Source organism: Mirounga angustirostris, unplaced genomic scaffold, assembly GCF_029215605.1.
Source record: "Mirounga angustirostris isolate CCGP_5_RB_7025 unplaced genomic scaffold, mMirAng1.0.hap1 SCAF_1, whole genome shotgun sequence".
Taxonomy (NCBI): Eukaryota; Metazoa; Chordata; class Mammalia; order Carnivora; family Phocidae; genus Mirounga; species Mirounga angustirostris.
Window position 1 is genome coordinate 176,468,852 of NW_026991709.1, and position 138,617 is coordinate 176,607,468.

At 41.1% G+C, this 138,617-nt stretch overlaps 1 protein-coding gene and 1 pseudogene across 2 annotated transcripts; both read right to left on the minus strand.

The window, feature by feature from the left end:
- Nucleotides 1-9,928: 9,928 nt before the first annotated feature.
- Nucleotides 9,929-110,469, minus strand: GXYLT2 (glucoside xylosyltransferase 2). Of its 2 annotated transcripts, none has more exons than XM_045861962.3 (7): nt 110,067-110,469; nt 88,420-88,612; nt 80,019-80,150; nt 30,290-30,541; nt 29,057-29,180; nt 19,451-19,623; nt 9,929-14,199 (listed from the first exon to the last, which is right to left on the minus strand). In XM_045861962.3, the coding sequence occupies exons 1-7, from the start codon at nt 110,339-110,341 to the stop codon at nt 14,017-14,019; spliced, it is 1,332 nt and encodes a 443-aa protein (XP_045717918.1). In that variant the 5' UTR covers nt 110,342-110,469; the 3' UTR covers nt 9,929-14,016. The 2 variants fall into 2 exon arrangements, with proteins under 2 accessions (XP_045717918.1, XP_045717919.1); XM_045861963.3 differs by lacking the exon at nt 110,067-110,469 and adding an exon at nt 99,590-99,880.
- On the minus strand, nt 71,128-72,922 carry LOC135362395 (ferritin light chain-like; annotated as a pseudogene).
- Nucleotides 110,470-138,617: the final 28,148 nt, after the last annotated feature.

Below are 138,617 nucleotides of genomic sequence, written 5' to 3' on the forward strand. Positions count from 1 at the left end.
CCTCAGGCAGGGCTAGATAGGTACTAATCAATTCTTGCTACCAAAGTCCACTTTTTAGCCTAGTTTCTCCCACTCTCTCTCTCTCATATATTATATGTATATATACTGTGATGATTAATTTTGCATGTCAACTTGTCTGAGCCACAGAGTGCCCAGATATTGGGTCAAGCATTATTCTGGGTGTTTTTGGATGAGAGTAATATTTAAACCAGTAGACTAAGTAAAGCAGACTGCCCTCCCTAATGTGAGTGGGACTCATCCAATCAGTTGAAAGTCTGAATAGAACAAAAAGCTAACACCTCCCTCCCACCGACCCCGTCAAGTAAAGAAAATTCTTTCTGTCCAATAGCTTTCTAAGTGGGTCATTGGCGTTTTCCTGCTTTTGGATTCAAGCTGAAATACTGACTCTTCCTGGGTCTCAGGTCTACTGGCCTTTGGACTAGAACTACACCATTAGCTCTCCTGGGCCTTCAGACTCAGACTGGAATTAAACTATTGGCTTTCCTGGGTTTCCAGCTTGCAGATTGACCCTGAAGATCTTGGGGCTTTCCAGCCTCCGTAATCCACCAATTATTGGAAACCAATTCCTTATAATGAACACACATACACACACCCTGTTGGTTCTGTTCCTCCACAGAACCCTGACTAATGCATATACACATACAAGATTCAAGAGTTGAATATGATAAAAGAAAATGGTATACTGCTTAAAAGAAAGGGTCTAACATCAAACAGATCTGGGTTTAATTTCTGGCTTATCATTTCCTAGCTGAGTGAACTCTGGTAAATGATTAATATCAAAAGGCCCCAACTTCCTTATCTGCAAATTGGCCATAGTGATAGTACCTCAGTCATAGCTTTGCTGTGAGAATTAAGCAAGTGACCTGATTCAGTCAACAGGAGCTATTGCTGTTACTTAGGTTAAGAATTACAAAAATAGTATTTCTGATTTCGTTTCCTTTTTAAAAAAATAATTTCAAACTCACAAATACGTTGGAAATACTACAGAATGTTTTTTTTAAAAAAACCACGTTAGAGTAACTTGTCAAACACATTCCTCCAAGCTCCTGAAATTAAAATCCTCTTAGTATGCAGTTCCTACAAGGGCATTCTGCTGCCTGACCACAATCAAGATCAAGAAGTTAGCGTTGACAGATAATCTCCATTCAATCCCCAGACCCTCTGTAAGTTGTACCAATTGACTCACTATGTCCTTTCTAGGAGAAGGATCCAGTCCTGGAACACATGTTACAATCAGTTGGTAGGTCTCTTTAGTCTCCTTCAGCCTGACTTGTTGCCACATGGTGGTTTTCCAATTCCATCCTTCCTTCTACATTTATAAGTTGGCAATATAACATAAGGAAAGCATCATCTTATATTTATTCGTTTTTAAATTTATATTAGTTTGGACTCATGGATTCCTATTGACTGGGTAATAATTCATTACTATCATTATTTATTTTGATACCTAAATTTTTCTAGATTTGGCCATTAGTACCTTCATCCAGCTGGCTTCTGCATCCTTTTGACATGGCCCCATCATTCTTGGAGTACATCTTCCTTTTCTGGTACAAAAACATTATCTCAGGCTCATCTTGTTTCTTCCCTTCTTCAGCCCTGGAATTAGTCATTTCTTCAAGTCCTGATTCCTTTTAGTGGAGAATGCTATTTAGGAGTCTAGATGGGACTGCTAGGGTGTTCATTGCCATTAATATGTTATTGCTCCCAGACCCTATTGGCAGACAGAGCTAGAGAATATACACATGTATTCATATACACACACATCTACAAATACATTTATTTCTCTATATATCTATACAAACATATATTTGGAACCAAGAGTTCACAGCTTCCAGTTCCAATCCAACACTGGGGGATTCATTCTAGTTTTCTCCCTTTCCATATGTACAAGGTTCCAACAGTAAAAAACCTGTTGCCATTATCCTCAACATATTTGTTTATTGGATCAATCTTCCTGATATGTGACCAACTTGTTACCTTTGTCAATCCCTTTAACAGTGGCCCTTCTTACCTCCCTTGGGCTCTGACACCCTGCACCAGGCTACCTTCCCCCACTCCCTTGTGGATTCCTGCTTTCTTTGACCACACTTAACTGGCTTGAGAGTGAATTATTCAGGAAGTAAGGGTAAAGATTACTAGTATTTATAAAAAATAATAACAGTAACTTTTAATTCCTCAAATAGTTGATAAATAATGTTTCATAAAGCAATTCAAAGAATACAGGACAAGTAAAATTCTCTCCCCTATGCAATACCCACCACAGCTGTAGGAAGTGAAGTGAGTTTGCTGTAAGTCTTTCCAGATGTTTATTAGGTGTTTACATGTCTCCCCTGTATTATTACAACAGCTTCCAAGAGCTTTCCTGCCTTCTATCCTTGATTTCAACACAGCAGCCAGGATCCTTTTAACAAGATCAGATCACGTCACACCTCTGCTCAGAGTAACCCTGCAGTTACTCCTCATTTGACTCAGAGTAAAAGCCACCATCCCTACAGTGGGCCACTCTGCCACTCCACAGCCCTCCAACTTCATCTCCTACCACTGCTTTCAAGCCCTTCTTCAAGCTGTTCCAACCTCACTGGCCTCCAGGATGTACCCTCAACCTGTGGGTACACTCCCCACTTAGGACGATGCCCTTGCTTTTCTTGGATTTAGCTATTTTCTGGCTTGTCACAAGGTATGTCACATTTGCAATTGCCTCATCACATGTGGATTTTACAGTGTTACCATTGGCCGGGGGCGGAGTAGGTTGCGTAGGGGGAGGGATCAGCATTTACCAGCAAAGTCACAGGGTTGGAACCTAAACCTGACCCAAGGAAATTCTCAGGCCTGAATATTTCCTGAGTGTGTACTTTACACCAGGAACCCACCTGTGGAGATAGCCTTGAACAAGGCAGATGGATCCTTGTCCTCATGAATCTTACAGTCTAGTAGGACAGACAGGTGTAAAGGAAGTAGACAATTACATAAAGTCCCAGGTGTTGTAGATCATGGGAAGCACTATGAAGGAAATTAATGGGATAATATGGTGTGAGAGCCACGTGGGCAGGCCTAGTCTGGATGGGTGATCAGAGAAGATGTTTCTGGAGAGATGACATTTGGGTTGAGTCCTAAGTCATGTTGGGGAAGAATTGGGGAAATGAAAGACAAAGGCTTTGAGAAAGCAAAGGAATGGTGTGTTTTAGGAACCTGAAAGAGGGCTAGAACCCCATGGGTGAGTGGAGAACAGAGCAGGGGCAGCGAGGGGGACACCAGGCACTGTGGGTCCTCCTGAGACATCCTACTCAGTTCTGTTCTCATCTTCAGGGTGATAGACAGTGGAATATCTCAAGCAAGGCAATGGCATGATTCAGTTTATCTGTGTCAAAACCACCATCTTTTCTTGTCCAGTCTTCTTTTCTAGGAGCTCCGAGTGGTGTACTCTTCTTTCAGCTGTGTCCTAGTTCCTGTCATTTCCTCTAGAGTCCTAAAATCTACGACTGAAGACATGCCACCTAGACCTGTCATTCTCAAAACTTAGAGTGAGTTAGAATTACTAGGAGAGCTTGATAAAAATAGGTATTCTGGGTCTTTACCCCAGAGATTCTGATTTAGCAGGCCTGGCGTGGGAGCCAGGAATCCCCATTTTAGCAAACATCTTAAGTCAGTTGTTCTCAAACTGCAGTCTGCAGAACTACCTGGAGAGGGCTTATTAAAACACAGTTGCCTGGGCCTCCCTCCCAAAATTTCTGATGCAGATCAGCCTACTAGTGACTTTGCCACTTAATAGATCTCAATAAATATTAATTGAATGAATGAATGAATACAAAGGCCTATTGCCTTTGATTGTCCTGATCTAATATTGATCCAATCATTAATATCTAGCTAAACACAAGTCAGTAGGATCATTTGTTGAATCAACAGAATACCACATGGGAATTAATGATTGTCATGTCATTAATGAATGTCAACGCTTATCTCTTGCCATATACATAAAAATTAACTAAAAATGGATCATATATCCTCACATGGCTGAGAGAGAAATTATGTCTCTCGTGTTTTTTTTTTTAAGGTTTTATATATTTATTTGACAGAGAGAGAGCACACACGAGAGAGCACGAGCAGGGGGAGCAGCAGAGGGAAAGGGAGAAGTAGGCTCTCCACTGAGTGGGGAGCCAGATGCAGGGCTCGATCCCAGGACCCCGGCATCATGACCTGAGCCAAAGGCAAATGCTTAACCGACTGAGCTACCCAGGTGCCCCCCTTTTTTTTTATAAGGGCATTAATCTACCCTCATGATTTAATTACATTTCAAAGGACACACCTTCTAATACCATTACATGGGGGTTAGGATTGCAACATACGAATTTTGGAGGGACACAAACATCCAGGCCCTACAGTATAAAACCTAAAACTATAAAATGTTTGGATGAAAACACAGGGGAAAATCTTTGCAACTTGGGATAAGCAATCACTTCTAAAAACACAAAGCATAAAACAGAAAAAGAAAAATTGGACAAATTGGACTTTACCAATATAAAACTTTTGTTCTTGGAAAATGCATTAATGGAGCACCATTAAGACAACAAAAAGGCAAACCATAGACTAAGAAAAAATATTTGCAACACATACATCAAAGGACTTATATCCAGGCTATGTAAAGTGTCCCCAAATTCAGTAGTAAGACATTACCAACCCATTTTTTAAAAAAAATGGGCAAGAGTTTTGAACATTTTACCCATGAAGACATATGAATGTCAAATGAATACATGAGATGACACTCAACATCATTAGTCACTAGGAAAATGCAACTTAAAATCACAATAATATATCACTTCATACTCATCCGAGAACCTGTGAACTCATGTACTGTAATAGGAAGAAGATCAATGGTTAGCCAGGGATGGGGATGGAGGATGAGATGGATCAAAAGGGGTATGAAGAGACTACTATTAGAGGTGATAAAAATGTTTGTTACCTTGGTTTCAAGTGAGCATACATAAGTTACAACCAATCAAATTGCACCTTTTAAATATGAGTAGTTTATGGTATTTCCATTATTAGCATAACAAAGTTGTATAAAACAGGAGTGACTAGCTAAATGTAAGTCACAAACAGAACAAACAAAAATGCAAGACCAAAATACAGTGTATTTAAAATGCATACCTTAGAAAAAGGAAATAGGGGTAATATAACTCAAAGTATCTGGGACTCTTTGGAGATCAATAAAATAAATCACCCAACTATGTTTATTTATAATATAACTGAAATAATAGCCATGCTATAGACCAGAGTGTAAATGTTATACAGCTTGGAAATATAAAATAATAATAGCTAATAAAATCCAGTGATGGGAGAAAAGTCAATAGGAGGATGTATAAGAATGCTAATTCCCAAATATTTTGTGCAGGGCCTGGGGGATTAATTCAAATTTTCCCCAAATGCAAGCAGAGATGAGGAAGACAAAGGGGAAGAAGAAGAAAAAGAAGAAGGAGGAGGGACAGGGAAAAGGGGAGTGGAGGGTGGGAGAGGGGGAAGGTAAAGAATTATTTTCTTTCTTTTTTTTAATTTAAATTCAATTAGCCAACATATAGTAGTACATCATTAGTCTCAGATGTAGTGTTCAACAATTTATCAGTTATGTATAAAACCCAGTTCTCATCACATCACATGCGCTCCTTAATGCCCATCACCCAAATACTCCATCCACCCAAGAATTATTTTCATAATAAGTAAAATTAGATCATAGATATTAAATTTGATTTTTTACTGACATGAAAAAATTTATCAGTTGCAGATGATGAAACAAAGATTTGAGTACACGTGGTTTATTTGGGGCCAAATCCAAGGAAACACTGGTAGAAGAGTGGAAAGTGAGACAGGGAAGGGAAGCCGATAAAGAATGTATTATCAAGGAAATTACTACTCTGTGAGTGGTCTGAGCTCTCTCTCTCAGGGGAGAATTCTGGGACAGACAATCAAGAGTTACCCAACCTGAGAGGAGAGGGAACTGGGGTATGTATCCACCAATTCCCATCAATCAACAGTTGAGGGCTACTCTCATGTGTTATTTTTTCCAAAACTTCCTGCCTGCCCATAGGCGAGCGGAGCAGGATGCAGAGGAAAAAGAGCCTTCAGCCACGGAGTCACAGGGGCTGGAAATTAGATTTTGAGCTGGCTTGTGTGGAAATAATGTGTGTTAAGGGAATAGGGAGGGCATGCTGTACTGGTCATCCATTACATGCCAGATACTGTGACATCTAAACAGACAGATGGCAACCTTGAGAAGTTTAAATTTCCACTCACTTGAACACAGCCTCTTAGTTTTATGTTAACTCTCTCCTGCACCACCATGAACATGCACATGCAAACATTAGCCAAGTTTTAGAAACAAGTTTTAAATATTTAAAATACCAAAGCTGGTATCAGCCCTTTTATTTTTCCTTTAACTCTGTATCCTTGCAATCATTTCTAATAACAATAATTTAGATGCCAGAGAACTCAACTTCCTTGTATGACATTTAGACTCACTTTGTCACTAGACCCAAAGCAGCAATTCTAAAAAAAAAAAGTGCTATTATTTTGATAAGATCTAAATGCTCAGTAAAGAGACAGGCACAGATATTCCCAGGAGTCTCTTTAGAGTTGTAGCCTAAGAAGATACATCTATACTCATGATTTTGACTGTCACCTCTGAGAGTCTATGTGGACTGTGGAGCAGAGGAATGGTGATAAAACACTCTTGTTCAACAGTTTATGAGAATGCACCCCCCACCCCATCATCCATTCCTATTAGTTGGTGAATTGTTTCCAGTATAAGAGCTTTATTTGGTTAATAGTGGTTCTCAATGAGGGGGAAAAAGATATATTACAGTTGTTTTAAAACATACACAAGGAGAACAATTTTCTTAATGTCTTGACTCAGGTTGACAATACCATTTTTCAGTTGGATACGGAGACAATATATTTTTCCAAAGATGGAATGATTCTATTGGAATGACATGAAAATTTTATGGCTGGAATGCTAGAAGGATGTGTGGTTTTCAATAAAATATTAACGAAAAAAAAAAAAGCATTGTTAAAATGATACATTTCCCTTGGCATCATTTAAGCCTTGAATTCAGAGCTATTTCTGGACTTTTCACTTACATGAGCCAATACATTTTTTCTCTCCATCTCCCTCTCTCTGTGTCTCTTTCTCTGTATTAATTTGAGTCATACTTGCTGTCCCTTGCAATTTTTTTTTAAGATTTTATTTATTTATTTGAGAGAGAGAGAGAATGAGAGAGAGAGAGCATGAGGGGGGGAGCGTCAGAGGGAGAAGCAGACTCTCTGCCGAGCAGGGAGCCCGATGCGGGACTCGATCCCGGGACTCCAGGATCATGACCCGAGCCGAAGGCAGTCGCTTAACCAACTGAGCCACCCAGGCGCCCCTGTCCCTTGCAATTTAAAGAGTTTTAACTAATGCAGAAATTGGTACTGAGCATGGTGTGGTTTCCAGGTAGCCAAAATCCCACAAGTGCCCACAACAGAGCCATTAAAAACAGATTATGGCAACAGAGCATTTAGGTAGAAAGGAAGTCAAACAGTATGTAACCCATCCATGTCACTTTTTGGACAAGTAAGTAAATCTCCATGAAACTCAATGAATCATTATACTTTCAACAAATGAGACTTTAGAGGATAGGATATTATAACCTAGAACAACGAACATTTATAAGAAAAATAGTTTTTGAGAACAACACTCAAAGTGAATACAGTGTGTCATGAAGCTTTGTGGATAAGAACTGGTCCCAGTCCATGATACAGCAGAATCACTTCATTCTTGGTAAATATATTTTGAGCACCAGAAATGTATTAGTCATTGGGTAAGGCGATGGGCATTGAACAAGGAACAAGATCACCAAGGACTACACGTTCTCAAGGAACATTGTGTCTAGTGGGGAAGGCAGTCAATAAACGAAATGTTTTACCCCAATGAGCATTGTTACTATCATAATACATACTGAAAAGAGAAAGTACAGGTTGATATAAGTGAGCGTAAGAGGAGGACCTGCCTTTATGGGGGGATCCAAGAAGGCTTCCACGAGAAAATGGTATTTAAATCAAGACCTGAAGGATACTAGAAATTTGCCGGGTAAATTTGCAGGTTGGAGAATTCCAAGCATGTGCAGACCCCTTTATGGGTAAGAGCTTGGCTTCTTAAGAGAAGAGAAAACAAACCAGCAAAAGTGGTAATTAGAGGAGTGGGGAAGAAAAACTCAAGGCCAGGGCGATAGGCAGGGTGTAGCTCACATAGGGACTCTGAGCAGTTTGGAAAGAAGTTTGGTTATTACCATAGGAGCAAAGGGGAACCACTGAAGGGCCTCATACAGGTGGGGTGGGTTATGGTTCAGTGGGGGCCAGAGTGAATGCAGAGAGAAGACAGGCAGTAGAACAACAATCCAGGCCAGAGATCACAAGACCCCCAGACAGTAACGGTTTGAATGGAGGCAATAGTGAAGAGAAACACAGGAAGCTGACTCAGTTAATATTCTGGAGGTAGAAGCAATACACCCTCTGCTTGTCTTGCACTAGTTTAAGTTGTATGTGGTCACTTATACTTTGAAGGGTTTTTGCTGCTGCAGAAACCAGTACCAGGAGTGGGCTATTTTAGTGGGGGAAGCGATGATTCAGGGAGGAGGGTGGTGTGCAAGGAGGGAGAGGGAGCAGACAAGAGTAAAGGCCAGGTTTCTGGGATGAGGCAGCAGGTGAATGTTGGTGACATTTACCAGCTTATAAAACAAAGGAAGAGAAGGGCAAATCGGTTGCCATTCCTTCAATCTGATACTCTTTAAAAATCGGGTAGCCATTTACTTAGTGGAGTTAGAGGACCACAAACAAGGAATTTTTAAGATTTTGAAATTCCATGTTTCTGTGTTTATTCCTTACCACAATCCAGGAGGAAGGTCATCCTCAGCCCTGTCCTAGTAGGTGGGAAGTCTGAAGCGGAAAGAGGGTCAGTAAGGATTGAGAATGCTGGGGCTGGGACTTAAATTCAGTGTTGTCTACATGTAGTTCCTGAAGCTTATATGTCACATAATAATTGGATGTGGGTTCCCAGTTATTCCAGAAAACCATATCCAAGTATCTTAGCATTTTAAAATGTTCTAAAATATAAAGAGGGAACTCAGTAGATGCATGGAGTACCTTGTGCTGATTTTAAAAAGAGACTAGGAAAAAAAAAAAAGAGAGACTAGGGATTGGGAAAAAAAAAACCCTTTGTATAGACTCAAAAACTCTTGGCATGGTTCAGTTATTTTTGATATGTATTATTAGCTTAACAAGTCAATTTCAACTCTGCCAAATAACATGTAGGAATGGGGAAAACTGATTTTCACATCCTCCAAATTCTCCTCATTGTACCTCAAACATAAAACATCGTTAAAACCAAATAACATATAATATATAGTATGGCATTAAAAAAATTTTTTTTTAATCTTATGGGGCTCGAACTCACAGCCCCGAGATCAGCAGTCGCATGGTCTATGGATGAGCCAGCCAGGCACTGCTACAATATGGCATTTTTTTTAAAAACAAAGCGAAGTTTGGGCGCCTGGGTGGCTCAGTTGGTTAAGCGACTGCCTTCGGCTCAGGTCATGATCCTGGAGTCCATGGATCGAGTCCTGTATCGGGCTCCCTGCTCGGCAGGGAGTCTGCTTCTCCCTCTGACCCTCCTCCCTCTCATGCTCTCTGTCTCTCATTCTCTCTCTCTCAAATAAATAAATAAAATCTTAAAAAAAAAAAATAGGCTAAGCTACTTACTAAACCAAATATTTCTTTACCAGTTCTTAAAAGGAAGGACTTAAATATTACTATTTAATATTATAAAATTTCAAACTTGAAATCTTATCAAAGAAACACGCTTCCAAAATAACACCAAAAGACATGACTTTTTTAAAAGCTTTTAATTAAAAAAAAGAAAAAAAGGTAAAACAGGAGATGGCGTTCAAAAAGACAAGTAATTAAATCATAATATTTGTTCTTTTAATTTGCTGTAACAATTCATTTTCTTTGGAGTATTGTGTTTTTTATGCTTATTTCTTCCCAAAGAAAAATTACTAAAAAATAAGTTTTCCAACATAAAAAAATCCACGCAGGGTCTCCTTGGGAGCTATAAACAATGGCGCACTTTTCAGTGACAACACAAACATGTAAACCTAATGACGCAGAAACTGCACGACTCTTACATGTTCATGCAGATGGTGACACGCACACACACAAGCGCTTTATCTTGAGGACTCAAGAGAGGATAACTTTCTCCGTTTGGCAGCAAAATCTCATCAGCTTCAGACACCAGCACTGCAACTGTGAAATGAGTTGACCTAAGATGTCACTATCTAGAAACCTTCAATTCACAGAGCATGACGGATTCCCAGGGCTCTTTCCTTAAAAGGCATGTGGGGTGTGTGTGTGTGTATCTATGTATGTGTTGTGTGATTTTAAAAATTTTTGAAAGCTTTTATCATAAAGAATCCATCTAAGGATTAGAACTTCCTTCTGCCTGCACAGGGATCCTCCTGCCTGCACAGGGATCTGTCGTCCCACCATTAATGCCAAGGCTCTTGGTACTACTCAGTAGCTTACATCAAAGACAGGAAGGGAAAGGCAAAAATGAAAAAAAGGAAGATGAAAGAGTAGGACCCAAGAAACAGAAAAACCTAAGAAAGCTTGCTTACCATACCATTCGATGAGGATATAATGATTTGTACCCCCATGGCATCCAACATTTTTCAGTCATGAAATCATGTTCATGTTGGCTCATCCAACGTGATGCAATCCAATGCAATCTATCTTTTTTTTGTATAAATATCAGGCAATATTTATACATAAATCTAAATTTGTATGGACATGTCCTCTCTTCTGGGTGGGTGGAGTGATTATTCTATTACTGAATCACTATTTTGTGATGTCAATAAGGTCTTGTATGGCTTGCTTGTTTTATGAACACCGTAAGTGTAATAAGATAAATACTCTCAAACCTTGATGAGTCCATATAAATATCCACTTTGATAATAAATCCCATCATAGTCACAACAATTTGCAATGGAAGCACTCAATATGTAATAGAGATTTCAAATAAATAGTGAAGCTGGAGCGTTATGCCCTAAATGCTAAATTGTCATTTAGGAAGTTGAAGGAAAACTTAAACAGATTTTCTAGCCAATTAATTTTTTTTTAAATGTTGAAATTTTCAACATAAGTCACAATTTCTGAGATTTGTATTGGAAAAAAACTTAACAAGAAAAATATTGTAAGTATTTCTAGTGACCCTACTACAGAAAGTCTCAATCTCCATGCATACAAAAATACTGTTACATTTTGCTATTGGCAAGTGTTCTTTCATTCTCCAATGGAACTCTGTAGTCGTATGCATTGACCAGAATTCTATAGGAAACAAGAAGAGGAGATGAGAGAACCAGTCTCATGCTCTTCCCAATGTAGATTCAATGTGCCATATGGAACAACACAACCTTTGACAAACTTCAGACCACAGACTGCATGATTTAGGGGTCCACTGAATTAAAATTTACAGTTCCCAGATTTCAGAGGCGCTAATGTTGTAGTTGTCTAGAAATTATCAAAGGCAGAGAAAATACTGCCTCATAGTAACATACTAAATGGAAAATAATTAACACGTTCAGGCAGCAGGGATTGGAAGAGCAAATGTTCTCCAAATTCTCCACCAAACTCACCTCAAATTTCAGGATAATATGAAGAAATTCCAAGGCAGAAAACCACACCAAATTCTAAGGTTTCACATTCTCATAATGCATCATTCTAGAATGTTCTAGAATTCTATCATGGACCTTTTCTGGGTATTCAGACCAGAACCAACAGTTAAGAGTTGTGGGTAAACCAGACTCTCATAAAAGAAAAGGTATTGCGGTATTCAAAGTCTTTACAGCAGATTTTTTATGGGACTCACTGAAGGAGGAAAGGACTTCTTTAGGCCTGTAAGTCACCAACAAATCTGAATGACATTTGTAGGGTTTACTGGCCATGCTGAACGAGTAGAAAGACTGGAATGGAAGTCAGGGAATCATGTTTACATTCTGACTCTTTCACTAAAACCCCATTTGTGGGATCCAAAAATTACCCCAAGGCCTTTAGATATAAAATAATAAATGACATCACCTTTAATGGTGAAATGAGGAAACAGAAAATATAACAATATAACACATCATAATGGTAATTTCCTTAACAAAAATAATAAATCACAGGCCGCCCAACTGATCGAAAGGAAAGTATAGGCCATTCCTCTAACATTTTAGAATTTGTTACTACCATAAGGGTTCTGTATACCAATATTGATTGATATCTATATATCTCTTTGGAGTGTTGAGATTTTCATATATTTTTTCAGGGTAAGGCTTTTCCTGTGGATATAGTACCTATGATATCCAACTGGGCTCCAATATATAGAACACCATATTTGCATTATCAAAATATTATTTTTCTTTTTATGCTTTTAGATCACTGTCTATATATGATGAAGAGTATTTAATACTTTTATTTCCAAAAATTTGTCTGTAAAACAGGATGCATCTTACCATACCTGTATGTGTTACAGAACAGCAATTATATTGGGTGTCCTTGTTTCTTTGTATTATAATTTCTTTATTTGCCCAATGGAGATGATACAGGCCCCTACTAAGTCCATTAGGCTGTTGTGAACAACCACATCATTTCTGCACAAGTTTTTTGAGGTAAATAAAGCCTTATGCAAAATACTCTTACCCTGATACCAGCTACAGGAGCAACTAGGGATTAAGTCAGATCCCTCGGAGGGACTATAGAATTTCCTCCACTGTAGCTAGGTGATAAGACCTGCCTGGTTCCTTGGCTAACAGCTGGGTAACCCTAGAGGAGGAAAAAAAATTTAAAGAGACCTTTCTAAGGCTGGTAGGAAGTTGAATTTTCTTGTCAATGGAATCAGCTGAACTATCTATTCTGTACACATAAGTTTGAAGTTGGCCTTTAATTTCCACCTGTTGCCCAAGAGTTTAAAGAAGAGAGAAGGTCACCCCTACTAAGGTAAGAGATAAAATGTTTTTGTCTGTGGGTAAACACAAAATCATATCTCTGTTAAAGTGACCCCTTGGGTTTAACACAATTATCGAATTTCCTTTCAGAGGTCTGGTTGCATAAGTATTTCCTATTATTTAATCTTCCACTAATCTAAACAGCTTTTCTTTAAAAACACCCCCAGATATGCTCCATCCTTTAACACTGCCCAATCAGCAGAAATCTGAATACTTCTGCCAGATGTATTTTAAATAAAGCACTGTAAACATAATCATTCTCTCTAAATTTTTGTCTCTACAGAAAAATCTCAGCATAGGGGCCAGCTTTTACTCAAACTGCCTGTTTCGCATATGTGTTACAATGGAAAAGACAACCAGCAAATAAATATAGAAATAGGGAGAAAAGGCTGGGAGCATCCACCCATTAAAATAACAATCTTTTCACCAGTTGGTAGGATTATGGCTAATCTAATTTTGATTCTGGTCCACGGATCTGTATTCCCTACAAGTTTTTAACATTTTTCTGTTTTACAACAAGCATGTATTACTTTTATAACAAGGATATGAGGGAGTCCATTGCATAGAAAGAGTCTCAAGAATATTAGATTAATATACCACATGAGATGTCACTGACGTGGTCTCAGACATTTAACAGGAATTGGAAGACTCACAAAAGTTCCTTTTCACAGCTAGCTCCACCTGTTTGAACAATGTTAAGTGAGTAATAATACAATTTAAAAAACCCCAGAGAGATAAATAGCAATTTTAAAAAAATTAAAGCATATTTCCTTTTAGGGGCAAATAATTGAGCAACTGTAACGAGGCCTTTTAAATGCAACTGTCACAGAGCACCATTAAATATTCACACGAAAGAGATCCAGGCAGCTTAAAGATGAACGTTGCCTTGTTCTTGAGAGGCCAAATCCACTTGCGACAATATGAAAAATATTCAGTGCATCTGGTTGGGGCCCACTTGGATGATGACATGTTTCTCATAAGCCCTTTTCATTGTTTTCTCAATTTGCTTCAAAAACACTTGTGGGATTCGTCCACATAAAGTGTGAACAGTCTCCAAAAACTTCAGCTGGAGCGGGTAATACATGGATTGAAAGAGATTATCTTGAAAGGGAAACTAAAAAAGGATTTAAAAAAAAATGATAGATGTTTAGTGACTGAAATGCCATTTAAAATGCAAACAACATTTACTAAAAAATGAAACAGGGAATTAAGCATGCAGGCATAGGTTTGGATGTTCTAAGACATTTGATGGGGATTCAAAACCTGATTCAATCCTGTGCAGCCCCAGGAAATTACTTACCATCCCTGGGCCTCAGTTTCTTTACCTCTAAAAAAAAAAAAAAATGATTTATTTGGGTCCTTAAAGCTCTTAAAATCTAAGATCAAAATATATCTTCAAGGACAAGATATTCTCTATTTAGTATGCTCTTGCTGAGGAGAAGCAAGGCGCAAGTAGAGACTTGAAATCTACTGCGATAAAACATTGAATTCTTCATATTTTTTTGCATTTGTTGCAACTAATTTTAAGATTTATTTATGTAGAGTGAGAGCGCCCACGCACCAGAGCACACGGGGGTGGGGGGGCGGGCAAAGGAAGAGGGAACAAGAGACTCTCAAGCCAACTCCCTCCTGAGCACAGAGCCAGACATGGGGCTCGATCTCATGACCCTGAGCTCAGGACCTGAGCCGAAACCAAGAGTCGGACGCTTAACCAACTGAGCCACCCAGGCACCTGTTTGTTGTAATCTTAATGAAGAAACTTTAGGGTATGTCTGTAGTAATCTCATGAAGTCCAGAGTTTAGCCATTACTAGTAAAATTTATCGTCACTGAACTTCATTTTAATAATTCAGGTACCAAATATTGGTTGTTGGTTTTTTTTTCCCACTTAATACCGGGCTTTTGATTTGAAATTCTCTTGTTTTCCCATGAAAGGTGTTTATGAGCAGAATTTTCCAAAATAAGTCTTTTTGACCACTTAGTTATGAGCATGTTCAAATTTTTATTACAATCTGGTTGAAATGGAAAAGGCCTCCAGTAGTCAAGTCAAAGATTCATTGTTGGCGAGGAAATTTTATACAAAAAGATTAGAAAAAAAAAAAAAAGGAAGAAAAGAAGGGTGAAAGGTCAGTACATGCTTGCCCGGCAGCAGAGTGGGTGGGTGTCTGGTTTCCTAGAACAAGTTTTAATCCCTTTAAAGTTCATCAGAAATATTGCTTAAGCATGTTTATTAGAAATGTGAATTTCTTCCCAGGAGATGATGCATTATGTAACACAAGAAGGACCATGTTTGGGACAACTGTTTTCTTAGCCCAAATTAGACCACTGATCAACTCCTTTTTCATCACGGTATCCCTAGTGACAGGAAAAGAATAGGTCAGAGCCCTGGAGTCATCCTTGGTTCTCTCTTTCCCCCACATCCCTCATCCAGGCTATCAGCAAGCACTGTAAAATCTCTCTTTACCACAATGCCTTCATGTGGACACCGCTGCCCACCTTCCTGTTGCCCCCATGTCTCACCTCGATGGCTGCAGGAACTCTTCATAAATAGCCCTCGTGTTCTCACTCTTGCCTCCTTGCACTGAGTTACCAAGGTGATAATTTTAAAGCCTAAATCAGACCATATCATTTGCCTGCAGGGGCTTCGCACTGCACTTAAAATAAGATTCCAATTTCTCTCTTGTCCTCAAGGCTCCATGGGACCTGGAACTCTCCTTGGTGTCTCCGTCCTTCTGGTTACCCTGGCTTCTTCCCTGCCCTTTGGGCACACCAAACTCATCCCTGCCTCCAGGGCTTTCCATGGGCTATTCCTTCTACTTAGCAGGATCCCCCCAGACTGGCCCATGGCTGCCTCCACTGATCACATATCAGTCTCGAGGAGGCCCCCTGAAGACCCCAGCTCTTGAGCGCTCTTCTCTGCCCGTGACTCTCAGCCCATCGCCCTGCTCTGGTTCCTTTTTAACACCTTTCACTACCTGGTACAATTTTTCTTTCTTTCTTCGTCCATGTGAGTATTGTGGCTTCCTCCACCCAGAGTACAGGCTTCCTGAGGACCAGGCTTTGTCGGTCTTGTTAACTCTGAGTGCCTAGAACCTAAAATTGTCCCTGCATAAAATAGGCTCTTCACAGATGCTGGTTGGAAGAATTACTGACAGAATGCCTACCTGACAGATGACTTCCTTGGATCACAATGGAAGGAGACTTCACTTTCCCTTTGCACAAACACAGACACACAGGGTTAGGGTTTGTGTGGGCAAGTGAGAGAGAGAGAGAGAGAGAAGAGATGGAGGGGGAAAGGGGAGGGACAGGAAGAATACTTTCAGAGAGAGATGAAGGGAGAAAGAAATGCAGTTTGAGAGTGAGAAAACATCTTTACAGACAGAGGAAGAGAGAGCGAGTGAGACAACGTGGACAAGGTAGGGAAGGAGGTAAGTGTGAAACTGCTCTCATCGAAACAACTTCTAGTTATCAGGCACAACCGTATGCCAGGCACTGTACTACAAGCTTAAAAAACCCATCACTTTGGGGTGCCTGGGTGGCGCAGTTGGCTGGGCATCCAACTTTTTTTTTTTTTTAGATTTTATTTATTTATTTGACAGAGAGAGAGGACACAAGCAGGGGGAGTAGGAGAGGGAGAAGAAGGCTTCCCGCTGAGCAGGGAGCCCCATGTGTGGCTCGATCCCAGGACCCTGGGATCATGACCTGAGCCGAAGGCAGCTGCTTAACGCCTGAGCCCCCCAGGCGCCCCTGAGCTTCCAACTCTTGTCTTCCTTTCAGATCATGACCTCAGGGTCACGATCTCAGGGTCATGAGGCAAAGCCCCGCATGGGGTGCCACACTCAGTGTGGAGTCTGTTGAAGATTCTTTCCTCTCCCTCGCCCTCCTCCTCTGTTCCTCCCCAGCTCTCATGCTCTCTCTCATAAATAAATAAATAAATAAATAAATAAATAAATAAATAAATAAATAAATAAAATCTAAAAACCATCATTTTGTGGAATCCTCACAACAACTTTATGAGGCAGATGACACTATTATCTCCATTTGAGGAGATAATGAGGAAACTGAGGCCCAGTAAGGTAAGAGCACAGAGTTAATGACTAATAACCAGAAAGGGACAAAAATTGGGCCTTGCGTTGAGGTCTGTCCATCCCCAAGCCAGGCCCTGACCCCACCAGACGGTGCGCCGCCCTGTGGAGAGTGGGGAAACGTGTCTTCCAAGAGGAAGCCTATGTTTGTTCGCGTTTCAGGATGGGGTTAGCGATATTCCTGATTGAAACGCCTGAATGCAAATGGTCCTTGTAGGCCCACGTGAGGACCATCACTGTGTGTATTTGGCAGGATCATTTATGACCCAGTTATTTGGCTTTCTTTCTGTTCCTCCAGAAAGCAAACAAGACGCATGGTAACTCAAGAGCCACCATTGCTCTATTCCAGACTAGGGCTGGCAGGTCACAGAAGAAACCCAAGCTTGGCTCTGATGGACTGCTGCAAACCCATAACTTCTATTTGCACTCCTGAATGGCTCTGCCCCGGAGTCAGTGTCTGAATATCTAAAGTGATGATATCACTAAGTACAGAACAAATTTTCTGTGTAATTAAATCACTTGGTCTTTGAAAACCAACAGCAGGAAATGCAGAAGAAAGCGGTGTTAGCTTACATGCAGGCTAAACTCATTCCCTGCAGAGAAAATTCTGGAATTCCAGAGACTCTCCTTAGCAAGATGCACATTTTTTCACACACAAAAAATGTATTCCTGTGTCTCAGGATTCACTCCCGCCAAAGGCCATTTGTGAAACCGTGAGGGTTCGTGGATTCTTAAGACAAATACCTCTAACAAAGTCTACATACTTTATGTCTGGGGTCAGCACATTTTTTCTATAAAGGGCTAGACAGTAAATATTTTAGACTTTGTGGGCCACACAGTTTGTTATAAATACTCATCTCTGTCATTGAAAGCAGCCACAGACAAGCACATAAATGAATGGGTGTCCCTGCCTCCCGATACCACTTTATTTATGAATGCTGAAATCTGAATTGCATATAATTTTCTCACGTCATGAAATATTCTTTTTTTCCCAATGATTTACAAATCCGTCCCCAGCCCACACGTCTTACAAACACAGGCAGCAAGGCAGATCTGGCCCAAGTTCGCTGACCCCTACTCTATGTCTTGGAGTTACCATTTCAAAAGGGACATCCCTGAATCTCTGTTGCTGGTTTCCCCCTAGTGATCTCAAGGTAAAAAGCAATGTGGAATGCAGCGTTTCCCCAAGTGTGGGATGAAAGGCAAGGGCCAGCAATATCTGGCATTTTAGGTAGTGAGAACCAAAGTAAGTTTCTTTCAACCTTCCCATTTACCGCAAGAAGATAGTTCCTAGGCGTCTTTAACATCTCAACACTTGCTAATCAATCTCTCCAAGGTGGTAAGAGGGGGCCTGAGGCTGTGAGAAGTCCAGCTCCAGGCCAAAATCCTATGTCTGGTCTTTCAGACTCAACCACGGGTAATGACAAGGCTGCTGGCAGGCCTCTGGAGCGATGGGGAGCTGCCCTCCTGACACCAGATTTGGTGCACGGGCAAGTTTACTTGAAGGAGTTGAGTCAAGAACTCAGGCCCCTGCCCCGGGCCAGCTACGCTCAAATTCGTACCTGCATTCCTATCCCAGACACCTCCATTTGGAGGCCTCCTGGGAAAGGAGGGGTATCCTTCCACTCGACCCTCTTGCCCTTCTCCTTCCTCCTCCCCTGGCCTACAGGTCCATAAGGATGCAGGAACCTTGAGAGGATCTCTGCGTCTCTGCTGCATTCTCTTGACCAGTACCCTTTGCTGGGTACCAACGCAACACGGGAGCTCGTGCCTCTTTTTGCCTCTTGCTTGCACTGCTGCAGTATGTAAATAAAGACTTGATTTTTACTTTTAAGTTGATCTCTTGTCCTAATTGACCATCTCCACACCGGATTTCTCAACAGGATGCTGGCAACCAGGCAACACACTCAGCTTGAGCTGAATAGTATCATTTTGTTCTCATTACGTGATCTTTACCCTAACACATTCCCCTCTGTTATGGCAAATGGCAGAGGGTTTCTTTCTGGGCCTTTCATTTCCTCCTTAAGTGAACTTATTTAAGGACCCCCCCCCCAAATAGTGACTTACTTGTAAAGACCAAGAGTGGCTATAATACGAGAGAGCGAGCTGATACAGTGAGGTGGTACCTGAGATTAGGGAAAGGGGCAGAACTCAATGCTTCTGGGGAATTCTTTGGCCTTCGAGGGTGCCGAGGACCCAAGTGACTGTCCTGCTTCATGTGGAGTGCGCATGCGTCTGCTACACGGCCGGGGGCGGGAGGGGGGGTTGCGGACACACTTACATCCCGTATTGCTTCATAGAGCGCTTTGAAAGTGGGTTGCTTATCGTCATGGTAGACGCCTCGGTTCCCGTGCAGGACAGACACTCCTTCCCGCTCAGCTTCTTTGCAGTTGCTTCCGTACATGCAGTGATCGGGACGGTAGTTCCACTGGCAGGGGAACACATAGAGACACTCTGGTGGTGACAAGAGAAAGACGCGTCCGCAATCAGTGCCCGCTCTCCTCTGCACACCTGCTGGTTAAACCCGTGTTTCCATACCCTGCACACCACACGCGATTTCAGTGCCTGGGAGTGTGACTGGGACTCACGGTCCAACCTTCACCATATTTTGTCCATATTTTGAGATCAGGAATTGAAGGGGCACATACTCGTGATGTTGTAGGTTTCACCCCAAAACAGGAGGGCAGTGCATGGGGGACCAGGAGGCCAACAAGGTCAGGTCCAAACCCACACTCTCTCACTCAGAAACACTGCAACCTAGGTCCAGCGATTCAACCTCCCTGTGCTTCACCTCCCTCATCTGTAATATGGGTAGGACAGGAACTCCTTCCTACTGGGATGATTAGATTTAAAAGACACAGGTAAAATGCTCCGCCGAATGCCAAGCACACAGTGGTGGTCAACCGTGTTAGCACTTAGAATCCACTCTTCGGGAAGGTTTTATGAAACAGACAGACTTGGAAAATTGGAATCAAGATTGAAGCAAAGGTTCCTCTTTGGATTAAAAACCAACCAACCAACAAAATCAAAATGGAAGGAAAAAACAAAAAACTACAACAGTAAAGGGGAGAACCCTCCCCCCCAAAAGAGCAAAGAAATAAAAAAGTCCGTGTGTCAAGGTGACTATACACATTGTGGGTGAGCAGGTGCACACTCGTGTACTTGTATGTGTATCTCTAATCTGGTGGTTCTTTGCCAGGGCCTCCCCGGGGGCCATTTGGCGATGTTTGGAGGGAGATACTGGTTGTCATACATGCTAATGCTCTAGTGGGTGGAGATCAGAGATACTCTAAACATTCCACAATGAACAGGACAACCTCCACAAGAGTAGCAGTACCAAGGTTGAGAAACTCGGCTCAAATCCTGTTGGACGGCTAGGATGATAAAATTAGCAACAAATTCACGACCCCTGAGCTTCCTGGCTCCTCAGCTTGATGCCTTTAAGGGCTGGGGTAAGAGCAGTAGGAATCAAAGCTCTCTGTGGGTGTGTGTCAGTGTTCATGAGAAAGGCCCCCTGTGAGAACACAGAAGCATTAGAGCAAATTAATTACCGTTGTCAGAAAAGCAACATAGAGATGTGCTCGTGGGTTCAGCTGACGGCTATCCCTTCTTAGAGACTGCTTCCAGAGAGCTTCGAGATGGAAAGCAAACAAGGAAGAGGTCATCACACATCCCCTCTGGTGGACTGTGTGTAATAATTCTACCAGTCAGTCTTTACGGGCCATGGTGACACCCAGGCACCCTCCAATTCTTAATCATTCACAACACCCTGAGAGATTTTCCTTTTCTCGGGAGAACTCCTTTCCACCGCGATGCTGCTCTTACTTGCATTCACTTCCACACTTGTACATATATAATCCATAGCTAGGAGAGAGCAGTGCTCACCCTGAAGTCGTATTACTAGATTTAAACTCCTCTTGGAATTGTGTGACTTTTCTGTATTCTAGCGTAGGGGGTCGGCATGAGGATTCCGTGACAGAAAGTATCTAAAAGTGCTCGTGTGCTTTTAAACTGTGTCTGACCTCAGACCAATTGTGGCTTTTCGGAGCCCCATGAATCACATCGCTCCTTTATGATACCTGCTTGGGTATTTGCAGTTGAGTCCCTGCTTAAGCACCTGCTAATGTTCCCTGCTGAGTGAACTGCCCTAGAATCCATCTCTGTTTTTGTAAATACACTGATTGTATCAACAAATATTTACTGAGTGCCTGCTTTGTACCCAGCAGACAAAGGAAAGTCTGGTTCCGCCTTTGTGGCATTTGAGATTGGTGATGGAGGTTTTTGCCTCTTCGCAGGTAGTACAGGACCCCACTGCTAAGGAAACCTTCCCTTTCCTTGCAGCCTCCTGAGAGGACCACGCCCAGTGAGGGCATTCCAGGGCAGAAGAGGAAATAGAAAGGCTTTGAAATCAGATGAATGTATGTTCAAAGTTGGCTTCCACCATCTCCTAGCTCTACAACCTTGATGAGTTATCTGGACCTCAATTTAGAAGCAGTAAAAAGAAGCTAAGTTATCTGGGGTTGAACTCCAGCTTTATTATGCTAATAGTGAAATGGCTAAGGGAGCAAGCTCTGGAGTCAACCCACACTGGCTTTGAATGACAGGACTGACCCTACTTGCATGAACTCAGCCAAATTACATAATTTTTCTGAGCCTGAGTTTCATCATCTGTAAACGGGGGAGGACCGTAAATAGTTTGTCCAGTAGGATTCTGGGGAGTTCTAAGTGAACTTATCAATACAAGTATTTGGAACAGTACAACACATAGAAAGCATGCAATAACCATAAGCTGTAATCATGACAACGACCATTGTTACTGTTATGAGAACTATTGCATTGGGTCACTAGAAGAATAAAACAAAATAAAGGGAATGAGCCTAGCATAGTTCTCGACACACGGTACCTTGGTAATAAAGGTTTTACTCCAATTGTTTCTAGATATGCAGGTGGCCAGTCATTCTTAACCTTTTATGGATCACAGATCTCAGAGTCTAATGAAAGCCTTCGACCTTATCATTGGAAAGGTACAACTGGGCATATTTAAGAACACTTGCTCATAAGTTTAGGGGTTTGTCGATTTCCTAAAGACCAGCTAAAACCCAGCTGTTGAATCTCAACTATGAAACTGGATTCCAGACAGAATTCAATTCACATCTTTACAATCCCCTTCAGAATTTTTCAGAGGAAGAAACGCAAAATACATTGAGCATGTAATTGAAAGAAGAATTCATTCACACACTGTAAGACATTGGTGTCGCTGGATGATAAGGCTCTGCTCCTGCCCTTGGGGAATTTATACTCTTGTAAGGGAGACAGTATGTAGTAAAGTCAAAATGAACATGTTTTTATCAGGGTTCATAGAAAGGAGGATATTTCAGTACAGTTTCATTTAAACTCAGACTTACAAACTAAGGATGAGATTTTGACAGTCAAAAATGGAGCCCTGGAAGAGGATTCAAGGAGGAGAGAATGGCCTGATCATGGTGAAAAGTTTGGAAATCAGAGTGTGCTTTACGAAAGATAAGCTATTTAATTTTGCTGGGATAAACTCAGTCTCTTCAAAGGGGTAAGATAACGGTAGCAAAGCTGTCATATAAATAGACTGCTTTGACCTAAAATATTCAAGAAATATATATCTATGTTGGATTGCAAGTAACTAACTTTGATTCCAGCTTGAAGAAAAAAAAAAAGGAAAAGAATTTTTCCTTGAAAAGAGAGGGAGTAGCTCATAAAATCAGAGGTAAAGCTGAACCGGGTCAGGATGTGGGGCAGCCCCTGGACTCTGACAGGTGGGCACTAATTAATGTCAGCTCTTCAGCACGGCTGCCAACATCGCCAACACTGAAACCTTGGCTACTTTCTGCTCTTGGATCCCCAGACTCAGGTTCCGAGGATATGGTCGGACTGGGTGAGTGGGAATCAGGAGCAGATGGAGTTCTAGGACTGCATGCAAAAGCAGGTAGGGTGGGGGAAATAGAGAGATAGAGATAGAGAGAGAGAGAGAGAGAGAGAGAGAAGAGTAATTCCCCTAAGAAAACTGGGGCCCTGTAATCCAAAGACAGAGCAGTGAAAAGTAACAGTTGTGTCTTTTTATTCACAGATACATTTTGCACGGGTTACACTTTGAAATCTCCATTTGGTTAACGGGCGAGGGTGGGGGGAGGAGGAGAGGGGTCAAACTAGCGTCATGGGGTGGACTAAAGAGGGAACATCTATGGAGATCAGCTGATGAACATGCAGAGTGGACTAATGATGGCTATTTGGCACATGATCAATAACCATTCTGAAATGGATCTATTTTAAGCAAGATTATCAGGGCTGTCAAAATCTGATGGTTAAAAATGATAGCATGGGGAAACAGGTTATTTTCCACTGCTCAGGAAGTAATATCATGAATGGTTTTAAAATTCCAAATCCCCAAAGCCTCGAACCACTGCAATTTATTTTAAAATCTTCTTTCAAGCTAACCCCTCTTCAAACCCCGAGTCTTTGCTATTTTCCTCTCCATTTTTACATAGATAAAGAAGCCCATTAACTGATTATCTATGGCTCTGAAATCCCTTAGTGCTGGCTTCAGGAGTCTACATTTATTTCCAGAGCCTCCTAACTATTCACAAAGTGCCGTGTGAATTGATTGCTCCTTACGTTTCTGATTATTTTGTACTCTTGGGTTCTCTAAGATTATGGAACAGCTCATGCCTGATCATTTTCACTTCATGGTGAAATAGGCTTGCTACTCACTCACTACACTACCAATAGAATGAAGGCTGTTGGATGCATCATTAATTTTTGTTTGTTAGTTTTGTTTCTTTAATGCGTCCTTCTGGAACTGAGCTTTCCCAGCATCCTCTTCATCCTTCTTCCAGAATGCATCTTGTTCCAGAAAAGGGCAATACATTCTTCCAGGAAGACTACTCTGATCACACAACCTAAAGAAGCAATCCTCTCCCTCCAGCCTTGAAAGTCTCTCTCTCGATGCCTCATTTATTCCTTTCTTTAAAAAAGATTTTATTTATTTATTTGAAAGAAAGAGAGACACAGAGAGCGTGCGCGCGAGAGAGCAAGCACAAGTCGCGGGGGGGAAGGGTAGAGGGAGAGGAAGATGCAGACTCCCCCCAGAGCAGGGAGCCCAACTCAGGGCTCCATCTCAGGACCCTGAGATCATGACCTGAGCCGAAGGCAGATGCTGAACTGACCGAGCCACCCTGGTGCCACTATTTATTCCTTTTACAGCATTTATTACAACCTATGATTTGTAACAACTTGCTGTTCTTTGGAAGTCTACCTCTTCCAATAAAAGGTAGGTTTCGTGAAAATAGGCGCTTGTCCGTTCTGTCCGCTGCATCATCCCCAGTGCCTGCCACTGTGACTGACACATAGTAGGTGCTCAAGCAGTATCTGCTGAATGAATGAGTAAATGGGACCTTCTACCTTCTGCTACCAGATGTGTCCTGCTTTTTCTGGATTTCTCCCTCTCCTTCCACTCCTCGATTTCCTTGCTGTGGACTTTCTCTTCCATTCATTTCCCTCTGTCACTCCAGTCTCTCAAATCCATTCATTCAACCAACCAACTCTTTTGAAGACCAACTCTGCTCCAGGCACAAAGCCTTGCAGGTGAAAGACAAAAAGTAAATACAACAAGGCTACTTCCCATAAGTATCTGACAGTCATCATTCTTGGCTTTGCATCAGAGCTCATTAAAGTCCCAGACTCCCCAAACAAGAAGATGTTACCATTTTCCCGGAACAATCCTAACGCCAGATAGCTGAGCCTGTCAACCCCACAGCTCACCGCTGACAGATGCTGGGAGCTTTTGGTGGGGTGAGGGCCAGTGTGGCTGTATACCCAAAATGCAGGGCCCTAGTGACCCTGGCAGGATGAGAACAAGGCCCGCCTGGGGCCACCGGAGAGGCTGTCCCACAAGACTACGTGTTCCACTCCCTGTGGCACCACCAAACCCCTCCAACTCCCTGGTATCCCACCCTTTGTATAATCCATGACAATCTATGTATATTCCAGGCGCATTTCAGCTCTTCCCTCTCCCTGTGGGCAGAATCCTACTGTTGCTATCTTCTGGACGCCCTGCCTCCTTATCTATACTTGGCTGGTTTCATTTCCTTCCCTGCCCACAGCCCACCTTTAGGGAGATTGTTCCTGAAGAAGGGAGAGACCTAGGTGTTCATGCCTGAGAGAGGAAAATGCCACATGGCCTTGCTCTTCTGGCTCCTGATGACCAGATCATGGGCAGTCTCCCTATCCAAAGAGAAATAGTTTTTAGCTGGGCTTGGAGTCATTTCCTAGGTTGGGCCAGGCAAATCTCTCTCTCTCTCTTCAAAAGTGTGAATTAGGAAACAAAGGGGGCTGTTACCAAACATGCATCATCATTGGCTGTGGGCTTGTAAGGCTGTGTGGGCTCAGGGTTGGGCCACATGAAACAGAATGCTGAGAAACAGAACGGAATCAGGTAGGCGTGGAGAGAGGCAAGGATAGCAGAGGCCATGGGGCCTCTGAGGGATGGAGAAATCAGCTGGGGTCCTTAGCAGTTTCCCAGAGCTAGTTCCCAAGAGGCCTAGCCCGATGTGACCCATGTGTTCCCAGGGCTGCTGCCCCCTGGTCCCTTCCTTAGTTGGCCTGAGTTTTGTTCCCTGCTACCCAAACATATTAATCAAAGCACATCTTTCTGTGTAGGGTGCTCTTCTGGCTTTGGTCAAATCTACCCTTTCTATAGAACTCTGCTCTCGACTCAAACTCACATGTAGAGCTGTGAACTCCATCTTCACCCCACCTGCCAGGAAATGTCCTATGGGCTGAGCGACCTGCTTGTCCCTCCTGAGCTCCAGCTCTCTCCTCTTGTCTACTACCCAGCACTGCAATTACACATCCACAGCAATTTCCTATCTAATTATGGCAAGAGTTTTAAAATATTTTTAAACGAATGACTTTTAAACACATTTTAAAAAGTGGTGTTATTGGCTATAGGAGGCTATAATAATAATAATACCATTCCAGACATGTGCTCAGGTTTTTTATGCATTGCTTTTTTTTAATTTTTATTTTTTTAAGATTTTATTTATTTATTTGAGAGCGAGAATGAGATAGAGAGAGAGAGAGCATGAGAGGGGGGAGGGTCAGAGGGCGAAGCAGGCTCCCCGCTGAGCAGGGAGCCCGATGCGGGACTCGATCCCGGGACTCCAGGATCATGACCTGAGCCGAAGGCAGTGGCTTAACCAACTGAGCCACCCAGGCGCCCATTAAAAAAAAGATTTTATTTATTAATTTGTCGGGATGGGGAGTGGGGAGAACAAGCAGGAGGGGCGCAGCAGGCAGAGGGAGATGCGGGGCTCAATCCCAGGACCCTGGGATCATGACCTGAGCCGAAGGCAGACGCTTAACCAACTGAGCCACCCAGGCATCCCTTGTGCATTGCTTCTTCGTCCATGGCAACCCAAAAGACCATAACAACAAGCATGTTTATCTCCCGTGTCAGGGCCAATCTCCTCTCCCTCCTCTCCCTCTCTCCTTTCTAGGGATAAAAATGACCAATCTTTTTTCTAAATAATTTTCTGGTTAATAGAAAGTGACCACAATATAAACAAAGAAAGAGCCTATCATATGAAGGATATCAATGGGTTTCAGTTCAAAGATCTCATGTTTAATAAAGTGCGTGCAGAAAATATGAAAAAGGATGATCAAACGCAGGTCACAGAAACAGCAATCAAGGAGTTACCTAAGAACTCGCCGATCGAAAGCTAGAAAACTTGGTTATTGGTACTGCTCAGAACCAGGGTTTAGAACAACCTCAAACTATTTGATAATATTCGAGCACTCAATGGATTTAAGATGGGGAGTATAGAAGCCATCGAACTCAGCTGGTTTTCAGCTCCAATTAAAGACAAGGGCTCCTGTCTAATTGCAAAGCTGCTTACAACTGCCTTCAAGTATTATTTACTCACTGATCACGTCCTCAAATAATCTGCAACAGGCTAAGAGGATTTCTGAGGAGGAAACTGCGAATCTTCAGAATTCCTGTTTGGGAATATGTCCAGATGGGCTTCTAAAAGATAGTTTTAGCCACATAACAGAGAGCAAAATGCAATATGTAAAGGACGAATAGTTCAGTGCAGAGATACATTTTGGGATGTCTCCCCAGCTCTCTAGGATTGCCCCTCTCTTAGAACTTCCCCTCTCCCCCAAACGCAGAGGGCGGAAGTCAGAGGGGCCTGGGTATACACCCCTGCTCTGTCACTCATTAGCAGTGCTGCAAATTACCGAACTCTCCCTTGGTATCTTTGTCTGTAAAATGGGGATCATATTCTCAGGGTGGTTGTGAGGATTAAAGAAGATAATGCTTAGACCAGCACCTGGCACTGAGTAAATAATAAATGTCAGCCATTATTTCTTAGCTGCATGCTCCCGGTCTAGCTGACCCATGCTGGAACCATCTGGTTTCTCCCCCTGGGAATTCAGAGTGAGGATGGAGTTCATCTTTGCATGTGGCTGCACCTGGAGTATGAAACGTGGGGTACTTTGCTTTGAGGCCTGAGGAGCAGAGAAGGAAGTCCACAAAGAGAGGAATAAGCAATGTCAGTGGGAGAAAACAAGCCCGCCCTGGCCTCCTCCTCATTCTCCCTCTCCTGCTTCAGGTCCTGGGCTGAGCCTGCTGGCCTTCCTGCCTTGGTTTCTAGCAGACACCAGTTTGCTAATAACAAAGTATCCCTTGTGCTTGGACTAACTCTGGGACTAACTTTTACACGCAGCCAAAAGTCCTAACCAATCCATCTACACCTAGAAAAAAGATGAAATCTGCTTAGGAAGAAAAAGGAGGAGGTACAGATCTTAAAGTTCCTATTACTGTCAGAGGGAAACGGATTAAAACATGCCACCAGCAAACGGCCAAGGCTTTCCCTTCCTCTAATGAATTCGTAGTGGGAATTTTCCCCAGAAACTCTCTTTCAATCTGCTTTTTTTTCTTTCCCAGGATTTGCTCCTTCTAGATCCAAAGACCTATGAGATTAGGTTTTATTTCAGAGTTCTATTTTAAAAAAACAATTCAAGTACATAGTAGGTGCTTCCAGAGTGACAGGTTATCACAGGCAAAAGTCTTTATGGACAGGAGTCTCTATTTTAGGATTTTGTAAAGACAAAGAAATGAACTGAATAGGTCCGGGTAACGAGAGCTTTTTTTCTCCCCAAAAGATCTTTGTCGAGGAGAAAACATGGTTTTGATTCTAACAACATTAAATACAGTTTTAGCAAATAAGAAAGAAAAGAGGAAATTTTATTAGTTTTAGGTGTCAACATCAAAAAACACAGATCAGAGATTTGCATCTCCCTCCCCCAACTCCACCAAATCATTGATACAATATAAGGAATTTTTTTTTTTTTTTGCCTCACACGAAAAGAAAAAGGAATGGAAATCTAAGTCCTTATTCTAGGTTCATTTAACTCCGAACAAGTCACTTAACTGTAAGGATCCCAAGAACCAATTCCCTTCAATCTAGCAATTGTTTAGCCACGGAGGGCCTCCCTGTCTAGCTTATAATGTTGGCATGCAGTTCTGTGCCCTGCCAATAATTTTGACCACACTTCTTAGAAGAATGGTGTGGCCAAACTCTAAAAGATATTCTCCAAAAATGGAGTCCAGTGTTGGAGGTTGCAACATTTGGCCTTTTGTGTCAGCAGCGTGAGGGCAGCCCCCAGGGCGGGGCGGAGGGGCGGGGGGAGGCCTGGGGGGGTGGGTGGTGGTGTGTGTGAATGAAAGGGCGCATTTCACAGGGGAACCCAGGCACAATCCAGGCTCAGTCAATCGCAGACCGGGCTGGAATGTGCTCTGTGCAGCGCGGTGGGCGGACTCCTACACAAACGGCATTCTCGCAAGAGAGCCTACCTGGATTGAAATAAAAAATAATATTTAATAAATCCTGGTCTCCCCACGTGATGGCATTCTTGTACTTCTGGTACAGAGGGTACAACATGTCCTCCCAAGCCAAGCCTTTTGGAATCATGCTGTTCTGGAAAAGAGAAAACCATCAGAGGGGCTGAGGCAAAGCAAATGCATCTTGTCCCCTGGGAAACAACAGAGAGGAACTGGTACCCTCAAACCCTCCAGGAATGAAGCAAACGGGAGGGGTCCTGCTGGCCTCAAGACATAGGACAAAGCAAAACTAGAGCTGGAAACTATAGAGTTTTGCCGGGTCGCTAACACATGGATCGGGATGGACCAGGAACCAGTAGTTGGGGCTATCGTTTCTGCTCAGAAAACTGTGCCCAAATTGAACCTCTTTTTCTCATGCTTAATTCTTGCCTCAGAAGGGAGGAAACAAAATACAGATAGCAGATTTAAGGTATCTAAGGAAAAACACCTTTTCCTTGTCTTAACATAATTTGCTTTTAAAATAAAAGCAACACATTCATAGACTAAATATTCAAACAGCACACAAAGATAAAATTAAAAAGTAAAAATATTCTTCCTCCATCCTCCTACCATCTCCACCCGCACTTTCCCCAGATATATCCACAGTTAACAATTAGGTATCCTTCTGGAAATTTCTAAGCCATAAAAGAGATCATACTTCATGGTACTATGCTTTGTTTCATTTTCACTTTTTCCCTTAATATTTTTTAGAGATCAATTTGTCTTACTTGTAGATTAATCTAATTCTTAATAGGAGGATGAGTTTGTTTGTTTGTTTTAATTTTTGACTAGTTCTCTGATGTTCATTTAGGTTCTTTCCAGTTCTTTACTAGGATAAAAGATGAGGCATGAGCAGCCTTATCTCTGTGTACGTATATAAATATATCCTGAGGATAATTCCACAAAATTTTCCATGGCTTTTGAAGCTTTGGGTATACACAGAGTTCAAACATTATAGAATTCAGAAATGCAACATAACATTCCTGAATAGCAACTGTGCTGAAGCTTTAAATTCCATAACCACCTGGACTTTTCCTGAACAAACATTTCATAACTTTCCAAATATTTTCCTCTTCCCTGGCCCCTTCCATCCTCACCAACAAGCCATCTACTTCCAAAATCAATACACTGACAATCTAGGAACATCACTGTTGAAATGACTAAAACTCCCAATTTTTAAACATGAAATATAAAGTATTTCCTTACCTTAAACTGAGCACTTCTTATGCGAGTTAAATTCATCAGCATGACTCCTGAATTAACTCCCGCAGAGCCATAGAAAGGGTGCCGAGCAAAGCGGCTGTACCAGCCAATCTTGGGGATTTCATGCTCAGGGGCCATGGCGGCAAGCTGCGTGGCATTAAACTGCCTCAGAAGCTTCCAGATGTCATCAACGGGTCTCAGAAAGAGAACGTCGGTGTCCACGTAGAGAAGTGAATCCACATCCTTTAAAATCACCTTTGTGTGTTTGGGGGAAGGAGGGAAAAAACAAAATAAAAACAAATCAGAAACAAAGGAAGTGGCCTGATATGCCAACAGCGCCACAAATTTCATTGGTCAATGCTGAATTCTAGAAAGGGTACCATGCTCTTAGCTTCCATTCCTCCCGTCTCCTTTGACTTCAGGGATAAATATCAATTGAGGGGTAAAGACTCAAAGGAAAATAAATCTTAATTCAGGATGGTTCAATTCCAGGACTATATTTGGTAAGGGCTGAACTTTTCAAAGGAATGACAACCTCAGCTCATGGACTGAGGCCCTCTCTTCTCCTTTCATTCTCCAATGAAGCCGTCTGTCTTCCCCTCTTAGTTTTCTCTTAGAACAGGGGGGTCTGGCATTAGACAAATTGAAGTGGACAATCTCTAGACCAGCTCATGCCAGGCTTTGGGGTAAATACTCTGTCTCTGGATCTATTTCTTTTAGTGTTGATGGGTATGACTGCATCTTTTTGAAATTACATTTTCAGCTAAGATTTAGTCTTGGGAATAGACGAAACAAATCATTGGTCAGCTTTGTTTGTATATCCGAATTGGCAAACTTACTCTCTAAAGGGCCAGACAGTAAATCTTTCAGGGTTTGTTGCAACCATATAAGTCTGCCACTGTAGCACAAAAGTGACAACAATGCGTAAAAGAACGGCACAACTGTGTTTCAATAAAACTTTATTTAGGAACACTAAAATCTGCATTTCATATAATTTTCAGATGCTACAAAATCTTTTGATTTTCTTCAACCCTTTGAAATGTAAAAGCCATTCTTGGTTCATGGGCTGTGATTTTTAACCTCTGTTGCAGTTCATTTAAGCCAGCCACCTAAAGCAAATCAGTTCTTCTGTCCTAACTGCTTAGCTTACCAGTTTTGCCTTGGGGTTTGAGACTTCAGTCTTAGGTAGTGATAGTGTTATTTGCCTTGTTTTGCCTTTATTCCCGAAATTTAGTGGTCGCTTAATTAAGAAAGGATTTGAATTTTCCTGGATCCCTGGCCTAACATCATCCTAACACCATAACAACACCTAACACCATAACAACACTTGCAATGGGCTGCATGTCTGTGTCCTTTAAGAATTCACATGTTGAAGTCCTAACCTCCAGTGTGATGGTATTCGTAGATGGGGTGTGTGGGAGGTAATTAAGGTCCAATTAGGTCATGAGAGTGGGGACTTCATGAAGGGATGAGTGCCCTTATAAGAAAAGATGCCTGAGAACTTGCTGTCAGTCTCTATCATGTGAGAAAAAAATGAGAAGCAGCTGTCTCAAGCCAGGAAGAGGTACTTCACCCAACCATGTTGGCACCCTGATCTCAGACTTCCAGCCTCCAGAACAGTGAGAAAATAAATTTCTGTGGTTTAAGGCACACAATTTCTGGTATTTTGTTACAGCAAGCTAAGACAATATTCCATTGGGATCCCCAATATTTAAAATTGATGAAAATGCACACTGTATGATACAGGTATCATGGAGATTTCAGACTTGAATGATTTCAGAGCTTACATGATCAGCTGCAGGATCTAGCTTTCGTTTCTCATCTACTAGAGGAATAGATTTTACAAACTAGTAAAATGAAATTAAGAATAATGATTGCCTACCATTTTATAAGAGAAGATTATCTTGACATCCATTTTAACAACTTGAAGATCGTAATTTTAGAATTAGGATGAATTCTTCAAATTGAACACACAGACTTAAAAAAAATCCTCTACCTTATTCTTATTTTTTCTTATTTTCCCAGGGAAACGTAAAAAATCTACCACAGAATAGCATCTGTCTACTAATTTTTTTTAAAATCACAGTTACAGAGTACTGTGGAGGAAAGGCAAACTCTCTACAGAAGTATGAGTAAATGCATTTTATGATACAAATTATGTATCACATGTAAACACAATTATGATTTCTTGCATGCCCAACACCATCCCAAGTACTCAATATCTTGCCAATTTATTTTACTGGGAAGGAAAACTAAAGCAAAGAAAAGGGTTCTGTCCAAGTTTACATGTCAAATAATGTTAATGATTGCTGGGTTTTGGCTAATAAGGTTATAGAAAGATTAAGTCACTTTCTACAATGTGTTTTCAGGGAAAAGAGAATGTATGGAGTTCCAATAAAAAGCGAATTTAGAATTGCAGAATTAGAGAGGAAGAGAAAGCTATCTCAACCTATGTGAAATAGTACAAATTTCTCTTTATGGCTGATTATCTAATAAGTCCTGAAGAAAAGCATACAGTATTAATGTTTTAATCAATTAAGGGTTATGTAGACATCTACCCAAAAGAATCAAGCTTGCTGACTTGATTATTCTGATTTTTTTCTTGGCCCTAAGTCATCAGTGTTATTAAAGCTATCATTACTTTCTTCAACAAAATGTTACCACCCCTCAACAAAACAAAAAAGAAGAAAACAAAAGACTCTTCTGACGAAAGTCTGGAAAAAAAACTAAAAAGATCTGAAGAATGGAGATATTCCAACATGAAGGTACAGGCAATATGTTTAATCAAGAGAGGAAAAGGCAAAAAAGTTGTACTGGAAATTTATAAAATCAGAAAAAACTTAAATATGGTAAAATTTTTATTTAACCAATAGCCTATTATTTGACACACAAGATTGCTTCCCTTTTTTATTATTATAAGCTATACTACAATGGGTATCTTTTAAGGGGGACTTCTTTTTTTTAAGATTTTATTCATTTATTTGAGAGAGCGAGCGAGAGAGAGAGAGAAAGAGAGAGAGCACATGAGCAGGGGGAGGGGCAGAGGGAGAGGGAGAAGCAGACTCCCTGCTGAGCAGGGAGCCTGATGTGGAGCTCAATCTCAGGACCCTGAGATCATGACCTGAGCCGAAGGCAGAGACTTAACCAACTGAGTCACCCAGGTGCCCCTTTAGGGAGATTTCCAAGCATATAATATGACATTTCTTTTTCTTTTTAATGTAGTAAACATTCACATAGTTAAAAATAAAAATATATTAAAGTAAATTTATTGGCAATTTATTCTTCCTTGCGATTTTGTCACCAAATCCCATTCTTAGAGGTAACCGATGATACTGGACTGCTCTGTGTTGAGCCAGAGATATATTATACGTGTAAGAATAAATAGCTATGCGCCTACCATCCCTTTTCATGCTACAAATGGTAGCATAGTGTCCACAATGTTATCAGCCTGCCTTTTTTTTTTTTAAATAAAACAATCCTGTAGGAGGACTTTACATATCAGCACATACAGATTTTATTTCTTATTTTTGATGTCTGTGCAGCATTTCATTCCATGGCTCTAGCGTAATTTATCTAGTTACACATTGTAGGACATTTAGGTTATTTTCAAGCTTTTGTTACAACAAACAGTGTCACATTGAGAAACCTCCTCATCTCAATTCATTTCAAACACACATGAGTGTATCTGTAGGATAAATTCATTAAAATATAATTCCTTAATCAAAGAATACATGCATTTGTACGTTTGATAAGTGTTGCCAAACTACTTCTCTAGAAATGGACCGATTTAGCCTTTGGCCAGCAACGTAAGAGGATGCCTCTTACCTCTTACCTTTGCCAGCATCCTGTTTGGTCATGCTTTTGGGGCTTTGGCTTCCAAGGAGCACACCTCAGAGGGGCTTACCCTATCAATTCATTTTGGTTTGTATTTTCCTACAAGTCTTGCCCTGGTGGACTGCCTGGGACCCAGCACTGTGGGAGGAGATGATGCATGTCTGGAAGACCAGTGACAACCATTTAGGACACTTGAATACCAGTGCTGGCCCCCACCAGGGGCACCCACACAGGCCCCAGATCTGAGGACTCACGGGTGGTAAGCCCTCTCTACACACTGTCCTTCTCCAGAGCCATATCTAATCCCTCCTCTGCTGCTCTGATTCTAGAGACGTGCTTTCTGGACTAGAACCAAGGGACAAAGAAGAAAAGCTTAGGAATAAATTTTATGGCTACTATTTTTGGAAAGCTTGCATGTCTTCAGTGAAGATGGCAAAGCCAGTCCAACGTACCCTACAGAGTGCAAACCAGGGCCTGTGGGCCTGTGGGTCAAATTCAGCCAACGAATGGATTTAAAAAAAATTTTTTTTTTTTAAGATTTTATTTATTTGAGAGAGAGAGAATGAGTGAGAGAGAGGGCGCACATGAGAGAGGGGAGGGTCAGAGGGAGAAGCAGACTCCCTGCTCAGCAGGGAGCCCGATGCGGGACTCGATCCAGGGACTCCAGGATCATGACCTGAGCTGAAGGGAATCGCTTAACCAACTGAGCCACCCAGGTGTCCCTAAAAAATTTTTAATACATAGTCTTTTTAACCACCTGAGCCACCCAGGCTCCCCAATAACATAGTCTTTATTAAAAAAATTGAATTAGTTGCCAACATTTTGTGAAAACTGAAGATTTCTCAGAAATACCTGCACTTCTGTTTAAAAAAAAATTGACAGCTCCAGCAAGAACAGCCTGCAACCTACAAGGGAAAAATCTGCTGGTGCTTGTGGACAGGTACTCCCGACATCCTCAGTTCATTCACACAATAAACATTTATGGAGGGTCCACTAGGTGCCACGTGTGACCAGCAGTGACTGAGAAAGACAAAAATCTAGGCCCTCATGAGGGAGTCAGATAACAAATAAGATAAATATATTCATTATAGAGTCTATAAGCAGGTGAAGAATAAAGCAGGGAAACGACCAGGGGTCCCAGGTAAAGAGGAGTTTGCAATTTTAAATAGGGCTGTGGAGAAAGTTTTGCTCAGAAGGAGGTGAGCAAATGGAAATAAAGCAGGCTGGCACTTTTCCAGAACAGCAGGGGACCAGTGTGGCTGGATCAGGGCCAACAGAGGGGAGAAGAGTTGGGGAGGAGGATAGAGGGTGTGTGGGGCACTTAGGGCTTTGCTTGCCCTTGGACGAACTTTGGTTTTTACTCTGAGTGAGATGGGAGCCACTGGGGAGCTTTAAAGGAGGGGTGACACAGGATCTGACTTAGAGGAATGGTCACTGTGGAGGCCACACTGAGGACAGACGATTAAGGTGTGCAGGGGAAGCAGAGAGCCCAGTTAGGACAGCATCTTAGTAATTCAGGTGAGTTGTGATGGTGGCTTGGCTCAGGGGGTAACAATCCAGCGAGTGAGAAGTGGTCAAATCCTAAATAGAGTATAGAGATAGGGCCAACAGGATTTCCTGATGGGCTGTAGGCACCACATGAGACAAAGAGAAAAGTCAAGAGCAACTCCAAGGATTTTAACCTGAATGAAAGGTACAACAGAGTCACCTCTACGTCAGAGGGTACTGCTGTGTGTCATTCCTGACTTACCCGTCTGGCCCTCGTGGGTACATACTGCTATTTGTAACCGCTGAAGCCTAGCTCCTTCCCTCCCTCCTCAGCATCTGCTCTCCCTGAAATGCCAAGAAGCCCATGGGTGCTCCTGGGAAGGGATACATCATGGGTTTCTGGGGCAATGGTCAAACCATCTAGTTCTTGACCACAACGGTGCTTACATAGGTGTGAGCTTGTTAAACTAAGCACATACAGTTTTGGTCGGTAGCTCATATTTCCAAACAGACACACCATACCTAATGGTACGTCTCACAGATATGAGAGTCCTTCAAATCTTGAGTCTGGCATTTGTGAGTTCAATTCCAGGCAGGGTGACCCCAGGCCCTGTGACTTTGGATAAGTTCCTCCATCTTTCCAGGCCTCCATTCCCCATTTGAAACAAGTGGAAAGCAATTATCACAGCCACCACCACCACCCTTCTCCCCAGGTTGTCCTAATGATCCAGTGAAATAACACACACAAGGTACTTGGTACAGTGACTGGTACACAGTCAGTCTTCCGTAAGTAATGGTGTTGTTACTGTAAGAAGTCTGTTTCCCCTTGTAAAGTATCAAGTGTAATTAGTTACCATTGCCGTGCCCACAGCACTTCAAAACACGTCAACCACAAAAAGCCTTTTACATAGTCAGAGTCAAGCAGAGAAGAAGCTTTTGAACCTTCTGATATCATCATAATCTACTTATTATCTTGACTGAAAACAAGTACGTAAGGCTTTTTTCACTCTTTACCTGAAAAAAAACAAAAGACCGGGCGGGGTGGGGAGAAAAAAACCCCACTCTTTCTATAACATTATGTCTCTGAAGGCTAATTCTGCAGCAATTATGGCTGTTATTAATTTGAAGAGGATCATTTGGCCATGTGATAATGGGAAGAGGAATATTTACCGAAAGGATATAAAACTAGCCATTCTAATTCTCTTATGGAAATCAGTCAGCACCAGAAATGAGGCCTTTGTTTTCTTAGGAAAGCGGGGGCAGAAATGCAGCACATGATAGCTATTTGTACGAGACCTGGCCAGCTGTAATGGGCGTTGCTGTCCCTGCTCCCACTCACTGCCCTAACCTGGGCGGCTGTCCCCAGGGCTCAGTGAGGACCGGAGGCTGGCCACAGGCAGCAAGATGATCAGGGGCTCACGGGCTTACCTTCAAGTTTGTTCTGCCCCAACTCTGTCCTCCTACAGTACAACTTAGCGGTTAAAAGCACTGGGTTTGAAATCAAATTTCAGTAGCCGCCCCCAATCCACAAGGGATATGTTCCCAGACCCCCAGTGGATGCCTGAGACCGTGGAAGGTCCCGAACCCCCCATACATACTGTGTTTTCTCCTATACATATATGCCTAGGATGAAGTTTAATTTCTAAACTAGGCACAATACGAGATTAACAACAATAATAAAAAGGGACAATTGCTCAAACATACTGTAATAAAAGTTATGCGACGGCTGTCTCTCAAAAATGTCTTATTGCACTGTCCTCGCCCTTCTTCTTGTGATGACGCAAGGTGATAAAATGCCTAGGTGACGACATGGAGTGAGGCGAGTGGCGTGGGCACTGTGACGTGACATCAGGCTACCAATGACCTTCTGACCAGACGTGGGAAGGAGGATCATCTGCTTCCAGGCTACAGTGGCCTGGGAGGAACTGACACTGTGCAAAGTGAAATGCGGATAAGCGGGGGGACCACTGTATGTGTGTTCAAATTCCATTTCCACTATGAACTGTGTGGTCGTGGGCAAGCGACTTACGCCTTTGAAGCCTCAGTTGCTCACCCTGTAAGTGGCGCAGGCACCCACTTCACGGTGCTGCTGGGACGATGAAAGGAGACCGTGCGTGCCTAGCCCCTGGCAAACACCCAGCAAGCACTCGGTTGATGTGCCACAGTCTTATCATCATCCCATCCCACAAGGGCTGGGATCCTGGATTCCCACCCGGAGGAACAAGAACCTGACTATAGCAGTAGAGGCAATTGTAGGAGTAGTAGTGACAATCTAGAATGAGGCATCATCTCTGGTCTCCAGGAGGTCTAACGGGGGAGGCAGAAAAGAGGCAAAGCAAAGTGAGGTGTGGGGGATGACAGGGTAGGACGGCACACAGCAGGGTGCCTAAACCAGTCTGCAGTGAAAGCAGGGAAGACTTTCCAGAAGAAGCAACATCTAAGCTGAGCAATTCGTGAACAGCAGGGCAAAGAGTACTGAAGATCAATGGAACAGCATGTGCAAAGGTCCACACCCAAGAGAGAGCATGGTGCAGGACGGGATGGCAAGGTGCCCGATGGTGCTGAAGCAGACAGTGGGAGAGCCAGGCTGCTGGTGATTAGGCTGGCAGAGTGGGCAGGGCCCAAACAGGAGCTATGCCAACACATTTGGACTGGATCCTGAGAGCAAAGGGGAGATGTCAAAGGATGTGAATCAGAAAGCCCAAGGTCAGATGCTTCTTCTCTTACCTCACATTGCCCACCTCTAACCATAAAGAGTCCCATCAGCTTCTCCAAATACATGTGAATCTGGCCTTTTCTCTCCCTCTCCACAGCTTTCCCTGAGTCCAAGTCATGATTGCAGCTCCCCTGGAGGTCTGGACAAGCCAGTTCACTGGTCTCACTGTGTCCATACTGACTCCCCTCCAACATATTCCTCACAGACCAGCCAGAGGGATATTTATTCTTTGACCCATGGGGTATTTACAAGTGTGTGGTTTGATTTCCAAATATTTGGGATTTTACAGATTTCTTTTTGTTATTCATTTCTAAATTAATCCTCTTGTAGTCAGGGAGCACACTCTACATGATTTCAATCCTCTCAAATTTGTGGTTCAGCATATAGTCTATCTTGGTGAACGTTCCCCGAACCTATGAAAAGAATGTTTACTCTACAGCTGTTGGGTGGAGTAGTCTATAAACTCTAGAGCTGTCAATTACGTCACTTGGCTGATAATGTCGTCAAGGACTCCCATGTTTGTATTGATTTTCTGTTTGTTTATTATGACCACAGAAGCTCCGTGGAGTTTTATCTCCAGACACTAAAAGCGGGGGGGTACAATTGTGAAATTACTGCAAATTCACTTACATCAACAGATATGATTAAGTTCCAATAGTTTATTTTTGCTTTTGTTTTCCTTGCCTCAGGAGACCTATCTAGTAAGCAGGTGCTATGGCCGATGTCAAAGAGGTTACTGTCTGTGTTCTTCTCTAGGATTTTTATGGTTTCAGGTCTCACATTTAGGTCTTTAATCCATTTTGAATTTATTTTTGTGTATGGTCAAAGAAAGTGGTCCAGTTTCACCCTACAGTCCAGAAATTGCACTACTAGGTATTTACCGAAAAATACAAAAATACTAATCCAAAGGGATACATGCACCCTGATGTTTACAGCATGTTATTTACAATAGCCAAATAAGGGAAACAGCTCAAATGCCCATCAACTGATGAATGGATAAAGAGGAAGCAGTATATATACAATGGAATATTATTCAGCCATAAAAAGCTTGCCATTTACAACGACATGAATGGAGCTAGAGAGTATTACATTAAGCGAAATAAATTAGAGAAAGACAAATACCATATTATTTCACTCATATGTGGGACTTAAGAAACAAAGCAAATGATCATAGGGAAAAAAAAGAGAGAGGCAAACCAAGAAACAGACGCTTAACTATAGAGAACAAACTGACGGTTACCAGAGGGGAGTTGGGTGGGGGTATGGGGGAAACAGGAGATGGGGATTAAGCAGTACACTTGGTGTGATGAGCACTGGTGATGTATGGAAGTGTTGAGTCACTATATAGTACACCTGAAACTAAATTACACTGTATGTAAACTGACTGGAATTTAAATAAAAACTAAAACAAAACAAAAAACCCAGATGTGATTTGGTGACCATCACTCATTTTACACTAATCATAGTCAATTATCAAAAGGTGAGTGCTGAAGTCTCCAACTCAGATTGTGGATTTGTCTATTTGTCTAAGTATGTTTTTTGCCTTGTAGATTTGGAAGCTCATTGTTAGATGCATACTCATTTAGGTTGGTTACATCTTCTTGACAGCTTGATCCTTATATGGTTATGAAGTATTCAGGAGACTTTTTAAAAAAACCTACATTAGAAGATGCCACTTTTGGGGCACCTGGGTGGCTCAGTCATTAAGCGTCTACCTTCAGCTCAGGTCATGATCCCAGGGTCTTGGGATCGAGCCCCACATTGGGCTCCCTGCTCCGCGGGAAGCCTGCTTCTCCCTCTCCCACTCCCCTTGCTTGTGTTCCCTCTCTTGCTGTGTCTCTCTCTGTCAAATAAATAAATAAAATCTTAAAAAAAAAAAAAAAAGAAGATGCCACTTTCATTCTTAAACCCCTTCAAGACTTGTCACTGCACTTGAAATAGTCACACACATACCATGGCCCATAAAAGTCTCCGCAGGATGGACATGCTCTGCCCACCTCTCCCACCTCATCTTCTATCAATGGCATTCTTTCACCTCCCAGCCTAATCTAAGGATTTTCTGGCTTCAGGGCCTTAAACTTTTCCTTATCACTCTTTTAGTGTCAAAGCCAGCAGAGGCTGGGGAGCAGAGTAACATTACCAAGGCAATAAGCTCTTGATTCTCTTCCTACACATGGCCAGGGTCCTCTCAGTCGGAGATGCTCTTAAGTCTTTGCTGAGACAGCCACTAACATATAAATCTCCTCTTTCAGAAGGAAAATAAGTTGAAATTATGGATTTATTTACCAAGGAATCATTTTTTGGAATGTTCTCTCATTTCACTCCCTAAGTTCATGACATTTGAGGCGAAGGAGATAAGGTTTCCAAATGTGCTTAAAAAGAGTATCTTTATAGGGGCACCTGGGTGGCTCAGTTGGTTAAGCATCTGCCTTGGGCTCAGGTCATGATCTCAGGGTACTGGGATCAAGTCCTGCATCGGGCTCCCTGCTCAGCGGGGAGTCTGCTTCTCCCTCTAGCCCTACCCCCTGCTTGTGCTCTCTCTCTCTCAAATAAATAAATAAAATCTTAAAAAAAAAAAAGAACATCTTTATTGACTCTGAAATACATGCACAGCCTCTGATGCTTTAGTCAGTTTCAAGGTTTTTGAGCTATTATTTTATTTTTATTTTTAAAAAAGATTTATTTATTTACTTTAGAGGGGGGAGGGGTAGAGGGAGAGAGAGAGAGAGATCCTCAAGTAGACTCCCTGCTGAGGGCAGAGCCCGACTCAACTCGGGGCCTGATCCCAGGACCCTGAGATCATGACCTGAGCCGAAATCAAGAGTCAGACGCTCAACCGACTGAGCTATCCAGGTGCCCCTGTGAGCTACTGTTTTAGATAATTACCTAAAGAATCAAATCTATGATTAGTGTGAAAATGGATGATGTTCCCAAATCATACCTGCTGATGTAAATGACTTCGCAGTAATTTAGTGTTTCTCCCCTCTTTATGAGTCTGTCCATTAAGCTCCATGGAGCTTCTGTTTATGATAAGCACCTTCCCTGCCCTGTTAGTGAAGGGCTCCCAAAGACTTCCCACAATGTGGGTGTTCTGGAACACCCAGCTCTGACTTATCCTTTAGATCTGAGCTCAGATGTTACCTCCTCAGTAAGGTTTCCTGGAGAGAGCCATCTCCCCTCCCCCTTCCCAGTCTCCTCATTGCAAAACCCTATTTCCTTCTTTCCACCACTTCTTACACCAGTGGCTTTTGTTGAATTAACTTTCTCATTTATTCTTGCCTCCTTGGTGAGAATAGAAGCTCTGTGAGGGCAGAGATGCTGTGTGTCTAGTTAACTTCTGAAGTCCATGCGCCTAGCACAATGCCTGGCATAGAGATTAGGCATCCAGTAAATATTTACATAAACTAAGGAATTCAACTGCTGAGCTGTCTCAGAACCACTCTAAAACTTTAAATATGCTTTAAGGCTGATGGTAGATGAGGATAGGTCCTGAGAAATGAGATGGTCTGTGAACAAATGAAGTAATAGAGCCTCAAGTTCCTGAAGAGAAAACCAACATAACACCGCCCACACCAATGAATGTCCTTTTGTTTGTGCGTCCCATACATCTCCCTCCTCTGTTGATGGGATAGCTAGGTGCTAAGTATATAATTCCATTTCCTTACCTCTCAAGCAGCTCTAAAAGGCCCTGACAACTGAAGGAAAAGAAAAGGAACCAGAGGAGGAAAGGCAGAACAGAAGCAAAGACAAAGAAGCCATTCAGATCCAAGTAGAACTGAACTCCAGAGAGGGACCCATTGGAAAATGACATCAATGATAATCAGAAGAAGACAAAAAATATTTAAAGAGGGTTAAAGCAGGAGGTGGAAACCAAGAGGAGGAAAGGACAGGGATTCAAGAAGAAGAGAAGAAGAAACATTTTCTTGTTTTTGCCAGGTGAAGACATCATGTATATGGGGAAAAAAAAAATATATATATATATATATAACATATATATATTGCTTATAACTAAAATAGCCACAATCCATCTACACAGAATCAGCAAGGCACAGTGTGCATCTATACTAAATGGGATTATGAGTAAAGAAATGGTGCTCCCATGGAAAGGCACAAGAAATACAGACATTATTTCATTGTAGGGAGATGAAGAGTTCTGGAGATGGATGGTGGTGATGCTTGCACAAGAGTGTGAATGTTCGTGGTGCCACAGCCTTATACACTTAAACATGGTTCAAATGGTTGAAAACATTTATACTGTATACAGTTTATAATAAAAATGGGGAAAAAGGAAACACAGGCACCATTATTATATTTTTTCAATGAAAGTTTGCTTTACACAATGTGCTTCGTGATGTTACTTAACCTATTTCTACCTTTGTGAATTTTCACTTCACTAAGCCAAATGTATTTGCAGAGTTTTTCCAAGATCATCTTTCGTTCTTTCATTTCCACAATTTCTATCAAGTCCCTGTCCTTTTTCGTTTCTTTTCTTTTCTTGTTTTGCAATATCAGTCCTACAGCACACTCTTCTGCAGGCAAGATGTCTATCCAAGCTGACCAAGAGGACACAGTGGCCAAGAAAGGAGCAGGAGGAGCCTCCCTTCTGCTACTTGCCTTCTTCTCTAACAGAGAGAGAGCCCCCTCCCAGGGTGCAGAGCCTGGGAAAACATTTGGTGACCCCTGCCCCTTGTCATTCTACAGAAAATTCAGTTGGATGGAATAGAGCTTCTACGGTTATCTGGACTTTCTGCTCTGGGACCAAAATTCTAAAGCCTCCAAACCAAAAATAGAAAGGAAAGGAAATTCTACATATCAACATAAATCTGCAATCTGGTAAAAATAAGTACCCTTTCCTCCACCATTCCTTCATTCTCCTTTTGAAAAAACACACACTGGACCTATATTGAAACAGGCTATTACAGACACAATAATTATCAAGAGAAAAAGCTGAATAATAATGAACATTTCTACCGATGTTTGGGTAATCTGAGACATCCTCTAGTAAACAGAGGTGGAAATCTGAAAAATGCAAAACTGTGATCAGAAGAGGTTATAGCCCAAGACCCATGTAAACAATAATCCCATAAAATAATCAGGTAAATAAGAGACTATTCTGATGAAGTAATTATAATAATTATAACCACTCATATAGCACTTATTATGTGTTACTGTTCGCTAGCTCTCCCATGTTAAACCATTTAATCCTTACAACAACCTAATGAGCCAGTACTATTATCCCCATTTTACAGATGAGGAAACTGAGACACAGAGAGGTTAAGTCACTTGCCCAAGGTCACAGAACTATACGAAATATTCAATCAGCAGACATTTTTGTCAATAAAGTAATTTACAAACGTAAAGGAATAATAATCCCTTTGTTTACTCAGTACCTGTTGTATGTTAAGCCTCATTCTGGGCATTTCATATACATTGATGCTACTGCCTCAACAACCTTGCTAGGGTGGTAATATTACCCCCATTTAACAGATGAGCTGAAACGGCGTACCTAAGGTCACCATGAAAAAATGGGAGCATCTGGGAGAAACCAGAGTTCTGTGACACCAAGGCTCATGCTGATTTTCACCTAACGCTAACCGGACATGTTCACAACGTGAATGATGAATGTGGTCAGTCAGAGAGTAGTTGTTCTTAAACCTCTGTGTACCTGACAATCATCTAAGAAGTTTGTTTAAAAAAGATTCCCAGGCCTTACCCCCAAACTCTGAATTATTAGGTCTGGCAATGGCCTCTAGAACCTGCATATATGTATGTATATATGTATGTGTTTTTAAATGTTTTGTTTTGAGACCATTTTAGATTTTCAGAAGAGTTGCAAAAAGAGTCCAGAGAGCTCCCAGGTACTCTGTACTGAGCTTCCCCCTGTGTTAACATCTGACATACCCACCGAGTCTTTGTCAAAACGAAGAAATTAACCTTGTACAACACTATTAACTAAACTATAGAATTGACTCTGATTGTAGCAGCCTTTCCACTAATTTCCTTTTTTTGGTCCAAAATCCAATCGAGGATCCCACACTGCAATGAGTTGTTATGTCTCCCTAGTTTCCTCTACTAGGTGACAATTCCTCAGTCTTTCCTTGGCTTTTCACGATCTTGACACCTTTGAAGAGTACTGGTCAGTTACTCAGTAAAAGTCACTCAATTTGCTCTCTGGTGTTTTCTCCTGGTTAGACTGAGGTTATGCACGGTTGGGAAGAATACAGCAGAGGTGAGGTACCCTCCTCAGTGTATCATATCCAGGCGTACACGATGCTGATACGTATTACTAGTGATGTGAACCTGGATCACTTGGCTCTGGTGCTGTCTGCCAATATTCCCCACAATAAACATATTATTTTCCCCTTCATAATTGCCAAATGTCCTGTTTCTGGTTAAACATTTACCCCCTACTTTTAGCATTTGCTGGTAGATCTTACCTGCAGTCATTAGTACGATGGTGTGCTAAGGGTCATTTTCTATTTCCCTCATACTTTCTACAAGTATTCATTGGAAATCTTCCATAGGAAAGAGTTGTCATTTCTCCCCACTCATTTATCCTTTCTGTTATTTATTTATATTAGTATGGGCTTATGGAAAATTATTTTATTTGGGGGGTTATAATTCAATACTATCATGATTTATTTTGTTGCCCAAGCTGTTCCAACTCTGGTCATATGGAGCTCTGTCAGCTTGGTTCCCAAGCCCTTTCAATTTGACCCCTCTCCATTCATTCATTCAATTCATTCATTCATTTTTTTATTTTAGCACATCGTTAATTTCCAGCACCAAATACATTCTGCTTCTAGCCTCTTTCAGTGGATAGACCTAGGAAATACATGTATGTATACTAACAAATCCATACGTATATATCTATAATTAACTATCTATCCATCTATTTATCTATCCATCTATCTATCTATCCATCTATTTATCTATTTAAAAATATGAGTCCACATGGATACCTGATCTCAGGAGCCTGTGTGTATTTGAGAAATAATTTATTAAAGGTAAAGAGAATTCTGAGCTTAGATGATTAGGGTGTTGGGCCAAGATTTAAAGAACTGGGTATGGTTTTTGGGCCAAGATTTAAAGAACCGGGTATGGTTTTAATAAGTGAGGCTAGAGATGGCGGAGTGAAGTGCCCAGGGAATCATCCCCAGGATACAGTATGGAGGAGGATAGCATGTACAGCATCTCAGGACAGTGGCAGAGCGGCCTGGCTGGAGCGGTAAATCATGATTTGGAATAATGCTGAAGAATGAACAGGTGAACTCGGTCGGAATGCATAGGGCCCTGAATAAAAGGCTGAGAGGACTTGGACTTGATCCTACATGGGAAGAGAGACTCTGGCAAGGTTCTGAGCTCAGAATTCACAGGCTGAGAGTACCATTCAAAAGCCAAAACTCCGGGAGTGGCATGCAGGAGGGAAGGGACACAGATGGTGGGGAGACGAGTAAACAGGGCGATACAATCATCCTGTTCTCTATTGTCACTGTTGTGTTTGTTTTTTTGTATTAATGTAAATACAGCCAGACCCAGAACACCTGGTCCAAAAGAGGCCCATACTTTCATGGTGTATCTCTATGTCCTTGCAGATGTGAGCAGAGAGCTTCAGTACCTTCCAAAAAGTTTTGATGTTCTTGTTTTCTTCTCTTTCTGACTGGTTCGCCGTTTTAAAAAATTCTCCAACTGACACATGCACGAATGCATGCTTGTGTGTTATAAAAATACAGAGAAGGCAGCAATCTGTGGTGTCAGAAACTCAAGTTGCTCTTTTCCCGTCTATTCTCTGCACCACCAATCCAAGCCCCCACACCCTCTCTCTTTTCATTAGAATGAACTAATTGGTAACACTTTAGTGAACATCACCCGATGGTTTCTACACATTTATCAATATGCCTATGTGATTGTAGTACGGCTAGGCATTCAGATCTCAACTCAGTTGTTACCTCATCAGAGATCCCCTCCCCATCACTCTTTAAACTTATTAATTTTTCCCATAGTTCTTACTACTACCTGAAGTTAATATATAATTAACTTTTTTTTTTCTTGGTCATTCTTCCTTGATTGGGATGTAAGCTCTGTAAGAGCAGGAAATTTGTCTCTCTTGCTCCCAGTCATATTTCCAGGGACAACCACATAGTTGGGGCTCAGTAAACACCGTTGAATGAATGGCTGTGTGTATAAATGTTTGTGTGCACATATATACACACACAAACATGTGCTTTTGGATTCTTTAAAAGAGCAGTGGAATCATGCTACACATACTTGCTAATTGTCTATTTTGAGGTATTTCCCTTTCATTTTGGACGTGCAGAGAACAAAGGACTCTCTGTTCAATGTTGAATTCTCAAATATCCTATTCGATAATGTTAAAATAGTTTAAGATAGGGGAGACAATCATGAACACTTGGAAAGTATTATTCCTATGTAGTGCTTTTCCCCTGTTTTTTAAAAAATATATTGGAAATTTGTGCAAAAGTAAATCTCCATCTTTTTTTTAAAGATTTTATTTATTTATTTGACAGAGAGAGACAACACAAGCAGGGGGAGTAGGAGAGGGAGAAGCAGGCTTCCCCGCGGAGCAGGGAGCCTGATGAGGGGCTCGATACCAGGACCCTGAGATCATGACCTGAGCCAAAGGCAGACGCCCAACAACTGAGCCACCCAGGTGCCCCTCCATTTTTTATTAAACAGTGATCTAAGATTTTAACAATTTTGAGATTTTAAGGTTGTTCATTAAATTACCAGCTTAAGATAGGGTGGCACAGGAGACCATGAAAGTGTATGAATTTTTATTTTTGCTTCTATTGTGCCCTCTTGTGGAATTACATGTAACTTACATACTCATTTCTGTGAAGTTTTTAAAAAAAGAGCAGATTGTACCAATGTCATGACTACATTCACACATGGTCCCCATTAACAACCTAGACTCCTCTGATCAGTTTAATCTTTGATCTCCATGCAAACAAGAGTCAGACTGCCTCTGAGCTGGGCAAGTAAATGATGGCTTTGTTTAGAATGATTCTCCTAAAATTCTGGCTCATCAAACTTGTATTTGGTCTTTGATTTCATCATCTCAGCTGTGTGGCCAACTGTTGTATCTGCATGCAGGACGTTTTCCACAGGCCTTGCATTACTGAAGGTATCTGCTTTCGCTGGTGTATTCCAAGATAATGGCTCTCTCAGATCTTCCATCTGCTTCCATCCCTTTTGGCTTTCTTCCTCCTGTTATCAGGTGTTGCAATCCCAGCCAGCAAGTACACACTATCTTTCTCTGTTGACTGTAGACATCCTGTTAGCCATGGCAACTGTCATTTAGAACAGGCTAGTTTTTTTTTTTTTGGTCAGATGGTGTCTCACCAGAGGATGCATTCTCTGCTAGGGAGTTGTTAGAAACGGGATCATTGGGTCACCAGGAACCGTGGCTCTTCACAAGTATTGGAAGTTTTCTAAGAATGGTTTCCCTTTCCTTATATTTGAGAATCAAATCCAACCAACATTTACTAAGTATTTACTGGGTGTAAGGCTGGACACTTTTACAAGCATTATATCTTCAAATCCTCTCTACTGCCCATTGAAGCACTTGCTAAAGCCCTGATTATAAGTACATGCTTCTTTCCTTCCTCCCTTCTTTGGTTCATTCGTTCATTCCTTCCTTCCACCCATCCACCCATCTAAATAGTTTTACAGAGTGCCTTTTGTGAACATGTACCATGCAATACTCTAGGTGCTGGAGATCAAAGATCTTTCTTCTGGTAGGGTGCACAATCTAGTGAGAGAAGTAAAAAAATGAAACAAATAAGCACACCATGTAGTATTCTAAGTTCAAAGACAGGATAGGGGAAGAGCAAAGTGAGGGTGTAGAGCACAACAAAGCAAAGACATGTGTACTTTTGTTATACCCATTAAGAGTGGAGGAACAGAAGGTTCAGGGGAGGAGACATTTTGGAACACTTTGGTAATGTTTTGGTAATGTACAAGAGAAAACTCAGGCATTTTGAAACTGCAAGAAGTAGAGCGGAATAATTATACTACAGAAGAAACGGGCTAATTTCAGTCACCTCATTCGTAGAAAGGATACAGATCAGTACACTCCTCAGAGTTGTGAAGAGTTAATGAAATCATAAACCTAAAGAGCCTAGCATGTGTTAAGTGCAGCAGACATCGCATGGTCTTTCGCCACCTACCATACATTCTTCTCTCAGTGCTATGTCCTGAAGATATATCTTAAGCCTATTTCTCAAACTATTTTCAACTGCACCTCACAGTAAGAAATGCATTTACATCATGATTCTAGCACATGCATATGTAAATACATAAAACAGCTCCTCATTAGTATAGTGGTTAGTATCCCCGCCTGTCATAAAACAGAAGCACAATTTTCAAAAATGGTATTTGCCCTTACTATATCCAATGCATGCTCATTATTCTATTCTACTTTATTTTTTTCAAAATCTGATCATAATCCACTGAATTGATTTGAAGAGTTACCAGTAGGTAATTTTCCACAACTTGAGAAATATGAGGGTTGAAGTTAACAAAAGCTTGGTAAACAATTAAATGTAGATAGATAAACAGAGAGACAGACAAGTGGACGAATTTCCACGTCCCCCACTCCTTCTCCTACTTTCATAGCTAACAACGACTTCCAATTCTTTAAATTGCTTTTTTGGATTTGTACCTTCATGTCGCTAAATAATATGCTAAAATAACAACTTTTCCTCTGAATTTGTAGCACTTCTGACACCAAATGTGTCAATTCTCCAACACTGTGTATCAACCGGATGTCCTACAATTCAATTATGACACTAACTACCTGAATTAGTGCAGACCCATAGGGGAAGGGTTCAGTCCGCCAAGACTGCCCCTCACTTTAGATGCCAATCACAGTACTCAGTTCTCAGGTACCCACACTTCTGACTAACTTGGCTACAAGTACATGAGAGTTCCCATGATCTACTCCTCAAGTTGGATGATTTGCTATAATAGCTCAGAGAACTCAGAGAAACACTTATTTTTAAGGGTTTATTATAAAGGATATAATAAAGGATATAGTTGAAGAGTTACAAGGGTGAGGTTCAGAGGGGTCCCAAGCACAGGAGCTTCCGTCCTCACAAAGCATGGGCTGTACCACCATCCTGGCACATGGATGGATGTGTTCACCAATCTGGAATCTCTTTAAACCCCATACTTTACAGATTTTTGTGGAGGCTTCATCACATGGGCATGATAGTTTATTAAATCAATCTCTAATCTCCCTCTCCCTTCCCAGAAGATGGGGAGTAGTGTTGAAAGTTTCAAGCTTCTGATCATGCCTTGGCCTTTCTGATGACCAGGCCCCATCCAGAAGCCCACCAAGAGTTACCTCATTGGAACAAAAACCACTCCTATCACCCAGGGAATTCCAAGGGATTTAGAAACTCCATATAAGATGCTCCTATCACCCCAATCACTCAGGAAATTACAAGATTTTTTAGGACCTGTGTCAGGAAGAAGGTCAAACACCAAATACTAGAATAAAATATATTCCTAGCACCCATATCACTCAGAAAATCTGCAAGAGTTTTAGGAGTTATGTGTCAAAAACCAGGGGCAGAGCCCAAATATGTATTTCTTATTATGTCATACATGCCTTGTCTGGGGATTTTCTACCCTGGAAGATAATTTAGCTCCCTTTCACACAAACTCCTCACCCCACCATGCTTCTCAGATACGTACTTCTCATCTCCCAAAAGAGCATATCAAAATACTAATTGGATCAATATAAATGTTATCTTATGATGGCCAAGTAAACACTATTTCTAATCAAGCCACGGAGCGAACCACAATACTTTACCTTTCTGTACAATTCTATTTTCCCTGGAATTAAGACTTGTCTTTTTCGCTGTTAACATTTCGCTTGGTTTTATACATATTTCGCAAAGTTTATTCCACAGATCCCTCACTGGCTTTGATCAGGATGCTGTGTGGCTGTCACCTTCTTTGCCCGGAGACTTCTTTTATGTCTCTTTTGTGGGATTCCTTCTTCCCAGTGTCCCACGTCTTCCTCTTTCTTGGTGTACTCCTTCATTCTGGTGGAGCAGTCTATCAGTAGCTCCCTGAGAGAAGACTCAGAAGAGGTGAATATTTTAAAACTGTGCACATGTGGGATTCTACCCACATGATTGATTTGTAGTTTGGCCGGGTGTGGAATTTTAGGTTGGAAATGATAATGCTCTGAATTTTAAAGGAATTGCTCCAATATTTTAGCAATTCCACTACTGCTATTGAGAAATCTGGAGCCCTTCTGATTTCTGATCCTTTGGATGTGAACCTTCCCCCTCTTATTGGCACCTAATATGATCTTTTCTCCCTATTGTTCTCAAAGTTCAAGTCCTTTCTTCCATTTGATCTAGCCTGCCGTTGAATCCCTTGAATTTTTCAGTGCACTTATCATATTCTTCAGCTCTTTGATTTCTGTTTGGTACTTTCTTGTATTTTCTATCTTTTTGTTAAAATTCTCACTTTGTCAATGCATGGTTCTCTGACTTTGGTGAGCATCCTTATTGCTGTTATCTTTTTAGTCAGGTAAATCACTTATCTCCATTTCATTAGGTTCTGTTTCTGGAGTTTTATCCTATTCTTTTATTTGGAACATATTCCTCTATTCCTTCATTTTCCTTGACTCTGTGTTGGTTTCTGTGCTTTAGATAAAACAGCCACCTCTCCCAGTCTTGACAGAGTGGTATTGTATAGGAGATGAAGCTTTTTAATCAACCTCAAACTAGGCTGTGCCTGAAAACCTTTTTGATGATTCAGGCCACCTTCTTTGTTCTTAGTGGTTCCCAGTAGCTGACAGTGTGCTAAGACCCATTTTGATGTAGGTGGTATGGGTATTTTCTTGCTTGCCAAATATGTAGGAATCACTCAGCTAGTTTCTAAATTTCTTTCAGAGGGAATTGTTCCATGTGTAGCAGTAGACTCAGTGTGTCCATGAGAGGAGAGGAGGTTCAGGAGGTTCCTATGTTGCCATCTTGGCCTGGAACCCTGAAAGTTGAAGCCAATCTACCTGATGTTGTATGTCTTTTTTCCCCCCATTTAATGTGATCGTCTTTTAATGGGTTCCCTCAATCTGGAAATCTATATCTTCTTGTTCTGAGAAATTTTCTTGAATTAATTTCAAGGCTGATTCTGACCCTTTGTGTTCTCTGTTCTCTCTTTTCAGAATTACTATTGTTCAGATGTTGAATCTGTCCTCTGTCTATTCGTTTCACTACTCCCCATCTCATTGTTTTTTATTGTTTATTACTCGGAACAATTTCCTCAACTTTTTCTGCAGTTTTTCGGTTGAGTTGCTCATTTCTGCTACCACATTTTGAATTTATAAACACTTTGGTTTCAGTCTCTAAATGTTTCATTTTTTTGTAGAATCCTATGCTTCTTCATGTAAGATCTCCTTTTATTTCTCTGAGGATACTAATGACAATTTCTTTAGAAGTTGTATTTATCCTGCATAGATTATTTGCTCTAAGTGGTTTTTTTGTTTTGTTTTGACTTCTGTCTTTCCTGTTAGAGGTTTTCTTCAAATGTCTAGTAATTTCTGGATTTCCGTTAGCATTTAAGGATCACTTGAAAGCATGTAGAGGGGACTTGTCAGCTGTGTGCTTCGGTGTAGAAAGCACTGGCTGTGCCGCCTTGATAGGGAATCCCCTGATGTCAGTGTCCTTAAATCCCCAAAGATATTTCTTTCAAATCCCTGCCTAAAAGGCATAATTTTCCTTGCAAGGTTCTGGGAACTATGTGAGAGTAAAGGGTCTGGAGTCTTAAGATTCATAAGTAAGGTTTTTTTTTAAGATTTATTTATTCATTTTAGAGAGACAGCACAAACTCAAGTTGGGGGAGGGGCAGAGGGAGAGGGAGAGGAGTGAGTGTCAAGCAGATGCCACGCTGAGCATGGAGCCCAACACGGGGCCGGATCCCACAACTTCAAGATCATGACCTGAGCCGAAATCAAGAGTCAGATGCCCAACGGACTGAACAACCCAGGCACCCCCATATGTAAGTTTTTGATTGAACCTCATGTTTCAACATGATGCCCTTAGTTGTGCTTTGATTTCCCTAGTCCAGAGATACTCTATTTTACCTTCTCTAGAAACAAAACCTCCAGTCTTTTGCCCAGGGTAAGAATGAAGCAGAATACCAGTTACATGGTATAAAATAGGCAACCTGGGAGTCTAACTGCTCCTTAAAGAGACTTGAATCAAACCCCAGGATTTTAGGTTCATCTTTACTGTCACTTCCAGACATAGCTGGTGCCACCAAATCATTGGCCTTTTGGGGGTTGTGTCATGTAACTCAATTACTTCTGGACTTTCCTCACTGATGGTTAAAGATACAGATGTCTCAAGTGAGCTAAGTTGGTTACTACCATTCAAAATATATTTTGAGGGGAGGAGCAAGATGGCGGAGGAGTAGGAGACCTGGATTTAGTCTGGTCCCAGGAATTCAGCTGGATAGGGATCAAACCATTCTGATCACCTACGAACTCAACAGGAGATCGAAGAAAAGAATAGCAGCAACTCTCTGAACAGAAAATTGACCACTTTCTGGAAGGTAGGACGTGTGGAGAAGTGAATCTGAGGCAATATTTGGGAGGATAGACGGCGGGGGAGGGGGCCTCATCAGCCGCTTCTGGCAAGTGATAGAGCCGCGGAGCACAAAATCGGAACTTTTAGAAGTCAGCTCCGCTGAGGGACGTCACTCCAGTGGCTAAGCGAGGGGTGGAACCCTTGCTGGGACAGTGTGGCCTCAGGACCCTCGGGGTCACAGAAAGACTGGGGGTGCCTGAGAGTGGCAGAGCTCCCAGGTATTGGAGCGGGGAAGCCGGCTGCAGAGACGGAGCCGAGGCGCGGGCTCTCAGCTCGGGGTTGCCATAAACCGTGATCCATGGCACAGTTGGGCCACTGCTCCTCCAGCAGGAACCCAACAAGTGGCAGATCCAGGGAGACTCCCCTTCCTCCCCCAGGAGGAGTGGCGCGGGAGCGCACCGCAGGGACCTGCTGGGTTTGGAGACACCACACCCAGTCGGGTGCCAGAGATAGAAACGCTCGGTCACAGGCTGGGTGAGCACAGAGTGTGGCCGGAGACCAGGGAGACAGGAGTGATTGACTGCTTTTCTCTGGGGGTGCACTGAGGAGTGGGGCCCCGAGTTCTTGGCTCCTCCAGGGCGGAGATTGGGAGGCCACCATTTTCACTCTCATCCTCCAAAGCTGAAGGGAAAGCTTGCAGGGAACAAATGCTCCCAAGAGCAAACCCGAACAGATTACTTAGCTGGGAGGGGGCAAGGGTGGGGCAATTCCACCTCCAGCAAAGACATTTGGGAACCACGGCAACAGGCCCCTCCCCCAGAAGATCAGGAAGAACAGTCAGCCAAGACCAAGTTTACCAATCAATGAGAACAGCAGCACTCCAGTGCTAGGGGAATACTGCACATAGAATCCTTGGCTTTTTTACCATGATTCTTTAGTCTTTCAAAGTTATTATTTTTTTTAACTTTCTTTTTCTTTTTTTTTTTTTGAATTTTTCTTTTTCCCTTTTTCAACCAACATTGTATCAATCCCTTTTTAAAAAAATCTTTGTTTATTTTTCATTTTTAGAGTCATATTCTATCCCTTCATAGTACTTATCCTTATTTTTGGTATATATATATAAGTTGTTCTCTCTTTAAAATTTTGGGATACCGTTTCTTCTAATAGACCAAAATAAACCCTAAATCTCTAGTGTATGGCTTTGTTCAAGTCTCCTGCCTGATCACATTCTCTCCCTTTTTTAAAAAAATCCTCTTCTTTCTTTTTTCAACCAACTTCTTATCAATTCCTTTTATAAAATCTTTTGTAACTTTCATCTTTACAGTCATATTCCATCCATCGTATTAACCCGTATTTTTGTACATATATAAGTTTTTCTTTCCTTAAAATTTTGGGAGGCACTATCTTCTAACAGACCAAAATACGCCCCAAATCTAGTGTGTGGCACTGATCTATGCACCAGCCTGATCATATTTGATCATATTCTGGGTTTTTTTGTTTGTTTGTTTTTATCTTTTTCTTTTCTTTTTTCTTTCTTTCCCTTTCTTTTCTCCTGGTTTCAGGTCTCTTCTGATTTGTTTAGTGTAGATTTTTCTGGGGTCGTTGTTACCCTGTTAGCATTTTGTTCTCTCATCTATTCTCCTCTGGACAAAATGACAAGATGGAAAAAATCACCTCAAAAAAAAAAAGAACAAGAGGCAGTACCGACTGCCAGGAACCTAATCAATATGGACATTAGTAAGATGTCTGAACTAGAGTTCAGAATGACATTTTTAAAGATACTAGCTGGGCTTGAAAAAAGCATGGAAGATATTAGAGAAACCCTTTCTGGAGAAATAAAAGAACTAAAATCTAACCAAGTCGAAATCAAAAAGCCTATTAATGAGGTGCAATCAAAAATGGAGGCTCTAACTGCTAGGATAAATGAGGCAGAAGAGAGAATTAGTGATATGGAAGACCAAATGATGGAAAATAAAGAAGCTGAGAAAAAGAGAGATAAACAACTACTGGATCACAAGGGCAGAATTCGAGAGATAAGTGATACCATAAGACAAAACAATATTAGAATAATTGGGATCCCAGAAGAAGAAGAAAGAGAGAGGGGGCAGAAGATATATTGGAGCAAATTATAGCAGAGAACTTCCCTAATTTGGGGAAGGAAACAGGCATCAAAATCCAGGAGGCACAGAGAGCCCCCCTCAAAATCAATAAAAATAGGTCAACACCCTGACATCTAATAGTAAAACTTACGAGTCTCAGAAACAAAGAGAAAATCCTGAAAGCAGCTCGGGACAAGAGATCTGTAACCTACAATGGTAGAAACATTAGATTGGCAACAGACCTATCCACAGAGACCTGGAAGGCCAGAAAGGACTGGCAGGATATATTCAGAGCACTAAATGAGAAAAATATGCAGCCAAGAATACTCTATCCAGCTAGGCTGTCATTGAAAATAGAAGGAGAGATAAAAAGCTTCCAGGACAAACAAAAACTAAAGGAATTTGCAAACACGAAACCAGCCCTACAAGAAATATTGAAAGGGGTCCTCTAAGCAAAGAGAGAGCCTAAAAGTAACATAGACCAGAAAGGAACACAGACAATATACAGTAACAATCACCTTACAGGCAATATAATGGCACTAAATTCATATCTTTCAATAGTTACCCTGAATGTAAGTGGGCTAAATGCCCCAATCAAAAGACAGAGGGTATCAGATTGGATAAAAAAACAAGACCCACCGATATGCTGTCTGCAAGAGACTCATTTTAGACCCAAAGACACCCCCAGATTGAAAGTGAAGGGGTGGAAAACCATTTCCCATTATAATGGGACACCAAAAGAAATCTGGGGTGACAATCCTTATATCAGACAAATTAGATTTTAAACCAAAGACTGTAATAAGAGACGAGGAAGGACACTATATCCTACTTAAAGGGTCTATCCAACAAGAAGATCTAATAATCATAAATATCTATGTCCCTAACATGGGAGCAGCCAATTATATAAGCCAATTAATAACAAAAGCAAAGAAACACATCGACAACAATACAATAATAGTGGGGGACTTTAACACCCCCCTCACTGAAATGGACAGATCATCTAAGCAAAAGATCAACAAGGAAATAAAGACTTTACATGACACACTGGACCAAATGGACTTCACAGACATATTCAGAACATTCCATCCCAAAGCAACAGAATACACATTCTCCTCTAGTGCCCATGGAACATTCTCTAGAATAGATCACATCCTAGGTCACAAATCAGGTCTCAACTGGTACCAAAAGATTGGGATCATTCCCTGCATATTTTCAGACCACAATGCTTTGAAACTAGAACTCAATCACAAGAGGAAAGTCGGAAAGAACTCAAATACATGGAGGCTAAAGAGCATCCTACTGAAGAATGAATGGATCAACCAGGAAATTAAAGAAGAATTAAAAAAATTCATGGAAACCAATGAAAATGAAAACACAACTGTTCAAAATCTTTGGGATGCAGCAAAGGCAGTCCTAGGAGGAAAGTATATAGCAATACAAGCCTTTCTCAAGAAACAAGAAAGGTCTCAAGTACACAACCTAACCCTACACCTAAAGGATCTGGAGAAAGAACAGCAAATCAAGCCTAAACCCAGCAGGAGAAGAGAAATAATAAAGATCAGAGCAGAAATCAATGAAATAGAAACTAAAAGAACAGTAGAACAGATCAACAAAACTAGGAGCTTGTTCTTTGAAAGAATTAATAAGATTGATAAAGCCCTGGCCAGACTTATCAAAAAGAACAGAGAAAGGACCCAAATAAATAAAATCATGAATGAAAGAGGAGAGATCACAACCAACACCAAAGAAATACAAACAATTATAAGAACACATTATAAGTAACTATATGTCAGCAAATTAGATAATCTGGAAGAAATGGATGCATTCCTAGAGATGTATAAATTACCAAAACTGAACCAGGAAGAAATAGAAAACCTGAACAGACCTATAACCACCAAGGAAATTGAAGCAGTAATCAAAAATCTCCCAAAAAACAAAAGCCCAGGGCCAGATGGTTTCCCAGGGGAATTCTACCAAATATTTAAAGAAGAATTAATACCTGTTCTCTGAAACTGTTTCAAAAAATAGAAATGGAAGGAAAACTTCCAAACTTGTTTTATGAGGCTACTATTCCATTACCTTGATCCCAAACCAGACAAAGACCCTGTCAAAAAGGAGAACTACAGACCAACATCCTTGATGAACATGGATGCAAAAATTTCACCAAAATACTAGCCAATAGGATCCAACAGTACATTAAAAGGATTATTCACCACAACCAAGTGGCATTTATCCCTGGGCTGCAAGGTTGGTTCAACATCCACAAATCAATCAATGTGATACAATACATTAATAAAATATGTATTTTATCTTTTATTAATGAAGAACCATATGGTCCTCTCAATAGATGCAGAAAAAGCATTTGACAAAGTACAGCATCCTTTCTTGATCAAAACTCTTCAGAGTATAGGGATAGAGGGTATATACCTCAATATCATAAAAGCCATCTATGAAGAACCCACAGCAAATATCATTCTCAATGGGGAAAAACTAAGAGCTTTCCCCCAAGGTCAGGAACACGGCAGGGATGTCCACTATCACCACTGCTATTCAACATAGTACTAGAAGTCCTAGCCACAGCAATCAGACAACAAAAAGAAATAAAAGGCATCCGAATCAGCAAAGAAGAAGTCAAACTCTCACTCTTTCCAGAAGATATGATACTTTATATGGAAAACCCCAAAGACTCCACCCCAAAACTGTTAGAACTCATACAGGAATTCAGTCAAGTGGCAGGATATAAAATCAATGCACAGAAATCAGTGGCATTCCTATACACCAACAAGGCAGAAGAAAGAGAAATTAAGGAGTCGATCCCATTTATAATTGCACCCAAAACCGTAAGATGCCTAGGAATAAATCGAACCAAAGAGGCAAAGAATCTGTACTCAGAAAACTATAAAATATTCATGAAAGAAATTGAGGAAGACACAAAGAAATGGAAAAACGTTCCATGCTCATGGATTGGAAGAACAAATATTGTGAAGATGTCAATGCTACCTAGAGCAATCTACACATTCAACGCAATCCCCATCAAAATACCATCCACTTTTTTCAAAGAAATGGAACAAATAATCCTAAAATTTGTATGGAACCAGAAAAGACCCCGAATAGCCAGAGGAATGTTGAAAAAGAAAAGCAAAGCTGGCGGCATCACAAGTCCGGACTTCCAGCTCTATTACAAAGCTGTCATCATCAGACAGTATGGTACTGGCACAAAAACAGACACGTCGGTCAATGGAACAGAATAGAGAGCCCAGAAATGGACCCTCAACTCTATGGTCAACTCATCTTCGACAAAGCAGGAAAGAATGTCCAATGGAACAAAGACAGTCTCTTCAACAAATGGTGTTGGGAAAACTGGACAGCCACATGCAGAAGAATGAAACTGGACCATTTCCTTACACCACACACAAAGATGGACTCAAAATGGTTGAAAGACCTCAATGTGAGACAGGAGTCCATCAAAATCCTAAAGGAGAACACAGGCAGCAACCTCTTCAACCTCAGCCGCAGCAACTTCTTCCTAGAAACATCACCAAAGGCAAGGGAAGCAAGGGCAAAAATGAACTATTGGGACTTCATAAAGATAAAAAGCTTTTGCAAAGCAAAGGAAACAGTCAAAAAAACCAAAAGACAACCGACAGAATGGGAGAAGACATTTGCAAATGACATATCAGATAAAGAGCTAGTATCCAAAATCTATAAAGAACTTATCAAACTCAACACCCAAAGAACAAATGATCCAATCAAGAAATGGGCAGAAGACATGAACAGACATTTTTCCAAAGAAGACATCCAAATGGTCAACAGACACATGAAAAAGTGCTCAACATCACTCGGCATCAGGGAAATCCAAATCAAAACCTCAATGAGACACCACCTCACACCAGTCAGAATTGCTAAAATTAACAAGTCAGGAAATGACAGATGTTAGCGGGGATGCAGAGAAAGGGGAACCCTCCTATAGTGTTGGTGAGAATGCAAGCTGGTGCAGCCACTCTGGAAAACAGTATGGAGGTTCCTCAAAAAGTTGAAAATAGAGCTACCATATGACCCAACAATTGCACTACTGGGTATTTACCCCAAAGATACAAATGTAGGGATCCGAAGGGGTACGTGCACCCCGATGTTTATAGCAGCAATGTCCACAATAGCCAAACTGTGGAAAGAGCCAAGATGTCCATCGACAGATGAATGGATAAAGAAGAGGTGGTATATATATACAATGGAATATTATGCAGCCATCAAAAGGAATGAAATCTTGCCATCTGCAATGACGTGGATAGAACTGGAGGGTATTACACTGAGCAAAATAAGTCAATCAGAGAAAGACATGTATCATATGATCTCACTGATACGAGGAATTCTTAATCTCAGGAAACAAACTGAGGGTTGCTGGGATGGTGGGGCGAGGGAGGGATGGGGTGGCTGGGTGACAGACATTGGGGAGGGTGTGTGCTATGGTGAGCGCTGTGAATTGTGTAAGACTGTTGAATCACAGACCTGTACCTCTGAAACAAATAATACATTCTATGTTAAAAAAAAAAAAAGAAGAAGATAGCAGGAAGGGAAAAATGAAGGGGGGTAAATTGGAGGGGGAGATGAACCCTGAAAGACTATGGACTCTGAGAAACAAACTTAGGGTTCTGGAGGGGAGGGGGGTGGGGGGATGGGTTAGCCTGTTGATGGGTATTAAAGAGGGCACATACTGAATAGAGCACTGGGTGTTATACGCAAACAATGAATCATGGAACACTACCTCAAAAACTAAAAAAAAAAAAAAAACCCAAAATATATTTCGAGCTTTAATTTCCTCCATTCCTGTTCTTTTGTCTTAGAATAGAAGGTTTATGCTCTTTAAAAAAATGAATTACGAATTTGAGTATAGTTTTAGGAAAGAATGAATTTCAATGCAAATGTTTTGCTTGCCATTTCTAATCAAACGCAAGCCTATGTGATTAAACTTCTCTTCCATTCTCAGAGCCCCTAACATCCTTTCAATCAAGTGTTCTGATTAACTCACCGAGTCAATTATGATTGCCTGAAACCAAAGAATTATGTTAAGATAGGTAATCAGCAAATATTAGTGTTGATTCTTATACTATGCTTCATAACAAACATGGTGATTCCAGAACTACTAGGATGGTAATCATGTTGGGGATAAAAAGACAATTAACTACCATGTGTCTGATATTATAATAGCAGTGTTCTCTGCTGGTGCATGTTATAATTGTTCTGTGTTGGTTATGGTTTGGCCAACTAGACCAAAACACTTTTTGTTGCTATTAGCCAAGATAAGGTCCTTTTGGGAAGAAAGTTAATAATCTCAGTGGTTTCATGCCACATACCAGTCCTCATAATAATAGCAATTATAATAAAAATAGCAGTTCACACTTACTATGTACCAGGCACAGTTCTTAAGGATGTTAAATATATTAGCTAATTTAAATTTCACAACACCATTGTTGTGAGTTGGTAATATTCTTATTCCCATTTTACAGATGAATAAATTAAGGCAAATAAAAGTAATTTCCCCAGGTTACAAAGTGGTAAGTGGTAGAAGCAAGAAGCAAGATCTGAATATATTTGGGCTGTTTTAGAGTCTGCGGTCTTTTTTTTTTTTTTTTTTTTGAGAGAGCAAGCAAGCATAAACAGGGGAGGGGAGGGGCAGAGGAAGAAAGAGAGAGAATCTTAAGCAGGCTCCCCACTCAGTGCAATGTGGGGCTTGATCTCATGACCCTGAGATCATGACCTGAGCCAAAACCAAGAGTCGGACACTTAACTGACTAAGCCAACCAGGCACTGCCAGAGTCTGTGGTCTTAACAACCACACCATACTGTCTCTATATATCTCAAATTAATTTCTATCTCCATTAAATGCTTCCTAGTACTGTGACTATTGTTTCTTAAAGACCCTGCTGTGTGTGTGTGTGTGTGTGTATTCTTCATACTAACAAAGTAAAACAGCCTCTTTGAACAAGGCTTGAGAAGTGTTACAGAACTAGTCATTTTTTTAAGATTTCATTTATTTATTTGAGAGAGAGAGAGCGTGCGCGCACTCCAGTGGGGGGAGGGACAGAGGGAGAGAACCCCAAGTGGTCTCTGCACCGAGTGCAGAGTCCAACTTGGGGCTCGATCCCATGACCCTGAGATCACAACTGGAGCCAAAATCAAGAGCCACTCAACCGACTGAGCCACGCAGGTGCCCCAGAACTAGTCATTCTTACATCACATAGTTATTTATTGTTTGTCCTCTCCAGCATGTCTGCCTTCATCTTCTGACAAGAGTAACTGTCTTTCCTGTGAAAAAAACAAATCTCTGTGGTTCAGATGCTGGGGACCCCTGTTGCCCATGGATGAGAATGTGATTTATTTTTTTAAATTTTACTTATTTGTCAGAGAGAGAACGAGAGCACAAGCAAGGGGAGCGGCAGGCAGAGGGAGATGCAGGCTCCCGCCGAGCAGGGAGCCTGATGTAGGGCTCCATCCCAGGACCCTGGGATCATGACCTGAGCCGAAGGCAGATGCTTAACTGACTGAGCCACCCAGGCATCCTGAGAATGCGATTTAACTTGGGCTAATCAGAGTATCTTATCTTTCCGGCCATAACAACTGTCCAGGGATGAGCACATGAGCCGTGCAGTGGCAATCACAATATACCCCAGGATTTTTATGACAGTTATTAAGTATCATGCTTTTGTTTTCTCTTATAACAGCTCTACTGAAATATAATTTACATATCAATTCATCCATTTAAAGTGAATGATTGAATGGTTTTTAATATATCACAGAGTTGTGCAACATCATCACAATCTAAGTTTAGAACATTTTCAGCACCTCAAAAAGAAATTCTTTACACATTAGCAGTCAGTCCCTATTCTCTCCAACCTAATTAGCCTTAGGCAAGCACTAATCTACTTTCTATCTCTATAAATAGATTTGCCTATTCAGGACATTTCATATAAATGGAATCATATTAATATGTGATTTTTTTAAAAGATTTTATTTATTTATTTATTTGGCAGAGAGAGACACTGCGAGAGAGGGAACACAAGCAGGGGGAGTGGGAGAGGGAGAAGCAGGCTTCCCGCGGAGCAGGGAGCCCGATGCGGGGCTTGATCCCAGGACCCTGAGCCAAAGGCAGATGCTTAACGACTGAGCCACCCAGTGCCCCAATATGTGATTTTTTGAATGGCTCCTTTCACACCCATACTGTAGTATTTATCAGTACTTCTTTTCTATTTACTGCCAAGTACTATTCCATTTCATGAACATACTATATTTTATTTATCCAGTCAACAGTCGATGGATGTTTGGGCTATATCCATCTTTTAGCTCTTAAGTATAATGCTGCTATGAATATTTGTGTACATATGTTTTCATTTCTCTCCATTATCTAGAAGTGGAGTTGTTGAATCATCTGGTAACTCTATGTTTAATCTTTTAGGGGGAAATGGCAGACTGTTTTCCAAAGCAGCTGCACCAGTTTATGTTCTCACCAGCAGTGCACAAGGGTTCCAGTTTGTCCACATCCTTGCCCACATTTGCTATAATGTCTTTTTGATTACAGCCATCCTCGTGGTGTGAAGTGGCATCTCAATGTGGTTTTGGTTTCATTCCCCTGATGACTAATGATGTTGAGCATCTTTTCATATGTATATTTCCCCTTTTTATATCTTCTTTGGAGACACGTCTATTCAGATCCTTTGCCCATATTTTAATTGGACTATTTATCTTTTTATTATTGAGCTGTAAGAGTTATTTATATAGTCTAGACATTAGTCCCTTATCAGATATGTGATATCCGAATATTTTCTCCCATTCTGTGGATGTCTGTACACTTTCTTGATGGTATTATTTGAAGCACAAAAGTTTTCAATTTTGATGTAGTCCAAATTACCCAGTTTTTCTTTTGTTGCTTGTGTTTTTAGTATCATATCTAAAAACAAAACAAAAAAACACTCTCTAGTCGAAGATCGTGAAGATTTACTCCTATGTTTTCTTCTAAGGCTTTTACATTTTTAGCTCTTATATTTAGGTCCTTGATCCATTTCAATTAATTTTTGAATATGGTATGAGGTAGGGAATACAACGTCATTCTTTTGCATGTGGATATCCACTTTTTCTGGCACTTCTGTTGAAAAGACTATTCTTTCCCCATTGAATTCCTCTGTAACTATGAGGGTTTATTTCTGGACTCAATTCCCTTCCATTGGTCTATATGTCTATCCTTATGCCAGTACTGCATTGGATTGGTTACTGTACCTTTGTAGTAAATTTTGAAATCAGGAAGTTAGAGTCCTCTGGCCTTGTTCACCTTTCCCAAGATTGTTTTGGATATTCTGGGTCCCTTGAATTTTTCTTTCCTTCTTTCTTTTTAATAAAGGTTATTTTTTAAGAGCAGTTCCAGATACACAACAAAATTAAGAGAAGGTACAGAGATTTCCCCTATACCCCCTGTCTCTACACATGCATAGTTTCCCCTATTATCAACATCACTCACCAGAATGGTGTATTTCTCACCAACGACGAACCTACATTAACAGCATAATCACCCAAAGTCCATACTGTACTTTAGGGTTCACTTTTGGTGTTGTACATTCTATGGGTTAGGACAAATGCAAAGTTTCATATATTTATCATTATAATATCATATAGAGTACTATCACTACCCTAAAAATCCTTGGTGGACTGCCTGTTCATCCATTCCCCCGGCTGTCCCCCAACCAGGCAAACATTTTTACTGCTCCATAGCTTTGCCTTTTCCAGAATGTCATATAATTGGAATCATACAGTGCGTAGCTTTCTCAGATTGGCTTCTTTCACTTAGTAATATACATTTAAGTTTCCTCATGACTTTTCATGACTTGACAGCTCAATTCTTTTTCAGCACTGAATAACATCCCATTATCTGGATGTGCTACAGTTTTTTTATCCATTCACCTGCTGTGGGACATCTTGGTTGCTTCCAATTATGAATTGGTTGCTCGCAATTATGAATAAAACTGCTATAAACATTCAAGTGCAGGTTATTGTGTGGACATAAGTTTTCAGCTACTTTGGATAAATACCAAGAAGTGCAACTGCTGGGTCCCATAGTAAGGGTAAGTTTCATTTTGTAAGAAACCACCAAAGTAGATCCCAAAGTGGCTGTAGCATTTTGCATTCCCACCAGCAATGCATGAGAGTTCCTGCTGGTCCACACCCTCATTAGCACTTGGTGTTGTCAGTGTTCCAGATTTTGGCCATTCTAATGTGTGTGTAGTGGTATCTCATTATTGTTTTAATTTTCATTTATCTGATGATACATGATATAGAGCATCTTTTCATATGCTTATTTGCCATCTGTATGGTGTCTGTAAGGTCTTTGGTCCATTTCTAAATCAGGTTGTTTGTTTCTTTATTTTTTTAACTTAATGGCTTTATTATTATTTTTAAAGATTTTATTTATCTATTTATTTATTTGACAGAGAAAGAAAGAGAGCACAAGTAGGCTGAGCAGCAGGCAGAGGGCGAGGGAGAAGCAGGGAGCCTGATGCGGGGCTTGATCCCAGGACCCTGGGTCATGACTTGAGCTGAAGGCAGACCCTTAACTGACTGAGCCACCCAGGCACCCCAGGTTGTTTGTTTCTTATTGTTGAGTTTTATATTTTGGATATTTTGTATAACAGTCTTTGTATATTTTGGATAACAGTCCTTTTGTATATTTTGTATATCTGTATACAAAATATTTTGTATATTTTGTATATTTTGGTTTGCATATTTTGGATAACAGTCCTTTACCAAAAATGTCTCCTGCAAATATTTTCTTCCAGTCTATAGCTTGTCTTCCCATTCTCTTGATAATGTCTTTCAGGGAGCAGAAGTTTTAAAATTTAACGAAGTCCAGCTTATAAATTCTTTCTTTCAAGGATCATGTCTTTGGTGTTATATTTAAAAAGCCATCACCATACCCAAGGCCATCTAGGTTTTCTCCTATGTTATCTTCCAGGAGTTTTATAGTTTTGCATTTTATATTTCAATATCTGACCCATTTTGAGTTAATTTTTGTGAAGTAAGATCTGCATCTATATTTATTATTTTGGATATCCAGTTGTTCTAGCACCATTTGTTGAAGAGACTATCTTTGTTCCACCATATTGCTCCTTTGTCAAAGAACAGTTGGCTATACTTATGGGGTCTATTTATAAGCTCTCTATTCTGTTCCATTGATTATTTGCCTATTCTTTTGCCTATACCACTCTGTTTTGATCACTATAGCTTTAGAGTAAGTCTTGAAGTTGGGTAGCATCAATCAACCAACTTTGTTCTTCTCCTTCAATATTGTATTGGCTTCTCTGAGTCTTTTGCCATATGAACTTTAAAATCAGTTTGTTGTCATCCATAAGATAACTCGGTGAGATTTTGATTGGGATTGAATCTATAAATCAATTTGGGAAGGAGTGATATCTTGACAATATTGAGTATGCCTATCCTATTAAGATCCTAAAGCTTACTTTTAAAGATCCATGAAGTATGAAATTAGCTGTAGGGTTTTTTGTATATAGTTTTTATCAAGTTGATGAAGTTCCCTTTAATTCCTAGTTTACTGACAATTTTTTATCATGAATAAATGTTGGATATTGTCAATTTTTTTTTTCTGCATCTATTTATAAGATCACATGATTTTCCTCTTTTAGCCTGATGATGTGATGGGCTACACCAATTTACTTTTTAATGCTGAACTATCCTTGCATACCTGGGATAAGTCCCACTTGGTCATGGTGTATAATTCTTTGTATACTTTTTAAAAATTTGATTTGCTAATATTTTGTTGAGGATTTTTGCATCTATGTTAACAAGAGCTATTAGTCTGTAGTTTTCTTATTATGTCTGTCTGATTTTGCATTAGAGGAATGGTGGCCTCAGAATGAGTTAGAAGTATTCCTTCTTCATCTATCCTCTTAAAGAGATTATAGAGAACTGGTATAACTTCATCCTTAAATGTCTGACAGAATTCACCAACCTGTCTGGACTTGGTGTTTTTGTTTGTAAGGTTATTAATTACTGATTCAATTTTTGAAAATTCCTTTTTTTAAAAAAGATGTATTCATTTCAGAGAGAGAGAGAGAGAATGCATGCACGTCAGCAGAGGGAGAGAATCTTCAAGCAGACTCCCCACTGAGTGCAGAGCCCAATGCAGGCCCAATCCCAGAACACATGAGATCATGACCTGAGATGAAACCAAGAGTTAGACACTCAACTGAATGAGCCACCCTGGCACCCCTGATTCAATTTCTTTAATAGACATAAGCCTGTTCAGATCATCTATTTTTTCTTGTGTGACTTTTGACAGTTTGTGTCTTTCAAGGAGCTGATACATTTCATTTAACTTATCAAATTTGTGGTCTTGGAGATGTTAGTACTTTTTAAATTATACTTTTAATGCTCATCAAAAGGAATCTGTAGTAATGATGTCCCCTCTTTCATTTCTAATATTAGTAATTTGTGTCCTCTCTGTTTTTTATTTAATTAGCCTGACTAGAAGCTTACTGATAATATAGTCCCTTGGATTTCCGTATGAATTTTAGGATCAGCTTGGCACTTTCTGCAGTGAAGCCAACTGGGATTTTGCTAAAACTGTATTGAATATACAGACAATGTTGAGGACTAATGCCATCTTAACAATATTAAGTCTTTTAACCTATGAACATGAACCTTCTTTCCATTGATTACACTCTTTAATTTCTTTCAACAACTCATAATTTTCAGAGTATCAGTTTTATACTCGTATTGTTAAATTTATTAAGTATTTTATTATTTTTGTTACTATAAATGGAATTGTTTTTTTTTTTTTAAAGATTTTATTTATTTGACAGAGAGAGACACAGCGAGAGAGGGAACACAAGCAGGGGGAGTGGGAGAGGGAGAAGCAGGCTCCCCCCAGAGCAGGGAGCCCGATGCGGGACTCGATCCCAGGACCCCGGGATCATGACCTGAGCTGAAGGCAGTTGCTTAACCAACTGAGCCACCCAGGCGCCCAATGGAATTGTTTTTTTAATTTTATTTCTGGATTGCTCATTGCAAGTGTTTAGAAATACAGTTGTTTTTGTGTCTTGGTCTTGTATCTTGCAACCTTACTAAATTTTATTATTTCTCACCATTTTTCAAATGGATTCCCTAGGATTTTCTATATATGATACGATGCCATTTGAAAATAGAGATAGTTTTACTTCTTTCTTTCAAATCAGAGTTCATTCTATTCCATTTTCTTGCCTGAATGCCCTGACTAGAACTTCCAATACAATGATGAATAGAAATTTTGAGAGCATATAACTATTTTTCTGATCTTTAAGGTAAAGTATTCAGTCTTTTACCATTAAGAACGATGCTAATTGTAAGGTTTTTGTAGATGCCCTTTATCAGGTTGAGAATGTTCTCTTCTATTCCTAGGGTTGAATGTTTTTATCACAAAAGTGTATTAGATTTTGTCAAATTTGTTTCTGCATCTCTTGAGATGTTCATGACATCTTTAATCTGTTTATATAGTACATTACATCAGTTGATTTTAACATGTTAAACCAACTTTGTGTTCCTGGGAAAAATTCCACTTGGTAATGGTGTAAAATCCTTTTTTGAGTTGCTGGATTCTATACAGTAGTATTTGTTGAGGATTTTTCCATCTACATTCACGAGTAATTGCTCTGTAGTTTTCTTTTCTTGTGATGTCACTGTATGGTTTTGGTAACAGGTTAATATGTGGCCTAATAAATAATTGGGAAATATTCCCTTCTTTTCTGTTTTTTTAATTAATTTTTAAGAGAGGGAGAGAGAGGCGGGGGAGGGGCAGAGGGAGAGGGAAAAAGAGAATCTTAAGCAGGTTCCACACCTAACACAGATCTCATGACCCTGAGATCATGACCTGAGCTGAAATTAAGAGTCAGACACTTAACGAATAAGCCACCAGGCACATCTCTGGTTTGTTTGTTTGTTTTTTTAAAGAGATTGGAAAGAACTGGTATTAATTCTTTAAATGTTTGGTAAAACTCACCAATGAAGCCATCTAGTCCTGAACTTTTCTTCAAGGTTTTTAAAAAAATTACTAATTCAAAGTTGTCCATTTAGTTTAATTACCACTCAGTTATTTAGAATATTGCTTTACAATTCTTTTTATATCACTAATGCTGGTATTCATCTTCCCTCTTTCATTCCTGCCTCTAGTAATTTGAGTCTTCTTTTTCTCTCTTGCTCAGTCTAGCTAGAGGTCTGTCAGGTTTTTTTTTTTAAGATTTTATTTATTCATTTATTTGAGAGAGAGAGAGAGAGCACATGAGAGGGAGGAGGGTCAGAGGGACAAGCAGACTCCCCGCTGAGCAGGGAGCCCGATGCGGGACTCGATCCCAGGACTCCAGGATCATGACCTGAGCTGAAGGCAGTCGCTTAACCAACTGAGCCACCCAGGCGCCCTGTCAGGTTTTTTTTTTAAAAAGATTTTATTTATTTATTTGAGAGAAAGAGAGCATGAGCGGGGGGAAGGGCAGAGGGAGAGTGAGAAGCAGACTCCTCACTGAGCAGGGAGACCCGACGTGGGGCTTGATCCCAGAACCCTGAGATCATGACCTGAGCCAAAAGCAGACGCTTAACTGACTGAGCCACCTAGATGCCCCTGTCAATTTTGTTGATATTTTCAAATAATCAACTTTCAGGCCTGTGATTATCCTCTATTCTTTTTCCATTCTCTACTTCATTATTTTTTACTCCAATCTTTACTAGTTCCTTCCTTGTTCTTGCTTGGATTTAGTTTGTCCTTCCTTTTAAAGTGTCTCAGGCATAAAGTCAAGTTACTGATTTAGAATCTTTCCTCATTGGTAAAGTAGCAGTTTACAACTATAAATTTCAATCTAAAGTACTGCCTTGGCTGCTCTCATAAGTTTTGGTATACATATTTTCATTTTTGTTTATCTCAAAGTATTTTCTTGGTTTTGTTTGTTTGTTTTTAAGTAGGTCCAACTCATGACACTGAGATCAAGACCTGAAGCTGAAATCAAGAGTTGGACACTCAATCAACTGAGCCATCCAGGCGCCCCTCCGTATCTCAAAATATTTTCTAATGTCTTCTGTAACTTCTTCTTTGACCTACTGGTTATCTAGGAGTGTGTTGTTTAATTTCCACCTATCTGTGAGCTGCCCAAATTTCTTTCTGTTATTGACTTCTAATGTTGTTCCATTGTGGTCAGAGAACATACTCTGCATCACTTCAATCCTTTTAAATTCACTGAGGCTTGTTTTATGGCCTAACATATGGTCTATCCCAGGAATGTTCCATATGCACTCAGAAGAATGTGTGTTCCACTGGTGTTGAGTCGAGTGTTCTATAGATGTCTGTTGGTCCAGTTGGTTTAAAGTGTTATTCAAGTCTATTTCCTTGTTGATGATCTACCTATTGTTTAACCCATTATTGAATGTGGGGCATTAAAGTCTCCCATTATTATTGATGGATTGCCTATTTCTCTCTCCAATTCTGTCAGTTTGGGCTTCATGTATTTGGGGGCTCTGTTGTTAGATGCATATATATTTATAATTGTTATATCTTCTTTATGGATTAACATTTGTAGCATTTAATGTGCCTGTTTTTCTCTAATAATTTTTTTCAGTTCTATTTTGTCTGATATTAGTATAGCCACTCCAGCTTTCTTGTGTTGCTGTTTGATTGACATCTTTTTCCATCCTTTTGCTTCCAACCTATTTGTATCTTTGAAACCTAAGGTGTGTCTCCTATAGATAGCACATATTTGGATTATATTTTTTTTATCAACTATTTCTGGCAATTTCTGCCTTTTGATTGGATTGTTTTATCCATTCTCATCTAATGTTGTTGATGTAGTTGAATTTATGTCTGTTATTTTCCTTTCTGTTTTCAATATGTCTCATGTTTTTTGTTCTTCTGCTCTTCCTTTGCTGCTTTCTTTTGCAGTGAGTGGATATTTTCTAATGTGCCATTTTAATTTAGTGATTTGTTCTCACTGTATTTTTCCTCAGCAGTTGTTCCTGGGCTTACCATATATGTCTTATTAAAATACACTTCAGGGGCACCTGGGTGGCTCAGTTGGTTAAACGTCTGCCTTCAGCTCACGTCATGATCCCAGGGTCCTGGGATCGAGCCCTGCCTGCATTGGGCTCCTTGCTCCACGGGGAGCCTGCTTCTCCCTCTCCCTCTGCCTGCCACTCCCCCTGCTTGTGTTCACTCATTCTCTCTCTCTGTCAAATAAATAAAATAAAATACACTTCAGATTTATACTAACTTAATTCCAATGAGATATACAAATGTTAATCCTATACAGCTCTATTCTCTTGTCTCCATTTTGTGATGTCATTGTTATACATACTACATCTATACATGTTACAAATCCAATAATATATTGTTAAAATTGCTACTTTGTGTAATTGTATGTGTTTTAAAGAAGCTGAGAGGAAGGAGAGGAAGGATATATTTATGGAGTTTGTTATATTAACATTCTTCTACCATTTCTGGTTTTCTTTATTTGTGCCTGTGGATTTGAATTACTATCTGGTATCATTGTCTTATTCCACACAACTTTCTTCGACTCCAACCTCCTTTGTGCTATTATTGTTAAAAATATTACATTTCTATGTTACAGTCCCAACAATACAGTTATATACATATTGTCTTATACAATTGTTTTTAAAATCAAGTAAGAGAGTAAAGGATAAGAAATATTCATCATAGGGGTGCCTGGCTGGCTCAAGTTGGTAGGGCATGGGACTCTTGATCTTGGGGTTCTGAGTTCAAGCCCCATACTGGGTGTAGAGGTTACTTAAAAATAAAATCTGAAGGGGTGCCTGGGTAGCTCAGTCAGTTGAGTGTCTGACTCTTGATTTTGGCTCAGGTCATGATCTCGGGGTCATGAGATCAAGCCCCGTGTCAGGCTCCGTGCTCAGCACTGAGTCTGCTTGAGACTCTCTCTGTTTCTCTCCCTCTGCCCCTCCCCGTGCTTGTGCTCTCTAAATAAATAAATAAATGATAAATAAATAAATAAAATCTTAAAAAATAAAATGAAATAAAAAAAGAAATATTCATTATAATGTTTTCTATACAATTGCCTTTATTCATGCTCTTCATTAAAATGTGATTTTGAATTACTGTCTGGAGTCATTTGCTTTCAGCCTAAAGAACTTCCTTAGTATTGCTTATAAGGCAGTTCTGCTAGCAACAAATTATCTCAGTTTTCTTTACTGGGAATGACTTGATTTCACCTTTATGTTCCCCCTGCAAAAAAGCTTTATTGTTTCCATTTCATCCATAGCTTGGGAGAGGGCCCCAGGGTGGTTAAAAAGCTGCCTAGTGGTTGCAGGAAGAGGCCCAGGCACAAACCTGGCATGAGGGGGATGCCAGAGGGGTCCCTCAAAGGCTTCTGGGCTTCAGAGGGCTCTTAGTCATGCTTGAGGGTGAGCCTTTTGAATAGATACTTGCCCAGCCCAGCTTGGGGGCCAGGTTAGACAAGTCCTTGCCCAAATTCTTGATGAGTGTCACCTCCTCAACTAGGAAGTGGTTCTCCAGGAATTCACAGAGATGGGGGTCTGTGTGGGCAGAACCCATGGCATACAGATCTAAAAGGGCCTGGTTCAGGTTCTTCTCTAGAACCAGGGGGGCTTCCTTGGCATCCAGGGTTTTATCCCACTCATCTTGTGATGGCTTCTGCAAGTCCTGGAAGAGGGCGTGGCTGCCACACTGGTTTTTCATCTTCAAGAGATGCTCAGTGCCCTCATTTCTCCTTAGCCAACTAGTGGAAGAAGGGGCCCACGTGCTCCAGAGCCACGTCTTCACAGTGGAAATAGAGGCCCAGAGACAGGTAGGTGTAGGAGGCCAGCAGATGCATGCTGATCAGGCAGCTGACAGCAGCCTCCACCTCTGGAATAACTGACAAATCTGGGAGCTCATGGCTGGTTGGTAATAAGGAGCGAAGCTCAAAATAGGGTATTGGCTGGTCCCAGAGACAAAGGGTGGCAGAGAAGATGGCTCTGAAGGTTGTGACCAGAAAAAAGGTTGGAGGGTGGTCAGAGGGTGAAGGGGTGACCCTGGGTCTGTTCCGTCCAAACACTGTTGAAGCAAGAGACAGATCTGCAGGACTGCTGGATGCACTGCCTATTCTACCTTCATTTTTAAAATAGTTTTGCTGTGGGGCTCCTGGGTGGCTCAGTCAGTTAAGTGTCTGCCTTCAGCTCAGGTCATGATCCTAGGGTCCCAGGATCGAGTCCCACATCAGGCTCCTTGCTCAGTGGGGAACCTGCTCCTCCCTCTACCTGCCACTCTGCCTACTTGTCTCTCTCCCTATGTGTGTCAAATAAATAAATAAATGAAATCTTAAAAAAAATAAAAGAGTTTTGCTAGATATAAGATTTTGGGTAGACAGTTCCCCCCCACCCTTTGGCACTTCAAATATGTCATCCCATGGCCTTCTGCCCTCCACAGTATCTAACAAGAAATTTACTGTTAATCTTAATGGAGTTCCCTTGTATATAACAAGTTGTTTTTCTCTTGCTACTTTTAAAACTTTATCTCTTGCTTTCAGGATTTTTTACTATGATTTATCTGCATGTGGCTCTCTTTGAGTTTATCTTAGAGTTCTTTGAACTTTGATGTGTACATTGTTTTTCATCAAATTTGCAAGTTTTCAACCATTATTTCTTCAAATAGCTTTTTCTATTCCTTTCTCTCTCTGCTCTCCTTCTGGTGCTCCCATCACGCATATGCTGGTGTGTTTGACGTGGTGCACATTTCTCTCAGTCTCAGTTCAATTTTATTCATTATTTTTCCCTATTCCTTGGACTGAGTAAACTTTATTGATTTATCTTCAAATTTACCAATTCTTTCTATTTTAATTTCAAATCTGCTGTGAGCTCCTTTAATGATTTTTTCATTAATCATTATACCTTTTAACTCCAGAATTTCCACCTAGCTCTTTTTAAAAATAATTTTCATCTCTTTATTGATATTCTTAATTTCATGAAACACTGTCATCATATCTTACTTTACTTCTTTTTTTAATTTAAATTCAATTAGCCAACATATAGTACATCATTAGTTTCAGATGTAGTGTTCAATAATTCATCAGTTGTGTATAACACCCAGTGCTCATCACATCATGAGCCCTCCTTAATTAATTTACTTCTTTAAACATGGTTTCCTTTTGTTGCTTGAACATATTTATAATGGTTACTTTGAAGTTTTTTTCTTTTGTGTGTGTGTGTACATGTGTGTTAGACTGCTTTTAATTACATAGCTGGGGAGGGATGGGGGCCTGTGTGGTGGTAGTGCCCCTACCCTCCTGGTCAGACCCTCAGGGACCAGACCAGTGCCCACAGGTCCTGAGCCCACACCAGCAGACCCCCAGGGCTGTACTGTGTCCCCCAGGGATGAGACCCCAGCAAGTGAGCAGGGCGAGGCCTGGCCTCCAAAAGGGTGAAGTCTTTTTCTATTAAATCTGACATCTGGGTCCTATCACAGGCACCTTCCATTGCTTGCATTTTTTCCTGTGAATGAGTCACACTTTCCAGTTTCTTTGAATGCCTCATACTTTTTTGATGAAAAAATTTGGATAATATATTTAGCATGTTAATAAATGACAGCATGATAATATAGTTTAGGATATGTTAAATAATATATTTTAGCAACTCCAACCTACAGGGCTTATTGATGTGGTTTGCTCATTTATTTGTTTAGCATCTTGCCTGGACTATTTTACTGAAGTCCCTTTCACCCACTGCATGCAACCTATGATGTTGTTCCTCAGTGCGTGCGGCCTTGGGCATGAAGTGACAGTGGTTTTATCACCTATCTTTGACTCTCTAATCTTTCTGTTAAACTGTCTGTTGCTGTTGGTATTACGCCCAGCTATTAGCCTCCACTAATTGCCAGCTGATTGCTCTATTGTTTTTGAGGCACAAATTGCTCCTTCATCTGATACAATGAAATTTAGGCTCATTTGCAGGATTAATTTTTAAGGCCAGTCTTCGAACATTGTTCTGCCACCAAGAGGGCACTTTTTATCTGTCTCTTTCCCTGGTTCTCCCTTATAAACTAACCAGCCTATATTTTAGTTTGTTGCTCTCATGAAGCTACCAGCTTCCTCTCAATTACGAAGCCCCAGAACCTTGTCCACAATTACCTGGAACTTAAACTCTGTGATACAGAGATGAGAACTGCTGATGACCTGCTCCTCCTAAGGCAATACCATATCCCTCAACCGGGAGCTCAGGAGAAAAGGATCCCTGTATTCTGGACTGAATTATCTAGAGCTGACTTTCCATCATGCTGAGTTGGAAAGGGAAATGGAGGGAGTAGGTTGTGGTTCAAATGTCACAGATTCTCCCTCTTTTTTACCAAGTTTTAGTGTATCAGGGGAAAAAAAACCCAGTATGTCTGACTCCATGCTACTTCTATTTCCCTTGCTTCTGCTTTAGCCCTGCTTGTATGTAGGCACGTTAATCATCGGAGAAATCTTGCTAACAGCTAAGATTTGCAAAAACTGTTTTCTACCCAAAATCTACCTCACCCAAGGAGGTAAGGAAGCACATACAGAAATGACTATGCTATGCTTAACATTTACAAGAATGACATGACCAGATTCTTGTACACAAAGATCAACTGACCAAGGACAAACCAGTTTTATGACCTCCCTCAGATAACTACAGACATCAGTTACCTTCTGACTCCAACCCCCTCTTACTTCCCCCCTTTGCTAACATAAAAGAAGCTTGAATTTCATGCCAAGGGGAGATGGTTGTTTAGGACAACAGTCGGTATCTCCTTGGTTTGCTGGCTTTCCAGATAAAGTCATTTTCCTTACCCCAACATCTTGCCCCTAGACTTGTGGGCCTGTCATGCAGTGAGCAGAACAAGCTTGGACTTGGTTACATTAGTAGACTTTCTTGAATAATCTGTTTCCTCATTTGCTTAGGCCCTCAGCGCAATGTCCAAAGATTCTAGGTAATTGCTTTAAAAATAATTTTCACCAGGGTTGCCTGGGGGCTCAGTTGGTTAAGTGTTCAACTCTTGGTTTCAGCTCAGGCCATGATCTCAGGATCGTGAGACTGAGCCCCATATCAGGCTCATGCTCAGCATGAAGTCTGCTTGAGAGTCTTTCCCTCTCCTTCTCCTTCCCCCTCTGTTCTTCCCCCACTCACGCTCTCTCTCAAATAAATAAATAAATAAATAAATAAATAAATAAAATCTTTAAAAGAAACAATTTTCACCAGTTATGCCTGTCTCACTGGGGAGCATTTCCACAGAGCTCTTCTGCCATCATTTTGGAAGTAGCCACCCTTCCTGCTCTTTTTTCTGCTAAACTAAGCTTCTAGAATTTGTATCTCAGGTTGCTTCAAGCCAACATTATGCTCCTGGAGTGAGCCTTGCAAGGAACTGAGGGAGAGACACACAGAGCTGGGGTGACATCATGGGAGTCCCTGGATCAGCCCTACACTTGGAATCATCTGGACTTCACGGTCAGAAAAGCCAAAAAATTTCCTTCTTTCCTTAGCTAGTTAGAGTTGAGGTTTTTTTTTTTTTAAGATTTTATTTATTTATTTGAGACAGAGAGAATGAGAGAGAACACATGAGAGAGAGAAGGGTCAGAGGGAGAAGCAGACTCCCTGCCGAGCAGGGAGCCCGATGCGGGACTCGATCCCAGGACTCCAGGATCATGACCTGAGCCGAAGGCAGTCGCCCAACCAACTGAGCCACCCAGGCGCCCCTAGAGTTGAGTTTTTTACATGTAACTAAGAGTTGTAACTAATATCCTGAATGTCAAACCTTTAATAGTGTGGGAGTAAATGATAAGGATTATGGAAAGCTTGTTCAACAAAACTGGTATCTAGGGTAATTTGAGCTTTTTGATAGCTCATTTTGTCCCAATAATTTATGGTCTCTTGATGCTTAATGAAATACAGAGACATCACTTATGGTGATTCTAATAGATGCTCCTCTTAATAAGGATTTTTAATATGTTCATATACATCTGTCAATAGTTGTTGCCATCCAAAGGGTTGGTTCTAAGGAAGACTCAATGTTGACTGCTAATGCTGAGTTATAATATTAATAATAGTACAGAGGCCTGACCTTAATTATAGAAAGTTCTTATAAGTTAGGTAACTTCTCTTTTCCATTAGCCTGCAGCTGACTCATTAGAATATCTCTTGTAAGCATATAGTTTTCCAAATATTGGAACTAGTTACAAACCTCTTTAACAAACTACAAGTGGAAAAAGGGAAGATTAAATAGTTACTATTTTTTTTAATATTTATTTTATTTATTGGAGGGGAGGGGCAGAGGTTGAAGGAGAGATAGTCCCACACTGAGTGCAGAGCCCGATGTGGGGCTCGATCTCACGACCCTGAGATCACCACCTGAGCTGAAGCCAAGAGTTAGCACTTAACTGACTGTGCCACCCAGGCACCCCTATATATTGTTATTCTTGATGTGATGTAGAAAATCTAGGTAATCTAAGATTTTTATTTATTTGGCATGATACTCCTTTGGAATATCAAAGAATGTATTGAGTCTGTTAGAAATATAGATATATCCAGAGAATTCAGGAAGAATGTATAGGTCAAGGCTGTAAGCAATTTTATCCTACTTCTCATGACAATATTCTTCACTAACTCCTTCCTCTGAGATAGATGCTTATGGCAAGTGTTGGGAGCAGGAAAGACATCAGACATTTTTATAATCTTGGAATTTATGGGGGGATGGATTAGTCTGGTGATGGGTATTAAAGAGGGCATGTACTGCATGGAGCCCTGGGTGTTATGCACAAACAATGAATCATGGAACACTACATCAAAAACTAATGCTGTAATGTATGGTGATTAACATAACATAATAAAATAAAAAAAACAAAGAAAAAAGAAACAAAAAACAAACAAACAAAAAATTGGTTTAAAAAGGCCTTTCTCCCTGGATGAGACTTACAGAGCACCTTAACCTAATGTGTATTTCCACATACTGGGTGCTGCTTGCCAATAAAGTCTCTGAAGATTCTGCAATTCAGTGATCTCTGTCATGTTTGGAATATCTCTAGGATCCCCAGAAAACTACAATTAGCGGTTTTTGGAATCAAGGAGGCAGAGTGTGTAACAAAAATGTATAGATCCATAAAAAAATCTCGCTAATTCCAATTAAATGGAAGAGAGTTGATGTGAATTCATGACAATTATTTTTACAATAGTGAAAGCTTTACGGCTGTTACTAAAGAAAAAGAGAAAAGTACTCTAGGATAAATTTTAATGAACAGATTTGATTTATTTGTAATTGGCAGATTGTTTTAAATACTTTAAGCTTCTAAGTTACCTGAGAGCAGTATGCATCTTAGAGAGCTTACAAGCCACCTGCAGTTTACTTTGCACTAATAATGGTCCTGCTCTTTGGAACATTATTCACAGAAATAGAAAATTAAATGTCCACTGGTTTCTAGGACTTCATAATTCATGAATTGGTAGAATCTGAGTTCCACTAATTGTACTGGAGAATCTAATAAGCTTGAGTTGCAGACTTGCACTCTGATCTTATTATGATAGTAAAATCTTATGTGAGAAGGGTTTTTTGTTTGTTTTTTTTTCTACAGGCTTGGGGTAGATGATACCTTCTCAGAATATGGGTGAGATTATGGTTCTCAATCGATTGACCTACCACTTGCTAGAATGTTTGCATTTTGGGATCTCCATCTTCACTCTGCTGCCTCAGCAATACATTTGATTTGGTTTTACAGAGATGAATTTCAAGGAAAACATCACCTAGACTTTATTTCAAATTACTCTGAGGATTAATACATTCTACTGATGCCCACAATTGCTGTGTTCATAATCTGCTATTATGATATATGACTCGGAGAAGGTAAATGTCCTGTCAACCACAATCTCTCTTTATTATTTTTAAGGAGGGCTAGTTTCCATTATCAAAAGCAAATAAGGAATGCCAGCACTCATCTGTCATTCAAAATGGAACGCTTACTTAGCTGGGAATGAATGAAAACCATCACGTGGAAGGTTTGTTTTTTTAATAGTGGTGATAAAGTCACAACTCAAGGTCAGGGGAAAATTCAAATGCGGTTCCACTGGGTTGCTTATATTTTTTGCATAGGTTGGAAAGACAATTTTCCAATAGTAACTTTGGTTTTTGAATACATTTCCCCCCCTAAAACAGAGACAGGAAGAAGAAACCTGACATTTTTTCTCATCTTCTGAAATGGTAATTAGTTTTTATATCTTCCACCTACAGATTTTAGTTCCAGTTTGAGGTAGTCTGTCCTTACCCACACTTTTATGCAATGAATCCCATCTCAGATGATGGTCTGTGGCGTGTGACAAACAGGTCATTTAACGAGTGAGTAAACCTGTGCAGATAGGTACCAAGAGTACAGTCAGGCTGAGCTGTCTTCTCATAGGTTCTGGTTAGGAAATGTTAAAAGGGCCACTTGCCATTTAGGGTTTGATGGTAAGACTTCTCTACATGGCCATCTCCCAGGCACCTCAAAATCAAAATATGACCCAAGTTAAGCACATCTCATCCCATGAAAACTGGTCATCCTCCTGTCTTTTCCATCTCTCCAAAGACCACCATCCATTGAGTATGATGAACCATAACAAACTGCCTTTTTTCATAGCTCACAATAGCTGATTATTGGCAATTTCAAACAGATTAGCCTTATTGGTTGTTCAGTTCAGAGACCTGGGTGAAATCCTTCTCACCTCACTCCCCTTCAACTCTTACAAGCTAGTCGTGAGGACTGGTAAATTCTCTTTCTCAGTCAGGTTCTGAATCCATTTTTAAGGCATTCAACATAGCTCAAATCATCACTAATTGGCCTAGTGATTCCACTGTCCACACTGCAATGAACTAGGATGTACTCTTTAAAACACAAGCCAGATCAGCCCACTTGCATAATAGAAAGCAGTCAATGGCTTCTCAAAGTCCTTAACACAAAGACCAGACAATCCAACCCCTGCGGACCTCGTTAATCCCACGTCATCCTATTTTCTGGTTACTCTACCTTCTTTCATTTTCTGAAGCATGCTCCTTTCCAACTCAGGCCTTTGAACATATTGTTCCATCTGCTTGGTACCCTCTTCTCTCTCATTACCAACCAGGCCCTTATCACTCAGTGATCCCTGCTGCTTCTGTGTTCATGCCTCAGCATAAATGCCATGTCCCAAAAGATCCTTCTATGACCTCTCACTGACCAGTATGGAACCCCAAATTACATATATCCATGAGACTTCAACACAGATCATACTTCCAATTACCTGTTCAATGCTAGGCTCAAACTCTAAAGGAGCAAGGCTGTGGCTGACTCATTTGCCGCCATATTGCTATCACTAACCCAGGGCCTAGAACCTGATGGGCCCTGGGTAAACATTTGCTGAAGGTACAGATCACTCACAAATGTCACGACTGCAATTGACAAGTCAAAGCTGCCATCTTTGCTCCATGATATTCCAGTTTTGATATATCTTCAGTGATTTTTCTATTTAGGATTTTTAAAAAGGTAACAAATATATTTAACTAAAAATTTCAAAACTGAGAGGCTGAACTGGAACTCTGGACCTCTTTTGAATTATTCCCTAGCATCTGGCAATGGTTATGGTTATAAGAGAAGTAGTAATAATCAAAGCTAACATTTATTGAGGGCAAACTATGTGCCAAGCTTCTGGAGGAACATGAGGCGTAGTGAAGGTGGGGGGATTTACTGAGGTTCACTCAGCTAGTAAAGGTAGAACCAAAATCACAAAGACCCATAATCCAAGACATGCTTTGGATGCTCTCAGTCCCTCAATCTTTGGGACAGATAACTTCTTGAACACAAGGATCCTCTATACCTGGAAGACTAAGAGAATCAATTACAGAATCCAAGAGAAACACATTCTCAGCTCTAAGTAAAATGCCTTTAAACACACACCAGTTAATTTCACCATGTTTCCAAGAACAATTCTCTCCCGAGCAGCATCTTATTAAAAGCTCGTGTTCCTACCGGAAGAAAGAGTCTCTGAGCAGCACAGGGTTTGAATAATTTCTTCCATTCCTGAGGGTTTCCAACCGAAAACGTGATGGGGTAGATTCTGTGCTCAAACTTCTTTGTATATGAGTCAGGCCACTGTCGTAACTGAAGAACAAGGAAGACAAGGGGAGGGTGATTAGGCCCCAGAGAAATGGAAAACACCTGAAGCTCCTGGATGTTCAAATGGAAATTATTCAGGCAACTTACATAGAAAGTCTAACTTCACCACCATGATTAATGTTCAATGAATGAAAGACTATGGCTAGGATGAAAAATAAATAACATCTAGAGTTGTCAAGCATGTTAGGAGACTGGCACATAAACACTACAAGGGGAGTACAAATTTGAATAAACTTCCAAGAGGGCAATTTGGAAATTGGGAACAACCAACCCCAAAAGATAAAGGCACAAGACTTTCAACACAGCCTTGTTTGTAATTTAAAAAAAAAAAAAACCCTTGAGAACAAACCAAATGCTCAATAATTAGGAATTGAGAAAATTAATTATGATAGAACTATACAACAGACTATTGTAACAGTTAAACTAAAGTTAGATCTATATGTGCTGACAAGGAAAAATATTATAAATAACATTTTATTATAAAATTTATATAATTTTAAATAAATAAATTTATTATAAAATTTATTATAAATGACAATGTTTATTATTAAAAATAAAAAGCAAAATGCAAAAAAAATTATGTTTCTGTCTTAAAGGGAAAATATATGCATGTATATTTTATATGGAGAGAAAAATCTGGACAGATAGACACTAAACTTTTTTTTTTTAAAGATTTTATTTATTTATTTGACAGAGAGAGAGAGCACAAGTATGGGGAGCGACAGGCAGAGGGAGAGGGAGAAGCAGACTCCCTGCTGAGCAGGGAGCCCAACGTGGGGCTCAATCCCAGGACCCTGAGACCATGACCCAAGCTGAAGGCAGACGCTTAACCAACTGAGCCACCCAGGCGTCCCCGACACTAAACTGTTAAAAGTGGACACCTGTGGAGGTGGTGGTGGTGGTGGTTTCATTTTCTAAGTTTCTATTTCTGTGTTCTTTTTTTTTTTTTAAAGATTTTATTTATTTGACAGAGAGAGACACAGCGAGAGAGGGAACACAAGCAGGGGGAGTGGGAGAGGAGAAGCAGGCTTCCTGCTGAGCAGGGAGCCCGATGCGGGGCTCAATCCCAGGACCTGAGCTGAAGGCAAACGCTTAACGACTGAGCCACCCAGGCGCCCTTCTGTGTTCTTTAGAACTCTTCCAGTGAGTATATATTATTTTCTTTGCATATGTTAATATTATAACAAAATTAATTAATGGGCTTTATTTTTTAGAGCAGTTGTATGTTTACAGGAAAATTGAGCAGGAAGCACAGAGTTCCCATCTACCCTTCCCCCGTTCTCTCCCCCCACCCGCACACTTTCCCATTACCTATATCTTGCATTAGTGTGGTATGTCTGTTACAACTGATGAACCAATATCAATACGTTAGTAAGTAAAGTCCATAGCTTACCTTAGGGTTCACTCTTTGTGTTGTACATTCTATGGACTCTGACAGGTGCATAATGTCAGGTATCTACCATTACAGAATAGTTTCAGCACCCTAAAAATCTCCTCTGTTCCACCTATTCACCCCTTCCTCCTTCCCCTCCCACTGAATTCCTACAACCACTAATTATTTTATTATCTCTTAGTTTTGCCTTTTCCAGAATGTGATAGAGTGGAAATCGTATGGTATATAGCCTGTTCAGATTGTCTTCTTGTACATAGCAATATGCACTGAAGGTTCCTTCATGTCTTTTGGTGGATGGGTACCTTATTTATTTTTTTATCACCGAATAATATTCCATTGTATGGATATACAACGGTTTGTTTATACATTTACCCATAGAAGCGTATCTTAGCTTTCTAAGAAAGTGTCAAAACGCTCTCCAAAGTGGCTGTACCATCTTGCATTCCCACCAGCAATGAGTGAGATGTTCTGTTGCTGCACATCATTGGCAGCATTTTTGTATTGTCAGTGTTGTGGGTTTTAGCCATTCTAATAGGTGTGTGGTGGTATCTCATTGTTTTCCTTTGCAGTTCCCCAATGACGTATGCAGAGATGTTGAGCCTCCTTTCCTATGCTTATCTGCCATCTGTGTATCTTCTTAAGTTTTTGAGTTAATGTTTCCCTATTGACACAATAGTTCTACTTCTAAGAAAAAATTCCCAAAGTCCATTCATATTTATGACAAGGTAGTTTATCATAATGTTGTTGGTAACAGAGCAAAGTTGGAAACAACCTAAATAGCAGTTTGGTTAAATAAGCTCCGGGGTATGTCTACATAAGAGAATATCATGCAGGAACTAGCAACAACATCTTACAGTAAGGGTTTGCAAACCGTTGGTAGGACAAGGACCAAATCCAGCTGGCTACAGAAAGCACACAAGCCAAGAATGATTAGACACTTTTAAATAGCTGAAAAAAGTAAAAACAAGAGTAATATTTTGTGACATGTGGGAGTCACATGAGATTTGAATTTTAGTGTCCATAAATAAAAGTTTTATCGGAACACTGTCACATCTAATTGTGTAGATATTTCTATGGCAGCTTTTACACTGAATGTAAGAGTTGAACAGCTACAAGACCACACAGCCTGCGAAGCCTAAAAAAGCTATTGTCTGGTCTTTTACAGAAAAAGCTGGACAACCCCAGTTTTAGAAGAAATTCAGTAATACAAAACTCAGTGATATAAAAGGGAACATAGAAGATGATCCCATTTCTGATGTTGATATGAAAAGAAAAGGAATATAAGTAAATCTACCAAGATTGCTCTTCCTGACCATTAGGATGGTTGATTTGTTTAATTTATAATCTTTTGACTTTTTTTTTTTACAATGTACATATATTGCTTATACAGTCACATAAAAATGTTTGAAGAAACATACCACTGATCATGCTTTAAATTTACAACTTTGAGATGGATATATGAGAGAGAAATCTCAGAAGGAGAAAGAGGAGGAGTGACAAAGTATTTGATAAGTGGTTTCTGAGGGCCACTGACCAATCAGAACCCATGCCAGGCAAAAACACCAGCATACTGCACTGACTCATCAGAACTGGCTCTGGCCATAAACACTCAGTGCGACAACACTGACCCATCAGAATGGACACCAGGGACAGATGCTGAGTCCAACTGTGCCTTGCCACATCAGCCCAAAATCAGCCCTGGAAAGAGAATGGGAAGGTCCCTTGGTCTGTTGGTTTCCTTGACTCTTTGATCTTCTAGAAGGGTTTATCTACCTTTGCCAATCTGTGTCTTTTTAACTGGAATGTTCAGTCCATTTACATTTATTTCAATGCATGTATTTGAATAGTATACCAGCTCCAGGCAGTGGAAGTTCTCGACACCTCTTCCTGTGGCAGAGGACACACACACACACACACACATACACACTCACACAGGGTGTTGCCATCCTCCTGGACCCACCCATCACCAGAATGGATTGGTGGTTATCCCCGCCCCCTTCAGGGTCCCAGTTTTTCCTGATAGATGCGCCAAACCTAAAGCACATGTCTGATTCCCGAGCTGCCAGGAGCGGCTAGGAAATCAACCAGCTGGCATTTTCAGCTCCTATATTGAGAGATGACAAAAATAAATGAGACTCCAAAATATTAAATATCTACATTATACTTGGTAAATAGCTCCAGACATATTGTACTTATATGGTTTAAAAATTTAAAAAAAAAATTCTACTTCAATAGAGTAGAATTCACCCATAAAGCAGTTTCCAGAGGAATCATGAGGTCAACTGGCACATTGTTTTGTTTTTATCCTGAGATATGTGGCCTTGAGCTTCACAGGAAGTTATCACAAGAAACTGGATATTCTGGGGCACCTGGGTGGCTCAGTTGGTTAAGCATCTGCCTTCAGCTCAGGTCTTGATCCCAGGGTCCTGGGATCGAGCCCCACATCAGGCTCCCTGCTCCGCGGGAAGCCTGCTTCTCCCTCTCCCACTCCCCCTGCTTGTGTTCCCTCTCTCGCTGTGTCTCTCTCTGTCAAATAAATAAATAAAATCTTAAAAAAAAAAAAAAAAAAGAAACTGGATATTCCCACAATGCCTCAGTGTTGGAAGTGAGACCCTCGTGAAGGATGGCCGACCCTGCATCTCCATACCAGCATCTCCTGGGGTTACACACAAACCTGCTGCTGCCACCCTACTACTTGAGGGCTAACAAGGTACAGGAGATGTTCCAAAGAATCTCTGTGGAATCAAAGAATAAAGAGATCACGTGATTCAGCCTCACAAGTCTGCTCTGCAATAACAGAGCAAGGATCATCTGCCCTTCCACTGAAACGGTTGAGACGGAGGAAAGCTCTGTGACTTCCATAAGAGGCAAGGTTTTATATCTAAACTTTACACTTATAATCCCTGCACGGAAAAGAAAGGGATGAGGTCAGATGCCCTGCCTGTCTTTTAACACCCTATTACAGTTTCCTTTGTTAGTTGAGCTCCACTGGTCTAACAAAGACCCGAGGAAAGGAGCCATCACAGGGATAAAGTCACCAGAGCAATTCAAATGATTTTTCAAATTCAATGATTTTCCCACACAATTTAGTTCCCAACTTATAATGTACCAATTACCACGGCTCACAGAAAATTACTCCCAAACTTAGTGTTAAAATGACCATCTAGGGGCGCCTGGGTGGCTCAGTCGTTAAGCATCTGCCTTCAGCTCAGGTCATGATCCCAGGGTCCTGGGATCGAGCCCCGCATCGGGCTCCCTGCTCCACGGGAAGCCTGCTTCTCCCTCTCCCACTCCCGCTACTTGTGTTCCCTCTCTCGCTGTGTCTCTCTCTGTCAAATAAATAAATAAAATCTGAAAGAAAAAAAAAACATCTATAATGCTCACAGATTCCATGGATCAGGAATTCGGACAAGGCACAGAAGGGGCGGCTTACACTGTTGCATGATGTCTGGGGCCTCAGCGAGAAGCTTTGAAGGCTGGAGGCTGGAATCATCTGAATGCTAGTCCATTCACACATCTGGCAATTGAGGCCAGCTATGGGCTGGGGACCTCAGCTCTTCTCTGAGTGGGTCTCTCCACACAATCTCTCCATATGGGCTAGTGTGGGCTTCCTCACCACATGCTGGCCAGGTTCCTGGGGCAGGCATCCCAAGAAAGCCGGGCAGAAGCTATATTCTTTCTATGCCCTAGCCTCAAATGTCACGTGAACATTACATGTAGCATACTCTATTTTGTACATGCATACATATGATGTATATAGATGCATATATATTAGCTATTACCTTTTAACAAGTTATCCCCAAAACTCAGTGGCTCAAAACCACAAAAACGTATTCTCTCATGTAGTTTCTTAGGGTCAAAAATCTGCAAGCTGGGTTGTTCTGGCTCAGGGCCTCTCACAAGGGTATAGTCCAACTACTGGCTGGGGCTACAGTCATCTGAAGGCTTGGTGGGGCGGGAGGTTCTGTCTCCGAGCTCCCTCACTTGAGTGTCACAAGAAGCCCCGATTCCTCACCACGTAGATTTCTCCGAGGGCTGCTCTGACATGAAAGTGGCTTATCCCCCAGCAGGTGATCCAGGCAAGAAAGTGAGTGCAGACAAGATAGGAAGCATGGTGCCTTTTTAAACGGGATCTCAGAACTGACACAGCATCGCATCTTCCCTATGCTGTTGGTCACACAGGCCAACACTTGGGGCAGCGAAGGAGGGAAGTAAGTAGGGTGTGAATAACAGAAGGTGGGGCCACACCTTCTTTCCCCTCACCTTCTTTAAGTTCAGTTCTATTTTGTTCTGCTCCATCCTCATGTCCCAGCCTCTAGCACCCAGTGGGTACTCAATAAATACTTGTTAGATGGATACTGTGCAACACAGTGCTAGAATTTGTCTACAGCCAGTTTCCTCCCTTTTTGCACACCGAGCACTTCCCAGCCCTTTGCCGTTGGGTGAGCCTTGTGACTGCTTCTGGACAGCTCAATGTGAGTGGAAAAGACTCATGTCACTGTCGAGCGAAGGGAGTGAAATGCACAGTCATGATCCCTTGTCTCTCTCTTTCCTGCATGGCATCCCAAGAACTTTAGAGGCCAAGTGTTCCAGCAGGTGCAACTCAAAGCATGAATAGTCTTGGGGTGCCTGGCTGGCTGGACCAAAAGAGCATGTAACTCTTGACCTCAGGGTCTTGAGCTCAAACCCCATGTTGGGTGCAGAGATTACCAAAAACAATAAATAAACTTAAAAAAAAAAAAAGCGTGAATAGTCTTTGTCATCTTCAGTCCCAGACCTAAGTGCCTGTGTGAGACAAGCAGTAGGCACGTGCAAAGTCTCTGAGCTTTTTTGGAGGTGTTAAGGCAGCCTGACCTAGCCTATCCTGATTCCAGATACCTTAGCTCTTTTATCAGTGTTGCTTGCTTCAGGTTACAGACAGGGAAACTGAAGCTCTGAGAGGCCACAAGGTTTGCCTGAGATCCAGCAGCAAGCATACGGGGGAGCAGATGAGTCTTCTACCTACTAGTTGGACAGGTAGTATGTACACTGGTTGAGCTCATGGAGGTTTGAGGCTGTGACCTTGAACCGACACCTGATGAGCAAATCGCTAAAACTCTTTGCAAAAGAGGGACATGATTGCTGCCTTCGGGTGGGGGTTAAGGAGGGGTAAGTCATAAATCAGAAGCCCTTGATCAATGGTAATTGTCATCATCATCCCCTTTCACCACAGCTCAGGAACAACAAACCATGCGTGTGCCAATCTCTTCCCTTTCCCTTGACTCGGATATTTTTTCAAGGCATTTTCCAATCAATTTCAAAGCTTTTAGACAAGCTGGCCTCTCCTGGTGACGAAGTCATGGGGATATTTTTCTTTAGGAAACATAACCCGTTTTCTAGCTTTCTGTTAGCAACCTTTCTCTGCCCAATAGGCTTCTTTGGCCTTTCTCATTAGTGTAGCCAGCCTGGGGCCAGGAGGCGGTCTGCTGACCCAAGTCCGTGGATACAAAACGAACCACTTCTTGCTCTACCAGCACGCAAGGCCCTACCACAAGAGCAAATGTCCAAGACAAAGCAAAGCTTGGTCTGCAAAGGCACACTCGTACCCAGACTGGAGAGAAGAGGTACTTCCAAAGCTCTCCTCCTGTACTGACAAAAAAATCAGTACTTGTTCCTCAGTATAGGAATAGTCAACTCAACAGGGATCCAGACACATAATAAAATACTATACAGTCACCAGAAAAGACGAGGTAAGAATGTCTGAGTCCTGACCTGGAACGATGCTGACAATATGGTTTTAAGGGAGGAAAAGCAAGTCCCAGTACGACACATAGAGAATAAACTTGATTTTATAAAAGAAATACAGGGGCACCTGGGTGGCTCAGCCAGTTAAGTGTCTGCCTTCGGCTCGGGTCATGATCCTGGGGTCCTGGGATGGAGCCCCATGTGGGGCTCTCTGCTCAGCTGGGAGCCTTCTTCTCCCTCTCCTTCGGCTCCTACACCCTGCTTGTGCTCTCACTCTCTCAAATAAATTTTTAAAAAATCTTTAAAAGAAATACATGTTAGGGCGCCTGGGTGGCTCAGCTGGTTAAGCAACTGCCTTCGGCTCAGGTCATGATCCTGGAGTCCCGGGATAGAGTCCCGCATCGGGCTCCCTGCTCAGCGGGGAGTCTGCTTCTCCCTCTGACCCTCCCCCCTCTCATGCTCTCTCTATCTCATTCTCTCTCTCAAATAAATAAATAAAATCTTAAAAAAAAAAAAAGAAATACATGTTAATCTGGGCACGTACAACTGTATGTGCTATAGAGGTATATATTTATACATACATACAAATATACATTTACACACATATACATACATCCACACAGAAAAACACACACACAAACACACCTGTATGTGAAAAAAATATGAAAGAGTAACTCAAAATTGCTAACTCTGATAGTTTCTTGTGTGGGACTGAGGGCACCAAGGACTCCTCCCTTTTAATGTATGAAATCTGTATCATTTGAATTTATTTTAATGAACATTTATTACTTGTCATTCAAAAAACCTATATAAAGAGAATCTGTAGACAGCTACCTGGCGCCTACATGAGAGCCATGTAATCACACCAGAGGGCTCAAGCCCCGGGTCAAGTGCTTCCAGTGTATCATCTCATAGAACCCTTATACTATCTCTGTAAGGTAGGTGTAAGTATCCCTAAATGACCCATGAGAACAGCAAGGCTCAGAGTCAAGCACATGGTCACACGGCAGAGTCCGCCGCGAAAAGTAGTGAATCACATTAGCGAAGGGGATACGCATCTCCCACAATGCACTCCATAACTGTGGCATAATGTCCGCGCACTCCATAACTGTGGCACCACCATTTCCACAAATTCACCTGCTTATCAAACTCAGGCTTCAGAGAGTCTTCCGTGAAGATGTGGAATTGGATCTTCCTGTGGCTAAAGAGTATGGCGGATTTGAGCATGACCAGGGTCTCCTCCAGCCGATTGCCGCAGGCCACCACGGCCAAGTGGATCCAGAGCTCCGGAGGCAGCACGGCCTGAAAACTCCTGAGTTCTCCAGGCCTCCTAGGAAGAAGCAAAACAAGTTAAAGCTATTAATAAACTCATAAAATTTAAACACACACACACACACGCCCAGCTAGTGAATGGCTGGAACATTTCAAAACATGAACAGGCACAATCTGTTATATTTTATAAAGTGATAAGCATTTTGACAATTCTCCCTGCTTAGAGAAAAATACCATTTATTCCCATATTTATCCTGGCAATAGCAGCATGAGTCACTGTTTGGACGGCCATAGGTGTCTGAGACTTTTTCTGCCCCACTCAGCTGTCGAGCGCCTGCTGGCTGCCGGATGGCCCGTGTTTGGAAATAGCACTGCTAAATTTCCAGCAGCTGACACAGGGGCTCTGCTGCTCACACTCATACGGGCCACGCAAATTAGATTTGAATGTAACATGGACAAGACGAGGGTGGGTTGTGGCTTTCCCATGTGAAACGAGCAACATGATATTCCCATCATCTGGATGGTTTTAGGTTGCGGTGGAATGCATGACCACCACACCAAAGGAAAATCATGCGAGTCTGGGAGGTGAGCAGAGAAAATAACATATGTGCCTCCATCACATCTTTGGAGAGTCTTGAGAAACAGGTGTTAATCCTAACTGTCTCACTCAAACTTGCTGAGGTGGTAGGTTTGAAATTCGGCTTCCAGTATGTGAGTCGTATTAATGAGAAACAGGCAGGAGAGGAGGCAGGTTAAGCTGAAAATGACCAAGGTATTAAATACTGAGTCAACAGCTGAGAGGGAAATAGGGTCCAAGAGTCCAGAATCATCATCCAGCTATTTCCTCGCAATAAAAGATTTGTTCCAGACAAGGAGACGTAGCCAAGCCTCAAACACACCACTGAGAGACATTTGCAGGCAAGTTGGAAGGAGTTGGCCTGGAAAAGGTGCCCTGAGACGAATGAAACTAATTTACTTGCACAAAAGACTTGGAGGCCAGGGAAACTTGGACATGGAATGCTACCTTCCTTCCAAAACCTTCCAGTCCAATCAGCGCACTGCTCCATTACCCGCTGCTCTGTTGAATAATGGCAGTCTTGCTCCAGATTTCTTTCACCAGGAAGAGAAGTGAAGATGTGGGTGGAGCACGTCGGACAGCTTTCCAATTTGATTACTTAAGAGCGTGCTTAGTGGAAGCTCAGCGAAGCTCAGACGCAAGAGATACTCAGATTCCACTGATTTCACAGATCACAGAACAGCACTTAGAGATGTCCTAAATATCTCCTGAAGTTGTCATCCACGTCTCTTCATCCCCCTGCTGCTACCCGGTGAGGCCACCAGCTTCTTTCACCTCAACCACTGTGACAGCTCTCTAGATGGGCCACATGCCTCCAGTCTTATCCTTTAACTCCCACCCTCTGATTTCTTCTTGTTGGCACCAGAGTGACGTTCTTGTAAAAGGCAAATAGGAATGTGTTATTCTTTTGATTAAAATAAATGTAAGGGCTCCTGGCTGCCCTCAAGATTGAGTCCAAACTGATGATCATGGCTGCTATTTACATTTCTTGTAACTGCCTCCAGCATCCCCAGCCTCGGGGGGCAGCCATTCATAATCATAGCCATAGTCACACATACTCCTACTCTCCATCCATTTTTGTCTCTGGTCAACAGACTGCTGGGTTGTCTCCAGGTCTTGGCACTCATCTGTCTCTCTCTCTGTCCCTCTCTCTCTCTGTGTGTCTCTCTCTAAGAAATGCTCTCCTCTGCTGTCTTTTTCCTGCTTACTTCAGACCATGTATTAATCAACAAATCTATACGGAGGACTATGCCTTGCACTGTTCTAGGTACCTGAAGACAGCAGTGAACGAAACAGACCAAGATGCCTGCCCTTCTGTATTCTAAGGGTGGCAGGGGAAAGACAAAGAAGGAAGTAGCAGTAACTTAGTAACTTACATAGAAAGTTAACCAGTGATAGGGGCTACGAAGGAAATACGTCCTTGAGCAGAGAGGGATGCAGCAGTGGCTGTTGGGCTGGTAGATATTTTTATACAGTGCCGAGTTGGGAAAGTCCTCACTGAGATGGTGAAATCTGATGACAACTTGAAGGAGGTGAGGAAGTGAATCATGTGCATTTCTGGGTGAGGAGCATTCCAGGCAGAGGAGACAGTTAGAGCAAAGGTACTAAAACAGGATCATGCCTGGTAAATTCAAGGACCCCTGCTGAACGGACTCAGATGTCTTCTCTTCCTCAGCTCTGTGGGCAAGTTTTCGGACCCACCATTAAAACCTTAGTAATCAGGAAAATACTAATTTTGTTTTAAGATTTTATTTATTTACTTATTTGACAGAGAGAGAGAGAGCACAAGAAGGCGGAGCAGCAGAGGGAGAGGGAGAAGAAGGCTTCCCACGGAGCAGGGAGCCCAATGCAGGGCTCAATGCGGGACTCGGTCCCAGGACTCTGGGATCATGACCTGAGCTGAAGGCAGTCACTTAACTGACTGAGCCACCCAGGTGCCCCAGAAAATACTAATTTTAAAACAGTAAAGGGACTCCATTTTATTTTCGGATTGGCAAAACTTAAGGAATAAAATAAAAGCTGACCCATTCCAAGCTCCAGAGTAGATATGAAGGCAGGGAACAGCTCAGAAATAGCCAGGGGTGGGGCACCTGGGTGGCTCAGGCAGCTAAGCGACTGACTCTTGATTTCCACTCAGGTCATGATCTCAGGGTTGTGAGATCTCTGTGCTGGGCGTGGAGCCTGCTGAAGATTCTCTCTCTTCCCATCTCCCTCTGCCCCTCCCTGCCTTAAACAAAAGAAAGAAAGAAATAGCCAGGGACAGTGTAAGTTAACCCAAACATTTTGGATAGCCGTTTGGTAACATCTAGCAGGAATGAAGAGGCACAACACCCTCCAGCCCTTCAGTTCTATGCCTACATATATAACCTGAAAAAATCCTTGCACATTTGCACAAGACCCATTCAAGAATGCTCACAGCAGCCCTGTTTATAATAGTGAAGAACCGGAAATAGCTTTGCTGTCCATACATAGGTGAATCATGAACATAGACAATATGTTTAAGAGGAATACTACATGGCAGTGAAAATGAACAAACCAGAATATCAAATATCAACATAAGGTCAAAGAAGAAAAAAGCAACTTGCAGAAGGATAGCAACAGAATGATACCATTTAATTTTTTTTAAGATTTTATTTATTTATTGAGATAGAGAGTGAGCACGACCTGGAAGACAGAGGGAGAGGGAGAAGCAGACTCCCCGCGGAGCAGGGAGCCTGATGCAGGACTCGATCCCAGGACCCCGGGATCATGACCTGAGCCGAAGGCAGACGCTTAACCAACTGAGTCACCCAGGCACCCCATAGAATGATACCATTTAGATGAAACTTAAAAACAAGCAAAATAGCACTGCATGTTGTTCAGAGTTATGTAGTAAAAGTAAACGTGCACAAGGATGATAAACATCAAATGCAGGATAGTGGTTATTTCTGGGGATTTAAATTTTTATTTCTTAAGATGAGTGCCAGGTACACAGAAATTCATTATGTTATTATCTGTATTTTTTGTATGCCCAAACTATTTGATGACTTTTTTAAGATTTTATTTGAGAGAGAGAGTACATGCATGCGTGGGCATATGCGCTTTAGTGAGCAAGGGGAGGAGCAGAGGCAGAGGGAGAGGGAGAGAATCTCAAGTAGACTCCGCCCTGAGCGGAGCTGACGCGGGGCTCGATCTCATGACCCTGAGATCATGACTTGAGCCAAAACCAAGAGTCAGACACTGAACTGGTTGAGCCACTCAGGGGCCCAAAAACTTTTTTTTTTTTTTAATTAAAAAGATCTTGCACTCCTCTGCAGCATAGCAAGCTACTTCTCTGCAGGTTTCCGTGATTTGGGACTGCACAGCACAAAAAGCAGGGGCTGGGGACTGCAATCTCCCTTGGTGTCTGGTGACAGGTATTAAAAAAGAAAAGTAAAGGCCTCTCCTGATGGCAGTTCAAGTATCAGTGGTTGGGATTTAATGAGACCTTTTCTGCTCCCCCTCTATTACCTCTCACATTACATTCAAAATCTCAGGCTTCAGGTAGTAAGCATTTGTGTTGTGATCAAAATGAATAATCAAGTTTAAGGGCACTGAAATGGTGTGCCTTTCACCCACTCCTACCGATGGCACACACAGCGCCACTCAAATGTCACTTGAGACCCTTCGAGGATCAAGGGAAAGTCCAGTCCATGAACCTAAAACTCCTTAACCCCTTGAATGACGGAGTTTGGGAAGGGAATGGGCAGTGGGGAATTGTAGCACTGCTCAGACTGATGGTTAACTATTCTTATTTATACTTTATAAAAGAGGACTGGAGTGGACACTTGCTGTCCAGGATTTTGAGAAGCTTCCTGTTAAGGCTGGGACTGATGGTAACCATCTTGGCCACCATACTGGTAGAGCCTGAATGGGAGTCAACACAGCAGAAAGCAGAGCCAAAAGACGGCAGGTCACATCTTTGCTGGCCCTACTTAAGCACGTGTATCCAGGTGCACCTGACCATAACTGAGGACCGTTCCATTTTTTTTTTTTTTTTTTTTTTTAGAGAGAAAGAGAGTGAGCACAAGTAGGAGGGGGGGCAGAGGGAGACGGAGAGAGAAAAATCTTAAGCTCCACTGGGTGTGGAGCCCAGCGTGGGGCTCGATCTCACAACCCTGAGATCATGACCTGAGCCAAGATCAAGAGTCAGACACTTAACTGAATGAGCCACCCAGGCGCCCCCAGACAGTTCAATTTTTAAGCTGGCACATTTCCTTTTGCTGAAGCCACATGGAAACAAACTTACAGCTTAGCAATCAAAAAGGAGTCCTAAGGTAGGGCTTAAAAATGTTTCCAGGAGCGTCTGGGTGGCTCAGTCGGTTAAGCCGCTGCCTTCTGCTCAGGTCATGATCCCGGGGTCCGGGGATCGAGCCCCGCATCGGGCTCCCTGCTCAGCGGGAAGCCTGCTTCTCCCTCTCCCTCTGCCTGCCTCTCTGCCTACTTGGTTCTCTCTCTCTGTCAAATAAATGAATAAAATCTTTAAAAAAAAAAAAAGTTTCCAACCCCTTTGACTAGCTCCACCTCTCTCATATTCTCACCTTGAGTCAGCCTTTGAAATGCTCACTGAATCCATGTCTTCCTTGTTGCTCACTGCTAGGGCCCTTATCCAAAGCCCCATCACTCTTGCAGTTTTGTAGCTGGATTAGATACCAGATACCATCTAGTGCAGGGGATTCCCTACCCCGGTCACACATCACAGTCATTGGAGGTGCTTGTTAATACGCAAACCTCCACGCCACAAGAGATTCTTAATCAGTGGGTCTTGGGGGAGGTCCTAGAGTTTACTTATTAATACAGCTGTACCACAATCACCCACAGTTCTCGGCTACAGCACCTCTCCTTTCTCTCCCAAAATCTTCCCCCACACCCTCAGGAAAGCGCACTCCATGCTCAGCCTTTTCTCAGGGTAGTCTCTTCACGTCTTGCCGTAATGAAAACATGGCTACCTTGTGAGGTTGCCGCCTCCCCAGCAGACCCCCATGTGGAAGCTGCTCTTCCTCCCCTCCCCCAGGAGCCTCGGGACAGTAGCTGGGCTGGTGTCCTCCTTGTTCTTCACTGCCACACCTAGACATGGGATGTGTCTTCATAGTGACATCTGTGGATGAAAACTACTCTATCTTCTGTCTTTGTTGGTACCATCTCTCAGCTTCCCAAGAGTGCTCTTAACTCAATGAATAGCTTAGCTCCTTGCTCACAGAATTCCTCCCAGCACTCTCCAGGACTTCAACCACTGTTTAGAAGATGTTCCCTGCCTCCTGACTCTTCAGTCTGGGGACTTCTGCACCCACCACCTTCCCTTCTTTCTACCTGAGACACCCAGTGCTGCACTCACGTCTTGGACTTTTACTGTGTCCTCCACCTGGAATATTCTTCCCTTTGCATGGACACCTCCTTCTTTTTGAACAGCAGAATGAGCTTCCCTGACCACCTCATCAAAGGAGCACCCTCCCTTTTATTCTTTGTCATGGTCTTTGCTTATTTCCTTCCAAAAACTTACCTCAGCTGGTGATTATAAATTCTTTCAATGTAATTTATATCAAGGACACAGTATATACCATCAATCTAAGGCAATGTAAACAAGCAAAATCTCTATCTTTAGAAAAAGATCAGAATAAAATATATAATGTACGCTTCTAATTAAAAAAATAAAACAGAGGTGCCTGGGTGGCTCAGTCATTTAACTGTCTGACTTGATTTCGGCTTAGGTCGTGATCTCAGGGTCATGAGACTGAGCTCTTTCTCGGGCTCCGAGCTGGGCGTGGAGCCTGTTTGAGATTCTCTCTCTCCCTCTCTCTCTGCCCCTGCATGCACATGCTCTCTCTCTCTCTTTCTAAAAAAATATACATATATATGTATAAAACATATATATTGAAATATTAATGTTGGTAGCTGGAAAAAAATCTTGCCCTATAAAACTTTCTTTGCATGTTATGTCCTGGTCTATATTCCATTGAATACATATTTTTACAGCTGTACTAACAGTGTACCTACATCCTCATATTCCACATTTTTCATCTGATTCTTTTACTTTTCTTGTTACTTTTTAAGTCTTCATAGCCATATCATTGTAACTGGCTAACTACTAGTCCATCCAACGAAAACACCAGAGCTTATTAGCATTGCCCTTTTGTTGGTTGTTTCCAACTATTCTGTCATAAAAAAAAAAAAAAAAAAGTCTGGTACTAAACTGTGAGCCAACAGATTTTTTTTCTTCTTTTCTTTTGGCCTTCGACTACATTCCCAGAAATGACATTCCTGGGTGAATAGCTATTATCCTACCAAGAATGTAGTAACCTTGATAGTTTCTGAAATTTACCCAAGAGTTAGAAAACACATACCGTGAGAAAAAACAAAACCCCAAAAACAACAAACATGATCCCTGCCGCCTCCGAGTTACTTGCATGACATAACTATGGAGCTGACTGCTGAAACACGATGAGACGGGCTTGCATACGGCATCCGTGCCTCCAAATTCTGCATGTTCCAGAGGGTGATGTCTCAGCTGCAATTATCATTAAGACACCGCATCAAATCACTTTGAACCTCTGAGTGAGAAAGCCATTCCATTCCCAGTTCTTTCTCTACAATGTCAGTAAAGTCTCAGCTTGGTGCTAACATGTCTTGGACACCTTTCTAATGTTACCTGATCCTCCCTTTCAACTAAAAAGACAGCAGATCTCAGATACAGAACCTTCAACAGCCAAGTGAGAAATGACCAACATTGTTTCATCTTCTTAGTGTAGGATTCGAGGATTACCTTCTATTTATGTTACCACCGACAATTTGTGGCAGTGATAGAAAGTTTCCCCTAAAATAAATATACTTAGAATGTGGAGAAATTAGAACCCTCACACGTTGCTGGTGGGATTGTAGAAGAGTGCAGCCACTTTGGAAAACAGTTCCACAGTTCTGGTTAAACACAGAACTACCACGGGACCCGGCAATTCCGCTCCTACGTATCTACGCAAGAGAAATGAAAATCTATGTCCGCACATAAACTTCCACGCAAATGTTCATAGCAGCATTAGTCACAATAGCCAGAGTCTAACCCAAATGTCCCCCAACTGATGAATGGATAAATAAAAGGTGGCATACTCATAAAATGAAAAATCATTCATCCATTAAAGGAATGAAGTGCTGATGCATGTTACAACATCTATGAACCTTAAACACGGTAAATTGTGAACCTTCTGTGAAAATACAGAAGACCACATATTTCTGATTCCATAGATAGGAAAAGTCCACAAGGGGCGCCTGGGTGGCTCAGTGGTTGGGCGTCTGCCTCTGGCTCAGGTTATGATCCCGGAGTCCAGGGATCGAGCCCCGCATCGGGCTCCCTGCTTGGCAGGGAGTCTGCCTCTCCCTCTGGCCCTCTCCCCTCTTATGCTCTCTCTCACTCTCTCTCTCTCAAATAAATAAATAAAATCTTAAAAAAAAAAGGAAAAGTCCACAATAGGAAAACCCAGAGAGACATAAAGCAGATTAGTGGTCACCAGGGACTGGGGAAGAGGGTAAATGTGGAGTGACAGCTTAATGGGCACAGGGTTTCTTTCTTTCAGGCGGTGAAAATATTCTGAAATTCGGTGTGGTAATGGTTGTACAACTCTGCAAATAAACTAAAAACCACTGTATTGTACGTCTTGAAAGGGTATTTGGATTGTATTGCAATCAAGCTATGATTAAATAAACGCACTTATGCTTAACAAAGATTTTTTTTTTTTAATGTTTCAAGTTAACACTGGTAGTGGCCATATCGTAAGAATGATGGCTCTGATGTGGGATTGACTGCCATTTGGAAAACATTGTCTCAAGTGTCCTGGCTCAAGCCCTCTCTGTGCAAACTGAAGATGATATTCATCGGAGGCTCAGAGGGAGAAGCAGCTTTACCAGCCCCACACTGTCCAAGACGAGGCGTCTCCTTCATCGCTTAAAAGTCTCAAGAGTGCGACTTAATTAAACTTCAATTTCTGGAGTGAATAAATAATGAAATACGGCTCTTAGGTGTAGTGCTATTTACTTTGTGGCCTATTACTGCAAAACACACTGAATTATTAAAGTAAGTAACTGGTTCTCCTCAGACCCTCTTTTCTGCAGTCTCCTGCTACCTCTTACCAGGGCTTCTCCGTAACTGACAAGCTAAATTAACTCAGGTAAACCTGATGCTGTGATACATGTAGGCAGTGGAGGCTTAACAGAAAATCCCCGCTCTTTAAAACAGAGTCTAAAACAGTGCTGTTGGTAACTCATTTTAACAGGGAAGGAAACATAGAAATCTTTGGGGAAAAAATGGTAGAAGATGAATCTTGAGAAATCGAATACTCTCATCTGGTGGAAGAATGGATTCCCTCCCACGTGGAATCCTACCAGATGAAACCATAGCTATTGGAACCTGCAGAAGGCCTGCTGATGAGGCCAGAGTAGCTGTTTAGAAACAGAAACACCGGGGCGCCTGGGTGGCTCAGTTGTTAAGCATCTGCCTTCGGCTCAGGTCATGATCCCAAGGTCCTGGGATCAAGCCCCGCATCGGGCTCCCTGCGCAGCGGGAAGCCTGCTTCTCCCTCTCCCACTCCCCCTGCTTGTGTTCCTGCTCTCGCTCTCTCTCTCTCTGTCAAATAAATAAATACAATCTTTAAAAAGAAAGAAAGAAACAGAAACACCTTGCTTCAGCCTCTAGAAGGCGAGTCTGGTAATGGGTAATTAGATCCATGCTATACGCTGACAGCAAGAGGCACAAATAAAGTTCCCTGCAAACCACAGGTCTGGGCACACATTTGTCCCCTGACAAAAAATTTCCCTGCAGGAGCTGTGAGTGGAGCCTTCACTTTAGAAACCCAGACATGACGCTAAGGACTGTGCTAACAGTTAAATCACTTTTAATGACCCATGGTTTGGAGTTAAATCAAGTACCATTAATCTTCCAAGATAGGCAGAGAAGCTGACGTTTGCCTTGCAGCCATGGTATTATATGAATAGTGTCAACCCAGTGCCAAAAATCTGCTGGGGGGGGGGACAGTGCATAACACAATTATTTGATAAGTGCTTTCAATTATGAATAGCATATTTTTAGTTTGGATCATGATATTTAAAAACATGGCTGTGTTCCTAAACAAAGTCTAGGTCTAGTACGTAGTAGGTGTTCCAAGCCTGAAGTGGTCAATCTTGTCTATGTGTCTATCTGTATGCGTGTCTGCTTTGAGACATTATTGGACATACACACCTGCTTTATGATTAGTAAGTGGCAGCGCAAGGATTCAAACTCAGGGAGCTGGACTTAAGAGCCCACGCTTTTAATCATTATGCTCTGTTTGGGGCTACACACAAGTGATTCAGAAAAGCCTGCTCTGGGCAGATAAACACTTTATCTGTACTCAGGGCTCGCAGCTCAGTGATCTGAGCCTGGACTGGATTTTAGCCCCCCACCCCCCACCCCCGCACTCACAGCCTCCCTGGGCATGACTCTCAGTGCACACCTCTACCAACTGCACCTTCAAAATCCATGCATTCACCGTTAGCTGACATCATGCACAAGTGTATTTATATATACTCCTCTCCCTCTAACTCTGTGATGCTGCCTGGACTAATTCTCTTTTCATTTGTTCCCCTCATGATTGTTCCTAACACACAGGAGATTCTATTTCTCCATCTCTCTCTTCTTCTCAAATTAAGATGTTATTGAGATTGTAAAATATGAACCAGCAGTGCTAGTTTGAAATAAATGCCTGGTGACATACGAGGGAAAAGAATGAGGATTACATATTCTGCAAGTGGACACTTCTAGCTCATCGCCCCAAAAAAGAGCATGAAAGACCAACTGAAGGAGAGGAAAAATGGGTCTCTCCAGCTAATTTCCATCCTCTAAGGCCTCAGGCAAGAAGGGATTTTTAATTTTTATGATAATTTATATACTTTAACTTATTTTATAAATTATACAAGCAATGCATACATTCCTCATAGAAAAAAATTTAAAATACAGACAAGCCAAAGGTGGGTACCATAATTCCAATTCCATAACCACTGTTAACATTTTAGTATAATGGGTATAGTCTTCCAGAGTTACACCCAATGTATGTGGATGTGTGTCTATAAATATGTAAATATATAAAAAACTTGTTTTAAAGGGGTAATTTTTATAACCTATTTTCCCTTACAAATAGGAAATACCTTCACAGATAAAAAAGATTTAAAGGATCCTCTTCAAAGGGATTATAGAAAGCAATCAGATAGCTCAAATTTCAAGATTTGTTCCCCAGTACAGCATGGTGGTAAGCAATTTGGCTCTCGAAGCATATGGACCTGGCTTCAAATTCTAGGTCTGCCTCTTGGCTGCCCCATCTTGGGCAAATGCTTTAACCACTTCCAACCCTCAGTTTCCCCATCTGTAAAATGGGCGTACTGATTATAGTGGATATCTGCTTTTGGTTTTATAGTGTTTCTTACCAAGCATCCATTTCCAGGAGTTTCTGGTAAGAACGCCTCAATTTTCTTTTGGGGAAACCATTCCTCTTCTGTTCTCAGTCCATGAGGTTTGGAAGGGCTGAATCATCCTCTCCCCATGCATGGCCATCAGCGATCGGATATGGTGTGCTCCATGTCAGGTCAACAGAGGTAGCCCTGGTATTCATGTTGGATGAAGTTTTTCCCTCAGCGGTGACTGAAGGAGGAGAAGGCAAGCCCAGATCTGTTGGAACTCTCATGTGGAGAACACCCATGTGAGGGTGTGGCCCACAGAGAAGGCAGGAGAGATGGAAGGCGGAGGCAAGATAGCTAGAAATCTGGGATACACCTGCGATGGAATTCTTATCTCTTTTGCACTTTCCAGTTTTATCAGCCAGTAAATTGCCTTTTATGACTAAGTGGTATAAGCTGATGAGCTAAGACTCTTTCTCTTGCAACTGAAAGTGTTCTGACCTATCCAATAATAGTACCTTCCTCTTAGGTTGTTAGGGAAGAAATGAAATAATATGGGGAAGCGCTTCATACAGTATTGTGGCTTAATTTTTTAAAAAGATTTTATTTATTTGAGAGAGAGAGTACAAGTCAGGGGTGGGAGGAGAAGAGGGAGAGGGAGAAACAGACTCCCCCGCTGAGCAGGGAGCCTGACACACGGCTTGATCCCAGGAGTCTGGGATCATGACCTGAGCCGAAGGCAGACATGTAACCAACTGAGCCACCCAGATGCCCCGTATCGTGACATATTTTGTCATCATTAAATATCAGTTGTTACCACCACCATCATTATTTTTAAATGCTAACCTGAAATGTACCAGAAGCCTTCATTTTTCTCTAAATATTTTAATTCCATGACAAAAACAGGCAGGCAGAGCAGCAAAAAGCATGGTACTTTAGTCAGTATTCTATCTCACTGCAAGCCAGATTTGAAGTTTTTCTACATTTTTTAAACTAAATGTTTCTTCTAAAATGCCAATTTCCAATATGTTTCCAACTTCTCTTGTGTTTCCTCTAAAAGCAATTTCTAACAATGCATTCTCCCTGAGGGGTAAAACCTGATACCTGAACACCAAAGCTCCTTACTTTAAGGCTGGCAGTCAGACAACTGAGGTCCTTGTAATTCTCACAAAACTAGGAGGAGGAAAACGCAGAGCATCTTCAAGCTCAACCAGAGATGCAGAACCCCAGATAGCAGTGTCTGTGGACAAAATTCTGCATTTGGGTTCCCCGAGAACACTTCCTAATACCCATGAACTCTTCTCCCACCCTCTACTTTTCTGAGCTGGGAAACCATAGCTATCTGCCCTCAAGTAGACATCAGAGCTAGAGAGGGCCACAATTCCAACTTGACGCTCTCCAGAACCATAGTCCACGTCCCCGAGAGGCAGTCAATGGTCCTCCCTCATCTACTTCTTTAGCTTTTACTGAGGATCAGAACACTGGTGTATTAGTTATCATATATGGAAGCTGAGTTTTGATTTCCTCAAGTCATAATCTTAGAAAAGCCTGCCCTAATCTGCATCTGAGTCCCAGCTCACGTTTGCTGAGAGTTTCTGGCATGCTACATTCTGTGCCAGGATTTTACCTGTGTTACTTCATTTTATCATTGAGCTTATGAGAAAGCCATGATTTACTGAGGAGGACTAATTCAGCTCGTTAGCTGGGCCTAGTCACGATTCAGTTCCTAACTAATAAACAACAGTGGACAAGAACAGGACTCGGACAGGGAATCATTTGCTGAGTGACCACCATGAGCTAACCCTGCGCTAGGTGCTTTACGTACATTATTATTATTTTATCTCTTTGGACCTCAGTTTCCCCCATGAAAAGGGGTCACATTTTGGATGACGTTTTCTCCACTGTCTCTTCCTCACATAAAGCTTGGATTCTAAATTGTACCAATGATGAATTTCTACTAGACTATTTCAGTCCATTGTGTTGCTAAAAGAGGTCAAGGGGACGGAGCACGGGCAAACATGAAAACATCACCTTCAAATATACCAAAGTCACTCCTTGCTGACACAAAATCACCGAGTCCCAATAAAGGCATCAAGTCAAGAAATTCCTCTTTCCGGGGGCAATTTTCAGAATTTCAGAATCTGAAATAAATCAAGTACTGGGGAAGATTTGGAAAAGAACACAAAATGAATTCCATCTTCCACAAAAGTCTCTTATTTTCTTGTTTTTAAAAAAATATTTGAAAGGGTGGTAAATATATATATAACATACAATATTTTGTCTTTTATTTTCTTGCAGTGAGATAACATGAAGAGAAGTATTTCCGAGGAAAACAAATCTGTTTTCAAATTTTCTTCCAAAGAATCCCACCTATGAGTTAGTAGGGGGGATTAGTGTCAATATAGCTACTATTTACTCAACCTAGTGAAGGTGTTAAAGGCAGGTGCCACATACACAAATTAGTCAGAACTCCGTGGTGTTAAGTGAAAGAAACTCAGTTCATGGATTCTAGGAAAGGGATGAAACAGCCCAGCCAGCAAAGGGCAGAAGCTGGCCTTGGGAACGTCAGGACCTGCCTCCCCCCACCTCACTGCCCCCCCGCCCCGCCAGTGGCTTTGTGTTGCTTCTCACACTGGGTTCATATACTCTCAATGCAGACCAGCTTCCTCCACATGCAGGAAACATGGCAGTCAATCCTGAATTTCATACCTTAATCTTTGCCACTAGAAACAGTTTGCCCTTAAACTGTCTCCGATCCAATTTTTAAATCCCTAAGAGACAGTCTAATTTGGCCCAAGGACCTATCTTGAATCCCCTGCCACCACCTGGGGATCCCCTGCCACCTGGGACAAGGTTAAGGGCACATAACGGCTGTTCCAGGGTGCGGTAGATGCACCTCTCCTATGTGTCCCCCCGCCACCATTCCCCTTTCTCTCCACTGACAGCAGTGAGATTTTGATTTAAAGAACCATCCGGTATGGGTAAGATGATTTTGGAGAAAAATACCAGACACCTCAACTCCAATGCATGTATCGGGAGCGCCCAAGATAGGGCAGGTGTCAGGATTTGTTGATTCTTGGGCTCAGTATGTCCTCAAGGATCCAAATTCTCCTACTTTCTCTATTCTACTGCTCACAGCGATGGCTGCATCCTAAAGCTGGTCCTCTAAGAATCAGAGTAGTAACTGTGACTATTTATTTCCATGACCATATCTAGCATACGGAATCTTTTGCCCAATAATATATGTCCTTCCCTTCTGGCTGATCTGGCAACGTGTGTCAGGTAGCACCTGTGGACCAGGACCTGTTGCCAGAGAAATGAGGGTATTGAATATTTTAGTCCTGCATGCACCAGCCTACACCATGAAGGCCATGCCTGGCTTACTCCACCTCCTGGAGGTGCGGTCCACCCACAGACTGCAGCGGGCTGGGAGCAACAGAGATCAGGAGCCCATCATGACACCCACCACCACCACCTCACCTTCCCCCAGGTGGTGTGACGGCTACAGTCTCATCTCTAACTAGGGGCTGGGCCTTGCTTGGTTTAACGTCAATCTTTTTTTTTTTTTTTTTTTTGATGTCTAATCTTATTTATTTGTCACTCTTAGAAAATACCCCTCCACTCCTTCCCGGTTCCTCCCCCATACCACAGGCATTTAAACCAATGAAAGCCAATGAGATGGGAGAAAACTGGGGTTTGGGAAAACAAAAACATGCTCTCTCCCCAACAGGTAAGGCAAGGAATCTACAATGGTCCAGGTAGTAATGTTTAGCTTAACACAGAGAGAGATGATTACATGTGGAAATATTTATATGTGTAAATATGCCAGTTAGTATAAACACATACGTTTTGCTCTGTCAGCTGTGAGGATCTAAAAGAAATGACATCCCAGTAGCAACAAGCACGCCTCATACCCAAATCTTGGTTTCTAATACCATTCTCCAGTAAGAGGAATCAGGGCTCCTTGAAAAAATGGCTGATTCAAAAAATGAAGCAGAAAATATAGAAGATGAGCCTGGAGCATCCTGTAGGGCCAGAGAGTAAGGAAGTGCTCAAAAAACAAAAACAGATTGATCGGAGTATGTCAAAAAAAAATAAAAGCCAACTGTAAGAGCTCCTAATGGCCAATAAAGAAACAATTCCAGCAATACGATAGTCATACAGGATTGTAACTCAAAGTATAAAATCAATATAAATCCGTAGGTCCATACTGATATAATGACTGAATACATTAACAAATGGAGAAGAATCAAATCTCCCATGCAGGAGAATTTCAAATAATTTACATAGATACTCCACTGTCTCCACTGGAAGGAGAGCATCGCTGCCCACTCCCCAGGTGTGGGCTGGGCAGTGACTTCCTTCTCAAGTTTATAGTATGGAGGCACCTGGGTGCTGCAGTTGGTTAAGCAACCGACTCATGCTTTCCACTCAGGTCGTGATCTCAGGGTTGTGAGATCGAGCCCCACATCAGGTTCTGCGCTCAGCATGGAGTCTGCTTGAGACTCTCTCTCTCTAAAATAAATAAATCTTAAAAAAAAATAATAAGGTATATAGCAGGGAAGGGGTGGGGGGAGCAAGTTGCCAGTAGAAAAACCTGAATAAACTCTACCTCTTCCAGGTGACCAAAGCAGTCATAAATCATGTCGATAGCATATATATTTGATATGATATGATGAAAATGGCACTTTACCACACCGGGCTTTCTTCCAAATAACCCACAACTTAGTACTATCAAGAGAAAAGGATCAGACACATTCCAATGGTAGGACATCCTACAAGATATCTGACCAGCACTCTTCAGAACTCCCACAGTCATCAAAAACAAGGAAAGTTTGAGAAACTGCCACAGTCAAGAAGAGCCTAAGGAGATGTGACATCTAAATACCCACATGCGGGGCACTTGGGTGGCTCAGTCAGTTAAGTGTCTGCCTTCAGCTCAAGTCATGATCCCAGGGTCCCAGAATCAAGCCCTGAGCTAGGCTCCCTGCTCAGCGGAGAGCCTGCTTCTCCCTCTGCCCCTCATCCCCCTCGTGCTCTCTCCCTCTCTCTCTCAAATAAATAAAATCTTTAAAAAAAAAAAAAAAAGGAAACAAATATCATGTGCTACCATGGTTAGGATCCTGGAATAGAAAAGGGGCATTCTGTAAAAACTAAGGAAATGTAATTAAACTATAAATTAATAATTATACCATTAGTTCATTAATTATAACAAATGTATCAAACTAATGTAAGATTTTAATAACAGAGGAAACTGGGTGCTGGGTATATGGAAACTCTACTACTTTCTCAGTTTTTCTAAAAATCCCAAACTGTTCCAAAAAGTAACATTTATTAAAAAGAAAAAAAAATCCTCTCTTTTAAGAATGTTACAATTAAAGAGCCTCACTAGTCTTCTTATTGTTCTTCACTATGAGATTATTTTGAACATTATTAAATAATATGTAACTTAATCATATAAGTAAAATTTTCGCATAGTGCTGGCACAAGGTGGGAGCTGTGTTCATTCATTAGATTTGACAAATATGTATTAGGTACCTACTATGAGACCATCTCTGTTCTAGGTGCCAGTGGTAGAGTGATGAATAAGACATGAAGTATACATTGGAGGAGAGGAATAAATAAAATGCAATGTTCATATAATAACCAGTGCTACAAAAAAAAAAAAAAAAGCACTAACCAGGGTAAGGGACTAGAGAATGATGGGGAAGGTCCTTTTTTCTAGAGCAGCTGGGAGGACCCTTTTGAGAAGAAAACCTGAAAGCATAGTCCTGAAAGAAGCAAGGGTATTAGCCACGCAAGGATGTGAGCAAAGAACATTCTAGCACAAGGAACAAGTAAAAAGTGCTGAGGTGGGAATGAGTTCAGCATACTTGAAGGCTAGTGCAGCTGAAGCACAGTGGTAGGAGACAAGGTCAGAGAGCTACACGGAGCTGCGATCAAAGCTTGAAGGCCAGACTAAGAAACTGAATTTTCTTCTCATTGTGACGCGAAGTCCGTCACTGGAGGCTTTCATCAGCAAAGACCCAGTGTGGTCTACAGAGCTCACATTATTCCAGCAGCTGTATGGGAAATGGACTGTAGAGGGCGCTAGGGTGGAGGCATGCAAACCAGATCTTGTGCTACTGTGGGGGTTCACGCGTAAAAGGTGGTGTTTAGGAGACAGTGGTAAGCATGGAAGTGGGGAGATATATATATTCTTATTTTTAAAGATTCACTTATTTATTTTAGAGAGAGCACAAGCAGGAGGGAGAGAGGGAGAGAGAATCTCAAGCAGATTCCTTGCTGAGCAGGGAGCCCGACGTGGGGCTTGATCTAAAGAGACTTGAGATCATGACCTGAGCTGAAACCAAGAGTCAAGTGCTTAACCGACTGCGCCACCCAGGCGCCCAGGGATATATTTTGACATAGAGCCAATATGACTTGCTGATCAATAAAAGACGGAACCATGGACCCATCAACAAAAATGAATGTGAATAGAATCAAGACTCAGAGTACATAATATCAGAGATGGAACCTAAGTTCTGGAGACCTTTAATGTGCTCTAGGGCTACCAGCTAATTATAGGATCACTGCAGAGTTGGCATTTTGCTATATAACACCATCCCTCTTAAGTGAGACCTTTATTCAGGCTTGAACCCTCTGAGAAGACTTATCTCAGATACCAAAGGGAACTGCAGGAAATGGTGTCTCTTGAGGAGCGAGTAAACACGCTTCCTCTCATTGGAACAGCTGCGGAGGCTGCCAAGTGTAAATGTGTTTCTCTATTGTCTCCCCGCCCCCACCTCTCCCAAATTCTGGGAGGGCAACAACCCCTTTCACCACTGTACAATGAGTGCCTGGTCCAGAATATATGTGCAATAAACATTTGCTGAATGACTGTGGAATAAAATGGCAGAGGACCTCCACAGAGCTCAGAGGTAGCCTAAGTCTCCCTTAGAAACCATATTTTAAGAGAAAACAGCAATACCCAGGCCAATGCAAAAAGAAAAAGAATAAAGTTCAGGAGAGGGTTGAGATTGAGTAATCAGTAAGTTCTAGGCTAGAGCCAATAAATGAGAAACCGATTTTGCAAGAGACAGCACAAAGGGCTAAGCAATAGTCATTGTTGGGATTTTACAGCTAAATTGGATGATCTCATTACAGGATCATCAAATGTCAGAGCTGGAAGAGATCTTGGAAAACTTTTCGATTGATTTGCTCAGTTTACAGATGAGGAAATTAAGGTGAAATGGCTTGGGATTAGAACCCAATTTTCTGGCCTCCAGATGCCAAATTCTTTTCACATTGCACTGATAGCAGTTATATTCAACTGCCTTTCCACACATAGGCTCAAAGAGGAGTTTTCAGAAGCAAGTTGCAGAGACAGGCTTTTAAAGTTTACTCTCCAGTAAAATTCTTTTTAGAATTCATTTCCATGAAAACCAAGTCATCCCCTCTTGATCAACTTTTCCTCTTATCATTCAGTGAAAATAAGGCAGCCTATCATGATTCCCTTTTTGACATGGCTGCCAGGAAGCTTAGAGCTAAATTTAATACTTAATCCTCATAACAATAGTGGCTCAGTTTTTGACAAACAGTGCTTATTTCCTCCTCCCCTTTATGACTTTTCCTTTTTTAGGATGATTTCAATGGCCTTATTATATATGTTTTTTACTGAAAGTCATCTCAAATTCTCTCTGGAAGTCAGCCAGGTGTAAATCACCAATAAACCCAAAATAAAAGAAAGATTTCATTTCTCTTGTGCACTTGGAACGGACACTTAGATTGTGGTGTCCGTTTCCAGATCCCACCCCGGACCTAAAAGCTCAGACCTTACCTCTGGGTTTTATATTTATGGAGAGGAGAGGCCACCACAGGGCAGATTGCATACAAATGACTAGTTATAAAATTGTAGGGTCTGTCTGCTAACTAGGCAAGTCCCTGGAAACTTCTCTGAAATGAAAACAAGATGTGGAAGGAGAGGGCTATGTTTCCTGCGCTGACGTGGCAAGACTTCACTTACAGCAGTACCCCGGGGGAGGCAAGGCAGCCCGGGCCACGGATGGTCAGCAGGTGGTGGACTGTATCCCATCCAACTCCACGCTTGCTGCAGACTCCTCCCCGGGCCCGAAAAATGAGATCACGTACCCTTCATCTCTTCTGGATTCTAGCCACGTAACGAGATTAAAGCACCCGATTTCTGAAAACACGAGGCTTTCTTTTCCCTCCCTAAAATGAAATTCCTCCTAAACCACAAAAATTTAACCCAAGCAGGATTAGAAGAGCAATAAAGGAGTCCATGCAGAGGTCTTCCCTCCCGCTCCCTCATTGTCTCAGAATCTTCTGCCGCCATTTCTGTCCAGGTAGTAAAAAAAAAAAAAAAAAAAAAAAAAATTATTAAGTCCCAGAAAATGTCAACTTCTCCAGAGGACACTAGACTTTCATCTTCATGCATCTGAGCTTGAGACTTCCTGTGGCTTTTTTGTTGTTCGCCCTTTTCCGAGTTTTTAAAATTTTGCTCTATATTCCTATGGTGCTGGCCATGACTTCCATGATAAGAGATATGTTCAAAAGAAAAACGGCTTCAGGAGGTACTGTTGCTCATGGAAATAGTCCTTCACTAAAACATCCATTTGGATTCTGCTCATGATCTCTTCTTAGGCAGAGCCGATTTGTTCAGATAGAGACAAGAAGATGCTGCCCCATGTTCCCAACACCTTGAAGAATGAGACCGTTGTAAAAATCTATGATGTTTCTTTAGAAAAATCTCAGAAAAACTATGAAATGCAGGCAAGACTAGTTAGTGTTATGACATCAGCAGGTAAGAGTCGACCGGGCCCAGAGCCCCTGAATGTTTACCCTTATCTACCACAAGGGATCTATGAATCTCGGACAAATGGCTAAACCTCGTGCGTTATTTTCCTTAACTGGGAAATGGGAGTAATAATAACTAGTGCATACTTCATAGAGCAGGCGCTCAAACGCTGGTGTGTGTTAGAAACAATGGGAGGCCTTGCTAGAACACAGATTAGGGACCTCACCCCCACAGATTCTGATTTCGTGGGGCGGGGGCGGGGCCTGAGAATCTGCATTTCTAACGAGGCCTCAGGTGACACTGTTGCCGCTCGTTTGGGAGCCACTATCATAGGGCTACGGTGCAGATGACACGGTGAATAATATGTACCGGAAGTGTTAACAAGGACTGCTTTTGTGGACTGCTGTTAGCCGGATGCCTGGCGAAAGGTTAGCTACGTTAAATGGTGTCAGTTGTCACTGTCTTACGAGCTGTCCCTTCCACTTACAAATCCTAGTAAACTTGCAGTTGCACGTCAGGGTAACACATTATAAGAAACCCCAGCTCCTAACAGAAATACCCTGATTTTAAAGTACGTGTACATTCACAAGAGCTTGTAAATTGTTCTAAGTACTTAAAAGTGACTCTATGGATCATCGGGGCTTTTTTTCCCCTCTCAAACTTGTCAGTACCCAGCTGTACATTTATTATGAGGCAGAAGAGAACCAAAAGCTGACACAGCTACTTCTTGAGGTTTCGTGTCTTTTCTCTTAGTTACAGTAAAAGCGCCAAAACAGATTCAGTCATTAGGGCCAAAAAGAATTCTTCAACTCTTTTCAAGGCATGAAGGAGCCCAGCACGGGCAGGCGCAGCAAGAGCAGTTAAAACATCACCAGCTCCCGAGGGCAGAGGAAACAGACCCGCGGCAAGGCCAGGGGACTGTTAAAAAGCTCTCCGCGACAAAGGAAATGAACGCAAATCCCTAACCTGAGCGCGGTCCAGCAACCCTAAGGACAAAGATAAAACGCTCTGATGAAAAGCTGCGGCGGCTTAAGCTCGGAGCAGAGAAAGAGTATCAAACACCATGTCAAAGGTTAAGATGTTTTCCTTGTAAGACGCTTTGACCGTACTTGAGTCTGAAACAGAATGAGGGACTGGGAAACCGTCACTCTGTCTTCCCGTGCCACGCATCGCTCCTTCCAGGAAGAAAACTTCTTCTTTTTTTTTTTTAAATAAACCTAGGTCGAGGGCCCCTTCTGTTCTAAGCACAGGGGGATTCAAGGTTCAAGGAGAGGCAGCTAGTCTTTGGTAAACAGCTAACTTTTCCAACTCAATCACATCTAAGTTTTTGGTAAAAATTCTCCTGTGAAACATGAGAATTAGATAAAGCATTCTTGCATCGTGATGGCTTTTGAAAAAGTAAACAAAGGGCGCAGGTTTGCAAGAACGCAAACAAACGTCTTACCCTGTTTGAAAAAAAAAAAGTAATATATAAACGACCCTCTCTGGCACTTCTCTTTCAAAAATGTACATGATTATCAGCACTGCGCTGTCAACTGGACTCCACAAAGGTGGTTCTGCAGCTCTAGCGGGGCAAAAAAATACAACTGGGCAGCCCGCGGGTGAACTTGGAGTCTGTCCCTCCAGCCCAAAGCCTCCCCTGGACTTGGCCCGGGCGGAGGGAGCGAGACACGGGTCCCCAGAAGGGATTCTGGGGCTGCCACGACTCACCTCGCCAACTTCTCCAGGCTCGCGGCGCCCCGGCGGCCGGCACGGGGGCGCGGACGCGGGGGCCGGCGCCGCCGAGCGCGCGGGCGGGCCCCCGGGAGGGCGCCCGGGCCCGGGAGGCGCTGGGGGGCCGGCGCGGGGTGGCGCTGCGGGACGGACGCGGGGCGCGCGGGCGGCGCGGGGGGCTCGGCGCGGCCGGCGCGCAGGGACAGCAGCGCGAGCAGCAGCGCGGCCAGCGCGAGCAGGAGCAGCGCCGCCGCCTTGCTGCGGAGCTTCATGGTGCGGCGCGGCGGCGGCGGCCCCGGGGCGGCGCGGCCCCTCTGCGCATCGCGGCTCGCCGGGCGGCGGCGGCGGCGGGGCGAGCGCAACAGCGCGGGCGGCCGCCTCCTCCGCCGTCGCCCGCCGGGGACTGGGGTCCGCGCGGCCGGCGGGCGGGCGGGCGACGGAGGAGGAGGAGAAGGAGGAGGAGGGGGCGGGAGGGGAGGAGGCGCGAGCCGGGCTCGAGGAGGAGCGGCCCGCGCCTACCGTACTGTGTGGAGTAGCCGCCCGCCTGCCCACCCGCCAGCCGCCCGGAGCCCGGCGCTTTGGCTTCAGGGAGGGCAGCCTCAAATCCTCTTCCTCATTCATGCATTCATCCTTCCATCCACCTGTTCATCCATTCATTCATGCCCTCCCATACCATTCCGTTTCATCGGTGACCTCATCCGGTCACTCATTCACTTACCCTCCCATTCCACCCGCTCTTCAGCTCATTACTCTATGCATTTCCCCATCGTTTATTTTTATCCATCTTTCCACAAACGCGTGCATCCGTCTATACATCCAGTCAGGCAAGAGCATCTCTGTTCTGTTTTCCCAGTGCAGGCCCTGGCACCTGGTGGATATCTGTTGGACAAAATCACGCCAGATCCACGTAGCCTAAAGAAGTTATAGGATACATTTCCAAGTCTGGGTTTAAAACCTGACTCTGTCCCCTCCTGGCTTAGTGATCCTGAGCAAGTTGCACAATTTGAGACTTCATGTCTTTACATGCAAAATGAGAATGACAATACTGCTCTCCACAGAGGCATTGTTGTGGGCATTAAATTTAAAAAAATGCATTCAAAGAAACTAGCACAGCGCCTGGCTCACAATAGGCATGCAATAAAAGCTCTGTGATAATCAGTACAATAAAACATAGCTTATCACAAATACATAAATGCAAAAGTTTTTTTTTTTCCTTTCTGATGTAGATTTGAGATAGAGTAACAACTTTACCACCCATTGCAGGAATAGAGTCTTCTGAGACCCTAACAACTACAATCACCAGATCAAGGTTCTGAATTTTCAAAATATTCTTTCAGGGCATCTCTAGTCACAAATCTGAAGCATTAGGACACAGGCTGTTATTATTCACTATGAACTGACCGCCAGCGTTCTATTAACTAGCTTTTCAGCATGGCCACAGCACAAAGAAGACTAGTTAGAACAGTGTCTCTGAGTTTCTACCAGATTCCATGTTGACTTATATATCATCTAAAATTCAATTATATTCCAAATCATTCTTATATTAACATTATATTTTAATTATTTGGGAACCCATTATATTTAAAATTCTAGGAATGAGAATGTTTAATATCCTGGAACCTCTTGCCAAGCAGGCACCCGGAAATGGCAGCGTGTAAGGTCAAAGCGTGGGCTGAGAAATGTTGCAGTCAAGTGAGCACAAACAGTCCATTGGTTCTCAATGAGGATAAGGTACCATCGCAGTAGGAGGTATCTGGAGTTGTGAGAAGGATGTTTTGGGTTGTCACAATGACTGGCAGGTTCTATTGACATACACTAAACCTCTTACAGTGCTTAGGAGATTCTAGCATGACAAGAATCAACCTGGGCCAAGTGCCAACATGGGGGTCCTGTTGAGAAATGCTGATCTATGCTAAGGCTTGACGCTTAGGCCTTTCAGGTTTAGAAATGACCACCATCGTGTTGTTCTGTGGCCCAGTGAAACAGAAATGCCCAAACTCTGTCTTGCCACCTCTCCTCTTCCTCAAGGAGGACACGTGCAACAAGGGTAAAGTAAGGCACAATAACACTGAAGTAGTAGCCGACGGTTTTAGCTTCAAACACCCAATTGGGACAGTTAGCCTTGACCAAACAGAGAACTTCATTTTCTTAAACTCCACTGACGTATCTCCTTCCTCTGAATCTAAACCCAAGTTTTGGATTTCACTGCTCTGATTGGTGGAAAAATACAACTTCTGACACCATGCGAAAGGGGTTCTAGATACCATATCTATGGATCACCCTATTTCTCACTTGGATGTTTAATACCCAAAATGCTTGTTTATATGCCCCCCCTTCGCCCCTGCAATCTATTTCTCCTTCTGGAGTTTTGGTATCTCTAGACACTTAGTTGCTCAAGCCAGAAATTAGGTGGGAATCATCCTTGATTTCCCTATTTTCCTCACCTCCTGCATTAGTTATCTGTTATCTATTATTAGTTATTATTATCTGTTATGCATAACAAACTACTCCAAAATTTGGTGGCATAAGATAATCCACATACAATCTCATCACTTCTGTGAACATTCCAGAACAGCTTAGCTGGGTCCTCTGCTTCCCAGGCTCTCACAAGGCTGCAATAAATTGTTGGTTCAGTGCTGTGATCTCATCTGAAGACTCAAATGGGGAAGGATCCACTTCCAAGCTCATTTACATGACTGCTAGAAGAATGCAGTTTCTTTCAGGTCATTGGATTAAGAGTCTCTGTGCCTTGCTGCCTGTTGACCAGGGGATGCTCCCAGTTCCTCACCAGGTGGCCCTCTCTATCAGCGTAAGTCTGTAAGAAGAGTCAGAGAGAGGATGCAACAATACAAAAAAAGTCAGTCTTTTATAACCTAATTTCAGCAATGACATTCTGTCACTTTATCGCGTTCTTTTAATTAGAAGCAAGTCATTATATCTCATTCATACTCAAGAGGAAAGGATTACACAAGGGCTGGAATACCAGAAGGCCAGGATTATTGGGAGCCATTTTAGATGGCTGCCTTTCTCACCTCCCATATCCAGAGAATTAGTGAATTCTGTTAAAGCTACTTCCCAAACGTGATTGGCATCTGTCCAGTTCTCTCAGAAGGACATGCCAATCATGACAGCTTGACAAGGCCAAACCTTGCTAAATTCTTAATAGCCTCATTTCTATTGTACTGCATATAAATTGTGCCCATCTCACGGCCCACGGCCCACCCCCCACCCCCGTTATATGATGTGGCTGTTCTATGGCCTACACGCAAGAGCAATTACCTTCTAATTAATCTCCTTGCTTCTTCCCAGGCCTTCTTCCAATTTTTAAGCCAGGATGATTTAAACAAACAAACAAACATAAATCGAGTCTTATTTCTCCCCTGCTTAAAACTCTTCAGTGATTCAGTGATTCTTCATGGTTCCTTTTTTTTTTTTTTTAGGCTCCGCCCAGCATGGAGCCTAATGCAGGGCTTGAGCTCAAGACCTGAGCTGAGGTCAAAAGTTGGAGGCTTAACTGACTGAGCCACCAAGGTGCCCCTTTTTCACGGTTCTTTAAATAAGTCTGAGCTCCTTACCATAGCATCTAACTCTAGGATGATGTGGCTGGCCCCTGACTGCGTCCATCCTGGGGCTTGCTCCAGCCCCACTGGCTTTCCATCAGGGCCTCTACCATTCCTGGGTCTTACTTGCTTCAGTGTCTTTGCATTTGTGCTTCCTTTTGCTGATTCTGTGCTCTGGAAAATACTTCAAGATTTAGAGCTCGGCTTAAAGCCACCTCCTTAGAAAAGCCTTTTCTGACCACCTTCTTTAAGGAGACATTGTCCCTCCCATTATTATATGCCCATTTTGTTTCCTGCAGAACCCTTCCCATAAACTGTATACACATACATAAACATATAGGTACACGTACAGATACACATATATATACATTCAAATTTATATGTCTATATGTTTTTAATTGGAATTATTTATGAGCACTAGCATATATAGTTCTTAAATGTATAGCTAGATATACCACAAAAAACAACATATAGAACATTTCTAACATCTCAGAAGACTCCTTATGGCCTCTCCCAGTAGTTATATTCAAGGATAATAATTACTTTAATTTCTAAATCATAGATTAATTTTGTCTGCTTTTTGAAACTTTATATAAGTAGAGCCATATGACAGGTACTCCCATTCAACATATTGTCTGTGAAATCAATTCATATTTTTCCATGTTTGTTTGTACATCTATTTGTTTGCTGGGTAATATTCCATTATATGAATATACCATATCTTATTATTTTTTATCCATTTCACTATTGAGATAATGAAATTATTTGCAGCTATTATGAACATTTTTATACAAATCTTTTGCTGGACATAAACATATATCTCTTTTGGGTATATAACCAAAAGTGGAATTTCTGGGTCATACAGTTGGCATATATGTAGTTTTAGATGCGGCCAAATGGTTTCTGAAAATGGTTGTACCAATTTACACTCCCAAAAGAACTCCAACTTATTCCACATCTCCATCTATACTTGATCTTGTGTGTTAATTTAAACTTAGCTATGCTGGTGGGTGTGTAGAGTACTGTGTTAGAGTTTGACTTCTCATTTCTCTTGAGCACCTTTGATATATTTATTTACCATTTGGATATCTTCTTTTGTGAAGTGCCTCTTCTGCCTATTTGGGGGGTAGGGCATCTGTCTTTTTCTTATTGATTTGTGGGAATCCTTTATGTATTATTAATATGGGTCTTTTGTCAGATACACATTTTGCAAATAACTTCACTCAATGTGTGGCTTTTCACTCTTCTAATACTATCTTTTGATAAATAGAAATTCTCAATTTAATGAAGTCCAACTTTTCAATCTTTTATGGTTAGTATGCTTGGTGTTTTGTCTAACAAATCTTTGTCTTAGTCACGAAGAAATTTTTTTATTTTCTTCTAGAATATAGCTGTATGATAGAACTTTATGTGATAATGGAAATGTTTTGTGTCTACACTGCCCAAAATGGTAGCCACTAGCCCCATGTGGCTATTGAGCCCTTAAAATGTGGCTAATATGAGGAACTGAATTTTTTAGTTTTATTTAAATAGCCTTATGAAGCTAGTTGCTGCTATATCAGATAGCACAGTTCTAGACACTTTATTGTTTTGGTTTCTACATGTAAATCTATAATCCATTTTGGGTTACTGTGTGTGTGTGTGTGTGTGTGTGTCTGTGTGTCTGTGTAAAATAGAAGGTAAAGATCAGGATTATATTTTTCTATATGGATATTTAATTGATCCGTTTGTTGGGAAAAAAAAAAAACCCATCTTTTCCTCAGGGAGTTCCCAATGACTTCGTTTTAAATCAGGTGACCATTCTGTAACAGAAACGAAGAATGCCTTTGATGTGCCCATTATAGACTAGACACAGCCGTGGAAAGAGTTTCTGAGCTTACAAACATGTCAATAGAGACTTCTAAAACTGAAAAAGAGAAAAAAAGACTGAAGAAAAGGAACAGAATAACCAAGACATGTGGGATATCTACAAAAGGTGTAACATACATATAGTGGGAATACTAGAAGGATAAAAAAGAAAGAAAGAAGCAGAAGAAATTTTTGAAGCAATAATAAGTGAGTGAGAATTTTCTCCTAATGTCAGAAAGCAAACTACAGATAGAGGAAGCTCAGAGAACACTAAGCAAGATAAAATTCCAAAAGACTATACCTAGGAATGTCATAGTCAAGCTCCATAAAATCAAAGATAAAGAAAAAATCTTGAAAAAGGCCAGATATAAAAAAATACTTTAACTATAGAAGAGCAAAGATAAGAATTATATCCAACTTCTGCAAAACCATGCAGGCAAGAAAAGAGTAAGTGTAATACATAAAGCTTTGAGAAAACAAATTTACCAATCTAGAATTCTGTAACCTCATAAATTATCTTCCAAAGGTGAAGGAGAAATAGACCTTCTCAGAAAAACAAAAATTGGGAGAATTTGTTGTCAGTAGATCTGCCTTGAAAGAAATGTTAAAAGCGTTTCTTCAGGGAGAAGGAAAATGGTACAGGTAAGAAAAAAATCAGATCTACATGAAGAAAGGAGGCACATCAGAGAAGGAATAAGGTAAAATAAAAACTTTACTTTTCTTATTCTTAACTGACCTAAAAAAACAGTGTGTTTAAAATAATAGCAAATTGGGCGCCTGGGTGGCTCAGTCGTTAAGCGTCTGCCTTCGGCTCAGGTCACGATCCCAGGGTCCTGGGATCGAGTCCCGCATCGGGCTCCCTGCTCGGCGGGAGGCCTGCTTCTCCCTCTCCCATTCCCCCTGCCTATGTTCCTGCTCTCGCTATGTCTCTCTCTGTCAAATAAATAAATAAAATCTAAAAAAAAATAATAATAAAAAAAATAATAGCAATAATGTATCAGATGCTTAGAGGTACATATAAATGAAATGAATGACAGCCATAATACAAGGAATGGGAGGAGGACATTAGGAATATTTTATTATAAAGTACTTGCACTATCTATGAAGCAGTATAGTGTTATTTAAGAGAGGACTTGGATTAGCAGTAAATGTGTATTGCAAATCATAGGGCAACCACTAAAAATATATATATATATTTTTTAATTTTATTTATTTATTTGACAGAGAGAGACACAGCGAGAGAGGGAACACAAGCAGGGGGAGTGGGAGAGGGAGAAGCAGGCTCCCTGCAGAGCAGGGAACCCGATGCGGGACTCGATCCCAGGACCCTGGGATCATGACCTGAGCTGAAGGCAGTCGCTTAACCAACTGAGCCACCCAGGCGCCCTAAAAATATTTTTTAAAAGAAGTATAATTCTTATACTAAGAAAGGAGGGAAAACTAAATTATGTAATATGCGTAACTAGAACCACAAGAAACAAAAGAGTGGAAGAGAAAAAATAGGAACAAAGAAAAAGGCAACAAATCAAAATTAGTAACAGAATAAATTTTAATCCACCTATATCTTTAACTGCTCTAAGTATCAATTGTCTAAATACACCAAATAAAAGAGATTTTCAGTGTAACTCTAAAAACAAGACCCAACTATATGTCAGATGTAAGAAACCCACTTTAAGTATAAAGACATATACAAATTAAAAGTAAAAAAATGGGAAAGCAAAGGGGTGTAGAAAGTTATAACATGCTAACACTGATCAAAAGAAAGCTGGAAATGTCCACAATAGCCAAACTATGGAAAGAGCCTCGATGTCCATCAACAGATGAATGGATAAAGAAGATGTGGTATATATATACAATGGAATATTATGCAGCCATCAAAAACATGAAATCTTGCCATTTGCAACAACGTGGATGGAACTAGAGGGTATTATGCTAAGCGAGATAAGTCAGTCAGAGAAAGACAAGTATCATATGATCTCACTGATATGAGGAATTTGAGAAACAAGACAGAGGATCATAGGGGAAGGGAGGGAAAAATGAAACAAGACAAAACCAGAGAGGGAGATAAAGCATAAGAGACTTTTTTTTTATTCTTATGTTAATCCCCATACATTACATCATTAGTTTTGGATGTAGTATTCCATGATTCATTGTTTGTGCATAACATCCAGTGCTCCATGCAGAACGTGCCCTCCTCAATACCCATCACCAGGCTAACCCATCCTCCCACCCCCCTCCCCTCTAGAACCCTCAGTTTGTTTTCAGAGTCCATTGTCTCTCATGGTTCGTCTACCCCTCTGATGTCCCCCCCTTCATTCTTCCCCTCCTGCTACCTTCTTCTTCTTCTTCTTCTTCTTTTTTTCTTAACATATATTGCTTTATTTGTTTCAGAGGTACAGATCTGAGATTCAATAGTCCTGCACAATTCACAGTGCTTACCAGAGCACATACCCTCTCCAGTGTCTATCACCCAGTCACCCCATCCCTCCCACCCCACCCCCACTCCAGCAACCCTCAGTTTGTTTCCTGCAATTAAGAATTCCTCATATCAGTGAGGTCATATGATACATGTCTTTCTCTGTTTGACTTATTTCGCTCAACATAATACCCTCCAGTTCCATCCACGTTGTTGCAAATGACAAGATCTCATTCCTTTTGATAGCTGCATAATATTCCATTGTGTATATATATATATATATATATATATATATATATATATATATACCACCTCTTCTTTATCCATTCATCTGTCGATGGACATCTTGGCTCTTTCCACAGTTTGGCTATTGTGGACATTGCTGCTATAAACATCGGGGTGCACGTACCCTTTTGGATCCCTACTTTTGTATCTTTGGGGTAAATACCCAGTAGTGCAATTGCTGGATCATATGGTAGCTCTATTTTCAACTTTTTGAGGAACTTCCATACTGTTTTCCAGAGTGGCTGCACCAGCTTGCATTCCCATCAACACTATAGGAGGGTTCCCCTTTCTCTGCATCCCCGCCAACATCTGTCGTTTCCTGACTTGTTAATTTTAGCCATTCTGACTGGTGTGAGGTGGTATCTCACTGAGGTTTTGATTTGGATTTCCCTGATGCCGAGCGATATTGAGCACTTTTTCATGTGTCTGTTGGTCATTTGGATGTCTTCTTTGGAAAAATGTCTGTTCATGTCTTCTGCCCATTTCTTGATTGGATCATTTGTTCTTTGGGTGTTGAGTTTGATGAGTTCTTTATAGATTTTGGATACTAGTCCTTTATCTGATATGTCATTTGCAAATATCTTCTCCCATTCTGTCGGTTGTCTTTTGGTTTTGTTGACTGTTTCCTTTGCTTTGCAAAAGCTTTTTATCTTGATGAAGTCCCAATAGTTCATTTTTGCCCTTGCTTCTCTTGTCTTTGGCGATGTTTCTAGGAAGAAGTTGCTTCGGCTGAGGTCAAAGAGGTTGCTGCCTGTGTTCTCCTTTAGGATTTTGATGGACTCCTGTCTCACATTGAGGTCTTTCAACCATTTGGAGTCTATTTTTGTGTGTGGTGTAAGGAAATGGTCCAGTTTCATTCTTCTGCATGTGGCTGTCCAATTTTCCCAACACCATTTGTTGAAGAGACTGTCTTTTTTCCATTGGACATTCTTTCCTGCTTTGTCAAAGATGAGTTGACCATAGAGTTGAGGGTCCATTTCTGGGCTCTCTATTCTGTTCCATTGATCGACGTGTCTGTTTTTGTGCCAGTACCATGCTGTCTTGATGATGACAGCTTTGTAATAGAGCTGGAAGTCCGGAATTGTGATGCCGCCAGCTTTGCTTTTCTTTTTCAACATTCCTCTGGCTATTCGGGGTCTTTTCTGGTTCCATACAAATTTTAGGATTATTTGTTCCATTTCTTTGAACAAAGTGGATGGTATTTTGATGGGGATTGCATTGAATGTGTAGATTGCTCTAGGTAGCATTGACATTTTCACAATATTTGTTCTTCCAATCCATGAGCATGGAACGTTTTTCCATTTCTTTGTGTCTTCCTCAATTTCTTTCATGAGTATTTTATAGTTTTCTGAGTACAGATCCTTTGCCTCTTTGGTTAGATTTATTCCTAGGTATCTTATGGTTTTGGGTGCAATTGTAAAAGGGATCGACGCCTTAATTTCTCTTTCTTCAGTCTTGTTGTTGGTGTATAGGAATGCCACTGACTTCTGTGCATTGATTTTATATCCTGCCACTTGACTGAATTCCTGTATGAGTTCTAGCAGTTTTGGGGTGGAGTCTTTTGGGTTTTCCACATAAAGTATCATATCATCTGCAAAGAGTGAGAGTTTGACTTCTTCTTTGCCGATTTGGATGCCTTTGATTTCTTTTTGTTGTCTGATTGCTGTGGCTAGGACTTCCAATACTATGTTGAATAGCAGTGGTGATAGTGGACATCCCTGCCACGTTCCTGACCTTAGGGGGAAAGCTCTCAGTTTTTCCCCATTGAGAATGATATTCGCTGTAGGTTTTTCATAGATGGCTTTTATGATATTGAGGTATGTACCCTCTATGCCTATACTCTGAAGAGTTTTGATCAAGAAAGGATGCTGTACTTTGTCAAAAGCTTTTTCTGCATCTATTGAAAGGATCATATGATTCTTGTTCTTTCTTTTGTTAATGTATTGTATCACATTGATTGATTTGCGGATGTTGAACCAAACTTGCAGCCCAGGGATAAATCCCACTTGGTCGTGGTGAATATTCCTTTTAATGTACTGTTGGATCCTATTGGCTAGTATTTTGGTGAGAATTTTTGCTTCCATGTTCATCAGGGATATTGGTCTGTAATTCTCCTTTTTGATGGGGTCTTTGTCTGGTTTTGGGATCAAGGTAATGCTGGCCTCATAAAATGACTTTGGAAGTTTTCCTTTCATTTCTATTTTTTGGAACAGTTTCAGAAGAATAGGTATTAATTCTTCTTGAAATGTTTGGTAGAATTCCCCTGGGAAGCCATCCGGCCCTGGGCTTTTGTTTGTTGGGAGATTTTTGATTACTGCTTCAATTTCCTTAGTGGTTATAGGTCTGTTCAGGTTTTCTATTTCTTCCTGGTTCAGTTTTGGTAGTTGATACATCTCTAGGAATGCATCCATTTCTTCCAGATTATCTAATTTGCTGGCATAGAGTTGCTCATAATATGTTCTTATAATTGTTTGTATTTCTTTGGTGTTGGTTGTGATCTCTCCTCTTTCATTCATGATTTTGTTGATTTGGGTCATTTCTCTTTTCTTTTTGATAAGTCTGGCCAGGGGTTTATCAGTCTTGTTAATTCTTTCAAAGAACCAGCTCCTAGTTTCATTGATCTGTTCTACTGTTCTTTTAGTTTCTATTTCATTGATTTCTGCTCTGATCTTTATTATTTCTCTTCTCCTGCTGGGTTTAGGCTTTATTTGCTGTTCTTTCTCCAGCTCCTTTAGGTGTAGGGTTAGGTTGTGTCCTTGAGACCTTTCTTGTTTCTTGAGAAAGGCTTGTATTGCTATATACTTTCCTCTTAGGACTGCCTTTGCTGCATCCCAAAGACACTGTCCCGGAGGGTTCTACCCCCCGCTTAGCCACCAGAGTGACGTCCCTCAGCGGAGCCAACTTCTAAAAGTTCCGATTTTGTGCTCTGTGGTTCTATCACTTGCCAGAAGCGGCTGACGGAGGCCCCTCCCCTGCCGTCTATCCTCCCGAATATCGCCTCGGATTCACTTCTCCGCACGTCCTACCTTCCAGAAAGTAGTCGCTTTTCTGATGAGAGAGTTGTTGCTATTCTTTTCTTCGATCTCCTGTTGAGTTCGTAGGTTTTCAGAATGGTTTGATCCCTATCCAGCTGAATTCCTGAGAGGAGACGAAATCCAGGTCTCCTACTCCTCTGCCATCTTGCTCCGCCCCCCACCATAAGAGACTCTTAATCTTGGGAAACAAACTGAGGGTTCCTGGAGTGGAGGGGGTGGGAGGTAGGAGGGATATGGTGGATGGGTGATGGACACTAGGGAGGGTAGGTACTATGGTGAGTGCTATGAATTGTGTCAGACTGATGAATCAGAGACCTCCACCCTTGAAACAAATAATACATTATATGTTAATAAAAAAAAGAAAAAAAGCTGGAGTAGCTACTTTAATTTCCAAAGAAGCAGACTTAAATTAAAGAAAATTATCAGGGGTAAAGAAGGGAATTCCATACTGATAAAAAGGTCAATTTTCCAAGAAGACATAACAATCCTTAATGTGTATGCATCTAAAAAAAGAATGTCAAAATATGTGAGGCAAAAATTTATAGCACTGCCACAAGAATAAGTGAATCCACTGATATAGCTGGAGACTTTATTGGCAGTCTACCAGAAATGGAGAGCTTCATCAGGCAAGAAAATTGTTAAAAACTTAGCACTTTTGATCCACCGAATATAATTGACATCCATAGACTGCATCATCAAACAAAAACAGAATACATGTTCTTCTCAAGCTCACATGGAACATTCACCAAGATAGACCAGAGTCTGAACTGTAAAACACACCTTAACAAATTTAAAAGGATATAAATTATTCAATGCATGTTCTCAGAACATAATAGAATTAAACTAAAAATCAGTAACAAAAGATAGCTGAAAAACTCTAAAATATTTAGAAGTTAAACAATACACTTTTACAAAGCACTTGGGTGAAAGAAGAAATCACAAGAGAAACTTTAAAAAAATTTGAACTAAGTGAAAATGGAAATACAACTTATGAAAATTTGTGGGATTCAGGGAAAGCAGTGCTTCAAGGCAAATTTATACCGTCTGGTGCATATATTAGAAGAGAGAAAGGTTTAAAACCAATAACCTAAGCTTCCACCTTAGGAAACTAGAAAAAGAATAAATTATATCCAAAGTAAGCTACAGAAAAGAAATAATAAAAATTAGAGCAGAAGTCAATGAAATTGAAAATAAGAAATCAATAGAGAAAATCAACAAAACCAAAAGCTGGATCTTTGGAAAGACCAATAAAATAGATAAACTGCTAGCCAGATTAAGACAAAGAGGAGACACAAATGACTCATATAAAAAATGAAAGAGAGGGCAACACTGCAGTTTCCATGGATGATTTAAAGGATAATAAAAGAATACCATGAACAACTTTATGCCCACAATTTGATGAACAAATTCCTTAGAATACACAATCTGTTACAACTCATAGAAGAAGAAATAGGTGATCTGAATAGGCCTACAGTTATTAAAGAAATTGAATCATTACTTAATTATCTTCTAAAATAGAAAACATCAGACCCAGATGGGTACATGGGTGAACTCAAACAATGAAGGAAGAAATTATACCAGTTGTCTATAAATTCTTTCAGAAAACAGAAGCAGGAGGAATGCTTCCTTATTCTATGAGGCTGGCATTACCCTAATACCAGAGTCAGACAAAGACATACAAGAGAACTATAGTCCAATATCTCTCATGAACATGGATTCAAAAATCCTCAAAAAATTAGCAAATCAAATCCAACAATGTATAGGAAGATTTATACACTACGAAAAGTGAGATTTATTCCAGGTGTGTGTGGCTGTTCAACATTCAAAAATCAACTAATGTAATCCATCACATCAATAGGATATAAAAGAAAAATCACATGAGCGTGTCAAGAAATGCAGAAAAAAATTCAACACCCATTCATGAGAAAAACTCTCAGAAAACTAGAAATAAAAGGAACTTCCTCAACTTGATAAAGAACATCAACAGTCATTATAAGTAACATCATACTTAATGATGAGAAGTTTTCCTAAGATCAGGAACAAGGCAAGGATGTTCCCTCTTAACATTCCTTTCAATATCACAGTGGAAGTCCTAGCTTTTTCAGTAAAACAAGAAAAGAAAATACAGGTATACAGATTTAGAAGGGAAAAATGAAACTGCTTTGTTTACAGATAACAAAATTGTGTCTGTAGAAAATTCAAAAGAATGGACAAAAAAGCTCCTGGAACTAAAAAGCGATTATAGCAAGGTTGCAAGATACAAGGTTAATATACAACAGTCAATCACTTTCTTATATGCCAGCATTGAACAACTGGAATTTGAAATCTATAAACACAATACTGTTTATAATAGAACCCCCCCAAACTGAAATACTTAAGAATACTTAAGTATAAACCTAACAAAACATGTGCAAGATCTATATAAGGAAAACCACCGAATTAGATGAAAGAAAGAACTAGAAATATGGAGAGGTTCCACGTTCACCTATAGGAAGACTCAATATTGTCAAGATGTCAGTTCTTCCCAATTTTATCTATAGATTAAATGCAATCCCAATCAGAATATCAGCAAGTTATTTTGTGGATCTTGCCAAACTGATTCTAGAGTTTATATGGAGTAACAAAAGACTCAGAATAGCCAGTATAACTTTGAAGGAAAAGAAAAGAATTGGAAGACTGATGCTACCTGGCTTAGAGACTTATTCTAAAGCTATGGTAATCAAGACATTGTGGTGTTGGTAAAAGAATAGACAACAGACCAATGGGACAGAATAGAGAGCCCAGAAATAGATCCCGATAAGTATAGTCAACTGCTATTTGGCAAGGGAGCAAAGACAGTACAATGGAGCAGAGATAGTCTTTTTCACAAACAGTGCTAGAACAATAGGACATCCACAGGCAAAAACAAAAAACAAAAAAACTATACCTAAACCTTACAACCTTCAAAAAAGCTAACTCAAAATGGTTCATAGACCTAAATGTAAAATGCAAAATAATGGAACTCCTAGAAGATAACATAGGAGAAAACCTAGATGACTTTGTATATGACAATGACTTTTTGGATACAACACCAAAGGCACAATCCATGAAAGAAATAATTGATAAGTTGGACTTTATTATTATAATAAAAAACGTATGCACTGTGAAAGACAATCTCAAGAGAATTAGGAGACAAGCTATAGACTGGAAGAAAATACTTGGAATAGGCAAACTAGATCATGGACTGTTACCCAAAATATACAAAGAATGCTTAACACTCAACAATAAAAAAAAAATCCTATTAAAAAATGGGCCAAAGACCTTAACAGACACCTCACCAAAGATGGCAAATAGACATATGAGAAGATACTTGTGAGAAGATACTGCACATCAGATGTAATCAGAGAAATGCAAATTAGAACAATGACATACTTCCACATATATATATATGTTTGCTGGAGCAAAGAGAAGTGTATAAACTGACATATACAAGATGGTAGCCAATAAAAAAATTCAGCAGGGAGAGGAGGTTTTGGGTTATGTCTGTATCTGTTGGAATGATTTTAGCTACACAGAAGAGAATATCTGACTAACCATGGCTTATACTATGGCTTTTCAAATTTGAATGTGTGGACAAACTAAGTGGAGATCTTGTTAAAATGCAGATATTAATGTAGTATATCTGTGGTGTGACCTAAGATTCTGTTTTTCTAATAAGTTCTTAGATGTTGCTTTTGCTGCTGGTGGTAGTCCAATACTCTGAGTAGCAAGGATTGAATAATAAAGATATATTTATCTTATATATTAAGAAGCCCAGAACACAAGATGCCCATTGACTGATGAATGGATAAAGAAGTTGTGGTATATATATACAATGGAATATTATGCAGCCTTCAAAAGGAATGAGGTCTTGCCATTTGCAATGACGTGGATGGAACTGGAGGGTGTTATGCTGAGCGAAATAAGTCAATCAGAGAAAGACATGTATCATATGATCTCACTGATATGAGGAATTCTTAATCGCAGGAAACAAACTGAGGGTTGCTGGAGTGGGGGGTGGGGTTGGAGGGATGGGGTGGCTGGGTGACAGACATTGGGGAGGGTGTGTGCTATGGTGAGCGCTGTGAATTGTGCAAGACTGTTGAATCACAGATCTGTACCTCTGAAACAAATAATGCAATATATGTTAAGGAAAAAAAAAAAGAACATAGCAGGAGGGGAAGAATGAAGGAGGGGGAGATGAACCATGAGAGACGATGGACTCTGAGAAACAAACTGAGGGTTCTAGAGGGGAGGGAGGTGGGGGGATGGGTGAGCCCAGAGGGCACTATTGAATGGAGCACTGGGTGTTATATGCAAACAATGAATCATGGATCACTACATCAAAAACTAATAATGTAATGTATGGTGATTAACGTAACAATAAAAAATTCTCAAAAAAAAAAAAAAAGCTCAGAACAGATGAAGGACGGGTGGAAGGAAATCTTTTCACTTTATACCTACTGTGGACATTCTTACATTTGTCTTTTGGTGAGCAACGAATTCATGTGTGTTGAGTATATACCTAAGAGGGACATTACTACATCAGAAAGTAGGTAAATGGTCTGCTTTAGTGGATGCCAGCCAACAGTTTTACCAAGTGATGGTGTCAACTTACACACCCACCAGCAGTGAATGAGAATCCTGGTTGCTACACATCATCTCCAACTCTGGTATTATCAATCTTTTTCATATGAACCATTCTAGTGGACGTGCAGTGGTGTTTCATTGTGGATATAATTTTCCTTTCCCTGAGGACTAATGAAGGTCAGCATTTTCCCAGGTATTTATTGGCCAATTAGACATCTTATTTTATGAAGCATCGGCTCAAGTCTTTGGCCATTTTTTATCAAGTTGCCTTTTATTGATTTGTAAGATTATCTAGAATATGCATAAAGAAACCTTACAAATAAATGTAGTTTCATTTTAAAATTTAAATCTTTGATTCACTTGGACTTTATTCTGTTTAAGGCATGAGCCCAACTTTATTTTTTTTCCGATCAGTTGTCTCAAACCAATACGACACAGCCTTACTTCCCATATCAATTGGAGATGTCACCTTTGTCATGTACTCCATTTCCATGTGCATTTTGGAATATTTCTGGGCTTTCTATTCTGTTTGTCTGTCTTCCATGGGAGAGTACACTTTTATTTACTAGCATTATAATGTTTTTAAGTATCTACTAGGGGGTCCTATTGTTTTAGAGCTTTCCAGACTATTTTTATTTATTTTTCCATATGAACTCAGAACTGGTTTGTCTCATTTCAAAATTAAAAAAAAAAAAAACTTTACTGGCATTGAAATAAATTTGTGAGTTAACTTAAGAAGAATTAACACCTTCCTCATGTTGCTTTTCCAGTCTAACATGATTACATGTCTCTTATTTGTTCACATCTTATTTGGTATCCTTCAGTGATGCATAAACTTTTTATATGCACAGCTGAGCTGGTGGGAAAGTGAAGACAATGTCTGAGGCCACAAAACTATAAGAAAGTAAGAGACTAGAGTGGTTATTCAGCATTGTAGTCAAACTTTTCTTTGGCTAGGAAATAAAGCTTAGAGCTGAAGCAAGGTGTGAGGTTAGTGTGGGAACACTGGAATAAAACCTGGTCCCCTCAATGGATCTAGAGGGTATTCTGTTAAGTGAAATAAGTCAGACAGAAAAAGATGAATACCATATGGTTTCACTTACATATGTAATCTAAAACACAAAACAAATGAGCGAACAGAAAAATAAAGAAAAAAACAAACAAAAACCAGAAATAGACTCATAAAAACAGAATAAAGTGGTTGCCAAAAGGGAGAGAGTGAGGGGGATGGGTGAAATAGGTGAAGGTGATAAAGAGATACAAACTTCCAGTTATAAAATAAATAAATAATGGGGATGAAAAGTACAGCATAGGGAATATAGTCAATAATACTGTAATAACTTTGTATGGCGACAGATGGTAACTACACTTACTGTAGTGAGCAGTATGTAATGTACAGAATTGTCAAATCACTGTGTTATACACCTGAAACTAGTATAATATTGTGTGTCAATTATACTACAATTAAAAAGTAGAATAAAAAAATAGAATATCATAAAAATAAACCAGATCCTCTCAAAGAGTGTCACTCTGAATAGAAACCTAGAAAACAACCCATCTCACAAGAGAGGGAGTGATGTTGCCTGTGTTAATGGTGTTCCCCTGAGGAGGGAAAAGGTTTGATTGAGAATTCCTAATGACCCACCTTCACATAGGTCTCTGTGGGGCAATAAATAAATAAATAAATAAATAAATAAATAAATGAATAAATAAATAAATAAATAAATAAATAAATAAATTTTAAAAAAGAAATTAAAGAGAAGAAAAAAGAAAAAAAATCCAAGGAGAAATTTTAGGTTAAAACAATCACAAATTGGTAGATCTTCAGGGTTCCAAAAGCAAAAGCAAATTTTTGTTGACAGAACACACTTAAATCTTAGGTGTGGTGGGTTGAAAAGTGATTCCTTAAAATTTATGTCTATTTGTAACTCAGGATGTGACTTCTTTGGAAATAGGATCTTCGCAGATGTGATTAAGGATCCCAAGATGAATCACCTTGAATCCAGAATGATGGGCGTCCTTATCCTTGGGAGAAGGAGAGATGACACAGGGAAACACGCATACATGAAAGAAGAAGCTTTGTGAATATGGAGGCAGAGATTGGAGTCTTACTGCCACAGCTAAGAGATGCCATGAGCCACAAGAAACTGAAAGAGACTAGGGAGGATTCTCTGAGCTTCAGAGAGAGTATGGCCCTGCGAATATTTTGATTTCAGGCTCCTGACATCCCAAACCCTGAGAGAGAATAAATTTCTGTTATAAAAGCCGCCCAGTTTGTGGTAATTTGCTTATGGCAGCCCTAAGAAACTAATACACTAGGTTTCAAGAAATTCACACAGATAGGGCGCCTGGGTGGCTCAGTTGGTTAAGAAATTCACACAGATAAAATTCCAAGGAACTTGATTTCATCATCCCAAACTATAAAACACACACAAAAATAAACCATGGTAGAAAAAAAAAGAATCAACATAAAGAACAAAATGTAGAGAACAATCTGCAAAAAGGACAGGCATTGGAATGGTCACTGGGGAATATAAGAATATGCAATAAGTTTTTAAAAGTGAGAGGTTATCGAAACTAGATGTAGGTACAACAAATTACCAAAAGGGATAGGGTGGATTTGAAAATAAAAAAGCATAACTTCTAATAATACAAAATATCTAATTATTCAAATTAGAAACTCAACTTAAAAGTTAAATAGTGTATAAAATCTAGCTGAAGAGAAAACTCAAAAGAAAATAAAAGGAAGATGGAGCTAAGGAAGTTACTGAAAATGAGCACAAAGAGATAAAGAAATGCAAAAAATTAGGAGGTTAAAAGAAAAAGGGATAGAATGAGAGGATTTAATATACTTTTTTTTGGTTATAGGATTTCAATTTTATTTTACTGTATTTACTTTTTTTTTTCTTTCAAGATTTTATTTAAATTCAAGTTAGTTAACATGTAGTGCAGTATTAGTTTCAGGGGTAGAATTTAGTGATTCATCACTTGCAAAGAACACCCAGTGCTCATTACATCACGTGCTGTCCTTAATGCCCATCATCCAGTTACCCTATCTTGCCCCCCACCTCCCCTCCAGCAACCCTCAGTTTGTTTCCTATGATTAAGAGTCTCTTATGGTTTGTCTCCTTCTCTGTTTTTATCTTATTTTATTTTTCCTTCCCTTCCCCTATGTTCATCTGTTTTGTTTCTTAAATTCCACTTATGGGGGCACCTGGGTGGCACAGTTGGTTGAGCATCTGGCTCTTGGTTTTGGCTCAGGTCATGATCTCCAGGCCATGGGATCAAGCCCTCTGTCTGGCTTTGCACTCAGTGCAGAATCCGCTTGGGTTTGTCTTGCCCTCTGCCCCTCCCCCCACCTGCACAAGCTCTTTCTCTAAAATAAATAAATAAATCTTTTTTTTTTTTTTAATTTTAAAGATTTTTATTTACTTATTTGAGACAGAGAGAATGAGAGACAGAGAGCATGAGAGGGAGGAGGGTCAGAGGGAGAAGCAGACTCCCCGCCGAGCAGGGAGCCCGATGCGGGACTCGATCCTGGGACTCCAGGATCATGACCTGAGCCGAAGGCAGTCGCTTAACCGACTGAGCCACCCAGGCGCCCCAATAAATAAATCTTAAAAAAAAAAATTCCAGGGGCACCTGGGTGGCTCAATTGGTTAAGTGTCTGCCTTGGCTCAGGTCATGATCTCAGGGTCCTGAGACTGAGGCCCTCATTGGGCTTCCTGCTCAGTGGGGAATCTGCTTCTTCCTCTCCCTCTCTCCCTCTCCCTCTGCTCCCTCCCCCAACCCCACTCATGTTTTCTCTCTCAAATAAATAAATAAAATCTTTAAAAAAATAAAATTAAAATTAAAAATTCCACAAAAGAGTGAAATCATATGGTATTTGTCTTTCTTTGACTGACTTTTTGCTTAGCATAATACACTCTAGTTCCATCTACATTATTGCAAATAGCAAGATTTCATTCTTTTTGATGTCTGAGTAATATTCCATTGCATATATATATACCACATCTTCTTTATCCACTTATCTGTCGGTCGACATCTGGGCTCTTTCCATAGTTTGGCTATTGTGGACATTGCTGCTATAAACATTGGGATGCATGTGCCCCTTGGAATCACTATTTTTGTATCCTTTGGATAAATACCTTGTAGTGCAACTGCTAGGTGGTAGGGTACTTCCATTTTTAACTTTCTGAGGAACCTCCATACTGTTTTCAAGAGTGGCTGCACCAGTTTGCATTCCCAGCAACAGTGTAAGAGGGTTCCCCTTTCTCTGCGTCCTTGCCAACATCTGTTATTTCCTGAGTTGTTAATTTTAGCCATTCTGATGGGTGTGAGGTAATATCTTATCGTTTTGATTTGTGTTTCCCTGATGATGAGTGATGTTGAGCATTTTTTCATGTGTCTGTTAGGCATTTGTATGTGTTTTTTTGAGAAATATCTGTTCATGTCTTCTGTCCATTTCTTAACTGGATTTTTTATTTTGGGGGTATTGAGTTTGATAAGCTCAATTAAGGAGGGCACATTCTGCATGGAGCACTGGGTGTTATACGCAAACAATGAATCATGGAACACTACATCAAAAACTAATGATGTCCTGTATGGTGATTAACATAACATGATGGAAAAAAATAAAAACAACAAAAAACAACAACAACAAAAGAAAAGCGATAGGTAAACCATATGGGCAAATCTTTAAAAAAAAAGTATTTTGGAGGAGTTTTATAATCAGGGTGTGACTAACATCCATAAATAAAAACATGAAAGATTAATGCAGATAGTTCAGAGGTAAGTTAAAAGATTAAGATCCTTGCTCTGTTTAGAAAGAAGATAGAAATATTGCTTATATTTTTCCTAATAAAGACTAAAGTTAGAGTTCTTCATGTATGGAATCGACAGTTAACATTAAAAATGTACATATAGGGGCACCTGGGTGGCTCAATTGTTAAGCGTCTGCCTTTGGCTCAGGTCATGATCCCAGGGGCCCAGGATCGAGCCCCAAATCAGGCTCCCTGCTTGGCGGGAAGCCTGCTTCTCCTTTTCCCACTCCCCCTGCTTGTGTTCCCTCTCTCGCTGTGTCTCTCTCTGTCAAATAAATAAATAAAATCTTAAAATGTACATATAAAAATTCAGAGTATAGGTGAATAGAAAGTATTCACTGTAAAGTTTCTTTTGACTTTTTTGTATGCTTGAAAAATTTCATAGTAAAATATTGGGAGGGGAAAACCCACAATGAGATTTCTACCAGAATAGCTAAAATTAAAAAGTCTGACAGTATCTAGCGCTAGTGAGATTATGAAGCAACCAAAGCTCATACCTTAGTAATAGAAGTGTAAAAGGGCCAAATACTTTAGGAAAATTACAGAATCTACTAAAGCTAAACATATGCAAACTCTATGCCCTAGAAATCTCATTCGTAGGTATCTTATATATTTAATAGAAATCATATTTATGGGCACAAAAGCTATGTAAAAGAGAGTTCATGGTAGTTTCATTTATAATTGCTAAAAGCTAGAAATTATCCAAATTCTCAAAAAAGGAGTATGGATACGTGGTGGTATATATTTATGTGCTAGAATACATGTCAATGAAATTAAGTAAGCTACTACTACATGCAACTATATGAGTGAATCTCATTAACCTAATATTGAAGGAAAGTAGCCAGACATGAAAGAAAACAAACTTATTTATGAAGTTCAAAAATAAGCCAAACTAATCTTTGGTATTAAAAGTCAGGATATTGGTTTCCTCTGGTTAGGAGAGAGAGGTAGTGATTAGAAAAGGGACTGAAGGAGACCTTTGGGGGAGTGGTCATGCTCTAGTTATTGATCTGGGTGGTAGGCATGGGCATGCTTGCTTTCTGATAATTCATCAAGCTGTGCACTTGATGTGTTTTCTAAACTAAAAAAAAATTGTTTTAAAAATTTCAAGGTAATTGCTAGTAATTTCTAAAGACACACTAGGATCAATACTCAAGGTGGGATGAAAGATCTTTCAGTTATTTGGAGGGAACTGAGTTGAGAGGACAGGGGAAGAGAGCCTTGGAAAATGGCCTCATCAGAGGTGTTACCTGTGCCCCACAGACTGAGAACAGGAAGGTGGAGTGCATGGCTGAGATCTTCAGAGCAGAGAGGCAGAGGTATGTTTCCATGGCCCTGGAATGAGTCACAACATGGCCAAAAGTTCTATGTCCTAAAGAGGGCACTAAGTTGGGCAATAGAGACCTATCAGGCCCACCCCTAGTAATCACAGGGTCTGGGACAAGGGCATAAACGGAAACCTACCTACTGAAATATTTGGAAGTCAGAAGTCAAACTAACCACTGTCAAATAACATATGATCTATGCTTGTGCTTGACAAATACGCTTTTGTAACAACCTAGAAGGCCAGGATGAACTTTAAGAGTTCTACACTTATACAAGGAGGTGGTGGAGCCCAAGTCCCAAGTCCCGGCCTCTGGCCCACCCCCTTCCTCCACCCCCGGCACATACATGGACACCTTGCCCACACGTCCAAGCTTTGTCCATGGCCCTGCCAACAGCCGTCCCTTGGCCACCCTCAGGCGTCAGGCTGAGTACACCAGAGGCAGTTTGCCTTTCTTTAGGAGGCTCACTTGGATAAGAAGCCTGCACTCAGGAAATGGACTCAGGAGCATTTAGATGGGGACATATGTGGTTTTGGCTACGGAGAGTGTATGCTAGAAGAGGGAGGGGCTGGAGCTCTGAATGGGCACTGCCTGAGGGGGTGGGAGCAGGGCTCTAGAACATGATAGGGTGTAAGGACAGGACAGGTCCTTCTGTGGATGAGGGAAGGCCTCAGCAGAAGTCGGAATGGACTGTATGACTATGAGATAGGACTTGGGATGCTTCTGTAGATGTTTGTGTGTCTGTACAAGAGAAATGACTCCAAGGATCAGCTCTTCCCTCAGCTCACCCCATTCTACTCTATGCCATGATTCTTTGAAAACTTCCTAGAAATGAAATGACACCTTAGCAAGGACTAGGGAGGAAGAGAAGAACATTGACCCCTTGAATTTACCCCAAAGAAACTGAGGAAAAACTCTGAGGTGACTGGGTTTACCAAGATTTGATTGGCAAACCGCAGCTGGAAAGAGAAATTAAGTTCAGGTATGGAAAGTCAACGTTACTTTTTTTTTTTTTGCACATCTGAGTCTTGTGCACTGAAAAATTCATACCTAATACAGATCATAATAGTGCTGCTTAGGGACACTATGGTTTCAAGATCCATCTACTTTTTAGAATACCTTGACACAGCGCATGCTCATCTCATCACTGGGACAGGGGAGGAAGTTCAAAACTCTGGTCTAAGTAGAACGTGGGCCGGTGGGGGATTGGAGGAAGATGGAGAGCGAGGGAGGGAGAGAGGGGACCGTGACTGTATTACAAATAGCTCACCCAAAGGATGCCTTCAACCCAGGAGTTCTCAGAATCATCAGAAGATGATTTTGTTATTAAAATGATATATTATTTCAAAATTTCCAGGCCATAGACATTAACAAAAATTGGACTTCCCAGGACACTATGAAACAAGACTATGTTCACAAAAGACTAACCCTGCCATGGGGCACCTGGTGGTTCAGTTGGTTAAGCGTCTGCCTTCGGCTCAGGTCATGATCCCATGAGCCCCATGTGGGGCTCTCTGCTCAGTGGGGAGCCTGCTTCTCCCTCTCCCTCTCCCCCTGCTCGTGTGCTATCACAAAGTATGTACCGGGGTACCTGGCTGGCTCAGTCAGTAGAACATGAAACTCTTGATCTCAGGGTCATGAATTCAAGCCTCCCATTGGGCTGGAGCCTACTTAAACAATAAAATAAAATAAAATAAAATAAAATAATGTTTTAAAAATATGTATGATTTACTATTATAAACAAAAAATCATATATATGTTTAGCAAAAAATGTAGAATATTAATAGTGCAGGTGTATCTGAATGACGAATTTATTTTCATCTTCATGTTTTCCTGTTTTTTTATTTTAATAAGCAATCCCCTCAAAACCCCCAAAACTTCTGTAAGTGATTTCTCTGTATTAAGCAATCCTTGCTTCTTTTAAAACTTAAGAGAAGCAGCCTTATTCACGATGGCCAAAAAGTGGAAACAACTCAAATGTCCATTAACTGGTAAATGGATAAACAAAATGCGGTACATCCATACAGCGGGATACTATTCATCAGCAAAAGGGAATGAGTACTGATGCATGTTATAGCAGGAAGGAACCCCAAAAACAGGCCACGCAAAAGAAGCCAGCCATGAAAGACTACTTATTGTCTGGTCCCATTTATCTGAAATGTGCACAAAAGGCAAATCTTGTGAGACAAAGTAAATTATCTGTTGTTTGCAACTCCCAGTGGGAACAAGGGTTAACCATGAATGTGCAGGGAGATTTTACTGGGACCATGGAAATATTCTGCCCCTGGACGATGGTGAGGATTGCACAACTCAATTGTAAAAATCACTGAAGGTCACACCTAAGACAGAGTGGGTATTATGAAATGTAAATTAGACCTCCATAAAGTTGTTTAAAAAAACCTGATGGAGAATTTGGTGAAAGCTCAGAGACAGAAAGGTGTAGAGAGTCTGTCCGGTTTGGTTTCTAATGTGAAGGAAGGAAATGAGGTAAGAATGTTAGATGCCTTACAACTACAAATTAAAGCAGCTGGCTTGAAACGCTACCGAGGCTGTCGGGATCTATTAGGATGGATTTCCTGTGGCACTTCTGATGCCAGGGCAGAAAGCTTATCTGGATTTAGATGCAAAGCAGGGCTCCCATTTCCCTAACCAACTGTGGGTTCCTGGAGGAAAGAGACCACACCCTAGCCTTGGAATGAACTCCTGTACCACCCAGCTACGTGACCCTCCTGAAATCTCTAGGTTTAAGTTTCCTGATTGTAAGAAAGAAAAGAAAAAAAAAGAATTGAGTTGTACTAGATGGTTTTCATGGCCCTGTTCAGCTGGGAAGTTGTTTTCCTTGGCACTTACCACCCTCACCAAATGGCCCTAGACTCTTTTCCAAGCCTAACTCTTAGTTGCTTCAATTCTTGCAGCCTTCATATCAGATAAGGTGACCTGGTTCTACACTATTTATCTGCACTTTTTCTCCCTGGAGCCTTTGCTCAGGCCCTAGACTTCATTATCAGAAATGAGATGTTTCTAATTGTTCCAACCCCAAGCATTTCTCTGTCTCTGGATCTCCCTGACTTAATCTGTACATTCTTTGTTGTCTTTCACTGCTGTTCCACGTATCAGTCGCTGCATTGCAAACCTCCCCAAAACCTAATGACTTAAAATAGCAACTATTTTATTATGCTAACGGTTGTGTGAATTAGGAATGAGGGTAGGCACCCTGGGGATGGCTTATCTCTTCTCTCACATGGCCACGGGCACAGCGGCATCAGCTGGGGTTGCTCAAAGGATTGGAGGTGGCTGGGATGGGGCCATAAGCCTGGCGCCTTGTTTCTGGCAGATGGCTAGATTCCCCTGGTTTCCATATGGAGTCTGCTGGGGGTCCAATGTCCAAGATGGTGGCATCTTCACTCCTGTGAACGGTGCCTGGGCTGGGATGGCTGAGGCAGCTGGGGCTGGCCATACAGCCTCTCCATGTGGCTAGGCTGGGATTCCCCACAGCATGGTGGTCTCAGGGTAGTTGGATTTCTTACACTGTGGCTAGCTTTCCACAGAGCCTGTGTTGCAAGAGTGCGAGGTAGAAGTGGCAAGGCCTTTTATGACTGGGCCTTAAGAAGTCACATAGTGTCACCTCTGCTGCATTCTCTTGGCTACCGAGGGCCAACCCTGATTCACTGTGGGAAAGGACCAAACAAGGGCGTAATTATTGGGAGTGGTGGTTCATTGTGGGAGGAGGCATCTTTGAAAACTGGCTACCGCAATTGCTAATCCTCCTGTGTTTTTTATTTTCTTAACTAAAGTCTAAATTATTTGAAGTTAGGAATCACGTCTTTCACCTTTTATTATCTCCACTCACTTTGTCCCTCTTCCCAGAGCATCAAGAACAGAAACACGTGGTTTATAGACAGTGGGCTGGAGGCAAGACAAGGTCAAGGGGCCCAATCCTGGCTCTGTCACTTACAAGCCATGGGACTTGGATGATCACTCAACCTCTCCAAGTCCAAGTTTCCTCATCTATAAAATATTGTTGGTGATAGAAAAGCTTTTTTACTCATAGAGCTGATAAGGGGGATGAAATCACTTGGAAAAATGGCAAGTATACAATAAGCAACCAATAAATACCAGCTATTATTGTTGACTAAATGTAGACCACAAACTTATGATAATTGGGAACAGTGTTGCCCAGGGGAAAAGGGAAGAACTCAAGCATTATTTTCCAGAATGAAAAAAAATTACATTAACTATGGTAATGGAGGCAACTGGCTCCACCATGTCTATTCAGATTCTTTACCATTGGCTGGATGCCATGAAGACCTAGGTTGATGTTTGCTTGTTTCTTTTTGTTTCTTTATGTCTTATCTAAAGAGAGAATAGATCTAGTTGGCTATAAATTATGATTTTAAAAATCACAATAAATGGTTGCTAAATATTGAAATGATCAAGAAAAACAAGTATAAATAAACAAAACCCATAAAGGGAAAAAAATGATGTGAAACAAAAAAATGTCGATGTAGGAAAAGAAGTGTAAATCAATTGAGGGGTGAAGGAACGCTTAACAGAGAATATACACAACCAGAGAGCAGAATGAAGAAAAGCAAAAGGAGACGATTGGAAGAAGGATCCAAGGCTATGTCTTGATTATGTACCAATGACAATAACATAATTACTACCCACATTTTAAACACTAGGGCATCTTGTTGAAAGGATTTATCCTTATTCAGGAAGAAAAGTGACTAATGTGAACTCTTCTGGGAAAACAATATAAAACAATCCAGTTATGTCATTTTAACTTTATAGAGAAGTGTCTGTAATGAGTTTACAATACATACAATCAACAGAAATTGTTTCAAATTGCAGGGGAAACTATTTTTCTCTTGCTTAGAGCTCATAGTTTTATTGACCATTTTCTTCACAAGATTGGTTTTCTTCGAGTGGCTGCAATAATCAAAAGGCGTTCAGGAAGACAGAGAGCCCCAGCAACAGTTTTTTTTTTTTTTTTTTTTTAAAGACAGGCAAAATCAAGGTGGTAAGACCCCTCAGTGAAGACATGCCAAGAAATGACCCTGCAGAAAAATCAAGAAAGAGGTCATTGAGTTCATTTTGGGGATTTTGGTATTGAGAGGAAAGTGGGCATTCCAATCTATTTGGAAGGATAGACCTGTTTTCAGAAGGACAGTTGAGTGCAGATGGTTTTGGGGGGATGCTCTTGGGAGCTACACTTGTAAGAAGGGGAAGGTGGGACTGGACAGAGGCCAACAATGCAATTGCAACCAAGGCCCCTGTCAGTTCTATGGGTAGTTCTGGAGTGGGGATGGCTTTCAAAGTTGTCCCATATAAGGCAGGATGTATCAGGAATTAGCCTTCTGGAAAGGGGTAACTTTGTACAAGGCACTTCTTTGCTGTCAAAGGCAGGCCCCTGTGAGGGACACAGCTGTGAGCCATCAGCAGCTTAGATTCCCAACATCCATGGGTGATCCAAATCTTCTGATTGTTTTCTAGTCATGCACGGAATCCCCTTATAATTGAGATATTACATACAATAAAGCCCACAAATCTCAAATATATGGCTCTATGAATTTTTACGTATGTGTATATTCATGTAATCCCCACCCAAATCCAGATACAGACTACATGTTCATCACCCAGCAGGTTTTCTCATACCTCCTCCCAGTCAATAATCACCTTCACAAAGGTAATCACTATTTTCACATCTATGGCCATACAATAGTTTTGCCCCTTTTGAACTTCATAAAGATGTGAATATATTGTACGAACTCTTTGGGATCTGGCCTTTTTGACTTAACGTGCCTATGTGATTTATGCATGTTGTGTATAGCTTATATTCTTATTGCTGTGCAGCACCCTGAGTGAATAAACCACAATCTGTCTATTGTACTCTTGATGGGCCCTTGAATTGTATCCAGTTTGGGCTATTATGAATAATGCATTTATGAACATTCCAGTACATGTCTTTTGATGGACGATTACCACTCATTTCTGTTATATATCAAAGAGAGGAATTGCAGGGGGTTAGGACATACACATGTTTAACTTTATTAGTATATACTGCCAAACAATTTTTAAAGGTGGTTGTGCCAATGTACAATCCCACCACAATCTTTGATGCCAAAAGAGGTGCACAAAGATCATTTCTGCACAAAGGACTAAAAATACATTCACTCTGAATCAAAGAAAATATTAGTTAGGTTAATCATAACTAGATTATGAGAACTAAAAAAAAGTAACATTAAAAACTTGTCATGTATTTTTGGTAGACATTGTAGATACTTTCCTCCAGCAATTCTGCAGAAGTACAAAGAATGGGAAGGAAGGAGTTTCTCAAGATGAGCTCATGGGTCAGGTGCCCTAGATTTATTTCCTGAAGCAGAGCCTGAGACAAGGATTTGAATGCATGTGATTTATCCAGGGGGCATTTATAAGAGAAACCTGTAAGGAAGGAAGTGAAGAAGGACAGGGAAAGGGAAAGAACTGAGCAAGGGTGTGGGCTTGGGGAAAAGTACTCTTGGCCTGATCCCATAAGGAACTCTGGAGCATAAGCCATCTCGGAGTCATCTGCTCCTTTAAGGCAGTCTCTCTACCCCAGATCAGTTTTTACGGTTGTGGGAGTGGATGGCAGGGTGGTGGTGGTAATTA

Excerpts from the sequence above, each read along its gene's own strand:
- GXYLT2 (XM_045861962.3), bottom strand. The coding sequence starts at position 110,341 with ATGAAGCTCCGCAGCAAGGCGGCGGCGCTGCTCCTGCTCGCGCTGGCC. Across the intron at positions 30,542-80,018 it reads CTCAGAGACTCTTTCTTCCG|GTGATTTTAAAGGATGTGGA; the intron begins GTAGGAACACGA and ends AAACACACAAAG. Across the intron at positions 29,181-30,289 it reads TAAGAAGTGCTCAGTTTAAG|AACAGCATGATTCCAAAAGG; the intron begins GTAAGGAAATAC and ends TCTCTTTTCCAG.